Below are 137,238 nucleotides of genomic sequence, written 5' to 3'. Positions count from 1 at the left end.
CTAGAGGCCATAAAAAGAAGCACCTGCTGCTAAGAGCACCACAAGCCTTTGTGATCATCAGTGCTTTAACCAATCAAGTGGGTTTGTGAAACCCTGGGCCTCCAAGTGCTTTCTGCTCATTCGACATGACTGCTGTAAAGACGCAGTGTTTGTGTTGCTGTTTGTTCTGGTGATGCTTGAATAATGTACCATGCTGTCCTTAACCAAGTGTGTCCTGGCCAAGGATGTCCACTGCTCCCTCAGTTCGCTTCTGTCTCTCTCCTGTACACACTGCAGTGTTGCTCCTCTTTGTTTCTATGTGACCGGTTCATGGACTCTCACCATGTTAGGACTGTAAGATATGATTTTGTATTCCTTTAAGAGTTTTACACTACTTTAAATTATTAATTTGCACATTAGGTACAGATGTAAATATGAAAAAAATAGTTTATTGTTACAAACATGGTGTGTCCGTGTCTTTTTTTTTTTTTTTTTTTTTTTTTGTTGTTACAAGGAGTAATTATGAGAAACCTAGAGGTTGCAATTTCAGGCTTGGGAGTATATCAGTACTGTGTTCAGATAGTTTTAAGTTATTTTATAAGAAACCAGGGATTGCTCTATATTGGACTGCATTACTTTTTTTTTTACTTTAATCTTTTCTTTTTTTTCAGAAAGGTCTAAAGCAGATCCTAAGTTAAAAATAGCATGCTGCAAATAATTAAGGCAATATAGCTGTGATGGTTTACACAAAAAACACTGAAGAGTTCATGCAAACTGCTAATCGTTTAACCAAACTGTTAGTCGTTTAATCAGGCCTTGGAGTTACTCATCATAAAAGGGTACTTCTGCACAATACTGTGGTACTTCCATAATGCTGGAGGACAGATTAAAGAGGCACTCCACAGATTCAATACGTAAATAGCAGTTTACTGGTAGTAGAGAGTAATGGAGAGTCCGTGACAACGTCTAATACATTTTTGGATGAGATTTGCCAAGAGACAATTACCCTTAGTGATCATCAGGGGTATCTACCTATCTAGACTTAAACTATTTGACTCAAAATCTGTTATAAACTGGTGACGTTGCGCAGTGTCATATGGAGCATCTTCTCCATCCATGTGAAAGTTAAATATTAGGGCTTGTCTTTTGAAGACAAATTGGATGTCGCTCCACATAAACATGATTTAGAGGCAATTAGAAGAGATATTTAATGATTTGTCACCACAGACATGTAACAATGAATTTCTTTATAGCTTTGGCCACTCATGAGAGCAGCTCAGTAACAAAGAGAAGAAAGGGTTGATCCTTTTCCATTCAAAGCTCTTACCACAGGATTCCAGGCAGAGTATTGTCACTGATTTCACAAAAAAAAAGAAAGATTTTTGTTTTACATTTTTAGTCATGGGGTTAGAGATTGCAGGGTCTGTTGGTCCACCACTTTTCTCCAGACTCAAATATTTCGTACACAATTGGATGGATTACTGTGAAATTTGGTACAGGTATTCATGGTGCGTGGAGGATAAATCCTAATTACTTGACTGCAGTTTTTCATCTATTGCCATCAGGTTGAAATTTACATTTTTTCCCAATACTTTGGTTTATGTGCAAATGCCTGGAAATTAATGCATTAATTCCCATCACCATGAGATGTACCTTGTGCTTAGTGCAAACTAGCAAGCATTAATATGGTAAATTAGGATGGTGTTTAGCTCCATATTACAGCCTCTTAAACTCTGAAAAGATCAGAATCAATCAGGTTTTTATCTATTCAAATGAATAAAGTATGAGTAGGAGCTGAAGTAAAAAATTCTTCTTTGATTTTTCAAAGTGTCCACAGCCCATACAGTAGCAGCAGGCTGAGTTGGTGGAGTGAGAGTGAAAAGAAGGTTGCTCTGTGGGCAGCGGGCCTGTCATGTGTGGGATGAATTGCATACTTCTTACTGAGTGTAGAGTCTCGTGACTGGGCTGGTAGAGACAGCACCGTTGGTAACTTGTTGCCCCATGATTCAGGTCATGGTTGAGGACTGCGGCAATCATTACTTTTTAAGATGAACTCTCCATGTGATGTCTAATGTTAGCTACACAGGAGAGCCTCTTTCTTCACAGCAATGTATCCGGAGCTCATGTATCCAGCGTCTTGCTAAACAAGTACTGAATGAGAGTGTATTGTCTTCTTCCTAGGATCGCATTTGTTCAGAATTTTCTTTGAATTTGCAAGAGGGGCCTCCTGTTGCTCTTCAAAACAACAAAGAGCTCTATCAGGCATACAGCAGTCTTTGGGCAGGCCTCTTATTCTCTCAAATAGCAGAGCCTCCATGATGTCAAAGTCACTCAAATCATTTCTAGCACTCATACCAAAAACACCAGGATACAGTAATTCTGAACTGCCTTTTGTTTCCCTTTCAGATGCATCTGCGTCCTTCCGTCATATAATTGGAACCCATTTGAGGCCTTAGTGTAACACAATACTTCATCAATATTAATTTTATGGTAAGTAGTTGTCTCATTAAGTGTGAGACAATTAAGCATATCCATGGATATATAAATTGAATTTTTAGATCCTTTTTGCATGTATTCATACTAGCTAGATTGTAAGCCATTCTACCTATTTACCGCGCTGTTGTGTTTTAAGTAGGATTGCTGCCTTTGATGCCTCTGCAGCAGTGAGTGTTAATGCCAGGCCTACCGTCCCCCCCACCCACCCCCACTCCCCCACCCCAACCCCCATAGCTAAGCCTTGTTCTCAGTCAGTGCCAGCCTCCAATATCTGAGCTCATCCCACCCGCTCTGCAGGATCTAGCGCCAACCCTGCCATGCACTGTGCTCAAGAGTGGGTGGCATCACATGGCCCTTCAGCCTGCCTTCTGGGGCTTGGCATGGAGGGACGTACAGACACACAGGTCTCTGTGTGATTAAGACCACTGCTGCTGCTGCTGCTGACCACATCTCTCCATCTTTTTCCTGTAGATGAATTCCACTCAGTCAGTTATGCCCACACACCTCAGTGGAGCACAGACCCTTTTCCAACCTGCAGAACCTCCCACACTTTAGACTTTGAGCGTGTCTAGCTTGGGTGCACCAATCAGTGCTGGGTAACACCACCCACCCACCCACCCCCTCCTTCTCATCCTCATCTTACACGCTGCACTGTACTTTGCTGTTTATTCTGCGTACAGAATTTACCTGGGCGCTCAGGAGTTGTTAATCCAAAGAAAAGGTGTGACTGAAGAGATAAATCAGTCAAACTGAAACCACCACTTCCACCCACACATCCTGTCTACTGGGTGATACCATCAGAGATGTGCTGTCACTGCTCATATAACTGTCTGTACTTAGCTTCGCATCTGCAGCAATATAACTCACTACAGAGGAAAGGCAGTGTCATCTTGAGAATAAACACATGATTGAAAGACATGAGACATGAGAATATTCTCCTCACCCACAGACCTAGCAATACCTGAGATGTTTTTTGAAATTTGGCAAGATATGTGTGAATTAGCTCAGTCAGTGGTCTGCATAGGCTCTCTGGCAAGAGAGCTGGTTGCATGACCAGAAGCACCACTAACACGACAAGGAAAGATGTGGGATTTATATATTTAATTTTCCTTGAAAACACCTCCTATGCCAAAATTCAAAGCTTAAAATAATCCAAAAAATTGTTAAATATACATGAATAAAAATGAACTATGCAGATGTCCCTCATGTGGCTTTAAAAAATATTTTTTTTAAAAAAGCTCTGGGAACATTGTAGCTATCATGGCACACCATGTTGTGTGGCAGTACCAGGGGTGGCAGCTAGTCTGTGTAGTGCACAGTGCTGATAGTTCCAACCTGCCTGGAGACAGGAGCTCTACAGAATGAGCAAGGAGAACACCAGTCGCCTCATCAAGAATTTTAATGCCTTCATTCTTGCTCTTCCTTCCTGTCTCATTCCACATTGCAAGATCAACTGTGAGCAGGAAAGGCAACGCCTGTGATCCCTGCTGGTGTTGGTGGGTGCTCAGTTTGCACACTGGGTGAGGAACCTTTCCTTTTGCATGTCACATGAAGTTCAAAGTGCACCAGTTTATAGTGAATCATACATTCTTTAGAGCTTGCACTGGTTATATACAGGAAACTTCATACAATCTATCAGTCTATTTTGCCTGAAAAACAATTAGGAAGGAAGGAGTCCCCTGCACTAGGTGCTCCACCCATTGTTGATACCCCATCAGTTACTGTAAATATTTGCATGGGTGCAATGAGGGAACAAGGTGTACTTCCTGTTGTAGAATAATACTGAAGCACATGATAGACTTGTGAGAAAAGCTAACTGAGGCATATGATTGTTTTTTAAAGCTCTATTATGTAATTGTTAGAGCCTCAATCAAGATTGAAATATTTTATAACTATAAATGAATAACTGAAATTAAAACAAGACAATGGAACAATTTGCAGACAAAAGGACACAGGCTGTCCCAGTGTCTTTTGTCTCTTCAATTGGTCCCATACTGACTCCACACTGCCCGGATCAGGGCTCTGTGGGGACCAGACCATCTGCTGCAGGACTCCTGGTTCTTCTTGCCTGTGAAAATAGTTCTTCATGAACTCTAGGGGGTTCTTTACGGGCTTGTTGTCCAGCACAGTGAGCTGCACAATGAACCTGGGATCAGTTAGTCACCTGATATTGTTGTGTGATAAGAATCTAAAACATCTAATGTGCCTAAAACGTCTGCACAGTACTTTATAAGGCTCAGCCAGTACTTGGTTTACTCAACTTAGCAAAAGACTGGAAACAGAGGGAACAGCTTAGCCCTGTCCAACAGTAACAAAAGCTGCCTACAAGCAACTCTGAGGTTTACCTATTAACACCTATCTTATTTGTCTAATCTGAACACAAATCAAGGGCATGTGCCAGACTTTTTCTTGGCTGGTAACCAAATAATGTTTTTAGACTTTTTTTAAAATATATTTTGTAAGCTAAACTGAACACTCATGAGTGATAGCTATCTTCTTTCCTTGGTGTGAAAGCAAATAAGCATATTTCCCACAATATTTCCTACAACCATTGCTTTAATTACGCTTTTGTACTCTTATAATTTAGTATCTGTCAATATCCTGTAATGTGTTACCTTCCTTTTACTCTGTTCTGTAGCTGCCGTTCAGCAGCAAAACTGTCACTTTGAAAGAAAAGGAAATGAGCACCACCGTAACGACTGTAGCTGCTTATTTTATGAATTTATTTCCAAATGTAAACTTCACTATTTCATGCATACAAGTTATGACAACATACATTATTCAACAATCTGTTATTTTTCATATTTGCATAGGACATATGTCACAATATATTGTCTAACATGTAAAAAATAATGCCATAAAAAGATACAGCAGAACAGCTAAGACCAGCACATTAACTGTATGTAGAATCCGAGGAACTGTACAACTGTAATACTTGAATGTAGTGATTTTGGTTTGCTGAGAAAAAAAAACAAAAAAAAAACCCAAATAAAACAAAACGACACCTGAAGGTTATAGAGTGAGGTCATAGGAAAATGTACTGGCCATAGCTGAGTCAAGAGTTATTTACAGATTAGATTATACTGGTGCTGAGAGGGAAAGCAGCACCATGGAGTCACTACAACAGGCAACTGATGGTGATGGGTAGAGGAGAAACACACAGAGGTATCAAGAGAGCAACATTACACTGAGGAGGTACATTGAGAATAAACAGGTGCAGGACACAGAACCAAAAAGGCTGGTGAGAGGCTCTCTCTTTGTAATCAAAGGGAGATCATTTACAGCACTGGGTGCCTCAAAATTTGGAACAGACAGATTTGTTTTTATTAAATTTGTTATACGCATGAGTAAAAGACTTTTGTTGTTCAATATAGAAAGAGCAGACTCTGCTCATAGTGTCTGTTCAGGTAGTCAAGCAAGATCACACAGTCAGTGTAGGGTACTTACAGATATACTCTGTCAATATGCATGTTCCTGCTAACTCCAACTGGTTTGTCTTGTCTTTTACCAATTCAGAATTAGTTTTTCAATGTGATTAAATGGGTGTTCTTCATTCAAGTTAAAATTTAAAAAGAAAAAAAAAACAAAACATATTTTTTCGAGATGTACAAAAAGGTCCATATCAAGCACAACATCCACCAATCAACACTTACGGCATATAAAATTGAACCCATGGGACCAAACTGTTAGGTTCAAAATTACTGCAACATTCATCTTTCCCTTCATAGCCTTTGGTAACATCTTGTAACTGTGGAGCTTTTGAAAAGCTACAACAACTCAAACCTTCTTCTCACTGCTCAATAACCACCCTCTTGTCATAGCTGCATCTTAAACGCGATCCTGACCTTAAAAAACCTCTAGGCCGATATCATGAGGGAAGACATGCAGTCTATGTCCTTGACTTTTAAGTATTGCATGTACGATGCTCATTGGAATTGGCGATGCCTACACAAAGAGGCTGCAGAGAAGAAAGGAGAGGTTTAACCTGGGAAATATTGACAACAAGAAACGTACCTTGTGCACAACTAACAAAGTGTAAAACCTCACAGTCAAGACAAACTTCTATTCAAAACTTACAAAAATGCATCGGGTCGATGTAAGCAGCACATTTATAATAAATGCAATTTTCAATCCTTTGGAATGGTTGGGCGTTCATCATCATTAAGATTGTTTATGTCAAATATACCTGTAATAAGCCATTATACATTGCTTGAGTATTGTACAGCAAAAAAAAAAAGAGACAAATTAAATAAGAACAAACCGAAAACAAGGCTACACAATCAAAATGTTTACATAAAGCAGAAAAGAAATATTTAACTTAGAACACTTGCATATCATATACGCAGAGTTGCTTCATTAAATCCTGTACACAACATAAAAACATGTCACACTTTATAAAACTGTACAAGTTTGTTAAATGTCTGATAGTAGCTATTTTTTAATATTTTATCCTCATACTTTGTATTATCTTTATGAAGTTACCAATATAGTTTTGGCACACAATTGCATCGATCATGCTCTTGAGATGAGGCTAGTCATTAGGATTTCAGTGGAGACAATCTGATCAGTGTTATACTGATGTCAATGTGAGTTTTTTAAATAATATTATTGTTAGTTCTTTGCATACTAGGCAATAATCAATCTTCTTTAATGTAGTTTTACAAGTAGAAGAAAAAATATTAACTGCTACATGTTTTATGTCTTGTAAAAACATTTGCATTTCCATTTTGTCATTGTTTAAAGTCCTTTTTCTCCGACAGATAAAATCTGTAATCAGACTTGATTTGAAGCATTGTTGAATTAAAAATCCTAACTTTGAGTTTTGTATTCATTTACTGTGGACAGCAGTCCCCAGTTGTGTTTTTTAAACCGAGACAAATATGTGGAGCTCAGCAGAGAGATGTTTTAAATATTTTTGTAACATAAAATATTAAAAATATTCCCCAGCCCCCCACACCCTCAGAGAGATTACTGTTTGAATTTACAAGGATGTGTAGGACCCTGACAACATGGGATGATTATATAAAATGTAGCCCAGTGTTTTTTTTTTAAGAAAAAGTCTCTCTTGTTTCCTTCTTCACTCAAACAATAACAAATAGAACCACCAATATGTGCTACTCATCGAGCAAACGTAAGCTACATGATGAATGCTTTGCAAAGATATGAAGGTACAATAAAAGTCAAATATTTCAAGAGGTATGATCCTTGAAAACTACACACGCTTAAACATTTCATATGAGGAAATAAAGCAATAAAGCAATAATAAAAATCACGACTACATTGCTAACTCACAATGCTGTGGTCTCTATTCTTATGGAAAACTTTAAACAGAATCAACATAATAAAGAAAATAAGTCATTCCATTTGAAATCGACATACATAGAGGTCATCCCCCCCCCCCCCCCCCCCCCCCCCCCCAAAGACCCAAAACAATCTTTCATTTTCTGACTTCAAGAAATTTTTGGATAATAGGCTATGTGGAATAACCTGCATCCTGACATCAACAGAGTATCAAGTGTTTCCGATTAAAGGGGTGAACCCCAGTTAATGGGGTTAAAATTATGTCATTTAAACAAAAGTGGTGCTTTTTAACAACCTGACGAAACAGTCCACCTTAATGCTGCAATAAATCCAAAAGAATTATTGAACTTACTTGAAGAAAATGGAAAAACTACAAATATTAAAAAAAAAACAGACTATACACCTTTCTCTAGAGAGATTAATAATTATTTGACAACCAAAGCAAATACAGTAAAAATGGACATGTACAAAACTGTGTTCAATGGCCTTTTGTGTTGAATTATTCAAGTAGATTTGGTACAGTGAGAATAAAAGTAATGAGACACTCTGCCTGTTGAGGCCTACATGTCACTGGTGCAGTCTGGATGAAGAGACTAGAATGTTTACATGGTCACAACTGGTGTCCTGCGTTTCCAGTGTGGTCGGACACTGACCAGCAGTGAGCACTAAGCACCCAGGAACACCATGGGAGGCTGGCAGACATTTCTGTGCAGCAACTGATGTTACGACTAAATCCACAAACTGTCCCATATCTGCTTTGCGGATGTTGACCCTGAGGTAAATGTGCAGATTAAGAAGTGATTAATGAGGGTGGGCTACTTTTTTTCTTTCTTTCTTTTTTTTTTTCGTTTTTTTTTTCCCACTACAAACCAAGTCAAACATTGACAATAACAACAACAAAAAAATAAAATAATGATAGTTACCACAAGACGCTGGTCAACAGCAATTTGAAGAGATTGTTTGCCAAAATTGAAATTTCTTTCAGAAATACTAAATGTAAAACCCTCATTCAAAGTGTCTTTTTGCAGCATGGAAACTATTTTAATATCTTACAGAGGGTTATTATTTTTGTGGTGTTTTGAGGACACTACCGCATTCGGTCTAAATAAGGGATGTTTTCTTTCTGGAGGATGTTACACAGGCAGTTCTTCACAACTTTAGAAGGATGGCTGCAGCGAAGAACTGGGGACAATGCCTGCCATTCATGAACTTACACCTGCCAGACCGCCTCAAAACCCCTCTGTGTTGTTAACATGCGTATAGTGTGAAGCGTGGGACTGCAGGGTGAGAGCTGGTCGACTCGTTGGTAGGACGAAGCTAGCACATGCAATTCATGATGACAACAGTCTGGAGGGATCTGACAGAACCAAACTGCATGGATGAAACAATTACTGAACATAGAGCAGAAGGATGAAAAGAAAATGTAGGCATAACATAGACTGGGGAGGGGGGCTGCAGCAGTTTTGATAGTGGTGCCCTTTTCCATGGAAAGTTTACTGTGCCTTTTGCCTGACTTATTGAGGCATGCCTGTCTAGAAACACAACTCAGCACACAACTCAGTAAAGACAACAGCTTTCTCACGGGACATCTAAGCTTCACAGGCAGGACGACATGAGGCTGGTGAGCACTGCACTTTGCTGATATGTTTAGTTTGGCTCAAATGTTTTTACAACAGTTTAAAAGCGCCCTTGTTGCGAGAGAGAAGTTTGAAAGCAGCTGTTTTAGAGCTCGGGGTTTTCAGCGTGATTTTGGAGTTTTCCGTGGCATCGTGAAATTAGAATCTCTAGCAGTAGTAGAGGTTTCTTCCTGTGCTTTGGATGGAGTTGGGTACATCCAACCCACACTGCCAGTGCTGTCTAGGTAGTATTGTTGTTCATAAACTTCTCTTTCTAGTCTTATCCTACCACTAATTACAGCCATTTTTCTATTCACAGTTCCTACAGTTCGAGGGAGGAAGGGAGTCAGGGAAGGAAGAGGAGATGGGGGCGTCTGCGACTGGGTGTCTCCTCCTCTGTGCTGCTCAGCTCATGATAAAACCTTTCTTTTATCAGGACCTGCCCTCTCTTGCCTGTCTATTGCAGATAGCTGCTTTGTTCAGCACTGTGCTCCTCCATGTCCCACCCAGCACGACTCTGCGCAACGTTACGGCCTACATTTGACCCCTAAGTTGGCAGGCTTGGCTCTTCACCACTCTCTGACAGGACAGGTAGAGCCAGATGGGTGAGAGAGACGACTCCCCAGGAACGGCATGTTAGCGCTCCTCCTGCGGATTGTGAATAGCTTCTTGTAGGATGCAGCTGTTTCCTCCATGGAGGTCACACAAAAAGCAGAGCCAGAAAGAGGGAAGTGAGCAGGCTGTCTGGCTCTACCTGTGATACTGCCAACGACCAGCCCCAGGCCTCAGTGAACGGCGGTTTACAAGACTGAATAGAAAGCTTTCATTCGCTCATGCCTTTGGTACTTTTCCCTATGTGCTTGAGAGAGGGATAAACATTGTTTCAACTGAAGTCCCTTTGTGTTCACTTTGCATGAAATACTAGCTGATAATACAGCACATTTTTTATTATAAAAAGCATGAACAGCTGCTTTGAAACTTTACTGTCTCCATTTAAAGGTTCTTAAGTTTCTTCAACTGAGTATATTTATAAAAACTGTTAACCCAGTATAATCCCGATTCTCCCACAGTGCAGATTTACACAGTATAGCATTCTGCACGCTGCTGTTTAATGAAATACATATTTAACCCAGTGTAATGGCAACTGTATGGATATTAATATTCCAGTGGAGGAATAGATGTATTTTGTTTACTGAAGTGGGTACCTGGGGATTGGGTGGGTACAAACAGCAAATACAATACACATAAACCCCCAGAACACAAGGGAATATAGAACATGAATTTTGTGTACGACTGACCATAGAGCTAGTTTCTCCTATTGTGAAAAACCAACAAAAAAACAAAGAGTGCAAATTGTGTTGAGTGTAAGGCTGCTATATATGTACTGTATGTTTCTCTTCACTTGTGTTCATTCTTTCAAGCTAACAAGGCCATCCCTGAGCAGGGCGAAAAATTCAACCACTGTTGAATTTCAGAGTAAAGTGATGAGTATATTGTGCAGTCAATGTGAGTACTGTTAAGTACTGTGGTATTACAGAAATAGCAACTGTCTTCAATCCTGAGGTGTGTGTGTGTACCCCTCCTCCTCACCCATTTAAAAAACAGAAAACAAAAAAAAACAAACCAAAAAAAAAAAAAAATTATAAGACTTATCGAGGTGTCTGTTTTTTTTTTTTTTTCCATCTAAACCTTGTTTAGCTAATTGCAAACATATATTGGACAACTAGCCATGATCAGAAGCTAGGAAAACAGACCTATGGTACAGAATGTAAATATTGCCATCTGGGAAAGGCATTACCTTCTTTTAGGATCACACAAGTAACTGCACTACAATAAGCAGTTATGTACAGTATGGTACACCACAGCAAGCAGGAATAGCAAAGGGGGATTGCGGACGACTGTGCAACACAAGTGTTATGACAAAAACACAGGCCTCGCAGTTCAGAGGCGGAAAGTGCGACTGGGTTTTAGTTTAAGGCGAGTTGGCTGGGCTGAGGGTGGGGCTGAGGGTGGGGCTGGAGGCATCTGAGCGGCTGTAGTCGCTAAGGGAGCTGGGACGTGTAGTACAGCTGCTGCTGCTGCTGCTGCTGCCATGAGGCCTCTTCAACATGCCGGGCTGGAAATCTGAGTGGCGCCGGGCATGCTTCATCAGGTGGTCGCTGCGCATGAAGCGTTTGTCGCAAAGCGGGCAGCCGAACTTCTTCTCCCCCGTGTGGGTGCGATAGTGGCGAGCCAGCTCATCAGAGCGAGCAAACTTTTTACTGCAGTCAGGCCAGGTACATGGGAATGGCCGTTCTCCTGCAAACCAGAAAAAGGATAAGGGTCAGTGTACAATCACACATGAAACACAAGACCGTAGGCATCTGGCTTTAAAGATATTATCTGCGTTTTTGCATGTTTTAGCCCATTTACTTTCTATTAATTACTTTACATTACAGCTGGCCATTTTCTGTATGTTTTTGGTCAGCTGGTCAGGCATCTCCCTATGCTATTTGTATCTTTTAGCCATTTCACCATGACTACAAATCATGATTATTAAGACAGGCTGTTTTTCAAAGCACACCACACTTGTTTAAATCTCTCCGTGTGTTTGTCAGGCCATCCAAGCAGCTGCTGTTTTCCATTAATTTAATTCTGTAATGAAAATCAACTTGCACAGATGTGAAGAATGGGCACTATAACGGCTTTGCTTTTTTAAGTACACTTCAGGTCTTCACATTAGAATTTTGACCAATGTACTCAAATGAATAGGAGCCAGCGCCTGTCTAAAATTTTCAAACACAATCAATATAAAATTAAAACTAATAAGAAAAAAGTTGTTTTAATGATGTTGGGAGATGGGGGGTAGGTATAGCATGCATATATAATTTATAGAGAGTAAATGCACAATAAATGCTTTAGCTTTAGCAGTGGTTTACAGTGGGAATCACTTATAAACCTTTGCAGAAGCACTGACAATAAGTGTAACATGAGACAAATGCAACTCAAAGTTGTTTTCATAGTTCTGCACTGTAATCACATATACCAAACGGCTCACCACAGTGAGAGCAGTGACTCATTACAGTGTTTACGGATTATCAAGTCATGAACACAGCAAACACATTTTTCAATGAAAACAGGTCCCGCTAGACAAGATTGTACTGTTTTCTGTACATAGTAGACTGCATCACCAGAGAATAACGATCACCAGGTTATTGCTGTGAATGGTCTAAAAAAAAAAAAAAAAAGAAAAACATCAAAGATATCATCAAAATATTTAAAATTTCAGACAAAAAGGCCAAAGTGAGCCATGGGGCTGGGGGTAAATCAACTAAAAATTGGTGCTGCACTGCAGGAGCATACACGGTTTAATTATCTAAGCTCCAGATGCTAATCACTCTCACAATGGTTACCCAGCCCATTTTCCAACATGCAACTATCTGTGACTCGGCACATGGGAAATTACACCCTTCCCCCCTCCATCAGGCTATAAAAGTGGGCTTTGACACAAATCTACTCAAAACCAGATGGTACTATATATCTTGTGGTTTCCTTCCATTCTGATGTGGAAATAGTGTGCATGGAGCCTAAATGCAGTGTTCTACATCCACTGGGCAATGTGTGTAATACTGTACTTAATTTATTTCCATTTCACTGAGAATCTGCCTGACAATAGCTACATCCAGAATTCTAATTTTATCAGTGTGACCTTGCAGCACAGCAGCAAAGGGCAGGACATGTTCTTTAAGTGTTATAGTTATTTCCTGAGAATAAAATTAATCAAGCATGATGTGGAAGCCTGTGCCAGGGATTTGAAGTATTATAAGGAATAAACAGCGAGATACATGACTGTTTATTGGTGGCATGACAAATGAGAACATAAGAACGGGCCTGCCAAAATACTTTCTTTGTTCTGTGGTTTCCTTCAGGGCTACAATGGAAACAGCGTTGTTCAGCATCAAACACTCATATGCTACCTGATGCCAGTGAGTCTCAAAAACAAGAACTCTAGTCTCAGTCCCTCCCCCCTCTATACTGCATAGTTACAAAACATGCAGACAGACGGAGCAAGTCCAGACAGTGTTTCTGCCTCTGACGCCTCACCTCAGTTCCAGACAAACTCAGTCAGCCCTGCCCACTACAGTTCATGTGGGCTCACACAGGGCTCAGTGTATGTCAACTCTTTAACTGACATGTAAATATTTGCATATACTGGTTGTACACAGCCTTGTCCTGCACAAAGTTATAAATGATTTAGAGATTAGGAGTCCCTGGTTGTTAGACCTCTATACATGCTGGATAGCTCCTGGAGAAAAATGATGCAATGATACTTTTGAGTTACTTATCTTGTTGGACAGAATCATTTCATTTCATACCTTATTATTAAGAGAAGCAGTGCTGCAAAATGAGTTACTGGCTAATAAGTAGAGCTAAGCTGCTTAAGGCTCAATAACCAGTGTAACGGATCCAGCAACATTAATATTTAACCAGACACCAGAGAGCTACGCAGAGATATCCAGTCTTGCTGCCATGATACAGTAATGCAGTCATAGTGGAAGCATCAGGTATCCAACAGCAACCTAGTGATACACATCAAATTATTTAGAGCTCAGTGAAAATGCTGAATTAAGATATACACTGTCTGTTTTCACCTCATACTAAACTTCTCTTGGCATTTTGGTCAACCATATGAACATGCATTAAAATCCTACTGCTTGAACGTCCGCCTTGGAAGATTTCCTTGCAGAAAGAACAAACACAGAATACTACAAAATTGTGCTTGTTTCATAACGTAAGAACATAAGAAGGATTTCCATGAGGGTGGTAAAAACAACTTGTAGTAACAAGGAGGAGGTTTTGGGAACAAACATTTTGATCCTGAGTGGAAATGATGATAGGGGCTATTATCCTGAGAAGGATGTCACTCTGCAAGATATTTTTAATAGACTGCAGCTATTACTCAGCATCTCTGTTGAGAGAAGAATGCTGTGAGCTACTCCTCTTACCCTGCTCCTCTTCCCATCTAGTTCCAGTGTTGTCGCAACAGGGAGCCGTGGTGACCGTAATGCCAGGCCCCACCAAACAGTAATCCCATCTGTGGCTGTGTGCCAGATCCAGGGTGTGGTGTGTCTTTCTCAGAATGTGCCTGTTGCAGAGGGCGAGGAGAAGGGTGGGAGGGGTAGCGGTTGGGGGTTGTAATGAGTGAAGCTTTACCCTAACGAACACAGTGACCCAGTTACCCGTAAAGTGAGTTACATCATACATGCACACCGTACTTCTACTAAGCACTAGTGTCCCCCCTCCAAGGCAATTTGATTATGTCACAGGTACTCTTGTTATATAACTGTTCTCTCTGAGGCCACTGGGTCAGTAAATAAACAGCTCATCTCTGTTCCTCTCATTCATATCTAAGAGGTTTGGCTCCTCACTTTCTATAGAAATGGTTAAGAGAAATGTAATCCGTCTCCCTGTTGGAAGCATGTTATGGGCAAAGGTGAGATCAAATCTCGTTTTGACGTGAGCACCAGCGCAGGAACATAACTCGGTCACCTGCTCCAACAACAGCTACCAGCGTTTTGTACAAAAGTAGATAACATTCCTGGTGTGTCCTCAGGCATGAACCTAACTCACACAGCGCGCAGCTGAAACCTCTATATGAGCCGTCCATAAGTGAGCCAGAATAAATATCTCCTTAGGGTGAGAAGGGAAAAAAATACAGTTCCCGTGGATACATCAGAGATCACCTTAGTTAACTGCCTGCACAGTGGGAACCAGAACAGGAAATATCAATTTACTGAGCTCAGAACAAAACAAGGTGCCTAATAACCTGTATTGACTTTTACAAGCAAAAAGCTAAATAATGGAAAGTTGGACTAGAATTAGATTGTAGGTCACAGCTCATTAGAGTTGGAGCTACAGTACCTCACTTCAACGCTGGCTCAGTGGCACAGCCAGCAACATGAAATGACAGGGACACCACAATATCACTGGTTGGGCTCAACACAAATCCTGTAATTTAGTTGCGTGTTTACAACAGACTATGACCTGCATCCAACCTAGAGCCAGCTTTTCTGCCAGCAGACAAGCCATTCATGGGATTTTTGGGTAATACAAAAATAAGTGAAGTCCCTCAACCACTGGAGCAGACAGAGTTAACCCAACCATACCCAACCTCCCTCTCAACACGCACCGTCACATGTCAAGATGATATAAACATAAACATGTGTGTGCAGAACAACAAATATACATTAAGGCTTTTGCAGCTTCCCCTTTCATTGTTCACACAGCTGTATATGCAGGCTTCGCTTGTGCAAAAATAACAAAGCTGTGCGGTCTGTAGAAAGGGAAAAAAAGACTGCTTAATTTGAAACACATCTGAGATCAGAACTGTTTTCTGTTTGTGTATGAAAAATGAACACAGTGGGAGAGGAGTCAAATTACCAAGAAAATCACTCAGTCAAAACATATTTTCTCAGAAGCTACATTCAGAGTTAGTTGCAAACAAGAATAAGTTGTCTCTTCAGGAGCAACAAAGGATCCTTGGGTGGGTCCAGTGTTGACAATTAGGGCCAGCTCAAGCTTGTCAGGAAAAAGCTCTAAAAACAGGGAGCATTTGATCTGTTATCATCTTTTGTCTTTATTGAGAGGGACATTGCTTACTGTCGAATAGCCTGCCCTCCTTTGCGGACCTATAGCTGTCAGGTTATGAACAATAGCAGCTGCCTCGTTCTCAGCAGGAGAGGCACTCCTGTAATGTATTTCAATCAGACGGGCTGTACATATTAACAGTAACTCACTCCCATTGGTCTGCACTGCACACGGCTATAGACGTTCACCCACAGACACGCAGCAGAGTTGAGCATGATTCTTGAACACACTTAACCATACATTACTTCATTCCCTTAACTTTTTAAGGGAAAAGCCGAGATAGCCTGCATGCATTGACCAGCTCATCACATTTGCCTCAATTAGGTAAAGTGGGTACTCTCTTTCAGCCTTGAGTGCATGTTAAAACAACCTGCAGCCTGTATGTGTGGCAGACAGTCTCCTTATCTTTTAAACACTGCTTAACTAAGGACATTCAAACAGCTGCAGCCATTATTGGGTGTTTACAGTTGGCCCACAGAAGCCGGTAGAAGCAGGGATACCCCATCATCTATGGCTTTCACTCACACAGTACAATACCGGCTCATTCCACTGATGAAGTCTGACAATGTAGCTCACATCAATATTATCAGGTGCCAGACAAGGAGCAAATTGCCCGTCTAGAGCCTGAGAGACTCCATAAAATGAGATACAGGCTACAGCTAGTCCCAGTGTTGTTCCTAGTACTTGGGAGGTGGGAGGTAGAGAATTTTTTTTTAATGTCTCACAGGGAAAATGACTATGCCCTCCTTCCCCAACACTCAACCAAGTACTCCTCAATTTGTGCTGAGGGCTACAACCGTTTGCCACAGTCTGATTTATCACCCAGATAAGGGGGACACACCTTACACACCATAAGGAGCATAACCAGCCAAGCTAGAGACAAAACACTCTCTGACATTAGCTCCACAACAGTTTTCACTCATTCCTCTCTTATTCATGCAGAGCTTAAGACAAGTGGACACAGTCAGAGTCTAACTCTCAGATAGGACCCAGTGAGTGCCAGGCTGACAGGGGGGTGTTCTCTTCAGCAGAGGTCACAGCCCTTCAAAAAGTTAATCAGATTAAGCTGCAGATGCCGCTGAATAAATGACCTACATCAATGGAGGGCACTGCCAGTGAATATCCTGGTATCAAACCCAACCCCCATCCTGTCGCACTGTATATTCTCCATCTTTGTACTGTAGAACCCTCCCTCGCGTGCGAGATGTGGTTGGCGGTTTTTGAACAGTAGAGGTGAAAAATGCACAGTGTTCCACAGGTCTGCCAATGGTAATCAACACCACGCCACAAGCTGTGGCCGGTGCTTGGCCTTGCAACACTACACGTTTCAGGACCTACTTTGCTTTGTAGACTGAAGAAAGGGGAGAGGGTGGGAGGGGCTGGTGGAGGAATAGACAGAGCAGCTTTTATAGACTCCAGAGCATCCAGAGCATCCAGAGAATGGGTAAGCCCTGTGGCCACTAAAAGCAGCCACCTTTCAGTATTATGAATCACGCATGCTTCACTGCATGATGAACATCAGATAAATTCAGTTTATGTTCAACATTCAGAAGTCAGCTTTACATGTACACATATAGGACAACATAGAGACAGCATGCACTAGAACACACATTAATAGAAGAACAAAACTGCATCAGAGGATTAGAACAGGCAAGATGGTGGCTCTACTTTGGCTTTATTTACGTCCTGAGGATCAAGTAGATTTGACTAATACCTTGTTTCCACTGGGCACATACTGTACTGCTTCATGTGGCATTCCCAGGCCAATCAGATTTCATTCATGACTAGGAGTCTAAAGAAATGCTCTAGGCTCTATAAATCAGTATTTAGACTCACTGATGCTTTGAATTAAATTGATGTCAGCTAATATCTGTCAAGTAGTTTTCACTCAGAACCATAAATGTTAATTACATGGCTGCACTAGAGGAAAAGTCAGGGGATCACCAAAGTCTCATAGAATTCATTCTATGAGAATACTAAATAATTGTTTCAGTCAGACCAAAGTGGTGGACTGACCAACACTTTCATACCTACAGCCATGCCACAAGTTTGTCTAATAATATAACTTGCAATGTCACCAGAATGGTCACAAATGGAAATCACGGAGCATCTCCTGGCTCAGGAGTTATTGTTTAACCACACATCAGGAGAATTATGGCTCAGCTGGGAAGGACTGGTGGAAATCCTGCCGTGTGGCAGGTAGACAGAATGAACTCTTGTGCCCCAGAGTTTTTAAATAATGCCGTGCCAAGGTCAGGCCCAAGCAAGAGCAGGAAAACCCCATCTCCACCCTGCTGCCTCATCACTGCCACCAGCCACACAGGAACACTGTGCACTCTGTGTAGCAGTGCAGCCAAATATAAAACCACTGGAAGAGCTTATATAATCAGGGAGTTCTGCTTCTATTTTTTCCATGTGAAATTTGGGATAATTATACGTTTAGAGTGTCATTAACGACAGTTATTTGACCAAAAATAGAAAACATGCATGGATATCTGGGACTGCATGGCAGTGGAACTGTGCTCCCAGGTGGTGCCACTTTTTTTTTAGACAGACAGACTGGGTTTTACAGCCATCTCCCAGTATTAGAGGTACCCCCAGCAGAACACAAAAGAGACCCAGACAAAACGCCAAACCAACTGTAAAATATGTCATTAAGCTCTTTGTCTTCAAGAAATATTGACCCTGTTCCTCCCAGGGATTCAAATGGTTTTTGAATAGGTCTATAGGAATAGGAACACTGACAACATGGCCTCTTCTGGGACCCAACTGTAGGGGGCACAGAAGACCCAGCCTAGACATGACCTGTAATGAGCTTGTCAGGAGCCATCTCTCCTTTGGGGATGAAGGCCTGCAAAACATGACCAGAGTGGAGTAATGGGGCTTCACAGAGAACAATGTGCACCTTATAACTGGTAGACACCATTTGGGAAAGTGGGGCCTTCATCATTAGAGGCAGTTAAGCTGCTTGAGACAAAGAGTCAAAAAAGAATAAATGAAAAGAAATTAATTGGTGCTGAGAGAGGTCTTTAGACCAAATCAGAAGCAGTTTTGCTTTAATAGCCTGCCTTTGTTCTATGTGACTATAATGTTGTTGTTTATCTGCATCAGCACTACATGACTGGGTTTTCCATACTGCAGGATATGTGTTGGAGCAAGTCCCACCTCCCACACCAGGAGATCAGACAAAAGATGTCTGGTAATCTCAGACCCCTAAACTGCTCTGGATTCCTTGACCCACCGCAGTATAATAAGCCATTTCAATTCAGCATACACTCCCATGTCTGTTACATCCTGGTACATCCCTGCTACATTGTGATGAAACATGCAAACTCAAACTGTGTTAAAAAAGAAACCTAAAATCAAACTATTATTCTTCTGAAGAGACTTCTACCCAGGAACTGACTAGATTTAAAAAGATAAAGCAAACAATCCACTGGCTCCTTTGTAGACACATTTTCCACCATTGTTCATGAAAACCACTCATAATGAGACTGGTAAAGATCCTGAGTACATTATTTGCTGTAGAAAACAATTGTGGCTGAGCATTTGAAGTGTAATATTTAAACACTATGAGCACTGTAAATTAACTTTCCTCACCTCCGTTGTACTGGATTGGTGGCAAACTTGATCAAACAAAAGTGAAACTATCTTCATGTTTGAGGAAATGTATTTAGGAGAAATCACTCTTGACAATGCTTTTGCAGCTTTCAAAAGTCAATATAGTAAGTGTTGCAACATACTGATACTGAAGTAGTAAGCATTAATGTTTCAGTTCAGTTAACAGCAATACTAATAAATAACAGCCAAAATATAATATATAATATTATTTTGCATGGCTTTGAATAAAAATGAGAATACTGTTGGGTTTGTGATATTTTCAGTGGGATTAATTTTTTTATATGCTGCAGACATCATATAGGAAATACAGTGTAGCTCAGGTTTCAGCTCCTCTCACACTGACAATCGCACACTCAAGAACTGCAAAAACAAACCTTGGGCGTTACAAAAGTCAAGTTAGGACGCCTTGTCCCTGACTCTTTGTTTAGAGACTATAACTGTGTTTCCCTCCTCAATTAGCTAGTGGTGTTTGGCTGGGACTGGCTGGGCTGGGATCCATTCTCTCTTGAATCTGCTAGTAGGGGCTGAGGGGAAACACACAGAGTCTGGCTCATTGAAAGCACTGCAAGGTTGGCGGAGGCAGTCTGGATGAACTCAGATGACCCACATTCTGGGACTATCCAATCAAATAAGCAGAACGAGTCTTTATTATCAGAATTTATGGGACACAAACCAATTGTGAAGCCAGATGCCAGGGTGCTTCCAAAGAGAAGGCAGGGCTGAAGGAAATGCTTAGTAGGCAAAGACAGAGTGGAAGGGCTAATATGGATAAGCAATAACACTGCATTAAGATATGGTTGTTGCTAAAGGGAAGCACACTGTGTGCTGGAGACTGGCTCTGTGAGAGTGCTGCTTCAGGTTTGCCTTAGACTGGGCAGCTGAACTGAGATGACTCACGTTTTGTGACTATCCAATCAAACAGCTGAAACTACGGTATTATCAGAAGTTATAGGACACAAACCAATCACAAAGGCAGACACAGGAGTATCCCAAAAGAAAGAAAAGGCTTAATTTACAAAGGCAGGGCTAATACAGGGTAATAAAGCTGCGCTAAAACACACCATGCAGAAGGCACAGGCATTGAATTCCCTTTAGGGGGTAATTTAACTAATGATACTGGTGTGTCATATACTTCTATTTTATGTACATACATGACAGATCAGTGTGTTCTTCTCTTAGCATATACGCCACAGTAATCAGCACCAGAAATGGGTAAAAAAATACCAATACAGTGCTACCCTACAAGAATATATATATCATATATTGAGGCCGATGTTGTTAAAGTTATGCTTAGTTATGCTTTGGTGTTTTAATTGCACATTGCATCCAAATGAATTTCCAAAGGATAATAAATCTAGTGACATAAAGACACAAACAAATCCCAAAGCCAGAAAGGGGAGTGTCTTGCAACAGAAAGGCAGGCACAAAGAAGCTTGAGACCATGAGCAATGAGGACAGAGTTGCAAAAGATGGGTCATGGATTTTTAATATTTGAGACAACTGCAGGGTGAATTGTGCAAAAAAAGCATTCATGTGTCCCACATTTTTGGAATTCTGTGTTGAGTTGGGCATTTACTGTAGAATCTCTATGACTGAAATATGGGTCAGAATCATAACAAGGGGTTTCTTATGCGATCCAGAGTTGTCTTGTTTCTGGTCTGTCAGGCTGGTGTGTTTATGAAGAATGGAGGGGACCGGTGGGAAGTGGGAGTGTGAACTGCAGTCTAAAGACAGGCTCCTCAGTCGAGGATCTGCTAGCTGAGTCTGTTGCTGGCCAGATCAGCTGGCAGTCTGTCTTGCGGGGGTGTGGCACATCACAACAAAGGGCTTGGGGCAGACAGGCGACTGCACAGCTCTTATCAACCCCCTAATTTGAGTCGATCTACATCTTTTCCCCTTCTCACCGGCTAATCTTGCGGAACGCAAAGCGCAAATATGGAGACTTATGGTCCTTCAGGAAGGTCAAACGTGACATACTGCTGATGTGGAGCGCATTTGATAGCCTGTCTCTCTGCAGTGTGACGGTACACTTACTGGACCGATCTTGAAAACTTTTTTTTTTCTTTTTTTTTTTTTTTGCATGTCCTTGTTAGTGCGCACTTGGTTCAATTCTGTGCATTAGGCTACATATATTTGTAAGCCTGTTTTTCGCCGTGTTGCCATGAAACAAACCAAAGTGTATTTAAATTCGTGCGCGTAGAAGAAGAGCGCTGGAAATCTGATCTGTGTCATTTGTTTCTACATTTGCACTGCAGGTTCAGTTTGTACATACTGTCCAATGCAGGGGAGGAGGAGCAGGAGGGGGGGGGGGGTGCACAAGAGGAAAGCCGTGACAAAGCTCGCAGACTTGAGTGGGAGTGGCACTATTTTCACTTTCCTCCCCCGAAATTAAAAGGACATTTCGCAAAGTTCATGCAACTTAAAGGAGCGATGCGGTTTATTGCATTTGGCACCAAATTGGACTTAATTTTGCTGTATGCGCCGATTATTTACATTTAGGGTGGATCCTTGAGTATATATGACTCGACCAAACAGCAGTCAATCACTCTCCTCTGTTCAAATACCAGCTTCAGTATAAGAGAAACCACCCATTTTTAGACAGTATTCTCAGTATTAATAATCCCACCCGTTCTCATATAGTCAGGGGACGCACAATAAGCCTTGATCACAGCAACAAACAATTGCATCCAATGAAACTGACCTGTATGTGTCCTTAGATGAGCTTTGAGGTGGGATGATTTGCCATAAACTTTTTCACAACCTGAATAGTGGCATTTGTGCTTTTTCTGAGGTGATTCCTGCTCAGTTCGACCTCTCGATCTTTTGGCTCTTTGTTTGAGCGAAGGATCGGAGATGGTGGTAGGTGTGGCAGAGTTTCCATCATCTATGAGGCTCGGCATGCTCTCATCCTTTATTTTTGCCTGCTCGGCAACATTGTTGGGAGTCTGCTGGTTAAAATCCGCCAGAATCCGCGCCACCACAAAAAGAGAGGAGTTATCTTTCACCAAAGGCTCTTTAATTTCCTCTCCGTTCTTGGAGGAGGACGGGATTTCTGGTTTAACCTCCCTGTTCCCTTTAGGAGCGTGAACAATTGCACGATTGGACATTGAAACAAGGCACTCTGCTGCAAAGTGATCCATTTTGTCTTTGAAACAGCCCCCTCTGCTCCTTAATGACATTCAAAAAAAAAAAAAAAAACAATAATGATGGCGTGAGAAAAAAAAAAAGTAGGTTACTTGCTCCGTGGTTCCCTTTGTGTAGTAGTGGTGGTGGTGGTGAGGAGGAGGTGGTTCTCATCAGAGAGAACTGACTTTATGATCTTACCCGGCTTTCCAATATCATTACCATCCTGTGAGAGAAGCGCCTCGGACAAAAATGCAGACAGGTCCGCTCAGAGAGAGAGGGGGAGAGAGAGGGAGAGAGAGAGAGAAAGGGGAAAAGAAGAAACCCAAAGTCTTTGTTTAGTGCAACGACGCTGGTAAAAGGAACTCTAGAAACTTGGATGTGTTAACTCCCATCGCGGCTTCAAACACTCTCCAGCATAGTGAGTGCGTCTCCTGAGCGCCTGCTCCTGCTGGTTGTATCCATGCTGGGGGCGTGTCGACCCGGCAGCGCTCGGCAGCATCGTCAGAGTAGGCGCTCATTCATTGGGCACAGCGTGTCCCCTGAGGCAGAGAACAACACGAAGTTCACACGAAAGTTTCACCACAGGTTGCCTTCATGCATATAGAAAGCGACCCTGCCATGCATTGCAGAGGCATTTAGGATTCATTCATGTAATAAGACATAAATGGATTGTTTGGTGCGCACTGGCACAGTCTGCTACACCTGTTAACATTTACTGGATGGTATTGATTATCTGGAGGTAACGATTATTTTCATAATATTCTGCTGTTTTACCAGGAAGAGCAAAAAAAAAAAAAAAAATATCAACAATAGCCAAATTTCTCAGAGTCCAGGTTTATGACTTTAAGCTGTTTTAACTCACCAATGGTCCAAAAACCCAAAGATATCCCCAAAGACATTTACAGTGATAATCCCCACAGTGGAAAAAGAAGACACCAGAAAACAAAGCAATAACAAAATGAAGTATTTTTGCTTGGAAAAGTAACTGAAACTTGTAATAAATAATTGAAGAAGTTACAGTTCTGTGTTCTGTAATGCATTGATTATCACATGACCAATTGATCACTCCTACTGCTGGCAAAAGGACAAGCAATTTTACTTTCTAAGGATATTAACTGATAGGGAACAGTGTTCAAATATGAAATTAGAGCAGTTTCCTATGCATACACTGAATGTGCAAGGTTTTTTGTCACAAAGTAACCTGATGAGGTGACTATGAAGCCATTATGCCACTGACTTCCCCTGGTATGTACAATCCAGTCGCACATGAGGAAGAAAAGCACACAAGTCACACAGTAGAACATTTAGGAGAACATTTGTCAGGTCTGCAAAATGGGCTGCAGTTCTTCATCACCAAGCTGCCCCCTGAATACCATGAATATTATTGTGCCACCCTCTCAGAGTAATCGGCACGCTCTGAGGCCTCTGGCCAACGAGACGGTGCAGCAGCAGAGAGCACAACTGCTCCCAACTGCCAAATTGTTGGCTTAGCCCGCTGAGCGTCCACACAGGGATAATAATTCTTCTTCACAAGCTCTCAGAGGTTTTTAATTACATTCTATTCAAAGCAGGGATAGTGGAGTAAACACAACTGGCAATAGTTGTTCAAATTTCTTTCTAACCAGTTAATTAAGCCTTGTACATGTTACTGCATTACAGTTGCACCAGTGTGCACTGTTCCGTTTGTAAAGCACAATTAAATGTATCATATTCGCACTGTGAACTTGCAGACTTCAAAGATGGCACTGACAGGTTGACCTGCATTATCACTGTGATCCATTTTCCAGTGTAATAGTCTGTCAAATGTTACGGCAACTGCTTTTACTTTTTATTTATTTATTTATTTATTTTTGGAAAGATGGCAGTTTACGTTCAGCAAACTAGCAATTTACCTCAAAGCTTTCCTCTGAGCAACTCCGTGGTCTCTGCCAACTGAAATTCAGCCAGCCACCACAGGCAATGTCTTCTTCAATTTATCCACAGGCAAGAGACAAGTGACACCATTGTGGGAAAGAAAGCGTCAAGGCACAAAGCTGTGCAATATGAAGGTTTTGTCATTATTAGACAATCATATATTTCATGCTATTAATTTTTCAGCTGGTCAGTCCAAACATATTTCCAGGAACCTTGAATTCAATTAAAAGTTGATTTTGTTTATTATTAGTTTTGAACTTCAGGTTTTTAAATACAGACACAGTTTAAAATAGCGCATGATCAGCTACAAAGTCCTGGCAGTAAAGAAACCAGCTGATGCTATTGATTAGCAGCAAGAACACACCCTTTAGCACCATGCACCTAAAGTTGAACCCCACTGACATTTGTATCAGACATTTTCAGACTGAATTTGTCTCAGATTAGGAACTACTATTCTGCTTTGCAAATAATGTTCTTTCGACTACATTTTAGGTTTTTCATTTCTTTGTTCGAACGCTTATTGAGCTCAAAGCCCAGTTAATAAAAGGTAGTTGATTTAAAACACATTTTTTATGAATAAGAATAAACATGTACTCCACTGGCATTGGATTAGACCTGCCTCTCTGCAGCAGCTGATGCTCTCCTATGAGAATGAATGCACACTTTCAGCCCTGTGCACAAAAGCCCACACCAGAAAGTTCCCAGTGTTCAGTGCGAGCAAGGCGATGTGGCATTCAGAAGGCCATCTGGCTGTATTATTTTACATATTCTTTCACCACAAAAACGTGGTGTTCTTGTATTTCATGTGGCGCTCTGGCGATCTATTCTAATGAGAGCACGGCAAGAGGGTTTAGTTCCTCTTTCACAGGCTTATTTCCCAGAGCTGTGTAGAAACTGCAAGTGTTTATCAACTCCCACTGGGTGTCAAGCACAAGAAGGCTAAAAGAGACAGTGAGGAAATCAGCTGCAGCTTATACTACTGAATCTCTCCTAAAGAAACAAGCAGCTGTAGAAGTGATTTTTTCTTTTTTTTTGGACATCTCAGTCAAAGGGAAACCGTGAACCATTTCTCTGTGGCACTGCAGCAATGTGATGATTCAAGAGACCTTTTGTACGTTCCCAAATCACAGCACCAACCCCCAGTGTGCCGTGTCCTAACGGCACACTGTCTGGCACTGGCATAAAGTTCTCAGGCAGAAGCAGGGATTTGATTGGCCTCTTCACTTCTATTTGAAATGGGAGCGATCCTCTTAAAGCACAGGGTAGCCTGACCACTATAACAATCTGGCTGTGCTGTCATATCAAGGCCAGGCTTTCATGGCAGAGAAAACAAAGAACTATAAGTGTAGAAACACCACAAGTGGATATAGATTGTGTGGCAGGTGGCGAAGTTCATTAGACGGTTTGATCCTAAAATTTGGTTATAACATTGTGTCAGACACCAGGGTGGCGGAGGAGCTTAGAATGACAGGTCTAGTAAGTATCATGTTTTTACCAGGGATTTCATTAGTTTTGCAGGTAACGGACAAGTAAATCTTTTGACCTGTTGGCTTTAGATGAAAACTTCAGGGATAACCAGTAGCATCGCTGAGATGTGTCATTCTTATGCTGGTTTTCATAAAATACCACATAAATCAATTATTAGTTAAAAACTTCCCTCTCTGTTGAATACAGTGCTGACGTTGCAAGGGCACTTCAACGTGTCACACTTCCCTGAAATGAAAATATACTCTTATCGGAACAGAAGAAGTAATAAAGCACTCAAGGGTGTTAACTGTAGAGCCAGTCTTTCCTGAAATGTCATGTGCCTTATCTGTTATTGATTCATAAGAGAACACTACAGATTGTGCTTTTCTAGAAAGTAAATTAGTGAATTCAATTCACTGGTGAAAATAAGCTCAAGTTATTTCACTGGAAAGACACATAAAGAACGAGATAAATGCTACAGTACCTAACATTTCTATGTGGTCTCTCTCTCTATATATATATTGTTGTACTGCTAAAGAGCTTAGTCATCCTTAGTGACACATCAAGAGCCGGGCCCCGTGACTAACAATGACAAAAACAGGCTGCAATTTCACCTGTACAGAAGAAAAGAGGATTAGTCAGAGAGAAGATTTTACACAGGTGTTAAAGAGTAAACATGCTCATTTAAATCAGTCAGGAGTATTAGTGTACATCTAACAAGCAGCTCCTGAACCTCTATATAACAATAATCCACATGTGCTGGTGTTTCAATAGGTCAGAGGTGAACTATATTATTGTTAAGTATTAGATCTTTTTTGTTTTACTGATGAGAGAAAAGAACTCCAGATTAGCTACAGCATGTGTCAATGCGGTAATCATATAGCATCAAATGAGTCAGTCAGGTGTAGCTGACATGAGTAAACAGGTCCAAACTACATGTTATTGAAACAAAGTCTGACCTGCCTGCTGTCTAGCAGGATATACTGGTTACAGAGTTATTGGGTCCTTATCATCAAGGTTCTACTGTCATAACATTATCATTAGACACAAAGAGTACAAAAGGAATAATTATGTGGCACATGTACCAATAAGATCACATGTCTCAGTACCCTTTCCATGCTATTCTCAAAACCCATCCTGTTTTATTCAGACAGGACTCAGTATCAGATCTCTCACAGAAAGGGTATACCATATGATTCCTATTTTGGCTTGAGTCATGCTGTGCAAAACATGTTTGTTAATCAGACTATTGTTAAGGTTTTGATTTTGTGAAGTCCTTTAGAGCTATGTTAAGTACAGATTAATTTTCAAAGAAAAGGTCCAACCTTTGGGGAAATACATTTTTGCCTTTCTCATTGTGAGCTAGGTGTCATCAGCCTGTAAAAAGGCCAGTAACCTAAGGTAAACTCCACCTCAAGGCACAGGTCACTAATGCATTATTGTGATTGTTAGACGTGTACAAACTCTACAAAATTCATAACCTAAAAAAAAATCAGATAAGATGTGATTTTACATGGGGTTAAATGTGGCAAATAGGCAGACACTGTGATCTCCAGGTGTCTGGCACGCATGATAACAACAAGACTCCAAGAGGTCACAGCCCAAAAAAAATGCCTGGTACATAATTCAATGTGAAACCACAAACTGTCATGTTTACACAGACTAAGTAAACATTAAAATATGTTCACTACAGTGATATTTAGAGCTTCTGATAGTGGGATTTTGTTACCTTTTCTCCCAGCTAGTCTTTAAGCTATTGCAGTCACATAAGCTGTAAAGGCATTTAACAGACAAACATGACAGTGACATTGATCTCATCTAGCTAGCAGGAAAGTGACTATACTTCCCAAAATGTGAAACTACTCCTTTAAATGGGTAAGTAAATCATGCATTGCTTTCAGTTGCACAAAATTCTTTGCATAGCATTCTTGTGTAACTGTTGTAAAAACAGCTTGCATGTTCAGGTGCACACATAGCTGTAAAAGCTGTCCATGTGGGTGAACCAAACATAAAGAAAAGGCTATGTGACCTAAATACATACAGGATGATAAACAAAAGCAGACCAGACCAGCTTGTATAAGTTGTGCAATGTAAGTATTCAGCAACAACATGTAAGTTGAGACCTGAGAGAAGACGAGGAAGCACTGTGAAGTGTGATGACACGAAAAAAAAAAGTGCTCAAAGGTGCTCTGTATGAGAGGCACCTTACAGGAAGTGGGTAGAGGCTAGAAAGGGGTTGGTGCATCAGTTCACAGAAGAGGGGGTGGTGGGGGGGTCTTGTTTAAGACAAGTTGGTCGTCATCCTCCCTCTGCCTGTGCCTCCGGGCTGTCCATGTTCAGCCACAAAACAGAGGCAGCCTTTTTCAGCAGTATGTTAATCTCGCCTGCCTCCTCCGCCTTGTCGCTGCCTCCCCAGCACACCACCACAAAGAACAGTGCGCTGCTGAAACTCATTGATAGAACATGCTGAATTGTCTGTTGCATAATGCGAAAGAATAGCCTCACCAAGACAACTACTCTAGCCTATGACGTGAATATGATGACTGTCATGCGTGTACAGTTGAGTTCATAATCACAAGCTGAAATCTGTGTCACTCAATTGACCCTAGGCTGACGCTGAGCCACGACGATGCACTGCCATCATTGTTCCCTCACATCACAACGTGGTTGCTTTGTCCCCTCCACACAATAAAGCCTAAAAGAGCAGAGTGAAGTGGACACAGTTTGGTTTTTGCACCCATTTTCTGGTCAGTGGTGACCCTATTCTGAATGCCCTGATCACTGCAGTGGCTGGGGAGGGGTGTGCCTCGCAGGCACCGGTGAGGGGACACAACTCTGAAATATGCCATTCAACTGGGTGGTGAGACAGCAGGCGATGCATTACCTTACTGAGCAAATACTATAGGGATGAAGGTCTCTTTTCTAAGGCCATTCAAGAGAAGCACTTAAATGCCATATTACCAATGAACCTGACCAACGCTCATGTCTAGACACTGCGGATACCACTGTAACTTTAGCATTTAGAATGCACAGAGACAGTCATATCTATTAACTTGAAGTAAAACATTATGATGATTTTCATCAATTATTTTTTATTATTCTCTGGTATAGAAGAAAAAGTTAGTTATAATTCCCAGAACCCAAATTACTGACTTCAAATTGCATGTTGTATTAAACAGTCCAAAACCCAAAGCACACTGCACTACCAATTAGACCACTGACATAAAGAAATACATGCCCCCATTACTTTTGGTCTGATTGCAACATTGTTGTGCACAGTGTTGAGTGCATATCCTGCCATTTCCCCATCTTTAACTTTAAAGGCTTTGACTTTGCTTACAAATGTACTTGCAGTTTGTCCAGCCGTTATGATGTATTATAGGCCTGTAATTTCAATCGAGTTAAATGTATACGCGTGGTGCAGAGAGAATTCAAAGAGAAAAATAGCGAGGCTGAGTTTCAAAACCTACGATTTCCAAAGAGGTACTGTTACATCACATGGTTGTTTTCACCGCTTCGACCAGAGTGCGCTCTAAAGTCACCGAGTTCACAAGTGGGCGAGGCTCCACTCAGACTGTAACGGTGGACAACCTCAGCTCGGCGCATGAACTAGGCTGACCGCGGGGCTGCGCCCGGTGCGAGGGGGGTATCAAATGAAATGGGAGAAGCTGCGGCGGCGAGTCCCTTAAAACTTCCAGGCTTGCGCGTCGTTTCGTCGTCCCCGCACTCTCTAGGGACGCACGTTGTTTATCCTTGAATGACCCCAATGCTGGAGCGAGAACATCCCGTTCCTGAGATAGTATTAATAGCTCCCCTTGCGTCACCAAACTGTGCCGGGCCGCTTTGCTAGACACGCAACAGAGCCACAAACTGTGCCAGCAACACATTCTCCTCCAAAGCAAACATGGTTATAAAACAGGTAGTCATCATTTTCCACCAGCTGTCTGCGGGTGTTACAGCCAACGTGATTGCCGCTTAGTAGTGTTACACACGCTGTTATTAAGGTGGTGAGAGCCGAGTCTTAATGACAATACAGTAACTCAGGGCAGTGCGCATTTAGGGAGTTTAGGCGTCAAAGTACAGATTTATTTGCGTTTATACATAAACAAAATGAGTCAGTCGTTCAGAAGAGAAATAGGAGATGTATGCCACATAAAAGTCTGCAGTGCAATTTTCCAGCCCACCAATCCAACACAGTTTTGCGCCAAGAGGGAAGCCAATGTTGATGTGCTGAAAGCCCTGGTCTACAATGCACAATAAGCCATATGTTAACTCAGCCCCCCCAGCCCCCTCACCCAGTCCTAGAGTCAAGTGAGGCTGGAGCTACACAGCCTGGCTTGCATAGCTCCAGAGGGAGGGAGGCAGGGAGGGGAGAGAGGTGGGAGGAGAGTTTCTGTTGCTATGTTCTCTGGGAGTCTCCTGTCTGGAGGATCTATGGGCAGGCTGATTTTGAGGGCTGACATGGCAATGTTGTAAGTAGGTCAGCAACAGTAAAACAACTTAAGCAGCACACACAAACACACTGAAAGATAAGTGTTCTGGGGCAATGGCATACTGTAAATATAGTGTAAAAAAAAACAAAAAAACAACAACAACAAAAGACTGTGTCTGGGGCTGTGCTCACAGGCTTTGTGCATCCAGTCATACAGGTGGTGCATGTTCCAAACCGGGCATTTTCTTATTTTATTCTTTCCATACTGTGACAGCATTTCTCCTCCACACCTGCATCCACAAGCTCAAGAGCTGAGGCATTCACCGCTGGGCTGTGCATGTTTTCTGCTGCCAAATGAAACATCCAGTGGAATTAGCAGAGCGACGTTGACGTGTGAAATCGTAGCTTTGCAAAAGCTCTGTGTAACAAAAAAAAAGTTGAAATAAACAAACTCAACACAAGACTTGCCTTACCTAGAGCTTCGCCATATCATCATCAGCAGAATGAGCTTTCTGAATTACATTAGTTATGCTGGCCATGCTTGCTTAGAAGTTCAGGCTTGACCTCTGAAACAAAATCAAACTTGATCTGCTGATGAAGACCATATGATATGGTCAAAAGTAAATTAACCAAGATTGTTTATCTGCTCTTCCTAAGGGTGGGGACATTTATTTTCCTATTACTCTTTGGTTTGGACAACTTGGGTTAGTTCAGCATGTGTGCTGCAGAGATGACACATGAGTCATAGTTCCAACAATCGCATAGTGATTCAGAAGATCCCACAGGATTAAGGTTGAGCTGAGTTTAAAAAATGTAACCTACTCCAATAGCAGACAACTATAAGTCCTTGTTGCGATTCGTTTTTGGTGGTTCATGCAGAATCAAGGTACATGTCTCGCTGTGGGAAGTTTCTCTTACGTCATCTCTGTTTCAGTCAAACCCTACTTCCTGTGAGTGTGAAGAACCAGTTTGTATTTAAGGGAAATGATTTAATATGCGCACACAACAAAAACCACAGCAGAGACAAGAAGACAAGAAGACAAGAAATGCGGGCTCGGGTGAAATCTCTGGATGAGACACCCACAACATGCAGCTCAGGCTAGCAGAATGTTGATTTTATTCAAAACTCTGAATAACTTTGGGATCCTGATAAAAATGTTTGGCTTTCAAACAGATGTGCAACCTGTGTTTGAAATATGGATGATATTTCATTTCAGGTCTATCAGACCACATTCATATCTATAGCTCTAGTATAGCTGATCAGGCTTTTTTCTCCAATGTGTTTCTAGACTGAAGAAGCTATAGTGAATGATTAGTGACAAGCTAGTCCAAACCACATTCAATGATTTTGGTGTTTATCCTCAGTCAGCTTAGGCCTTTCAAGATCAGCCTGTTCCCACAGCTCCAACCAATTACCTTACTGCCATGTGCTTAGACTCCCACCACCATCTGTGTTTCAGATCTTCCGAGGCAGTTCTAATTACAGTCACAGACAAGAACCCATAGATAATGACACTGCTGCTATGATCAGCAGGATTAGACAGGTGCTTGTCAACTTGCTTTGACTTGGGTGTTTATGGTGTGTGACATACCCTGGGCAATCAATAAGGAGATGAGAACCCCACTGCCTCTTTGTGTCCTGCTCAGATCTACTATTAATGCAGTTTCCTTGAACCTTGTTTGTGCGATTCAACTGAATTATTTTCAGTGATAATCGTTTTGAAATTGTTGTTGTAGTCATACACCTGATGCTTCTCTTCCAAGAGAATCAAAGGGGAGTCTGTTAATATCATCATGCGTATCTGAGTAGTCAAATCAACATGTTGTGATTATAAGCAGATAAATAAGGCTAACAGGTTACTTTTAGTCATTTGATTGTGAAGCAGAATTCTGCAAAACCACACACACACACACACAACATGATTTCTAGGTTCCCAGCTGCACCCGTGTCTGTGGTAAAAGGGCTGCATTTAGTGTATATGGTGTTTTTATCCAAAGAACTGTTACAATTTGCCTTTCATTCACCCTTTCAAATATGAGTATGACACATAAAAAGCTCTGACGTACAGGGTGTGCCGTGATGTGGACATGTGGATGAGAAACCAGGGATTAAATCTCCTACCTTTGTTCTTTCACCTGTTGAGCCAACAGCCACCTGATGATATGATGTCTCAGGCAGATGCCGCTGGTTTCTTCAAAACATTCGTCCAAAGCAAAACATCTCAGCAACAAATAGGCATACAGTGTGCCCGGACAATTATCCTCAATTATTTCAGTGTTTTTTCTCTTATCTTATCATTCGTTGGTGTTAGTTGATAAGTTATCTGGAAAAAAGAATTCATGTACTTTTACACTCATTCAGCATTCTAACCTACATCCATGTACTCTGACGATTCCAAGTATTTACCATATAATCGGCTGCACTGCCTTGATGTTTTAGGCATTTGAGACTGTGTTTTATGTATGGCCCAGTCATAGAAACATATATCAGTGGATTACACAGAGCTAGCTGGGCATTATCAGCAGCCTGTGGCTCAGATAAAGCACTGAAAATATTGACTGTTTTTGGCTCGTAATGCTCAGTAATCCCGCTCACAGCAGCTCTTTGGCAGCAGAGGTAATAAAACAAACGCAGCACTGACTATTGATTTTGCTTGTTTACATCAGATTCTGACATTAATTTACATCTATTAAATTGTGGTTGTGGTCTGACGCAAAAGACAACTGTATCATGTGGCTTTCAAAATGTTGATCAGCAGTTCTTTGCTCTCTGTCAGTCTGGCTCTCTGTTCCTGTCTCACATCTCCAGAGTGTTACTGCAGGGCAACCGAAATCTTTTTTTCATCACCTCTGTGACCGGCCCTTAAAAGGTCAGAAAAGCATAGGCGGGGAAGAAGACTCTTGAGTGCTAACCCTACATCTGGTTGTTTGGATATTGGACGATGAGCTGATTCTGGAAGTTTACGCAGCTGAGTACAGGAGACAACACCAGCTCCTTCTGTGAGAAAGCTCTGCTTCAGTGCTCCCTGGGAAAGGCTTATGTGGTTCCCTCTGGCTCACAGACAGTGTACTCACAAACATGGAAGTTTATAAAACTCCTCTGATCACAGGAAAGCTGTACTGTTCAGTTCAGTATGCCATATTGTGAAATATGATCAGTGATTGGAGTAACTTCCTGCAGGTCAAGAGAGCTACTGTTTTACAGCCCCACTGCAGCATATGGATTCCCTGTTAACCTCTGAGTGAGCCCTTGGTCAATCTCGCAAATTCCTCACATCAGTATGTATTTACTGAGCAGCAGAATAGAAATATTTACATGGACTAGCTGCTTAGATTGTCCAAGCAGGAGATTCATGGAATGCATTTCTCCCTGGGGGGCAGGTTTCCAGGAACAGTTCTGCTCTAGTGCAGTGCAATGAGCTAGTCTGTGAGCAGAAGCAGACAGCTGGGTTTACATAAGCCTATCATAATGCTCAGCAGAGAAGCTGTTACCCACAAGCAGACCTATAGTCTGCTACGCCTTCTTCCTCTCTACTTCCCTAAAATCACTTTTGTGCTGACAATGGCGAACAGCTCAACATTACTCTAAGCATACTGTATAAACGCTTCTTATCATCAGTGTTGTCCCCATGAGCTTTAACCTCCATGAAGGCCTGTGGCTCATTATCACTGCCTATGTAATTTTACCCTTCTCCCCATTCTGTCCCCTCTTGTAAACATAATGTCTCTGACACCAGTGGACTGCATTGAGACTGGACCCCACAGCTGTCACATGTGACCCACAGGAGATTTCCTACTTCACTTTTAAAACAGCTTCCACATCATTTAGGCACATATGTAACTTACATTAGCTGTTTGTCATAAAGGGGCTGAAGAACAAAATTATTACTACAGATTTGCATCTGACTAGGTAGGCTACATATAAGTAAAATGAGTCAAATTAGGTTTTACCCTGTACAAACAGTAAGCAGGTTATATACACTGTAAAAAGAAACCATGCACAGTAAAATATGGTCGACAACAATATAACAATCTTTAAAAAGCATAACCTGTAATATTAAGTTCCACTGAATTTGCAAAATACTGCTGTTATATCAGAATAGATCTCAGCATAAAAAAAACATCAAGACTTGTGTCTGCTCAGTTTCAGTTACACAGTAATAGGCATTTAAAAGCCCTTAAAAGATACTTTAAACAACTTGAATCAGGCCAAGGCCGAAGTGTCACACAGGTGTATTTAAAAGGCTGAAGTGTGCTGCCATACAATATTGCTCTTATCACACACTGACACTGACACACTGAAGCTATATAGGTTAAATGCTTGAGTTTGTTAAATTGAGCAATTTTCATTTGTTAAAGAAAAATTGAATTATTTCTTGCAGCAATCAAACTCCACAGTGTTCCTATAAATGGTAGCTTAACAATATGAGAATTCATAACTTATAATTCAATGTTAGACTGATTTTGATTGACTCTGCACCACACCTCTTTTAATATTTCCTTCTGTTGTCATAAAAACCAAGTTTTAACTTTCATAACAATATGTTTTGGGACCTCAAGGTGCTACCAGTGGACACAGAGACTAGAGGAAACATGTCCAAACATGAACCACTCATAGCAAACCACTAAAGACCATTTCCTGCCTTAATTTCAGGCAGTGTTTGGTTTGTGGTGAGAGATTAAATGTCAGGACACACGCATCCTTGTGGCAAGTTATTTCCCTGTACACATGTCAAGGAGTGATTTTTATTCTGTTTGTCTAATTGTGTAGCCTATGTGTTATTATTAGCAGAGTGTTTGTCTTTCCCTGCAGTACTAAGGGAGTGAACACACCTGAAGCAACAAGGTCTCACGTGAGGGTGTAGTCCGTCTCCTTAGTAACCAGGAGAAACACTCACTGTTCACAGAGTCAAAAGCATCCAACTTTTATTATTTTTATTATTAGTCACTGCAAGTCACCTTCATATAAATGATGTAAACATCTTTGTTTTTCACCTGCATGTTTCGGCAGTAGGCTGCTCTCGTTCCACACATCGAAATATTTGGTTTTTTGTTTTGTTTTGTTTATTTGCCCGGGGTGGTGCCAGGACAAAATGAAGTACACTTAAAGTGAAACATGTCCTCTTCCTTGCATGGTGTCTCCTTCCAGAGTATCACATGTGGAAGTCGTTTCAGCCTAACCGGCTTTCCAGCTGTTGGTTTTATCCTGTCTGGCTTAAGTGAGGATATTATTCACACAAGGCATTTACAAATTATCAAGCAAAACAACTGAGCTTGATGCAAAGCAGGGGAATTAAAGCACAAAGTGTTTCTTCCAGTCACTTTGTGACCCCATGGTCTAAGGTTTGTGTAAGGTTCCTGGATATACAAGTGATCAGAGGGCCCTCTTGTGGCTGAATTGCTCAATTCTCTGGTCTATGTGCACCTGTCCCCACAGAGATTTATTTCAGTACATATGTAGTACATTTTGTACTCCGAGGTGATACTGCGAGATTAAACCCACTGAAGCTCCTACATTAATTTTCACAAAGAAATTCAAAACGCACATAGTAACTGAATTAAATTATTTAGAAAACACTTGTTATAAGGTATTATTTTCCAACATATATTTTGGCCCAGGTGAGATCTATTTTCTTACCATTGACTGGAAGGAATCCTTCTCTTTGCCAACCTGCATTTATGTCAGTTCAACTGACTTTAAATGTTATCAGCCGCCTGCGACAAGACACTACACAAAGTCAACATCCTGAAACAGGAAACCAACCAATGTCACTTACATAATAAAAAAAATTAAATATCATGTTATTATCAGATGAGTGTGTTGTGCTGACCACATTTCCAACCTAAACCTAATTCAAAAGTAAGTGTGGTTAGTTTGTGGTTGATTTTAGATTACTATAAATTGTAGCTTCTTTCATTTCATCAGAATAGTAAAGTGTGAGAAGGAAGACACATTTTCAATTCCAATTCAGAAATCCAAAATTCGAAATGGATGGCTGTTTGTCAGAGGAATCTTAAACCTAAGAAAATAAATCTGAATCAGAAAAACCAAGGTAATTGAATTTGATATTTTTGAGGAGTGCATAATATCCATCTTAATTCAAATGTTTTCATCTCCACATGTACAAATCTCATCCATCTGTTTTTGATATTTTTCCAGGTAGTGATAACTTTCCCAGTCTTTTTCTTTTCTTTTTTTTTTTGGCCTCAGCAAACCAGTTATCAATATCCCCTATATTCCTTTTTACTTCTGCACCACCCTCACTGCCTTCTCTGGGAGACAAACAATCTCCTCCACTGACACATGCAAAGGTACTAACATGATAAAGCTCATTTGTGTCTGCTTACGAGGAGAAATTGAGGATTATCCAGTCTAAGACGCAGACAAGACACGTGGCTGTAATTTAGAGAAAGAAGGTAATCATCCTTGCATGGTTAGCATTTAATGTTTGAGATTATGATCTGATTTCTGCACTGACCACAACAGGTAATGTTTCTTGAAACAATTCATTTATTCTAATATATTAAATAATTAATAGTCTACGGACATTTAATGTGCTGCTGTAGTTTTAAGGACTTTTTTAATAAATTCAAATTTTCAAAGTTTCATTTCTAACCTCAGCTCTCAAACTTATTTTTTCACAAATGAAACTTCATCTCCTGCGTCGTGGCTCAGTGTCAGCATTTTGGGAACCAAAACACAGCAAAGACACAGAAATGCTGCTTTAGCGTTTTGTAATGTACAGCACAAAGGTATGAATAAATACCAGGAGACAACAGACACAGAGAAACAGCACATAACTAAGAAAACCTTCAAGTGTTGATTAGGCTGAAAAGCTCCTCACTCAGTGATCTGTAAATCATTTTCTCTTTACATCAAATGTTACTGTGGAATGTTCAATCAGAGCTGGTGGCTTTTGCTACTGATTCTGTTTTCATCAACATTTGAGTATAGAAACAAATGCTGAGATAAGACACATTCTTATCATGACAAGGGAGCATATATGAGCTGTACAGACACACTGTATATGCTGTCCCTAAACTAAATCAACAATGGGAACAGGAAATGAAATTTAGATCATTAAGTGAGAAACACCTTCTGTTGCTTCTGCTCCTCTTTTTCATGCCTGCTTCTTTATCCTACTAAGAAGGGAAATTTTTGGCCCTGCAAGTAAAATAACAGACCCTCCTCCTTGTTTTCGTCACTGCTGGCCCTCGGGTTCAGTCTGTCGACACTGATAACATATGGTGGAAATGGGGCAAAGGCTCATTGGTTGCCACTGTTGTGCTCTGGCTTCAATTCTTCGTCTTTCATTCTTCCTCAATGAGCTGATGCCTCAAAGTGGAAGATCAGTAGTACTTTCAGACATCCTCTGACTTATCGAATGAGAGTAGAGTTTTTGATGAACACACCTTGTGTTCATCACTGTATCACATCTTCATCCTTGTCTTCTACCTGTCACCCACTTTTTCTTCTTCTGTAGTGGTGCTGTAGAGGCCTCGGCGTCGTCTGCCTTTCTCCGAGCTGCTGGAGACAACTGGCTGCAAACCGGGATTAGCAGGTTATACTTTGACTGTTTTAGTCTGAATGTACACACCCTGTATTCTCTATGTGTAAATAACTAGTTTTTCAATAATATATGCACATATATGCTTTTCTGTGAAATTATGTTCTGGATTTTTGTTTATCCAGTTTTTTTCATACATAGTAAAAGAAACACATAAAGTGATTAGATGAAAAATGTGCAGCAAAAGTATAAAAAAAAAAAACAAAAACAAAAACTTATTTTCCCTCCTTCTTCTTCGGCAGGTGGCAACCAGCAAAATAGGTGGAAACCAGCAAAACAGGTGGATTACCTACACCCTCTGAGTTTTATTTACCATTTTCATGTTTGCAAGCCAGCTATGGTGCATTATACAAAATGAACATATACTGGATCCAAAGAAACCATATCTCTTTTGCTAATATCTATCATTCGTGTTTCCTTAATAAATCTAATAACAATCAATTTTATTTTCAGCCGAGACTAATAATTTATTAATAATCTAACAGGCTACTTAGCACCGGAAAAGGAAATGAACTATGAAAAAGACAGGCAATCATCAACCAGGAGCCGTGCGTTCTGGGCGTGGCCGTCAATCACCGCCTTTTAAATTCTGAGCGGCAGGTGTTTGCCAACTAGTAGAAACACACAGCTGCTGAAGCTGCAACATTAAAATATGAACATTTTCTCTCTCATTACAGAAAGAAGAGGAAATTGGCAACCAGGTACGGAGGCAGTGACAGGGAAACCTGCAAACAAAACATCATTATTCCCCTGAACAGAGCGCAGTGTCTGTAAGACAATGGACTCCCAGTTTGTGAAACAAGGTAAGACACCAAGCATTTCTTTAGGGAAAGGACTTTTTGCTGGTGCAACCCTCCGTTCATTATTTGTCTGCCTGGGCCTACTACAGGTGCATGACACCCGAACACAAAGAGCAGCATGGACGCATTGCGGACTGAGTTTCAAGACCTTTATGCTCAAAGTGGTATGTTGTGGTATGTTGTGTTTGTGGCCACTGTGACGTAGTTCATGTCCAATAGCCGCCTGCTATACTACAGCAGAGGGTTATTTGACATGGTTTATGGTGCCACGGTTCACCTCCAATTCCCGCCGGCTGTACCACAGCTGAGGGCTATTGGATAAAACCTTCTCCTCCCATCAGTCTTTAACTTAGTATTGCATGGCCACCAGTTTTTAAAAACTTAGTGACCTAAAGCAGTGACCTAAGTATTATAGGTATGTTTTGTACTTTCACATAGCTCTCATGTGGAAGCACAAAAACATCACCTCTAAATAAATTAGTCAGGTTAGATACGTCATAATTACAAAAACTAAAAAGATTCCCAGTCTTTGTTATCTTGTCATCTCTCATCTGTCTCTCTGTGTAATTTTGATTGCCTTGTCATTTATCATGTATCTCTCTACCAATAATTAGTTATTTTGACTGTCGTTACTTCTCATCTGCCTCTCCATTTTTATCTAGTCTAGAATTCTTTCATTTCCATTTAATTAGAGGTGGCTGGACTGATGGTGCCAAGATTACCGGCCTTTTGGTTTTAGCTCTGATAGATCTTAGTTGTTGGATATAATCAGTAGTGTTAAGTCCTGCTGTTTCTTGTGGTGTCAGGACATCTGACTGTTTTGGCTCTATTGGGCCTATGGCTATGTGTTGGTTATGCTAAGAGGCCTGATCTGCTTTGGCTCCAAAAGGCCTAATGGTGGTTATGCATTGGAGTTTGATGGGTCAGTAGTGCTAAGAGGCCTGTTGTGGTGCCAGGTCTGACTTTTACTGTCCAAATGGGTACATAGGTGTATATGTTAGCCTGTCTGTCTCCACCATGACTCTGCTTGTTTCTCTGATGTCCTACAGGGGGAGCAGATTAGCTGCTAACCATTGGACCACCATCATCTGCCACTGGATCATGGTCAGGCCTCCAGACACACTCTAAAGGGAAGTATTGTAGAGTCTGTTTTTGTATCTGTCTTGTTTTAGAAAGTAAACAGTCGAGTTACTAACAGCTGAATTAGTCCACATTAGCATATCATATCAGCCTAAATCAGGATTGTGATAGTTTTGGGTTTCATGTTTGGTTTGTAACTGGATTTGTGTTAAATTTGAACTGTTTAAACATTAATTGATATGGTGTTGATAATGACTGGCTCATTGTATTGATTGGAGAGTGTTTACCAGGGAAGTCTTGACATGGTTAGATTGGGATTGTTCAAAGCAGGATTTACTATGTTGTAATGCTAAGAATAGTTTTGATGTTAATCACCACTCAAATTCTGATAGAAATCCAATATTTTACTTCCTGGGTTCAGTATCTGGGTTGTCTCTCTGCCAAGTTTCCGTCCTAGGCAGAAACTGAAGGCCTGTTGACATCAAACTTTACGTTTTGATTCTGGTCCTGCGGGGAGGCCTCCCAGCAGGAGATCTTATCCCACCCCTGCAAAGCGTTCTGTCACTGATGATGGGATATATCACACGGTTTGTTAGTTTAATTTCCTCGACCTGTGCTTCGAGGAACATGACATTTTTTTGGCTGAGGAGGGTTGATTCATTTAGACTGACACATTCATCATGCTGCAGCTGTAGCATGTCTGGACCGGTTACCACCACACATATGAAGACCACTTGATCACTTAATGAGATTCAGCACTTTCCTTTATTCCATCCTGTAACAATGGGAAATAATCAATGGATCAGCAGGCGACAGCTTCTCCCTCTCAGAGTCATTCGCAGGGAGAGCCAAATAGTGTGTACAGTCATCAGCCTCGTAACAAGCATACTGAGGCTATCGCATGTCGCACATGGGGAAACCCCGGATACGCTCCACCATTATTATTCCCCTCCCAAACAACCTCCCACAGAAAGGTTCCCTCACCCTAATATTATATTCTCCTAACTTGAGAACAATAACAGGAGAACAAAATTTCGTGAAGTTCATCAACCAATTCTATTATGAAACATAGAACTCATAACATAAACTGTGTATATTGAAACAATATAGAAAAGAAAAAAACTAAATTAGATCAGTGAGTTATTCATATCGGTTACATCCTCCTCCCTGAACTTCACAAATTTTGACTATTACATGGATAGTATACACCAGAGTCAGTGAGTTATTACCTTTATCAACGTTTACCCAGAACACTGTGCAATAAAATATATTTCCCATTCACAAGGAAGGTGAGTACGGCAGATTGATCAGGCCCACCGCAATCACCCGCAAAAGGTGCCTTATACACCGTTTATCTCAGATGAAACTTCATCTTTGATCTGGAACAATAACATACTGACGCTCAGGTGCAGTATTCTAAAACTCAAAATAATAAAACCCAATGCTGTAATGCAATACGCTCCTATCTCAATAAAGATCTTACAACTCCACCAACCGGGTTCAGAGTTTTGATAGATTGAGTCATGTTCTCTATCAGTCTGTTGACTGGTTGCACAATCCTGCCCACTCTGGTTCGAACTCCCATTTCCACTGGGCCAGGAGGCGGCTTGACAGTTTCAACAGGTGAAATAAGACGGTTACTCTGGTGACCTGCTTCAGATGCAACCCCGAAAGAATCACAACTCCGTCCTTCATCCGGACTACTTACATTGCTTTGCTCCTCGGCACAACCACTCTTTGAATCAAATTGCTCCTGTTCCGACAACTCAGGAACGACATTCAGCGATTCGACACTATCAGATCTACGGGACAACTCTTGCTGGGAGTCATCCGTGGCAACGGTCCTTTCCACCCAACTGGCAACTCGTTCAGACAAAGAACACAACTCGGATACCGGACCTGCAACATCATCCAATGACACACTTCTACTGCTAAGGACAGATCCATCACTATCCTCAGATAATACAGGTTCCTCCCACTCAAGTGGGAGGAAATTAGCTTGCAACAACAAATTACGGTGAACGGTTTTCTCCTGACCTGTCTTGGCGTTACGAATGTGGTAAATGTGGCACTGCGGGTTCAGCGCAACAACCTTATAGGGTGTAGATTCCCACCTGTCCGCCAATTTCCTCTTCCCACGTTCACCCTTGTTGGCCAGTAAAACTTGGTCGCCCAACTCAATGTTGTGATCTTTCGTTTTTTTGTTGTACAACTCGGCCTGACGTTGTTGACTAGTGTCAACATTCTTTTGAGCAACTGCAAGTGCCTCCTTTAGGTCATCTTTTAACCTCTTCACATATTTGTCGTAATCAAAAACATCACAGTCTCTTTCAATGTTGCTGAACATTACGTCCACGGGCAACTTCGGGATCCTACCAAACATTAAATAGAACGGCGCATAGCCAGTAGATTCATGGGCAGTACAATTATACGCAAAAGTCAGTGTTTGGAGTTGCTGTGTCCACCTTTCCTTAGACCTTGGCGGAAGTGCTCTGATCATGCTGCCCAAGGTTCTATTGAAGCGCTCGACACTACCATTCCCCATGGGATGATAAGGAGTTGTTCGGGACTTTTTTACTCCGGCAACCTGCAGCAACTCCTGGACCAGATGGCTCTCAAAGTTGGCCCCCTGATCCGAGTGAATCCTATCAGGAAAACCGTACACACAAAAATAACGGTCCCACAACTGTCGCGCTACCTGTTTTGCCGACTGGTCCCGACATGGGAAAGCATGAGCCATCCGAGAGAAATGGTCAGTTATGACCAGCACATCCACATTACGACCTTTCGAACTTTCTGCGGTCCAAAAATCGATACATACTAACTCCATTGGACGCGATGTTTTTACGCTCTCCAGAGGAGCCCTGGCTTCAGGTTCAGGAGTTTTACTGACTACACAGCGCTTGCAGCACTTAACGTACCTACGAATGTCTCGTTCCATCCCAACCCAAAAGAACCTTTGTCTGGCCAAATGCATGGTCCTACTTTGGCCCTGATGCCCCGCTTCATCGTGGACGCCAGTCATCACCTGTATGATCAGAGAAGATGGGACCATATACTGTAATCGTTTCTTTCCAGTCACGTTGTCTTTGCTTACACGATACAATACACCATCAAGTATCTTTAATCTATCCCACTGTTTCAACACTCTGAGCACCTTGTATGTCTCACCGGCACGTTCACGCCGAGAGGCCCTCTTGCCCCTACTGACGTAAAACAAGACCCTGGACAACCAAGGATCGTTTTGTTGCCCATCACGAAGCTCGTCTAGTGAGAAGACTGGTAATGGGCATCGCCCAGGAGGCAACAGATGTTGGGTGTCTTGGGCAATCCAAGAGATTGCTCTTGATTCGACTCCCGCTTCCCAGCCCTTATGACCCTCTAACACTGCGGATACCTCGGCACTAGAAAGCGAACAATGGCCTGGCACTTCACAAGAAGGGCAATCGGCGCTCAACATATCAGCGCTAAGCCCGAATGCGTCTTGCACCATCTCTTTCTCAAACTGTTCTGCTTCCCCAAGTAACACATTTTAAGGCTCATTCAGTAGCCTCTGACTAACACAGTTATGGACAAAGGGTCGACGACTTAGAGCATCAGCCACCACATTTTTACTGCCAGGTATGTACTTGATGCTGAAACGAAAGGGCGCCAACTTGGAAACCCATCTCTGTTCACATGCGTCGAGCCTAGGCTTGGTAAGGATATAGGTCAGGGGATTGTTGTCCGTCCATACGACAAAATCATGCCCCTTCAGCCAATGGCTGAACTTGTCACAGACAGACCACTTCAAAGCCAAGAACTCCAAACGATGAGCAGGATATTTGGCCTGGGAGCGCGTGAGGGCTTTGCTGGCGAAAGCTATCGGCCGAGCTCTAGTTTCACCCTCTGCAACCTGCGACAGCACAGCACCTAACCCATCCATGGAAGCATCAGTAGACAGAACAAACGGACGGCTGAAATCAGGGTGTGTCAGTACTACAGAACTCATCAGAGCAGCTTTCAACTGCTGAAAGGCCCTACTGTGCTCTTCCTTCCAGTCATCAGGTCTCAGCCTCCTAAACGAAGCACCCTTTCCCAGAGGCTTCTTGCCTCTCGGCGCAGCTGTCAAAGCAAACAGGGGCTTTGCAATGGCGGAACAACCCTGGATGAATCTCTGGTAATACAACACCATTCCAAGGAACGATTTAATTTTCCTCTGAGATGGGGTTACCCCGTCTTCCATCATCAAGTCAGACTCAGTCACCGCTGCAATAGCGCTGACCTTATCTGGGTCGGTCGCTACTCCCGAGCTGTCAATGATGTGCCCTAAAAATCGCACACTCCTTCGGAGGAAATGACACTTTTTGGGGGCTAATTTTAACCCATGCTCTCTGAGCCTACTGAAAACCATCTCAAGCCTCTTAAGGGCCTCCTCTTCATCTGGGGCGTACACAAGTAAATCGTCCAAATAACAAAGCAACGTTAAGAAATTTTGATCACCAAAGATGTTCGTCATCAGGCGCATAAAGCTAGCAGGCCTATTGCAGAGCCCCTGTGGCAAGCGATTAAACTCAAAGAGCCCCATTGGTGTTGTGAATGCCGTCATCTTTTTGTCCTCCTCCGCCATCGCAATGTTATAAAAGCCAGAGGTAAGGTCCATCGCGCTAAAGACTGCATTTCTCCCCAAAGCCGCCAAGCAGTCTGCTTGGTGCGGTAAGGGATGAGCATCTTTAACAGTCCGAGCATTAAGCCAGCGGTAATCGACACAAACACGAATATCACCACTCTTTTTCCATACCAGAACCAATGGGGATGCCCACTCACTGCAAGACTTGCGGATAATCTCTTGTTCCTCCATCTCTGAGAGCACTTTTCTCAGTTTCTGGTATTGAGCAGGTGGAACGCGCCGGTACGGGAGTCTGAACGGGCGATCATCTGACAGGTGAATCCTGTGAACGAACTCCTTGGCTTTACCACAGTCTAACTTATGTTTAGAAAACACATCTTGATATCCCTGAATCAACCCCAGGAGCTTATCCTTCCAATATGGAGTGACCTCACACGCTTCAATGTCAAGATCACTAAGCCCAAGCCTCTGCAGTGCCTCACGAATATCAGAAGGAACACTGGCCCCTGCAACTGCGCTAGAGGAGACAAACTGACTCTGCACATCTATAGTTTCCCCATCACCGTATCCCGGCTGCACGTCGAGGTCTTCCACAGCCAAAACAGGAGAAACATCTGCTATCTTAGTATTACGTCTCAACATGACCGGTTTATCAGACAAGTTGATCAGCTTAACCGGCACCCATCCGTCACCAGGCAAGGTAGCTATAACTCGCCCCACAAGAACGCCCTTCCTATGGATTTGTGACCTAGACAGTTCAATCAACACAGTACTGCCTGCTGAAATAGCAGATTTGGTCGGGAGTCTACTCCACACGAGATGTTCCTGGTGAGGTAAGAGCATGACAGCCTGAGAGAGCTTAGCGGCACCGACAACAGTTGGGATACTGCCACCCTCCCATCTATCATGTCCAGACAGCATGCACAAAAACCGCTGGATTTCTGGTTCTCCTGTAAAATTTGGCTGATTCATGACACGCCAATAGCTTTGCGACCGCTTGAGTTGACTCAGGACGTACTTAATGACGTTTGTACCGACAATTAACTGATCCTTTTGCCCCGGTACAACCAAGGTAGGTACTATCACTGGAAATCCATACACCCACATCTTCAGCCGGTGGATACACTTAGGTTTGACCTGGACACCGCCACAACCAACAATCAAGATATCAGCATGGGACTGCTCAGGCTCCAGAGCCCCACATGCCTCCAGTAACCTGCTCTCAACTTCCTCATTAATAGTACATGCCATAGAACCAGTGTCCAACAGGCCTTGGCAAGTGACCGCATCATTCACCAACACCTCTGTATGAAACAAACTATCAGCCCTTTCCAATTCTGCAATGTTTTGGAACAAGATAATGCTGCCACCTGACTCAGTTTGACACTGGCTACTATAGATGACCCTAGGATCATTCCCACCGGTGAGAGGTTGACTCTCTACACTCACACTGCCCTCTCTCCAGTGTGAGCAATCTAGTTTTCCTGGTCATTGCCAGTCTGGCCCACCCCCGGGGCAGCAACCCTGTGACACTGCCTACGTTGGTGCCCAAACTCAAAACAATTAAGGCACCTTTTCTCTTTCATACAGTGTGAGCGAGTCGAATGGGATCGATCTCTACATACTGCACACGGAGAAGCCCGATACCACTGAGACGTCCGAGGCCTTACCTCTGAAACAGGTAAGGTCGTGCGTCCCAACACCCCCTCCAACATTTTCAGCACCCGCTCTAAAGTGCCTGACTCACTGACTTCATTTGGTTTAGTGTGAACACCTGTGATGCATACTGGTGAGGTAGCTACCCCACTTCCGCTTGCTATGGCTACCTGAGTTCCTACTGCTTTCTCAGTAACGACAGCCTGATTTACCTCAACCCTAGGCACAGGTGGGACTGCTTTCCAGGACCTACGATCCCTCTCATACTCATCGATGGCTTCTTGGACTTCCTCAGCTGACCATTTGCTTATGGGCTTACACCTAAAGACGCTGGAAAGGTCAGTATAAGGGCAATTTCTGATGAACACTATTGCAACCTCTGAGCTCATATTTTCCATCTTGCTACCGTATCTTTTCAGGTGAGCGTCCGCTATCTCAGCTGCTTCATTCAACCTGACCCAATAATCAATAGGACGCTCGCCTCCCTTTGGCTGCGTCGCATAAAAGTCAGCCAACGGCTGGCACGAGCTAGGACTCTCACTAAAATAGTGCTGCAGTGCCTCATAAACGACCTCCGGACAGAGTACAGCAACTGGACTGCTTTTCAGCTTAACCTTGACAATACTTCTTGCCCGGCCACTGAGGTGGCTCATTATTTCTTCCACACTATCGGCTTTGCTGCAACCCTTTTTGGACAGATACACTTCCATCTGTTCAATCCATTCCAGGATGGAACATTTATCACTATCATCCCCCTTGAACATTTGTGGTTCTCTAATGTCAGTTCTGACTATCAGATTTAACTTGGACAAATCCAGGCTTGTAGAGAGGGGGAGGGCCTCCGGAGGTTGATGTTCAACCGATGGAGAAGAATCAGGTGGTGGAGAGTAGTTAGTAACCGTGAAACAATTGAATCGCCAACCTGGTTCCCAAGCTCATCGATAAGGTCGCGCAGCTGTTGCGTGACATCGACACTACCAACACTGGCAGGAGTAGAAGACTTTGGTTTACTTGACTCTTTAGGCGACGTGGTCGGACCAGTCGCAGAATCATACACCAAAACACGTGGTTTGCCGACCACAGGGTCCGATACCCCAGAGAACCCGCGACCCCTGCCAATGTATGGCGTTACCAAATCGTTGTTCCACCCTCCCTCAGCCATACCAGGAATGGTGGATTATTGATGAAAACACACACAAACAAACAAAAAAAGAAAACAGTCTAATATATGCAAAGTGTAAGATCCTGTGTGAAAAGTGTAAAATGACAGTCCAGTTATTCAATTCAGTTCCATGTCCAGACACCGCCACCAAAACATTAACGGTGAAGAGTCCTTATCTCTCGGTTTCAGAGCGTTGTGATTCTTTGTTGTCGAACCCCAGCGATCAGCTGCTGCAGATCTGGCGATCCGGGTCACGGCACCAAATTATGTAGCATGTCTGGACCGGTTACCACCACACATATGAAGACCACTTGATCACTTAATGAGATTCAGCACTTTCCTTTATTCCATCCTGTAACAATGGGAAATAATCAATGGATCAGCAGGCGACAGCTTCTCCCTCTCAGAGTCATTCGCAGGGAGAGCCAAATAGTGCGTACAGTCATCAGCCTCGTAACAAGCATACTGAGGCTATCGCATGTCGCACATGGGGAAACCCCGGATACGCTCCACCATTATTATTCCCCTCCCAAACAACCTCCCACAGAAAGGTTCCCTCACCCTAATATTATATTCTCCTAACTTGAGAACAATAACAGGAGAACAAAATTTCGTGAAGTTCATCAACCAATTCTATTATGAAACATAGAACTCATAACATAAACTGTGTATATTGAAACAATATAGAAAAGAAAAAAACTAAATTAGATCAGTGAGTTATTCATATCGGTTACACAGCCATGTTTCAGTAAGCCAGATTTGGTGATCATTTATCAAATCATTTACTAACAGACTTAGAAGTAATGACGCTTTGCTGTCAGACCAGGTTTTGCCCAGAAAGTGGCCCAATTGTCTATGAAGCCCACATTGTTTGCTGGACACCACTTGGATAGCCAGCGCGATGGATCAACGACGTGCATCTAAACATGACATTAGGGAGAGGCCCAGAGAAAATTAGAGTCAAACAATTCAGTGATCCTCACCTCCAAAGCTACCAGAAGCCTACACTTATGACAGGTCTCAGTTTCACTAAATGAGGCAGAGCAGTAACTAAACAGCTAGCATGGTAGGCTGCTGAGGTCCACTGAGCCAGAAGTAAAAAAGTAAATCTGGAAATTGCAAGAAATACTGGACAAAAGACAGCACTTCACTAATACATGAATACGTAAGGGTTTGAGTTGTGCAGAATCTAGTTAGTTTTCACGCTTTTTCAGACTAGAGCTAATCTGTGAGCCAGTTGTACAGAAACACACAGCACAACACGTCAGTGCGTATGTGTTTGTATGTATGTGTCTGGAGCATAAAGCCCGCCCCCTTGCAGATAAACGACTGATGTGCGCAGCTCATTTGAAGCCGGAGGAAGAGACTCCTTAAAGGCAGGGGGCCTAGACCCTACATTCTTTCGCCAAGAAAGGTAGTGGGTTTGGCTGGTGAAGCTAGATTTTGATAGCCTCCTTAACACTTTCAAAAAGAGCTGAAGGAAAAATTCATCACATGTTAGAGGGTAAGTTTTGGTTTTTCTGTGGTGCTGACAGTGTTTCATGGGTAAGCAAATTCACTTCCTGTTGCTAGCATGTTGTGCTGTGTTTCTATACAGCTCATTCACAGATTAGCACACCGAAAAAAGATTCTCCATATAACAACCCATGAGCCATTACATATTCTTGTACTAGTGAAGTACTTTTTTTTCAGTACTTCTTTCGATTTCCACTTATCTTGTTACTTCTGGCTCGTTAGCCTACCAGTTAGCGCAGCTAACTGCTAGCATGGCGTCCCCGTCGCTCTCCTGCTCAGTGTGTCACATGTATAGTTACTGTTCTTCCTCCTTTAGTCAGAATGAGACCTGTCATAAGTGTAGGTTTCTGGTAGCTTTGGAGGTGAGGATCACTGAATTGGAAGCACAGCTCCGTACCTTCGAACTAGCTAAAGCCAGTTAGCCTAGCCCCATTAGTGGATGTGGAGTCTATCCGGAGGCAGCCCGGGGAATCAGCCTGGAAACATTGTGCTAAGCAGTAGCCCATGGCTCATCACCTGCATGTCACGTTTCTAACTGATTTTCCCCACTCAGCAACACACCTGCTGAGAAACCAGCCCTGGTAAATGGCAGCTTCATAGTCAGAAACGTGAGGTTCGAGACTCCGGTGACCATAGTGAAAGGTTTCCTATGGCCAGAACTACGAGTCAAATCTGAAGCTGCTGGCTAAGGCTGATCGGAAATATGGTAAAATAAGATTATTCACATCAGAGGCAATAGCCCCCGATTACTCTGTATTGTGATTTGGTGCTATACAGATAAAACTGAAATAAATTGAATTTAAAGGTGAACAATGTTTATCTTAACTGTAGTGATTGGCAAATGATACCGATGCTTCGGACCTTGTCACTCTTCCTGAAGCGGAGTGATTCGAAACGCTGTGTCGGAGCTTGTATCAAAACACTAGTGTCACGTGACTGATGACGTTAGAAGCTTCAAACGTCATCGCTGTTTCGCTTTGCGCTTCATTGCTTCAAAATGTTTCGAAGCTTTTCATTGGCTCATAGTCTTTCAGTGTGTGTCATTGGCTCATGGCGTTTCAATGCGTTCTGAACCAATGACAGCTTGACAGGTTTGACAGATTTGAGTGGTTTGGTGCCATGCCAGCTATATAACATGCATCATTCTGCTTCAAAATGGGGTTGTGAGGAGATGGGGATTTGGAGAGAGAGAGTATTTTGGCAAGTTTCATGGCAAGTCCCACCAATAAGCGACGTTCTAAAGTTTGGGATCATTTTGATCTCATAGCACCAAAGAAGATATAATGCAGTTTATGGCATACATTTTGTTTCCATAATTGAATTGTATTTTTAATTTTTAAATGGGTGTCAAAATTACAATTGCTTGTAGGTGCGGTGTTTGCTCTGCATCCAAGAGTTGTTACAGCAACAACACATCATCTATGCTGAGACACTTGCGTACCAGGCATGATGACAATCATACCCAGCAAACCAGTGACCCTGACAACACTGGAAATCCTGACAGTAAGCTAAATATATATGTGTATATATATATATATATATATTTACTGTATATGTATATGTCTATTTCTTGTAGATGTTGTGTATCATATTCATATAGCAACCTTTCTCCCACACAGAGTCCAGAAAACAGAAGCTGGATGAGGCCTTGGTGGACACGATAGTTAAAGATGGTCAGCCTTTTTCTATGGTTGAGGATGAAGGGTTCCAAAATTTCATTAAAATCCTGGACCCATCATACTCCATTCCAAGCCGCAAAACTGTAAAGGTAATGGTGGAAGCAAGGTACACTGTAACCAAAGAGAAGGCCTTTGCAGAAATTAAGCAGACTTCAGCTGTTAGTTTGACTGCTGACATGTGGACATCAGTCAACATGGATGTGTACCTTGGTGTCACTTGCCATTATGTGTCAGACAGCCTAGATTTGGCTACTGTGGTTTTAGGTGTGCAGTATTTTCCTTTGACCCACACAGCAGCTAATATTTCAAATGCAATTGCAAATTTGATGACAGAGTAGGGAATCACTGAAAAGGGCTGTGGGATGGTTACTGATGGAGCTCACAATATTGTGGCAAGTGTTACTCAGTAAAACATTAGACATATTTATTGCTTTGCCCACATGCTGAATCTCATTGTCAAAAAAATCACTCTGTCAGACTTCTGAGCTGGAAAACATGCGCAGTAGGGCCCTCAAAATAGTGGCACACTTCAAGTCCAGTTCAAAAGCAAAGGAAAAGTTGTGCTCTATTCAAGCTAATATGGGCATGCCCCAAAAAAAAACTTGTTCAAGAGGTCGAAACCAGATGGAACAGCACTTATGCCATGCTCCATAGGCTTTATGAGCAGAGAGAACATTTAGCAGACCTGGCATCACTTAGCACTGACATAGTGCCTTTCACTGCTGATGACTATGCAGCAATCAACCAGTGCCTGACAGTTTTAAGGCCATTCTATCAGGCAACTGTTGAGCTTTCTGAGGAAAGGAGAGTGTCGGGGTCAAAGGCAATTCCTATAGCCAAAATGCTGAGACATGTTATTTCTGCCGAATGTGCCCAAAAGGCTCCTTGTATTAATGCCACGCTTGCCAACCATTTGAAAACTAATTTGAATGAAAAATTCAGTGGCTTGGAAAAGGTGAACTCCCTGTCTGTGGCCACCATCTTGGATCCACGGTTTAAACAGGCTGGCTTTACTAATCAAAGCAATGCTGATGTTGCTGTAGAAAGGCTAACATGAGAGTGTGCCAGTCTTATTGCTGGGTCAGCAGAAGATGTGCCACTGGAGACTGCAACAACATCTACCAGTGCTGGTGAAGAAAATTACAACTTGTGGGCTTTACTGGACAACTATGTAGAGTCTCAGCACTGCACCAGCAGTGCATCTGTCAGCGCTGCAGTGGAGATCCAGAGGTATGCATGTTGATTACTGTTGAAACATCAGTTGTTTTATTCAGTCATTCATTGTCTTACTGTGTCATAGATATTTGAAAGAACAAATTCTGACAAGAGCAGAGGATCCCATGAAGTACTGGGTGGCACGAAAGACTTTATATCCTACACTGTGGAAACTTGCATGCAAGTATCTGTGCATCCCAGCATCATCTGTTCCCTGTGAAAGGATATTTTCCAAAGCTGGGGAGCTGGTCAGCCAGAGGAGCCGACTGAAGCCTGCGACAGTAGAAAAAATAATTTCTCAATAAAAACCTGTGAAGACAAATAACTTGTCTGCATCTGTGAATAGTTATTCCAAATCAACCATACAAGTCCCCAAATGACAAACCATTAGCTTTAAAGGTTTTCCTTCAGAACACTTCACACAAAAAAAAGTTTCTGAATTCAACACCATGATCATTTACAAAGTTGGAAGTATCTCTAATCCTGTTAGGGACATTTAACCCTTAATATAATTTGCATTGATTCTTTGGGTTAATCTGGAATGTGTTTTATAGTATGGGGGAGAGCATCTGCATATTTTATTGTAATGATATAATCATTATTTGGTATGAATGAACAAAACACTTGAATGACCGCACAGACCTTTCTCAACTTTTATTGCTGTCATGGGATTGAAACAGTGCCAGGTTGCTATGGCTTCAGTTGTCCACCAGATGTCACAGTCTCTGAAGTCTCGAAGCTTCGAATCTTTTTCGGCACAATTGTTAGGAAAGCCTGTGTTTCATGAGGCTTCACTTGCCCATCACTACTTAACTGATGAACAGTTCCCTAAATGTGCTTTTTCTTCCACGTACAGAGGATTGTTTCACAGGGGAATTGTGGAGATGTTCAGTTTTTGGTACCAGTCCACCCAGTCTTGGCTACAGTGAAAGCTAAAACCCAACCCACACCACAAACTCTAGCTCCAATTGCAGCACAAAATCAACCACCTGTACCAGCACAAGCTGCAGCCCTGCCTCAAACTAGCTTTAACCCTTAAGGCCTTAACTTCAGTCCCAATACAAGCTTTTGTTTTTGTAGTTTCAGCTTCAGTTCAATCACCACTCTGTATTAGATGCTACTCTTCAACCAGCAAGTCTCATGTACAAGCTCAGACACATTTGCCATTGGTAAACCCCAAGACCTAGGTTTGGTCTCACTCCCTGTCACTTTGCCAGCTCCACTCCCCACTCCTGCTCTAGATCCTGTTATAACATCAGGCCCAGCTCCAGTTCTGTAGCTTGCTGGCATCCAGACAGCAATCTCAGTGCCTTAGTGTGCCAGCCTGGCCACAGCTCAGCAAAACCTTGAAATCACATCTGCATCCTTCAACAAGAACCTTGTTTAGAGGTAGGAATAAAGCCAAAGTTAGCACATGTACCAGTTCATTAAAAAAAACATTTAATGGATATTTATTTTCTGCAATAATGAAATCTAGTTGTTACTCAGAAAGCATATTCAAACTGGCTGCTGTTGTAATTTTTATTCCCTCATCTGGAAACCTCTGAGATTAAGATTAGCCAGACGTTTTCTGGCAGTCATCTATAGTCTTGCAGTGATCCACTATTTAGAAAATCAAAAGTTTTTACACCTGCTTATTTTTCTGTCTTCAGGCTGTACCTCAGGACAAACCAGTATCTTTACTTGGCTATGCTTAATCTCTTTAACATACCTCATGGCAGGTATGTAGCTTTACAGATTTTGTATTTATAATTTAGTGAAGAAAATGTCACAAACCTAAAATTGACCTAGTTTTTTTTTTTTTTTGTTGATGTTGTTTTTGGGAAATCTCAACTGATGTGTCTGGAAAGGTAACAAGTGATGGTTATAACAGCTTGGTTGGAGGTTGGGAAAGGGTGGTGGAAAACCAAGGAAACACCACTGTAAGTCTGATTGCACACCTTCCTGCCAGGAGAAGACCACCAAGTCCAGACTGAGTATCTTCATAATTATCCCACATCTACAAATGCAATCTGTAGCTGTACCCATCATTGCCTTTGTGGTTTTTAAGTGATCACTATGTGGTCAGTTTTTTGATTAAATGTTGATGAAATGATGTGAGTTACTGAGAAGCCACGTTTGACATGCTGTTTATGCAATGCATAGGTTTTCTAAATGATGTTTTTTAGATGTTGGCTTCACACAATCGTCTCATCATACAGCACTATATGTATTATAGTTGACCTGATTCAGAGCTCTCTGAGATATTACACTATCGCAGTTTAATTGGCTGGACAGAGCTATCATAGATACATTTCTGTGCACACTAAACCTAGCAGGTAAAGTATTTTCAGCTTATGCAACTCACCTGCCTTCCCATGTGCTTGAAAATGCTGTTTCCCAGTCAGCCACTTACCTGATTCTCAGTGTCCTGGTTTGTGTTCCCAGAATGTGCAACCCCCCTGCTTCTCCATGTGTCTTGGATTCTGGTTTCCTAGTCAGTATTACTCGCCTACTGAGTACCACTCAGGGTCCTAGTCTCCCAGTATGTTATGCACCTGCCTCCCGTGAGTGATCTGGATCATCGTGTCTAAACAGTACTTACCTGGTTTCCTCCTGTGCTTTTGTCTCAATGAACTGTGTAAAGATTCCTTTAAGAAATCCAAATTCTTGTTCTTCCAGTGGTATAATTTTGCAAACTAGGGTCCAGCTAAAACTCTTGCAGAAACCATGGCAGTTATAGCCTCATTGATATTAGCATGGTTTTTACAGTTAAAGGGGCAGTCAGGCAATTTTAGTATTGCACTTCTATCAATTCACAGGTTTTCATATTTTACTCGAACATTGGCTATGCATTTATTTTTTTGTGCTTTACACCATAACCTGTATTTAATCTCTTTAAAGCTTGCAGTGAAAGCTAATTGTATGCCTGCTGTCCCACCTGTTTCCCCCACCTTGTCGGATCGATAAATGTATTTTTGCTTGATGCCATGTGCTTGTTTAACACTACATATTGACACATATCAAGGCAAACTCTGTATCTCTTTACCTTTAACAACATGACAAGTTTTCAAAGTCCTTTCAGAATCTTCAGGCTGGACCCCTAGAGTCAAGAAAGCTGCAGTGCAATGGCTGCTTCATCTGATTTCTGTTAGCTGTGTGTGTGCTTTCCTGCAGAAAACAGGAGGTAAGGTGTGGGCGGGAGTTTGTGTGTGGGGTGGGGTGGAATTTAGTTGTGATGGTTAGGGCAAGAAGGCAGCATGGTGTATGAGTGGTTGGGACTGTTGTCTCACAGCAAGAAGGCCCTGGGTTTGCAACTTGTTAGGGAACTTTCTGTGTGGAGTTTGCATGTTCCCCATGCTTGCGTGGGTTTACTCTGGGTACTCCGGTTTCCTCCCATAGTCCCACAACATTCATGTTAGGTTAGTTGGTGACTCTAAATTGCACATAGGAGTGAGTGTGAGTGCATGAGGTTGTTTGTCTCTATGTGGCCCTGTGATTGACTGGTGACCTGTCCAGGGTGTACCTCTGCCTTTCACCCAAAGAGAGCTGGGATAGGCTCCAGCAGATCCCTGTGACCCTGGTTAGGAACACCTTTAACTTTTCAGAAAAAAGCTGCCCTCACTCACAAAAAACACCGGCCATTTAACAAAGATGTCAGTGTGTTAGAGGTCATGTTTTATTTTGTCGTACATTACATTTTCTATATTTCATACACCAGTCCAACTCTAACCCTAACTCAACCTTAAACCTAACCCTAACCCTGAACCCAGCCCTCAAACAGCCGCCAGAACCAATTCAATCCTAAACAGTGACTGTAGAATATATACACCATCAATGATCTGAAGCACTGTAATAAACCTGAAATAAATGACTTCTGTGCAGTGTTTACCGTTACAGTAAAAAAAAAAATCTCATAAAATTACCCCAAGCACTTGCTGTGGAAAATGCCAAATATAGACAATGTCAGACAGGCAGTTTCTAACAAATGACTTATTTTCCCTTTGATAACAGTTTCAGTTAGTGTCCAGTAGAGGGAGTTTCTGTACATCTATTTTTTTTCTAAACTTAGCTGAAACCTTTTGGATGCTTTGGTTGCTTTTTGATACTTTTAAGATTATCTATAGAAAGTTATTACATTTTGTTTATGTCTCTAATATCCTTTGCTGGATTTTCTGTATGCTGCCACATAAGTAAGATTTTTAGATGTAAACCTTGAGAGAACATCATTCCTCCAGCTGCACATTTGGTAGAAATAAGTCATAATGATATTGTATAACAGGTTTCAGTTGGTCTGGAAGTGATAAATTTGGTATTAAAGTAATACGATTCACTTACTACTAATAGTTTTACTTTTATATCTTCCAAGCTCTGTTAATGACTAGCAAAATATATGCTCTTATTTGTAAGATTAGGCCAAATGCAGCATGGTATTATGCCTTAATAGTTTTATTTTCCATTACTTTTGTTGGTATTATATAACAGGTCAAACTCTTAACAATGCTTAACATCAAGCTGCTCTAAATCTGTGTTGTGACACTACTTCCTGTGAAACAAATACACACATCCATATTCTGTTATATTCTAATGGTAACAAAACAATGATAGGTAGGTGTACAGCAGAATCAAAGTAATGTCCTCTGTGTGTTAATTCAGATTTTTTGCTTTAGCATCAAACTATGAATTGGTGCATTCCTTTCTGTTTACACCCCAACGAGACACTCCTGTCTTCCCCCGTCAGACACACTGAGCATCATCTAGTGGGACAACCTTTGGCTTTCCGCTGGCTAACTTTAGCCTCACAGCTTGCCTCGTCTCTCTCTAAGCCTTTTTTGTGGTCATGGTGTGCCAAAGTAGATTTACCTTCAATAACCATTTATTAAATCTCTATCCATTAGACTCTGAGGCCTCATAAGAGCTGTTGCATTAAGCCTGATTATGGGATGCCCGGCAGAGTAAAGGGGTCTATGTGTCAAGTGTGTCATCGAGTGATTTATATCCCTGACTGGGATCGCTGACTTGTCAGTCAAGAGGAAGCTGCAGGGAAGAGAGAGAAGCACTTAAGCCTTTAGTGATGGTGAAACTTTGAAGTTGTTGTCATGCCTTGGCTCTTTAGTGGGTATTTAGGTTTTCTGTCTGTTTCTAATGTTGACATTCCTGCTGAACCCTGACCTGTCACCACTTTCTAAGGATCCTTTTATTTTAAGTCAGTTTGACCTAAATTCTCAGTCTTCAATATGGACACCAAGGGCCCAAGTGGCACCTTTAAACGGTCTTCCCTCAAACGTAGCACATCTGGCTCGCTGAAGGTAAGATGAAGCCTGTTAAACACACTCAACAGGTGATAGTATTTGGCTGCAACTTGATGTATTTTCATTTGCTGTATGATATCCTGAGCTCTAGCTATAATTTTCAGTGTACATTACTGTACTGTTTGGAAGAAAATGACAACTGTTGTTTATCATAGATGCTTATGCTCTTGTGAACTTTGTGTGTCCGGAAACCATATGATTATGGGCAGTGCAATACAACAATGCCTTGTGCTGCACAGCTTGTGTCACATGGGGCCGTTACTATGGCCAGAGACCTTATGAGGTCCTAACTAATCATTTTAGACCCTCTATGTCTGGCATACTAACATGCACTGTTCAGAAATGCTGGAGTACAACAGTTTATTCTTCCATAATGGCCCAGACAACCCGTGGCCTCGACAGTTATTGGGTTTTTATATCTTTCTAAAGTCTGTTTCAATGTGATTAACACACTCCTGTTAACATGTTGATAAAAGTAAGAAAGAAGTGATTTTATTATTTTACAGAGGTTTAAAACCTAAACAATTATAAAAACACCTATAGTTGACATTATTAAAAAACGTAATTTGTTTCTGTACATTAGAACAGAGGTGATATGCAAGAATAATATTTCTTGCATTGTGCACAGCCTTTTTGTATGAAGGTTTTCTCTGATGATTCGTATTTGTTATATTATGTTTTATACTTCTTTACGCAAGAAATAGAGAAAAGGTTTGACATTTGATTAGAAATGAGGGTAAAAGTCTTGCTTGTGTCCTCCAACAGAGAACTCATTCAATGAAATATGTTCACATGATATTGCCCTGTTGCCATAAATGAGCTTATTAAGGAGTCCATGTTGATCTGTGGTCTATCTACAGACAACACTGTTCCTCAGCTGCCTCTATTGCTCTTTTACTGAGTAAAAGTAGATAAAAAATAAAATCTACAGTTTTCATATCTGATATGACTGTGTGTTATTCATCCTGTCAGGTGAATGTCAAGAAATCTTAAAAAAAAAAAAAAAAAAAGGTTCAAGTTACAACTGAGCATAAATGTTTATGGCCAGGACCATGGCTGGACTACAGCAGGCTCTTATTTACAAATAGAAAATGGGTTGAGTGTTTTAAAATTACCTGGTAAGGTCATCAGCACACTGTAGCAGAGAAAAGTTAAATGGGTTTGCACGGCAAAACAACTGGCTATGAGCTGATTCTCTACATTTATGTTGCAGCATCACGCACACAACCATATCTCTTATTGGCGTTTGCAGTTTTTGTTGCATATAAGGACCTAACTTACCTGCTGCTTTATTTATAGATCTGTAAATTAACTTTATTTAAAAAACACATTTGGCCTCTTTGTCAGTCAGACTTTCCTTTGGGAAAAACAAGAAAAACAGAAGCCTTAAAACATGTCTTATGACTCCCTCAACTCTTGGGGATAATCAGTGCCATGTTGGACTCATGTGATTGCTAACTGGATTTTTAAATCCATGAGGACAATGAATGCATTAACAAACAGGGCTCACTGAAAACAGTCAGCCTCATAGTTAATGCAAATTTGCTGATCCAGAGCCTGTAACTTGAGTTGTGCTGCTTTGTCCAGATATTTTTCCCCTAAAGTGAAAATACAGGGTTTTATTTTAGGTACGCATTGGATCCGGCAGAGATCTGGTTTTAGGTCTGACTTTTTTGGATAGTCCAATCCACACGGGTTTCCTTCCTGTCACACTGCATCAAGCTCTAACCACATTGCCATCCAGTACCAAAGCCAAGCAATTAGTTGCTTTTATCTTCAACCCTGGTGACATCACATTCCTCATAGCACTCCCCAAATCCTTTCTGATCTATTTCAATTGTGTTGATGAGGCTTTTGTTGCGTGAACTCCATTGTTATTACAATATGCAGAATACATGGCATGTTCCTTCAACTTTTTAGGGCCATTTACTGTAAACAAGTACGTGTTCAAAATCAAAAGAACTAGACCAGGTCAGATGTCAACAAAAAGAAATCAAATCATTATTTTACCTTTTCCTTTTGGCTGCAGGGGCTGAATAGGCCATGTAATTGTAGCTGCAGTGGAACAAATTTACTGTGATCTAGTTGCTAACTAAGCTGTGGGTCAGGAGACTGGGACCATGTGATTCGAGTGCAAAAAGGCATGACTGTATGGACTGTGCTGTAAGTGTCTTCACAATTAAAACACAGTATTTGGTACACAGTGAAACTCAGAGAGATGTTGAACAGAAAGATATGCATATACAACTGTTACTGTTTAAAAAAAAAGCATCATTGCATCAGTATAGCTAATAAAGAAAGATGTTTTCTCTGCCCTCTGCAACAATCTGGCAATTCATCTCACATAATTGTCTTTTGTTTTAAATGATTACTTCCTCAGAAAATTCTCCACGTTGGAATGAATGTTGTTTATTGTTCCGAGGCTTGTCTTAAGTCCCGTTAATTTGCTTGGTGTGACACAATCTGATCCTGGAGTATCTAATTCTTTAAGGTTTTTGTTGTTGAGTGCTCGAAGCCAGTTCTTACTGAGGCAGCTGGTTGCTGACTGGATTTTAGTTTTAATTGCTGTGGTTAATGAGTTTAAGTAAGCTGAAATAACTGCGTCATACTGGCCAAACCCTTCTGGAAATGTGCTTTGTTTTCTTCAGCTATAATTAACAGTGGCCCACGTGCGTTTTTTTAATCGGAGCAAGACCAAAAAAAAGGGGTGGATGTTAGGGTTTTCTCTCTCTCCCTTAGTATTTCTGAGTCATCCACCGTCAACCTCCCTTGTCGTTTTCACAGAGAGTTACAGTTGAGTTCAAACTTCATCTCAACCATAAAAGGAGTGATTATCAAACCATTTCACATGTGGAAGGTTTAAAATTGAGGTCTGTGACTGTGCTTTTTAACTCCATCTTGGCTGCCAGCTCACCTAATGCCTTCCTCAAGTTATTTCAGCATGTATCTGAACACCCTTAATATGTTCAAATAGTTTTAATTGAATTACTACATGTATAATATATACAAGATCTATTTTGTTGGATTTGATAGTACCCAAACAGAAGTTTATATCCCCTCTTACAGCTGGTTTTCTGACTCAGCCAGTAGAAGAAAGTCTTAGCCTCCCAGCAGGCTATTTATGATACAGAATCACAGCTGTTGTTAAAAACAAATACACTCATTTCAGATAAACATCACTGCTAAAATTAAAAAGCAAGATTAGTTGAATATTGAATAGCTTGTTTGCTGAGTTTTCTTTCCCCCCACAAAAACAGGGTGGGTGGAAACAGAGATTAACTGCAATTAGCATTGACGGACCTTGCCCCCAACTGGAGACCAGTCATGTCTTAACAAGGCGCCTTCCAAAAGAATGCCTGCATCCAATTCTCCCAATTATGCAAATTGGGTTGAAATCAAAGTAGCTGGAGGGAGTGAAAATTTTCAAATTAAAAGTTGGGGAGCCTATGATCAAGACTGCAGTGCTTTTAGGTTGGCCACTCCGCTCAACTCTGCTTCTCGCACAAACTGTAATCTTCCACACAGTTAACAGTGTGAAGTGAACACAAAGAAAGGAGTTTCAACAAATTGGGAGATTAGGGGCCAGTTATCAAAGTAGATTTATTGTGCCCTGTTCAAGCGGAGGATGAAAATACCCTGTGGGCATGGAGAAAGGGTCATGGGACTCCCAAAAGGATTACCTTGAACTGGAGTCATGAGACTTGGGCGAACAAAGACCATGCTCACATGCTCATCATATTAACTGGCCTTCATAAAGTGAAGAAGTTTCATGTCCTGTGGGATTCAATAAGAGCACTTGGCTGGGAGTGGAGCACCAGGAGAAAACTCTGGTAGAGGAGCAGCAGACTGTAGACCCCCTCCACTCTTTAGGCTTAATCTCCAGCAGCACTCGACTCGGAAAGAAGACCATGTGTAAGTGTATCTTTATTCTATAACTGCGTCTCCTAAAACTTAATTTAATTACTTTTATAACAGAGTTAATTAGATATTACGGAGTGGCTAGAGGTGCAGTATGAATTTTACAACGCTGAAAGTGATTTCAGATATTGTGAATGTGAGCAGAGCAGTGCTTTATGAGTTTTGATTGCTTGATGCATGATAGCACTGAGATGGAAAACTGCTGCAACAAGACAGACACAAAAACAGCAGCAGCAATTTTTATATTTTTGCAAGAACGTAAGGTAGCTGTATTTTAAATAACCAAATTGTCCTCATGTAAACAGTTTAATATTTAAAAGAATAAAATGCAAATGCAAAAAAAAAAGAACAGAATGGTTTTTACTGGGAATACTGTGTAGTAAAAATAGCTCTAAGTAGTGGTGCAGCAAAACTGGTCTTATATAGTTAACCAATCATTAGGTGATGACAATTTTTTATTAGGATGAATCAAGGTGAATCCTTAATGTGAAAAAAGTGTGAATTTAAGAGCAAGTTAAAAAAAAAAAGAAAGATTATACAAAAGAAATTCAACTACAAGTAGGTTAAAAAAAAAACATATGTCATCAATAGGCATATTGGCCATGAAAATAGATTCACAGTGTGTAGTCATGTAAAAAAAAACTAACATAATTAATAACAGATAATATAAAATAACATGAAGAGTATGACACCATGGGGATACCATCAGGATGCAATCAAAATATGTTTGTGGGTGAAGAATATAAAGTGTCGAGCTTTGCTTCGGACACTTTTTATACAGAATGTAAAAGACAGCTCAGGCCATTTGTTCAGATAAAGAAGGAGAGAGAGAGAGAGAGAGAGAGAGAGAACAGTAACCGTACAGTGTTATAGGCACTTGTGATGCCTGGTCATTAATACTTATCTATGTTCCTTATATAACTATGACTTCAGACTCATAAATCTAAGAATAGTTTTGGGATTAGGTTTTTTGTTGTTTTTTTTTAATATAACTTCTGTGTGTTTTCTTGGAAAGACTGGCTTCCAGTGCCATGGTCCTAATTAGGCCTCCACTTCCAACAATGGCCCTCAGAGAAACTTTGCTTTGATCTTTTGAGTTATTTTTGCTCTGACCTGGAAAAGGCTCAGACAGAAATGTGATGCTTTTCACTGGCTGCCTTTCAAACTCTAGTAGACAGAGAAAGGTGTATAATACCACAGAGTTGTTTGTCAGCAGGGATTCTTCAACCCTGGGAATAACACTCTCATCCTTATTGTGATCATATATGAATCATAATCACTAACAGGCATTGAAACAAGCAGTGAAACAAGTAAGCAAGTATGATCTCCATGTGACTGGTATGACAGCACATAATGTCAAGTAACATTCTGTCCTATTTTTTCTCTTTGCAGGCACAGAAAGTTTGGATTGAGAGGACCTTTCTTAAAAGAGAATGTATCCACATATTTCCCAGCAAGGACCCAACCAGGTAATTATGACCGTTTAAATAGTGATTACTTGTTGCAAACATGTGACCTTATAGGTTGTAGCAGCAGCTATGTCACTATTATTAGTCAAGAGAAAGAAAGAACATGACTGTAATTTATCAAAACTTTTACATTTAGCCAGATTCTGCTACCATGGCTTCATCTCTTTACTATTCATTTGTTCATTTAAGTGAAAAGTGAATAAAACACAAATACTATATAATTAGATAAAAAAGACTCCTGGTCACTTCACATTATATTGTTTCAAATAGATCAAAAATAATTGCTATTTTGTAAATTCATTCATTTGTGACACCAATGACTACAGGTTATAGGTGGTTTATAGTGGTTCAAATTAGTAGAGTGTGATGTACGACATCATTACAGTCCTGTCCTCCAAAAACAGGCTGAGAGCAGCCAGGCAGCACAGCCCTTTGTTTGCTGAGACATGTACCTCTCCAAAAATGGGCACAGTCATGAAAGAGCCTATGCTATGTGCATTTTGAGGAAAAGACACAGACAAAACAACACTCCCTGGCATGGCTCTTTCACTTTCTTCTCGCTGACTGACCCTTGGTGTACGCTCTGTGCTCTGTCTAGATGTGCCTGTGGTCAGCTGGCAACGCAGCATGTGGCCATCCCTCCTGGTGCCAACTCAGTAGAGGAAATGAACCAGCTGGTGCAGATTGACACGCCAAAGGATAAATGGACTGTGACCAAACACACCAGGACTTACCCAACAGACGCCTTTGGAATAATTGAGTTCCAGGGTGGAGGATTCATCAACAAGGCCATGGTAACTCTGAGTCACTGAAAAATTACATCTGTGTTGATATAGTTGGTGTGACCTTAAAATCATGTCTCACATCTGACTTCCTGTTTAAAACTCACAGCAGATAAAGTGACTTTTTGGTTTGATTACAAATAATTCACAACATTGGATGTTCTTTTCTTTACTAGTATATCCGGGTTTCCTATGACACCAAGCCTGACAACTTGCTGCATTTGATGGTGAAGGACTGGCAGTTGGAGCTCCCCACATTGCTCATTTCTGTGCACGGAGGTCTCCAGAACTTTGACCTCCAGCCCAAGCTCAAGCAAGTGTTTGGCAAAGGCTTGATCAAAGCTGCCGTCACCACTGGGGCCTGGATCTTCACGGGTGGAGTCAACACGGGTAGGACACTGCCAGTTCAGGATAATGCTTTTAATGTTCACTTAACAAATAACAGCTTGTGACATTAGAAGATTACCTTTGCTCTAAATTGTCATTACATAATACAGATTCTGCAATTTCCTGGGGGAGATTTAACTAACCCATTGTCACAGGTTTAAGCACTATAATTAGAGCTTTTGTGGGACAATTCATCACAAATGAAACACTGTGTGGGTTTTTGCATGCAACACACAGTGTGTCCCATGATATAGCTCCATTAGGCAGCTGAAAAGAATAATTTTTCCTGTGGCTGTATTTTGTTTATTACCATGTAGGGGTTATCCGTCATGTCGGAGATGCCTTAAAGGATCATTCCTCCAAGTCACGAGGGAAAGTGTGTGCAATAGGAATTGCTCCATGGGGGATCCTGGAAAACAAAGAAGACCTTATTGGAAAAGATGTGAGAACATTTGCATATGTATTTAAAAAAAAAAGGTACTTTGTGTTAATTATTCTTAAAATATTTCAAGCTAATTTATTCTTCTTTTTCCAGGTAACCAGACCCTATCAGACAATGGCAAATCCACTGAGCAAACTGGCAGTTCTCAACAACAGCCACTCCCACTTCATCCTGACCGACAACGGCACAAGTGGGAAATACGGCTCTGAGGTCAAACTCCGTCGACTACTGGAAAAGCACATCTCCCTGCAGAAGATCAACACACGTAAGTCTCACAGTGCTCCACAGCTGCCTAGAAACATACCTCTTCCAAGGTGTGTAAGTGTGAACCAAAGTCTTGTTGGACATGTGACTGGAGAGCTCCTCTGTGACCTGTGGGCTTCCCTTTGTCATCCTATGCCTGGAGCTCAGATAAGGCAGGGACAGCAAAGGGATGCTCAGCTGTCACCTCTGACTTCAGTGCCTCCCTCCTCTGGTTTTTCTTGTTCGCACATCATATCAACATAGCCCATGTCAGCATGTCATTCTCAAAGTTCAGTTGCTGGGAGGTGACATTAATGTTAAATGGATAGATAGGTTTTAAAAACTGTTCATTTTTGCTTTGTGTTCCAGGTTTGGGTCAAGGTGTTCCTCTGGTGTGTCTGATAGTGGAGGGAGGTCCAAACGTTATCTCCATTGCCCTAGAGAGTCTGAGAGACGAACCTCCCATACCCGTGGTGGTGTGTGATGGCAGTGGTCGTGCTTCTGACATCATTTCCTTTGCACACAAGTTCTCAGAAGATGCAGGGTGAGATTTTCGAGGACTTCTCCTTTGCTTTGCTGTTCCTCCATTAAAAAGTTGAAAGGTTATCTTTAAATCTCTTCTTTCAGTCTGGTTAATGACGACGTTCGAGACCAACTTTTGGTGACAATTCAGAAGACTTTCAATTATAGCAAAAGTCAATCGCAGCAGATCTTGCTCATGATAATGGAGTGCATGAAGAAAAGGGAACTGGTGAGTAGAAGAAAACTGTACAAGTGGAAAAATAAGGTGTGAACATCACCTCCATGTCTTTCACAATTATCTTGTATATGAAAATAACGTGTCAATCAATAAATATTTCATGAGTTGTGAAGCATCTGTCTCCATTGTCATTCATCCACTCCATTCTGTGTATTTCCATTAACATATTGAATATACATAATCCCCAAAACCTGCCTGTTATTTCTCCTTGCTGAGATCACGTGTGGTCATCATCATCCTGGGCATTTGCAGCTTCACCATAGGCCAACATAAACCCTCATGCACACACACAAAGCACACAGCTGTAAAGTGGCACAAGGTGTCTGACGCTGCTCGTAACGTTACTGCAAACAATATGGCACTCTACGATGAAATGCACAATCTTGATATGAATCTTCACAGATAGCAGACTAATCCCAGAGATGAGAGTGTTTCTCCAAAGTGTTTGCTGGAGACCTTGGCACATAAATAGTAACAGCATTTGTGCATTTCCAGCAGATTTCCACAGGCATAAGTGATGTGATTAGTAGTTTGTGCGTAAGCGCATATAATCTCCACACTCTATACATTTGAGTGGCGAAGATCAGCAAAAACTACCACCTGCCTAGCAGAAGGTCTTACTTCATCCATGCACAGTAAGCATGCAGCACACAGATGGAGGCGAGGATCCGTCTCCCTAATCCCCAGGCAGGTTCCTCTCTCACTCCACTCCCTTTGCTTTTTTCAGTGCCTAGAGAGCTATCACTCACCCAGTGACTCTGAACCCTCTATCCCTGATGTATTAGACAACCTAATGCTCCATCACACTCAGATAAGCAACTTAAACAGTACTACCATGGGCTTTTACCATTTATGTTTAACTGATTCCTGACCCAGACAATGTGACAGAGCTGCTAAGTTGTCTGAACACTTTATACACAGCTAAGAGGCCACACTATTGCTCTTAACCTTAAGTGCCATGACTAACCTACAGGTGAATCAGTGCCACTGATAATCCTTTCATCCTCAGTGCATCCCGTGTGAACAGCTGGGCTAGACAAATAAAAACACTGACTCAGAGAGCTGAAATTTGCAATGATGTATTATTAGAATACAACATTTTACTGCTTCAGCTGATGCAGGCTACTCATTATTAACGAATCTTGAGACCAGCTCTGAAATCTCTGGTGCAATGCCACATATTGATGCCAACCTAATTCCATTTACCATGGCCACACATGTCACAGGACCGTCAGCATAATTTCATTTGATATAGTCAAGTCTACAACAAGGCTAGTACTGTCTGAAAGTCAGTTGTTTGTGTCCGAAGAGTCATCCACAGAGTGAGAGATTATGCTGAAAGAATCAACTATCTGTTGACACCATATGTTTACACCTACAGTGAATGCAGAAAAACATTCCTTCCACTGTTTTTGTTTTTCATTTGTGTGTTGTTTTTTTTCACAGATTCCACCATTATAGTTTATGACTGACTAACTCACATCTGAAATAGTTTCTTCTTTTATTGATTTATTATTTCTTTACATGTAGATCACAGTTTTTCGAATGGGTTCAGAGGGACAACAAGATATTGAAATGGCCATTCTTACTGCCTTGTTAAAAGGTATTCTTTGACTGTATCACAATAGTTACCTTAAGCAGACTTAGAGTACATATTTATATATTGTTCTCTCACAGCTATTTCTACTATGTGCATACTGTTCTCTCTGTCTCGCTTTTGTCACTCAGGCACGAATGCCTCAGCAGCAGACCAGCTCAGTTTGGCTCTGGCTTGGAACAGAGTGGATATTGCTCGCAATCACATCTTCGTTTATGGACACAATTTACCAGTGAGTGGTGCTCATATCAGAATCATGTTATCCTTCCACACGAGTACACTATAGTTGCAAAGTTCCCAGAGATGTATTTAGGACTGAAGGGAAGAATTTGCTGTTGAAAGTAAAATAATTTGAAATAGAATTGCTTCAAGAAGAGAGTGTGGACGTAAGGACATAAGGAGCCTGTTTAAAATGACTTATCTAATCTATAAAATTCCAATGACATAATGTTTGATTTTGATTGATGCAGAAAATAAGAAGACAGGTATGTTTGTATTTATTCAAAGACGAGCTATAACTTCTGTCCTCTTTTATTTCTCTGGGCAGCCCGCTGGTGCAGTTGCCAACACTGCAACCTCTGTAGCCCTGACCCAGGAGAAGCAGAAAAGTCCTGCCAGTGCTCCCCGCAACAAGACCCGTGCAAAGAAAGGGAAGGGGAAGGGAAAGACAAAGCCTGATCCTCCAGAAGAAACAGACCCAAGGAAGTTGGAGTTAATTCGCTGGGTAGGAGTGAGATTTTTAAAAAACCCGAGAGAATAGAATGATGGCTGTATGCAAATTATCATTAGTCTGGTTCATTTATTGCCTTTGCTTAGGTAAATTCTCTGGAGCAGGCTATGATGGATGCTCTGGTGCTAGACAGAGTGGACTTTGTTAAACTGCTCCTTGAGAATGGGGTCAATATTCACCACTTTCTCACCATTCCAAGACTGGAGGAGTTATACAACACGGTGGGCCTGACACATTGCAGTAAATAAAAATGAGATTCCTTAAAAGATATGCAAAATATGAAATAAAGCACTTTTCAGCACTTTTCCTGCTCTGATATCTGCTATTCTCTTCTTTCAGAAACTTGGCCCCGCTAACACACTGCATGCAGTTGTTAGAGACGTCAAAAAGGTACAATGATCTTCCTAAAGCATGTTTTAATATGTAGCGTTTCAAAGTATTTCAGTTTTTTTTTTCAGTTTGAGACACTTACTATGCCATATATTCCTTTGATGATTCTGCAGGGAAACCTTCCTCCGGATTATCAGATCACTTTGATTGATATTGGCCTGGTGCTGGAGTATCTCATGGGTGGAGCATACAGAAGCAATTACACCAGGAAGGTTTTTCGCAATCTCTACAATAATTTGTATGGATTAAAAAGGGTACGCATCAATGAAAATAAATAAATATTAATAGCCTGATCATCATATCAAGTAACATCTAATATTAACTGTCCCATTTTGTTCTTTTCTTGCAGCCAAAAGCTCTGAAGCTTCTGGGAATGGAGGTGGGACGTCCTTTTCACCACAACATCTAAAACGATGAAAACTGTACAGCAGAATAATGTCTCATATATTTCTTATTTTGTTAGGATGATGAACCGAGGCCAAAGGGCAAGAAAAAGCCAAAAAAGAAGAAAGAGGAAGAAGTGGAGATTGATGTGGATGATCCTGAGGTCTGTCGATTCAAGTACCCCTTCCATGAGCTAATGCTGTGGGCGGTCCTGATGAAGCGCCAGAAGATGGCGCTGTTCCTCTGGCAGCGTGGAGAAGAAGCTATGGCCAAAGCCCTAGTGGCTTGTAAACTGTATAAAGGCATGGCCCATGAGTGTTCTGAGAGTGAACTGGTGGATGACATCTCCCAAGACCTGGAGAACAACTCCAAGTCAGTACATACAACATTTCTTGCACAGGTCTCAGTTGTAGTGTCATGTTATTGTCACACAGCGTGTATCACTATAATGTCAGTTGCCTGTCCACTACTCCAAATATTTTAGGTTCACTTTATAATTTCAATAATAACTTCAAACTATCCTTTTTGCTTCTGAAATGTCTATATTAATGTTTTTTGTTTATATTTATTTCACTGTCATCTTTGAAAAGTGCTGTATATGAGTGATTGTTATTGTTTCACAGAGAATTTGGCCAGTTGGCCTACGAACTGCTGGACCAGTCCTACAAGCATGATGAACAGGTGGCCATGAAGCTCTTAACATACGAGCTGGTTAACTGGAGTAACTCCACCTGTCTGAAGCTGGCGGTGGCTGCGAAGCAGCGTGACTTTATTGCCCACACCTGCAGCCAGATGTTGCTCACTGACATGTGGATGGGCTGTTTAAGGATTGGCAAAAGCCCAGGCCTCAAGGTAGATATCAAAATGGTTTCCTTTTAAGTAAACAGAAAATATTTTCTCATGTAATTGTAATAAATGATATAGCATTGGTATTGATTTCGCTGTAAGTAAACAACATACTCACTGTATCTTTTAGAAACTGTAAATGTTTTCTCATCTAGGTTATTCTGGGGATCATTTTTCCTCCTCTGATTCTACTACTGGATTTCCGTCTTGGAGACGATGCACCCTATCATGCACCAGGAGGCAAAGAGGAGGAAAAAGGAAAAGATGATGACACAAAATCCAGCAAGGTCCTTGTTTATGCTGATGCCATCAAACTCATTTATTTTCAAGATGAGTTAATATGCGTTTTTGTCAAGTTGGGAGGATGAAAAGCTGAGTTATGCTGTTATGTTGTAGGAACCTAATACAGATGCAACATCCCGGAAGGGAGATGAAGAGGAGGGCAGCGCTAAAGTTCACAAAATCCCCATTGGGAAAAGATTCTTTGAGTTTTACGATGCACCTTTCACCAAATTCTGGTTCAACACTGTAAGTTCCTTTGTTTTGCGTGAAGCTAATTATTACAAGCATATTAAATATAGCTGTAACTTACAAAAATGACTCCATGATTAATGTCTTTTTAATAGATTTCCTATCTGGGCTATTTGATGTTGTACAACTACATAATCCTGGTGAAAATGGAGCGATGGCCTTCCATACAAGAGTGGACAGTCATTGCGTACATCCTCACACTTGGCACTGAAAAAGTCAGACAGGTAAAAGCCACAGCATATTACCAGTTTCATTAGATTTGAGTCATTATATGTGTTAAAAATGTTTTGAACTTCATACTGTGGTGTCCAGATTCTGATGTCAGAGCCAGGAAAGCTGAAACAGAAGATAAGTGTGTGGCTGGAGGAGTACTGGAACATCACAGACCTGGTTGCCATTTCCACCTTCCTCCTTGGTCTTATGCTACGGCTGCAGCCTGAACCTTATATGGGCTATGGCAGAGTCATTTACTGCATAGACATCATCTTCTGGTACATTCGTGTCTTGGACATCTTTGGCGTCAACAAATACCTGGGACCCTATGTGATGATGATAGGGAAGATGGTAATGAAGTTTAGTGTTTCACAACATGGAAGACAGGACATGTCTCCAATTGGAATGAACACTAAATTGACATTTGTGTTTTCTTCTTGTCTTTCAGATGATTGATATGATGTACTTTGTAGTGATCATGCTGGTGGTGCTTATGAGCTTTGGGGTGGCTCGGCAGGCCATCCTTCACCCTGATGAGGAGCCAACATGGCGCTTGGCCAGAAACATTTTCTACATGCCCTACTGGATGATCTATGGAGAGGTTTTTGCGGACTCGATAGACCGTAAGACTAGAATTCATAGTAAGATTCTGTTTCCTGATTCTGGGCAGATGATCAGCGTTACATTAATTTCTAGGTCTTGAATTATGAGGTGTTTCATAGAAATGCATTACATTGAAACCCCTCAATACTTTGTCTCCCTCTGCTGGTAAACTTTTAACAGTTTCCTAATTTAAAAAAAAAAAATACAGAGTAGGTATTATCTCACCATTCTCAATCACAATCATCTGCCTTCAAGTTTTCTTTTCTATCAGTCTTCTTTCTGTGAGGGTGAAGGAAAGAACACTACAGCAAAAGCCCGGATTAACAAAAACAGTTGTTTTTTAAAGGAAGTTTCTAATATATCTGAATATATAGTATACTGAGATTTAAAAGAGTGCAGAGATCAAATGTACAGCTATAACTTCTTTGTGTGGCTCATGGCAGCAGTCTACGTTTTCATGGCAATCAGCTTGACCTTGACAGAAGTATGATATAAATTATATATATATATTTTATTTAATGTTTTTTTTTTCATGTTTCTGTGCGACTGCATTTGTCTTGGATTTCAGTCTATGCAATGGAAATTAACCGTGAGTATTTTTTTTTTTAAGTCAAGAAAGAAATTCCAATTAACTGAGATTTCATAATAAACTCTATAGCTGAAACTGTATTTTTCACAGCTCCATGTGGAGAACATTTATATGATGAGGATGGAAAGAAACTGCCGCCGTGCATCCCTGGTGCCTGGCTCACACCTGCTATTATGGCCTGTTATCTTCTCGTAGCAAACATTCTTCTGGTCAACCTGCTCATAGCAGTCTTTAAGTAAATACATATCCTAATGCCCTTCTGTCATTTTACCACAAACATCTACAGTACTGTTACACTTGGTACTCACTGGGCTGTGTGTCTTTTCCAACAGCAACACATTCTTTGAAGTAAAGTCCATTTCCAACCAGGTGTGGAAGTTCCAGAGGTATCAGCTGATCATGACTTTCCATGACCGTCCAATCCTGCCTCCACCTCTCATCATCTTCAGCCACCTGTACATCCTCTTCAGCCGGCTGTTTAGACGATGTTCCAAGAAGAAGCAGGAGGGAGAGCTTGACGAGAAGGATCGAGGACTCAGTTAGTCTTTCATGACGGATACAAAACATCTATCCAAAATCTAACTAAAGTGCTCAACTATAGATTAATACATTTGATTGGCTAAATGACATTCATGCTAGACATGATATACTTTATGTATAAAGTGAACAAATTGATTAAAAATATTGTATAATGGGTCACTAAAAATGAATAATCTTATGTTTTAGCCCGCTGACACTTTTAGAAGTTTTAGTCCTGACATATCTATGTGCTCCTGATTTATTTCTACCAGAGCTGAGGCTCAATCCGGAGGAGCTAAAAAATCTGTATGAGTTTGAAGAACAATGTGTAGAAGAATATTTCCGCGAGAAAGAGGATGAGCAGCAGTCTTCCAGTGATGAACGCATCAAAGTAACCTCAGAGAGGTGAAACCCTTTTTCAAGTTTAGTTTAGACATTTCTAAGCATGTGGGTTAAAATTCATACTTATGCAAATGTTTTTTTCTCTTTTGCATTCTTGGCAGAGTTGAGAACATGTCCATGCGTCTGGAGGAGGTAAATGAGAGGGAGAATACTATGAAGGCCTCCCTGCAGACAGTAGATCTGCGCTTGGCTCAACTGGAGGAGATTCACGGAAGGATGGCAGTCGCCCTGGAAAAACTTGCAGGAGTGGACAGACTGGAACTAACGAGAACCTATTCTCGAAACTCCTCCGTGTGTGACCCTTCCTCCCTCCTTCGCCAGAGCAGTATTAACAGCGCTGATGGTTACAGCCTTTACCGTTTCCACATGGACATGGAGGAGTTTGCAGCAAAGCAGAAAGATACAGAGGACACAACAAAGGGCGGTCTAGAAAGACAGAAGAGTCTGCGACAAGCCTCCAGCACTTCTACTCTCAGCACAAAAGAAGGAGGTCAGACCTTAGAAGTTGCTGGTTTTTCAAAATCACGACCCAGTTCATGTGTGGACATTCTCATATCTCCATGTGAACAAAAATCTGTTTCTGTATCATCAAGTCAAGATGCTATAACTAACATGAAACAAGGCAGCACAATGCTGCTCGATAGACTAACAGATAAGAATAGACTAAAGCCCTCTTCTCCTCCAAAAAGAACTAAATCCTTGAGAATCTATCCAGTTGAAGACCAAGCCACATCTCATTTGACAAAGAGAAGGTCTATGAGCACCATCGTTGTCAGCCCTCCCGATGAACCAGAGGAGGCAGACGACCCGATAAAGGAGGCAGAACCGCTGCTGGAAACCTCATCTCCTCCAAAGAGGACTGAATCTCTGAGAAATGTCTCTACTGAAAACCCAAATCAAACTTCACCCATCACAAAGAAGAGGGCTATGAGCAGCATCGTCTACACCCCAACAGAGACAGATGATGATATGCTCCAACATGCAGGCCACAGGTCACTGATGAATGGAAAGAGAAATGTCTCAGACACTGCCGAGTATCTGACTGTAGATGACAAAAAGAATTTGTCCTCTCATAGGTCACACAGCTGGAATGCGAGTGCGAGGAATGCAAAGTGTTTGATAGTGAGCAAGGAGCCAAGAGCCTCTAGCAGTGAGAGAGACCTTGTTGAAGCCTGCAGGATGGTAGCTGTTGGAGGAGAAGATGAGGGAAAGATGAGGAGGGCAAAAAGAGAGGATGATGCACAGGAAAAGAAATGAGAACCACAAAGAGAGTCTTGAAGAAAAGCAGCAACAAAAATCAATAGAAACATGAAAAAAAAAGAAAAAAAAAACAAATTCTCAATATTTGCAGCTAATTTTACACGTCAACGCAGAACCAACATAACAGTCTTCCTCAAAGTTTTACTCTTTACTTTACGTCTTTACTTTTCATTGGTGTAACATACAGTAGCTTACATTACAACTTTTCCCAGGCATAGTGTTTTCACATTGGAGATGGAAAGTGAACCTGTTGGATTCCCTAGAGTTTAAGGTGGAAATAAAATTTATACATGTTAGTTGTGCTTACATTATACACTATGTGGAGAGCAAAAAACATGAATTTTCTATATATGGTTCAAACTTCCACATACAGTCTTTTTAGATATTGTAAAATGTGCTTAATAATGACCCACTCAGAGGTGCCACTTCAGCTTTCATGCACATATTGACAACATGTATTATATACAGCTTCCAACAAACAAACAACCCATTCAGTTTTTTTTTTGTACACAAAAACTTGTGTAAATAAAGGTTCCATTTTAAAAAAATAAATACAAATAAGCAAATACAAGGTTGTATTTATACATTGTTTTTTTTCCTATCACAATACTGTAACTCCTAGGCACACATGAATAAACAGAAATATTGCCACTTCAAACAAAGACCATAAGCCTATTAATACAGTCAGTACTGAGACTTATCTCTCACATCATCTCACAGCATATTTCACAGCATCATTATCATAAATATGACAATAGGTAGTATAAAAATGCTACAATATATGAAAGACTATGATTTATTTTTTCTTGTTATACATTCATAAGACAAATATGTGTAACTAAGATAGTTTCATGAGCTCCAACAGAGGTATTATATATGCCAACAGAATCACTGCCCCCCATGAGCAGAATCTGCAGGATCAGCTACAAACCACCGCTGACAATCACGCAGTCTTTCACATGTGCGGATATACAATATCAGGCCTCATTCCTCATTGATCCTCTTCTGGTCAGTAGATTAAGATGGCATCTCAACCCCTCATGAGCCTGTGAGTTTCAGCTAGCAGTAAGGCCCTCTCATTATGAGCACTTCTGCTGCTGCTGCTGCTGCGAGGACATTCAGGAGGCAGGAACTCTCCCAAACAGCAAAGTCACACTAGCTGTGAGCCACAAACACTACAAATTGGCAATCTAGAGGAGTGAACACTTGAATAGTTTAATTCTTTTAGACTTTTTCTCTGTGATCTTGACTGGCTTGCCTGATCCTCCGGCATTGCTGTCGGTCTAAAAAGAAAAGATATGATTTAATAAAAATGCAATAAATGCAATAATAAAAAGTAAGGTTTCACAGAAAGTGTAGCACAGGTTATAAGCAACTCTTAAACACTTACTGTCTTTGAGCTCAGGTTATGTAATATGTCTCTTCCCATGGTATAAAAAGCCTTGGGTGACAGAAAAAATATGATGAAAGAAAAATTGAAAACAAATGTTAAACGTATCAGTTTAACATTTGTGCTTTCAGGGTTAAATAGTTCCGCTTACCTCCTCCACATTTAGGCTAGACTTTGCACTGGTTTCCAAGAACTTAACTCCATAATCAATAGCCAGCTAAGTGAGATAAAGGTATGTTATTGTGGTGCAGAGATCATTTTAAAAAAATGCACTACATTTGTTTGAGATTGCTTTTTAGTAATAACTGGCAGCAGGAACTCACTTTTTCACCTCTGTCTTTGGACACCTGTCTCCTGTCAGTCATGTCACATTTGTTACCCAGGATCATTTTCTCCACATCAGATGAGGCATGCTGGAACAAGTTAAAAGACTCATTATGCAATGCAGGTTCCTCTCAGTATTAATTTCATTCTAAATATATTAATAGACCTCTTTAATGACTAATATGTTTCAATTCAAAACTCACCTCTTCGATATTTCTAATCCAGTTTTTTATATTTTCAAAAGACTTGTCATTGCAGATGTCGTACACCAACATAATGCCCTGTGAAGAAAACAGTCATCCTCACAAGCACTGTCTTAGACCTAGTGACATATAAGATAGATCTACAGTGAGCAAGTGAAGGATGAAGCAAAGGCTCACCATAGCTCCTCTGTAGTAAGCTGTAGTGATGGTGCGAAATCTTTCCTGTCCCGCAGTGTCCCTGAGAACGTCAAAGCAAATAGAAAAGGTACAGATATTGTTCACTTGTAGGATGGATGTAGGATGGCAGTCTCAGATTAATAAATAATAAATAAATAAAGAGCCTGCTCACATCACACTTACCAAATTTGAAGTTTGACTCTCTTTCCATCGAGCTCAATTGTTCTGATTTTGAAGTCTATTCCTGCATTTGAATAAATGATCAGACAGTGTGACATACACTGATGCTCACTGAATTGATTAGTTACATGACATCACTGTCACATAGATGCATGGCTATCACTTCTGTGATAAGGGAATGTCTTTTTTTTTTTTTACATTACAAACTACTAATCCTATGTCAAGTTACAGAGGATTATTCCAAAATGAACTGCAGTAGTTTTGATCTCATTTTAGATTTAACCTTACTAGTGCCTATCAAGCATCAAGGACAGGAGATCATTATTTTTCTCTCAGTCCCATTGTCTTGCTCATGCGTCCCTATAAACCTTGTGGGACTGTACTATATAATATAAATTAGTGATAGGATACTACCATTACTACATATATTGACCACCATTAGTGCAATGCAGTAAATCATTATATTCTGTTAACATGGACATGCATTATGTCAGACTTGATCTTAAGGGGCGGCTGCAGGGTAGGCTACTCACCTATTGTGGATATGAAGGTGGTGTTGAAAGAGTCCTCGCTGAACCTGAACAGCAGGCATGTCTTCCCGACTCCACTGTCTCCGATGAGCAACAATTTGAAGAGATAATCGTAGGTTTTCGCCATTTCACCAAACTGTAGCCGCCTACGTTTCGATCTTATAAGGGCCCTACTTACCCCGGGATCCCCCAGTCTGGATACCCTCAACTGTCTGTGTAGCAGCAGACTTGCAGCAGACCGGTGCCGAGATAAGTGACGTCACTTTCTGCTTTGCATGACGGTTCATGTAGTTTAAACGGGGGTGGGGGAACCGGTTAGCCAGATAACAGTATTTGTTTGTTTTTAAGCCATTACTTGCTTTTTTAATAACGAACAAAAAACAACCATTCACTGATTATATCCCTCATGTTTTTTTAAAAATATTAATTTAATTATAAAGTGACTGTAATTTACCAAACGGAGCTAATTAATTCATGAAGGTTTAACTCAATGTTGACATGGAGAAACAAAAACCTTCATGAAAACAAAAAATAAGTTTTTCCTCATTTTTATTTTTCCTTTCCATATTTTATAAAAACGTCTTTGCGTCTTATCAAAAATATCACTCCAGATACTGTGCAAAAGAAACAAAACAAAAAAAAAAAACAACAACAAAAAACCCTACAATATTTTGCATCTCCGTCTGTGTATACAGTGAACACTGCTATGCACATTGTTGAAGGTGGCAGATTTGTATTCATGAGACTTTATTTACCAGGTGTTAGTAGTGTAATACTGAGTGATATCATCGCCTCAGCGTTGGACGGTTCAGTTCCTGCTGCTGCACAGTTTCTTCTCCTATCCCACCAGCCCACGTATGCACACAAAAGCGAGTCCAGCACGGTGATAATGCCTGTAAGTTACATTTTTTGTGGTCATTTGTTGCGTTTGAGTTCATATGCAAACAGTAGTGTTTTTTTTTTATTATCGTCAACTACCCGCCGTGAGTCTGTGGGGTTATAACCCTCCGAGAGTAGATTCGATATGAGACAAGCAGCAGCACATGGACTGGAAGTTAGCTAACAAACACGGGTGGCGACTACTTCCTGAAACCCAACAGCATGATAATCGTATCTGTGTGCTATATAAACTGCGATATAAACTTTCATCACGGTTTGTTTAACCAGATTGGTTTTTACAAAGCCAGTTTATTTAGCATTAGCTACTTTTAAGCTAATCTAAGCGAGTGTCTGTAGCTAACAATGCATGTTATTTGTCATGTTGCCTGCAGCTGATCAAAACAAAACAAATGCCTCGACAGTGTGGTATAATTACATGCGTTTATCAGGCAAGATAAGAAAAAAAAAAGTACTTTGTATATATACTTTGCGTACTACAACTCTGCTTTACGGTTACTTTTATTTTACTGAACTTGTGTTTGTCAAATTAAATGTCACCTCCTGTTTTGTATCTTCCACACAATGTAGCTGGCCAGAGATCTCCTCCACCCTACTGTTGATCATGAGAGAAGACAACATAAAAAGAAAAGACTTGTTCAGAGTCCTAACTCCTACTTTATGGATGTGAAGTGTCCAGGTATAATAAGGAGTATATTCAAGTAATCCTGAGAGGTGTCATACATGTTTAAATAATAAAATGCAGTGATTAGTCCATCTTTTACACCATATTATATACATGGCCCTCATTGGTGGAAAGTACTATCCTTAGCTTCTTGCACTTCAAAGTTTTTTATTTTATGCTAGTAAATGCTTCTGATTCACTATATTGCACAGGAAAATGCCAAAAATGTTTCATATTTTAAGTAAATTTTGCTAGTAATCTAATATTTATGTTTTTACTAAAAATTTTTTTTATGTAAAGTAAACTACCTTTACCTATACAGAGTCTTTTAGATGGTAGTAGTAGTTCTTTAGGTTAAGATTTTGAGTACTTCTTCCACCATTGATGGAAATCCTGGAACATCAATGAAGCGCATTTATATAATATGTATTCCATCTGTTTGTTTACAGTTTAGCTGTTTCTTTGCAGGCTGCTACAAGATCACCACTGTGTTCAGCCATGCACAGACAGTGGTACTCTGTGTGGGATGCTCAACTGTGTTGTGCCAGCCAAAAGGAGGAAAGGCCAGACTGACAGAGGGTAATTAATGTTTCAATGTATCATTACCTTCAGCTCACATATACTTATGTTGTAAAGGCAGATAAACTGATTTAGATTTTCTTATTTTAAATTTACAGGTTGTTCTTTCAGGAGAAAGCAACACTAAAAAAAGGATTACCCACCCAACTGTCTGTAATTATGCCTTGCTTTTGATAAAGCCCTTATTTTTCCATTTGTCACAGCATAGTGCATTCAATAATGATGGGTTGTGTCACTATACAGATCTTTTAGTATCATGAATTTCTAAACTTAGTAACAAAATTTTTAATATGCAAAATACTAAATCATTAAATCAATAAAGAAACCTGACAGAAATTTTTAAGCATTCAGGGACTTTTATTGAGAAATAACCAAAAATGTTTGTCATGACTGAAAATACCTTCACAGAAAGCATACATTTAGTCCCTTTGTCTTCTGAATGAAAAGAAAACATGTGCCATAAATGTCTTAGGAAACATATACATATAAAAGACATGGGCAGTAAATAAGGAACATATGTGCCAAGAACACCAAAATTCAGTTTTGATAACTGTGGAAATAGAAAATGTGAGATGAGTACTCCACTTGCATATCACTGATGAAAGAGAAATAAAAACTGGTATTGGCAACTGTTCTTCACTTAAAGTTACTAAGTTATAGTGCACTGGTTTGTGAAAAATGGGAGTTAAAGGTGGATCAAACCTTGTGCTTCACCAGAAAAAGAAAGAAAGAAAAAAAAAAAAAAGTCCAAAACAACATAGAAAGTCCACATGCTATGCAACATATTAGTATCATAGACTACAATCACTGTGTCTGACATTGCACTCCGGCTCTGGGTCCATCCTCATCTTCCTCATAAGCTTCTCCACTGAAGCTCCTCTGTTCTGTCCGCACATCCACCTCACAAAGTTCCACCTCCTCCATGTCATCAGTAATCATCACATCGTCCCTGGGAGGAAGCAGTCTTTCCAGCTGGAACATAAGATGCTCTGGGAGCCAGTGTTTTTCTGGGAATTCCACCTGTAGCATAAATTATATTTAGCTTAAATTTATGTTTACAACTAAGAGTCTGACAAAAATATTGAAATGCTGAGTTTTGTCACATTGGTGGAATTCATCAAGTGCCTTACCTTGAACTGAATAATAAGCTGTCCCCTTTCATAGGGATCCCTAAAAAGTGGCATGCCCTCATTCTGAACACATTTTACATCATTATGCTTGATTACTTCACCTGTTGGTATAAAGACACACGTTAGTGAAATATGAATTATAAAAATTCCCTACCAAGAAAACATTTACCAGGAGGCCAGGGACTCAGTAACTTACCTGGCTCTGTGGTGATGACGAGCATTCTTTTGTCTAATGTTTCAATGGTCTTCTTGAAACCACACAGGGCCTCGACAAGTTTGATATCCAACTTGATTACTAAATTATCATCTTGTCTCTGGAAAACAGGGTGCTCCTTCTGATCCAGCACAATTATAACATCCCCAGGCTCCAATCCAGGTTCCTGGTCACCTTCTCCATGAAATGTAATTTTCTGACCATCTTTCATACCTGCACGACACATTTGTTTACAGTTTAGTTAAGGCATTTATTTCTATCATCCTTTTTTAGAAAGTAACACTGTCTCAGATGAGAGGGTTGACTTACCTTTGTCAACGTGAACTTCAAGAATTTTCTTCTTGCGCTCAACTTTGTGTCCATTGCAGTTCTTGCAGCGATCCTTTGAGTTGAATTTCTCACCCTGTCCCTGGCAGTCTGGACACATGCTTTGGATTTGTTGGATCATGCCTGGTCCAATCTGTTGCACTTTGACTTGTACTCCTCTTCCTTTGCAATTTGAACACTTCTCCAAGGCACCTTTCTTACCACCGTAACCTGTTTAAAAAAAAAAAAAGAAAAACAGGATGTCAGTGGCTGAACTTCAGAAGAAACTTTATTGGATATGGGATTTAAAAAAAAAAAAAAAAAAAAGAATACACACCTTCACATTTTTCACAAATTACATTTTTCTGGAGTCCAAGCTTCCTGGTGGCACCATTGTACATCTCCTCCAATGTAACACCAAGCTGATGGACAACATTCTTCCCTACAGAAGAACAAATATATAAATATAAATTAAACACATATAAGTTACATGAATTAGAAGATATGAACTTACAGCCTACTTCTAGATTCCTTATAAAACTAATAAATCCTTACCTCTTCTCTCTCTCTGCATCCTCCCACCACCTCCAAAGAACATGTTGAAAATGTCCATAGGGGAATGTCCACCGCTCATTCCTCCTTCTTTGATCGCTTGTTCCCCTCCATGGTCATACAAGTCTCTCTTCTTAGGATCTGAAAGGACCTCGTATGCCTGAGATATGAGCTTGAACTGTGGAAATAAAACAAACCATGAGTCATGTTTGAAAGCAAGATAACAGGTTACAAATGATAAATTTTGTTAAATCATTCCTTTTTCTCTCTTGTAAGTGGTAATGACAGACAATTTCATGAGGTAGATGCTTGATATGTATTTTAATATTTTCTGATAATGACTCTGGAAACTTGCAAAAAATGGAAAAAGTGCAGATGACTGCCATCTGTAGCGTTAAACTGTCAGTCCAAGTTCTTCCCATAAATCCTCAGTCTAATGACCACTTCACATATGTTACAAGATTATAAAGACAACGATGCACAATTTATTTTCTTTAATGTTAAATATTAAATTCACTATCTGATAACACCGCAGCCTGAGGCATTTCAGTAGGGTGTGAGGGTTAACCTAAAGAGAGGAGCTGCAACTAGATCCTTCCAGAAAGTTCGCCCTGTCCATTCAACAAGGCGTGCGGTTTAAAATTAGAAAAGGCATTTTCAGCAGGCCAGGGACGGCTGCAGGGACAACCCAAACGTCTCTGCATGTAACTAGCTAACTAACTCACCTTCTCTCCTTCGTTGGGGTTCTTATCGGGGTGATATTTCAGTGCGAGTTTTCTGTAGGCTTTCTTAATTTCTTCCGACGAAGCTTTGGGGCTGACACCCAACAGATCGTAGTAGCCGGTTTCGTGAACCATGATGACAACAATCTAAAATAAAATAAAGCAGAAACACATAAGGTTATAGACATTACATAAAGCTCTGTAGCGTTAAATCAATATTAGCTATGCCCTGAGGGTTTAAACGCTTGGATGAGACGTTAACGTTACACTAAGTCAAAAATCTGAAGTTAACGGTTGCTAAAATATTAACGTTCTCCAATGACCAAGCTCATATTAGCCCCAGTGTCCGCTCTACTCGAGCACAGTTAGCTAAGCTAAAAACAACATTAACCGGTGACTGTTAAAATACAGCAGGGTTTGCCTCAGATAAGGTTACCATGTGGTTAGTTCCATGACAATCCCTATCCAAACATACCGTCTTAGCAATATTAGCGCCACGTTAAGCTTGAATGAAACCGTTAGTGCTTATGAGTTGCACAGGTATATGTTCCGTAAGTTTATATTCCATCGTGCTTCCTTACTCACCGCCTATTACCGCTGTCCTTGCTTTCGTTCCGGTTACACTGAGTGTCGCGGTGGAAGATGGCTGGCTCTTATACCCGCTCAGCAGTGCAGAACTTTCTGGAGCGCTCTGAGTAAAGGAGCCGGATGTTTCGTTGCCTGGGACTGCGGAGTCTAGAAAATACCTGAGCGCTAAACAGGGGGACGGGGGATGGGCTGTCAGGATTTTCCAGGATAGATGCTGTTACACTATATGTTTTATATACTATGTTATTCTCAGGTATATGTTACCATATTGTGGATAAAATCTATCTATACCTATATATAGATATAGATATCTATGTATAGATATAGATATATGAGAGAGAGATAATGTATATAATGTAACATATATAGCAAAATAGCATGCATTTGGACATTTGACAAAATAACAGCTAAAATGTAGGCATGATTATAAGCTCCACTGTCATACTTTCTAATGACTTACTTTTTTTCAGAACATGCTTTAGTTCCACTTAGTTCCAAGTGGAGGCGCCATTAGGTCATATAACACTATCATTGGGATCATCTTGACCTACTCATATTATATAGATAGATAGGATAGATCCATAGACTATAGAATTCTTGGACACCAATCTATAATTGGATTGAAGTATTCCTGATTTTGCAGACTGTTGGTGACCTACTATTGCAGTGATGACTGTATCAGATGTAAAATGTAATGTCATTGTCTAATTTACTTACAGCTTATGGCTAAAGAACACAAGATTTTAAGTATCAAATAATGTTACTATGAGAAAATTGCTTGTAATAGGTCATCAACTCACATTCTATACAATATCTGCACCTGAGTGGACTTTTTCTGAAGAAGAGATATTGCTCCGCTATCTTTGTTCTAATTCAACAGCCCTATGGGGCTTTGCATGAAGATAGGAAAGAAGAGGAAGTTTCTGTCAGTGTTTTTAAGGGTAATCTACATTTAGTTTTCCAGCAGGTATGTAGGTGCCTGAAACAATAAAAACAATGTAAAGAGCAATAGTTCACTGTGATCTCAGCAGGCATGCATGTAGGTTATATTAAACTTTAAAATAACCATTTCTAAACTAATATAAGCTGCTGAATTCTAGTGCCATACTGAAGTTGTTTATTTAAACATATAATCATGATTTATGTGAAAATATGAGATTCTTATGATTTAATTCATAGTTTTAGTGTTGCAGTAACGCAGAGACCATGGGCCAATAGAGATGCCGAGTACCAACACATGCAAAAGTAGACTGTTCTGAAGAAGGACCTCTTCTTCCAAAGAGATGGGTAGATTACGTTAATCCATTATTATGCTTTTTGTATTGAAAGCCATACAGTTTGGAGATCACAGTGAACTATTGCTCTTTACATCGTCTTTCTTATTTCAGGCCCCACAATAAAACTCAATTAGCCTGTTGGAGACATACCAAAGAGGCTCTATCAAGAATACTATCATCTTCCTACTGTTAAGAGATTATTGTGTAACTGTATGAAAATCACACATCACTCACATCATTGTTATCGACATGCATGGAATTTAATTATATTATTGTGTCTTGTCTACACAGAGCAAAAGTAACAGCGAAACCATGTTTGCTTTTTTTAATTAATGAGTAAACCAAAATTGTATTTTAAATGATGAATAATACTTGTATTCACAATACCGGTCACAATGTTTATTTTGATGAATCTTACTGCTAAATAATATATTATCCTCTAATTAATATTTGCCTCTGGTCAACACTCGAGGTGATCATCACTGTAACAACTGAGGGTGCATTTTATGCCCATGACAGTGAATAATATTAATGATAACATTCATGATACATGAGTAAGTGCATTTATACATTTACAATATTGGCAGTAATAAAAAAGCAGCGTGTCCTGAAGAGGAGACTTGGTGCAAAACATTTTCAAGTTTCATGCTATGGAAACCTGATAATGTTTGTATTATTAAGGACTCAAAATAACAGTGTCAAATACATCAGAGAAGAGACCAAATCTGGTCCATAAAGAGACAATACCATACCGATACCAATAGCAGATTAAATTGTTCACCAGAAAAAGAAAAAATTGTTAAAGAATAACATGTACATCTTATATCCATACTTAGGAGCTTTCTCCAAAGCTTTGGAGTGTGCGTAAAAATAAAATATTCAGGATCTTAAATTCCTGAATCTTTAAAAAAAAAAACCCAACAGATTTTGGTTAAAATGAAGCAGATAAAGTTTATCTCATCTTAAAATATGACATGATTAAGTAATGTAGTGCAAAACCTAGCAATGCCCTTTTAGCCTCCTTAAGCATCCTTTGAATCTTGCACCCTTTGACATATTTCTTGCGTGAATTCTGAGCACTTTGAGTTTCCTCCCAGGTCTTTTGTTAGAACCTTTCAGATGGATAATAAAAGTATTAAAAATCAGGAACATGTAACCAAAAATGCATGTTTTCATTTCATGGAAAAAAAAAAAGAAAAAAAAAAGGTTACCTTTTTGTCTCGAATGACGTCAAAGCAGGCAGTTTCGATCTTCTTGGCATGGCCATGCAGGCCCATGTGTCGTAGCATCATGACTGCACTAAGCAGCAAGGCAGTAGGATTAGCCATGTCTTTCCCTGCTATATCTGGGGCAGTTCCATGAACCTGAAAGGAAAAATATACCACAATTCATCATCATGGTTGCCATTTCTATAAACATCAAATTTCAGAAAAGTTAAAGACAAAAAAGCCAAACATTAATTTGCCATCATTAGCTCATTCCACACATAACTTCTACTGTGCAACTCACACTTTGAACATGTAATAGTGAAACCTCTCAACTGCCAAGAAAAAGTCAGACAAATGGCAACAAAAAGAACATACCGACTCAAAGATGGCCACACCATTGGCACCAATGTTTCCACTAGGAGTCACCCCAAGACCTCCAATTAGTCCAGCACAAAGATCACTGTAATGTTAGACACACAGAGTCACCTTTAGATTTATTTTACATGCACATATGCCCTTGTTAATAAAATATCATATACATAGGCACATATTTTGCAACAAATACAGATCATGTCACCATATCGACATTGTTTAAACTTTTGACCTGGTATTTCCTTAATTGGTGTTAAATTATTATTATAGTTTAGGTTTTTGTAATTGTTATTTAATTTCAACAGCTTGTAGAAACGTGATTACATAATTTACTGTAATATGTCAATTCATTTATATACTGTATCTAGAGAATCTAATGTATGCATATCTATATGTGCTGAACAATTAAATTAGGTTGTAAACATGTGCTTATAGAGACCAACCATCTATCATTGAACTTATTAATATCAAAGATTTCCTTGTGACATATATGTACCTCAAGATGTCTCCATACAAATTTGGCATCACCAGTACATCAAACTGTGTGGGATCTTGTACCATCTGAAAAAACATGTGTAACAACACTATTATTCAGAAGTTAGAAGAATGCAATAATACCTGTCAATCCACTTTTATATATCCCCTAGCCTAGCCTCAAACAAACTTACCTCAAAACAAAACAAATTGCTTCTCATTGGTCTAAAACATTTAGACAGATTATACTAATTTATAACAAAAGCTATTAGGACTTACATTAAGGCACACAGTATCCAAGTACATCTCAGTGAATTTCACATCTTTGTTCTTTTCAGCAGCCTCTCTGCATTTTCGCAGAAAAAGTCCATCTGACATGCGCCTATAAAAGATGTTAGCACAGGACAACAATTGAATTTCATCAAATTGCTTTATAAAAAAAAATTAAAGTAATTTGTACTGAATACAACTTACATAATATTGGCCTTATGGACAGCAGTAACACTGGCCCTCTTATTGTTTCTGGCATATTCAAAAGCATACTCTGCAATGCGTTGGCTGGCTTGCTCTGTAATGAGCTTAATACTCTGTACAACTCCATCAACAATCTGAAATAAATAGCATATATAATGATCATAAACAGTATCTGAATTATTTTAAAACCAAATATTAAATGTTTTCTTCCTAATATTAAAAGGCATCTACACAGGCTATAAAAAATTACCTGACACTATAAAGGATACAAAAAGACCACAATGTTAGATTCAATATTTTGATATAAAGAAAATACAAAATGCTGACATGTTGACTCAATAGGGAATAAATTAAATCAAAAGAACAAAACTATACACAATAAAATGTCTCTGGACAAGTAATGTGTTGTTAAATATGCTTACTACATGTTCAATCCCACTGTATTCTCCCTCTGTGTTCTCCCTAATTGTGACCAGGTCCACGTTAGTGTAGGGGGTTTTGTAGCCCTCAATGGATACACAGGGGCGCACATTTGCATAGAGGTCAAAGGTTTTCCTCAGGAGCAGGTTCATAGAGGGATGGCCAGCGGCTATTGGTGTCTTCAAAGGACCTGAAGATTTTTAAATAATGCAAAATTACTTTCTAGTTTGTCAGTCTAGTTTCACAGTTTTGCTGGGGTTAAAGCTACTGGAACAGAAAGATTATTCACTAGTCCCTAGAAAGATATAATAATTGCCATAAGCAACAATTTGTCAAATAATTACATTTTTAGAAAATTGTTTTTAACCATGTTACCTTTCAGGCCAATTTTGTTTCTGTTCATGGATTCTTTGGCATCTGGGGGAATGATCCACTTTCCACCAGGGGCCTGAATGGCTGTAACGTTTCTCTCTTCCCACTGAATAGGTGCCTAGATCAAAAGTGTACATACAACCAAAAGTACTATATTAAATAACTTCATGCATTTTTACAGTTAAATTTAAATAATTGAATTTGTTGCTTATAACTAATAACTAAAACTTTAATAATAATATTAATATATACTTGAATTTCATGTCACATAGTATCTGCTTTGTACGTTGCATATCAATGATTTGTTCAAACAAATATAGTGTTTTATATCACAACCTGAAGATATAATCTTTCTAGTCAATATCCCTGATGAATAATGTTTTTTGTGGTTCTCCAGTACTAACTTTAGCTGCTTCAAAAATCTTCATAACAGCAGTGGAGATTTCTGGACCAATTCCATCGCCAGGGATTAAAGTAACAGTTTGCATCTGTGAGGAAAAACACACAAAGATACATACAGTACATAACATTCAGGCATATGAAAACAATTATGCAGTTCCAAAATTAAAAAGTCAGTTATCAGTTACACCAAAATTGCTTAAACAATTTCATCATGGCTCAACATACCCCACGTATGAATGTTCTGGGTTGTGGAGTCTCTTTCATCAACACTCCAACCACCCTGGACACCTGGCAATAAAAAGGGGTCAGGGTTTTACAGTCCTATATCAAACACTAAGACATGAGATAGACAGGTATGCCTTGGGAGAATTTGCAAAGGACATTCTGAAAGAGGAGACTCCAGGTCACAGCAGCTGTTGGTCCTACATATGTCAGCCATATTAAAAAAAAATCCAATGTATTAAGCATAAATGATGGAAGTTAGAGACACATAAGCTGCCTCAAAAGCCAGCAAGAGTAACAACTTGGCAAACTTAATGTTGCAATGCCGTTAACCTGTAGGACAAGCAAAACAAGTTTAGATTTCAAGCACATCTGAAAGCAGTCAGTAAACTGGTCATCAGATGTAGCAAAACAAAACGCACATTCCAGATTTTAATGCTACTGCTACTGAGGGAGAATTCGAGGTCTTTCCCTAAAGGTGCAAGGATAGTTCAAGTTTAATGCTTAACTTACTTCCTGTGCCTTGATTTTATCCTTGCCATTGACCGACAAGCCCCACTTTCTTAGTAGATTTATAATCTGCAGATGAGGGACATTTCATACACATCTGTTTTCATTATGCAGCTTTATCAGAAACTGTGCAGCTTTAGTACAGGGCACCGTAAAACAAAACACGTAGGGTGAGCTAATGCGCTAGCTAGCTAGCCAAACAGGGCTCGAATCTGGTTGCTATAGTAACTACAAGCAAGTAGCCTGGGCGTTAACATTAGCGTCAAGCTAATTACTGTCGCTGAGGAAGCTGTGTGAACGACAATCACAGAAACTAGCGACAATGAGCTAATTAACCGAAACACGATGCTATAAAAGATTTACACATTTTCTCCGCACATACCGCTGACCTCCATGCCTTCCCTGCCATGCTGACTAACGCTGAGTCAAGGTCGATGAAGCAGTTGTCGAGCAGTTAAGCTAACCACCCAAACTACAAAGCGGATTTCCGGTTGAACTTTTTCTTGGGGGTGGGAGGGGGTGTATTAATTTAATAAATATGAATTATATTATTTGGAATCACATATCATATGATTTGGGGGGAATGTCAATTATTTTGTAATAATAAATGAAATGTTGGACTTTTAATTGCACTTGTAACGCTAATGTTAAGGCAACGTTAAAAACGCGTATCGTCACTCTGGATGTCTTCCGGGATGAAGTAGCCTACTGAAAATTAGGAAAGTTTCAGATAATACCATATAAAGCCCACACTGAACTACATACAAGTTTCTGAGGGTAAAAAACAGAACGATATTTGTTATAAACGGACTAAGATATTCGTATCACTAGATATTCGTAGTTCTTAATCTTAGGTGGCCTGGGACACACAGAAAGTTGCCAACCCTGCACAGGACGATTACCATCAGCAGGTGGCGCTAGTGGATTGTAGCTGAGCGACTTGACTTGATTGCGTATTTCATTGTTCAAACTATTTTTACACGTCCATCGGCTTTGGATGCGCAGATGTATATTATTTATGTATCAATATTTTAAAGGAGATCGTGTAGATATGAGTAAAAATCAAACATGAAGTTCACCTTTTACATTTTTGTAAGCACTGTATTTACCACAAGTTGGTCTTACACATCATAAACCTTATGGTATAAAACAAGCTGAAACAATCATTCAATCGCTTTTTGCTTCAGTTCAGCTTACAAAAAAGGACACATTATGGGGCACATTAAATCCCAAAATTATCCAGTAGTGTGAAATGGAAAAAAGCTCTTAAATAATGGAAACCTATAGAAATTCTTAAGCAGCATAGCGCTTGGCATAAATGCAGGCTAGAACATGGTAAATAATGCACACTGTGCAAGTAAAGACATCTTTGAACCAAACTGACCACTGCTTAACTGACTTAAACTGACTTCAGACCACTTGCATGTATCATCAGATACTGAATGCATAGGATGCAAAAAATGTTCAACAAATGCCTCACACTGCAACACAGAGCATGTGTGTCTGGCAATGAGAATTATCAAGCATTTGGATATAGCTTAATTATTTGAAAAACTTACAGTACATAGTCATTGTATATCACACAACAAAAACTCGCTAAATGCCACACGCAAATGTGTTCAAATTAGCCCAGTTCAGATGGCATACTGCTTCGGCTGTTTCTTCAGGCTCATAGATCTTTCAGTTTGTGAAATTACATGAACAGCTCTGTTGTTGAGGAGTCTGCATTCATGAAGAACATCTGCGGAAAGACAATTATAGGACAATGATTACATAGGACCCCGTGAACAAAATGTAATTATGCTGACAAATGGTTAAACCACATGCAACACTTTAATGACACAGCCTTGCAGAGCATCTCCTACCGTTAAACTGCTTGTAGGCTTCTTCAATAATGGCATTGTTTGATCTCTTTATCTCCCAGTAACTATCTTCCACCCACGGCTTGCAATCAGGATGTTCAATAAGCTGTCCATTCTTGTATAAACCAGCTAAACATTCATAGGGAAGAAAAAATAATGCATTGCAATATCACAAAACTTCAGTTCAATATTTTACTTGACCAAAATAAAAAAAGACATGCCTCAAATGCCAGTGTATGTAAGATAAATTCTACATCCAACATCTTAATCTTATAAACAGTGAGATAACAAATTACAAATATTTTACATTAGTATAACTAACAAATGTACCTTTGATGGTGTCATCGATGTCTTTGCACAACTGGTACAAGTCACTGCCACGTCCAACCACTCTTTCACCTACAATTTAAACAGAAAACAAACCCAGAAATCTTGGGAAACATTCTAATTAGTTTGAACGTTAATGCTGTGCAAAAATATAAATAACAAAAAGCTTACCGTCCAGCACCTTAATGTTGGGGAACATCTCCAGAACTACGGTTCTATATGATGCGTTCCTGCACACTGACACAGAGAAAGTAATTTTGAGTTCATTTACATAGATTTTCTATCAACGATTGTTTTCAAATGAAGTCAGTAAAAATTACCTGGATTAGAGTAATTGTAAGTGTTGTCTTTAAGACGTATATTTTCTAGCTTTCTTAAAGACTGCAGGCAGTGAAGGCTCTCAACACTGCAAAAAAACCGATTAGTTTGTTTCACAGGATGAATTCAGAACATTCCTCTTAAAAACAATTACTGGTAATAAAATATTTTTAACATCTATTTATTTGTTTATGTACTATATAATCATAATCCACAATTTTGCATTTTTTATCGTATTGCATTTTTATTTTTCAGAATAATCATTTGGACAATGGTTATGTAGTGATACCTGGATATGACATTACCAGCCACGTTTAAGTTCTGTAAACTCTCACAACTGCGCAGTGGCTCTGAAATTACAAAAGCAACAACTTAAATAAAATCTGATATCTGAAATTACATCATGGAAATAAAGAATCTTGAAAATCTTACCTAAACTGGAGATCCTGTTAGCAGACAAATTAAGTACAGAAAGCAGTCGAAGAGATGCTAGAGGAGCTAAATTTGTGATATTATTTCCAGAGAGGTCCAGTCTTTCCAAATTTATACACTCCCCAATACATCCAAGATCATGTATTCCTATAAGACATAACAAAAAATTAGAATTAATGTATTTTGAAGACTTAAGACACTGATATATTAATTTCATCTTACCAAGACCTCTCAATTTGAGAAACAGTATCGATTCCAAATCAAATTCTCCTGTACGTGACTTGAGCAGCACAGCAGTTATCTTCTCATAATCTGCATCTGAGAGAATTGGAGAAATCAGACTGCAGCATAACAAAACACATTCACATTTCTATTCTTATATATGCAACACAGACTCCTTATTTGTGAGTCAGCACCACAAAATGAGAATGCCGCAAGCATTGTCTCTTCTGCTTATGGTGGAACAAACAAATAACCCACGCAGTGGTCTCTAAATAGTAAATACCAATTCAAGCGTTCCATTGGTTTAATACATGCACAATGAACAATGAACCTTGCACAATGAACCTTTCCTCTGCCAACTCCAGAGGAAAGGGCCACAAATGTGTCAGATGTTCTTCTCTGTGTGTTACTTATCATTGTACTAACTTGTCAGCTTGGAACTACATTTGGTTTAACTTCCTAAGGCAGACTTCACATCAATAGTCTTTCCTGATCCTAACCAAATAAAAACACACACCCCCATGAATAGAACAGCATCACTGAAAGACAAGGTTCATCTGGTTAACCAGAGATAATGATGTTGGATCTTTTTTTTTTTAACCCAATTTCATGTTGTTTTTGTTTTTCAGATGTACATCTACACAGGTTATATAACGTTACATTAACTTTAGATAAGGTAAATTATATAAGAACTTAAGACTGTCACAACTAAACTGGGGAAATGGGTGTGGCTGAGGTAAGTATGGCCACCAAACACATACTTTGCATGTTAACACCTGCAGAAACAGTGTTTAGCTTAGCTTGTAAGTCAGGCATCACTAATGTTGTTAGCTAATGTTGGTAGCTACCTGCATCTTAGCAATATGAGCGTCGTGATGCAACGGCTGTGTTGTTTCATGAGGATGGTTTTGTCTGATGAAAGTGGGTGGGTTATTTAATGAAATGGTAATTGCTTCCCCCTCCTCCCCCGTGATGGTGACATGAGTCAAATGTTGCGTGACAAACGATGAGTTGTTAGCCACAGCTAGCTAGCATCAGCTGTGGCTAGTGCCTAGCATGGCAACGTAGCAACAAGCTATCCATCACAACTTACCTTGGTCTTTCTCTCGCTTTGAATCCATCGCGGGCAACTTTGCCACCTACTAAACAACCTGTCGCAACAAAAATCGATGCTTTTAACCAAATGCAGTGAAAAGGCAAAGCTGTGGTTATCTGGGGGGAAATGTAAAACTGGCATCTGTCCTGGGGTGCATTCAGGACACGCTCACTGTACTGCTGTGCTGCGATAGGACGCAGGTGGATGAGACGGACCTCGGTCTCTGCAGTCCAGGACAGGATAGGACGAGCTGGAAGATGAAGACGTGTCTGTGTAAAAATAAAGAAATAAAGAAATAAAAATAAAAATGTCCCAGATCGTTTCCTCAGTGCAACAGGTTCTGTCCTTAACGAAAAGTTTTGTTCTCGTTAAAGCACCGAGGAAAATGGTTTTGGATCGGACAGTGGGCAACAGTACGAGCGTTAAGCAGCACTTTACATATTAGAGGGATAATGAAACTAGCATGTCTAATCCAATCAAGCATGATGGAAATGCCATTCAAATATAACACATGACACATTTATTGAAGCGCTGTCTCAATGACGATTGATGGAAATGAATTACAAAATAAAGATACTCACGCTTTATTTAAGCATTTTCAATTTTTGCGACAAACAAACAAACAGTGTTATAATGTAACACTCGTTATAATGCAACATTACATGACACATAACACCTCCACTGCACTCCTCTACTGCAAAACCCTGTTATCGTCACCTTACCAGCAGGGCCCAGTTTACTATTTATTTTTTTGTTTAGTAATTTACTGACTTATTTATTTATTTATATGAGGTCCTATTGGTTTGTCTTGACTCCGGCGGAGTGCTTAAAGAAGCAGATCAGCTTGCACTCCTTGGACTCCCCAGGCAACCTCCAGTGGCTCCGACACAAGTGGACAATATTCTTTTACATTTTCAGTCTTGTTTTTTTTTTTTTTTTTTGTTCTTGTTGTTGTTAATGCATCCTCTGTACGGTCATGGCGAACATCTCCTGTAAGAACACCAATAAACCTTTTGCAACTTCGCCGACCCTTACTGTATGGAGACTTTGACTCCGCGGATCCTCTAAATGCCTCTCACTGAGAAGGGGCGTTGGACATTCAGTGTTGTGAATGTGTACGCGCAGAAAATTACTTGTTCAAGATGGGAAATAAGCAAACAATATTTACCGACGAGCAACTTGATGCCTACCAGGTAAGCTTGCAAGCTCTTACCTGTGCCCGCATCATGTTGGAGGATATATCTTCAACTCAGGAATCCAGAATAAAAGCTAATAATAAAGAAAAAGATTAATAGATTTATTTCTATTAATATTAGGCTACTATATTTATCCCTTATTTTATGTTGGCCTAATCTTGGATTTAATGGGTGAATCAAAAAATACTGGACATTTTGTCAAACAGGGAGATAAGTGGATATTTTTAAATATTGATCACATTGATTGATGGCAAGTGGCCATTAATTAATCAATGCAATAATCAATTTCTCATTAAAGGGCCATCATTTATAACCACTGTTTAAATATTGACATCATCTTCCTTGATGGGAATAGCTTATGGTTGTCACTGAAAAGTGGAGGGTCTAATGTTTAATGACTTATAATCTGAGGAGCTCAGATAACGTGTTTCCTGTAACAGTAATCCAGGTTTTCCCCTGAAGAACCACATCTTCATGTCACAGGTTATGTGATTAGGTGTGGATTTAATAATTGATGCTAAGCTGGTGCGATATGCTATGAAACTCTACTCTCAGGAGACAGTATAGTTCTTAAGAGCCTCTCTGGTTACTCTTTTGAAAAGCCATTCTTAGACCACTGTTGCTTTCCTTTTCTTCTCAGACTATTTTTCCTCCTGGGTATCTAAATATTTGATCTAATTTTTTTAGGACCAAACATTTAACATATAATACCCTTTTTTAAATCAACTGACTGAGCCTGAGGGTTTTAGTTCACGAAGGAATTCAGAGCTCAGGTGGTATAACTGTCCAAACTTGATCTTTTTTTTTCTTTTTCTCTTATAGTTTTATCTTTCAGGATGAAGATTTAGAAGGTTTAGGGGAATAGTGAGATATTATTTTTAATAAACCTGCATTTGTTATTAACCCACATACCTTCAATAGCAAATGCAACAGTAAAGAGGTTTCTTAAGAAAGATGTTGAGTCTATATATGTTTTAATCGCATTGTCTCTCAGCTGGCTGCGCCCTACTTCCCACACTTAGGAGCACAGCTCAGACAGGATACAAGGGAAACTGTAAATTATGGTGCCTCCAGTAGGGCTGTTGGATAATGCGTGCATCAACACATGCATGTCAGACGACAGCAGATCATGTTCCCTTGTCTCATCGATCCAATTGCAAGTTGCAGGTGACAACATTCACACACATCATCATTTAAGAGAAATCGGATACCTTGACTGGCATTTTACAGTAAAGGTTGTTGACATGACTTCAAAAAGACCATAATGTTATTACTACAGTATGACTCACAGATGTGTCATTTAGAGTGTTTTAGGCCTTTTATAGAAGACTTTTGTACCGTTAACAGTTTGTCATAGAGCACAGCCTTTTCTCAGACTGAAGTAGCCTATTTGTCTTTGACCTGCTGTTTTTTTTCCCTCATTTTAGGACTGTACTTTTTTTACCCGCAAAGAAATTCTGCGGTAAGTTTTATGAATTGTACCTCTTGATTCTGTTGCTGATCTGTTGTAAACCACATATTTATAACCTGCTTGGGTCATAATATCCTACACACGTTACTAAAATCTGCTACAGCTGTCTTGGCTTTCCCTTGCTCTGTATAGTGTGGAACCACCCACTGATTTGGTATGTAATACTTTATGTGTAGTCACAAATCATACTTACTCATTACAAAACAACACTGCAATTGAACCCTGCTGAAATTTTAAATACAAAGCTGAAGTCAGGAATATTTATCATACATCATTTAAAATTAAACCAGTATTATTGTTTAATGGCTTTTTCACTTGCAGTACACAGCAATAAGTAAAACGATTCAGCTGTTTTTCATGAAGATCTAGATGATTCTGTCTTGTAGTATCAGTTTGTTACCTAAACCGTTGGAAGTCATGTTGACCTTTTGACTGTGGTGTTGTTTTCAGTGCCACCCAATGAAGTGTCACGTTTCTACTTCTTTCGACATGTGCAACTCCAACCCTTAAAAAATTGAAATAAATATAAATGTACTCATAGTGATTGCACTAGGTTTTATGACTCACTTGGTAGCATGATTTTGTCTTCTGTCTGACGCTCATCCCTTATAGCAGGCATGAAATAAACCAATCTCTTTTTTCTTCTTTTTTTTATTTTCTTATAAAGAACGTAACCAGTAATTGCTTATCTTTCAGTATCTTTTGTCACTGGGTCTAGATGTTGGAAGATAAATAGTTACTTAAAGAAATTAAATGCAGACACTCAAGAATGTTCCAGTGTGTTTCAATGTTCAGCATTTTTTAATGTTGAAAGTTGTGTGATTCCAGGCACGCAGGAATTTGGGCTCTAACACACATGCTTATTTGAGCCTACATTTTTATGCTAAGTATGTATGTATATACATGTAAGTCTTCTTCCTTGGATTCTAAATCCAGCAGTGGCCTTAACAAATTGACAATCAGCAGAGGGCATGTTAGGGTCCTGCACTTTATGACCTGCATAAAATACTTGTTTCTGTATAGCAGTTTTCTTGTTTTTGTCACAATTTTTTAAATACCTTTGAAAAAAACCCAGAATGCTAATAGGTCTGCTGAACATTATCCTGTAGTGCAAAGTTGTTTTTCCTCATGTGTTGCTCTAAATTCAGGGCCAAAGAGAGCACAGAAAGCCTAAAAACAGCGTACCTGCTGATGAATGGCTGTGCTCTGTCAATTAAAATATACCACTTAATGATTAGAAAGGAAAGCAGAAGTGCATTTGGTAGTCTTGTGCAAAGAACCACAATTGTTTGAAAATTGTTTTTATTTTTATTCTAGGTTGCACGGCAGATACCATGAGTTGGCTCCACATCTTGTACCAATGGACTATACCAATGAACCTGATTGTAAACTACCTTTAGCCCTGATAGTCAATATGCCAGAGTTAAAGGTAAAAAAAATGTTTTGTGAAGTGATATAGTAGTGATATAGTATCAGCTCTGTGATGTAAACTTATTTCACAAAAATCAGCCACTTTTTAACCTGTTCTTTAGTTTTCACAAATAGTTTGTACCAGCGTGGTGTTTTCTTACTTTAGATTGTGCTGTAAGAACACAAACATATCACCAACTACTCATGTGGGCCAACAACCAATCAATACTTTCTCTCTCTCTCTCTCTCTCTCTCTCTCAGAATTGATTTTTTTAAACTATCATCACAGATCTCATTTTGTGACACAGCTTATGAAAGTTAATGTGCCATGAAATGCTTTGTGCCTCTAAGCTGACAGATGCATTCCCTCTGATTTCTAAGCACCTGACATTTGAAAAGAATATTCAGAAATTTTAGAAAGCTCAGTGATGTGTTTTAGGATATCCATTGAAAAATTAAGTTGCTCTACATGGCCGATTGGGTGTTTATACAAATGGCTTGTTTTGCTTATCTTGTATTGAACTTAGACTTGCTCACCATGCACAGAAAAACTGCAGTACTTACACTGCTTACAGATATACAGTGTGCTTCTAAGTCTCTTCTGACAGCTTCCCCTTTAATGTGAATTTATTACAAGCTGTGTCAAATCAGCTAATTACAACTCCTGAGAAGCAACTTATGGTTGAGCAACAGAGGAGAAAATATTGGCTTCACCTTACTGGCAAAGACAGGGAGTCAGCCTTTTTAAATTAAACCCTGCGATCAGCAGAATACCCCTGGCAGTTTATTCCTCGGTAGCTCATATGTGAAACTGACAACAGCAAATAAAACCACATGCTCATAAAATCCATGGTTCATAATTGTGTATCTTATAAATATATTTTCTTTTCCAAACTTCAGGTTGTGTATTGTGAGGTATTCCTGATCCAGTAACTTTTACATTTACAGTAATATGTACCAGCATCGATGTATGTAAAAATGTCCCCTACATTTGTAGGAAAACCCATTCCGCAACAGGATTGTAGAGTCTTTCTCTGAGGATGGGATGGGGAATCTCAGCTTCAATGAATTTGTGGACATGTTCTCTGTCCTCAGTGAAATGGCTCCTAGAGAACTCAAGGCCATATATGCCTTCAAAATATACGGTAATGTCAAACATTCATCTTTTTTTTTTTTCTAGAACTGGATGAAATGAAAATTAGTAATGGTTTGCTGTTGTCCCTGTTCATCACAGATTTCAATGTAGATAACTACTTGTGCAAAGAGGACCTGGAGAAGACTCTGAACAAGCTGACCAAAGGAGGAGCTGACTCCTGAAGAGGTTGAGCTGGTGTGTGAGAAAACCATAGAAGAGGCGGATTTGGACGGAGACAACAAACTCTCCTTTGCTGACTTTGAAAATATGATATCTCGGGCTCCTGACTTCTTAAGGTAATGAAATATATCTTACATAAGACAAAAAATATTTTAAGATTACGTTTAAGTCAGTTTAATCTTGAACCACTACAATGCACATTCAGGAAAACGGCCTCACCGCTGTCTGATTGGTTATATATTGTGTTCACATAGAGTATGTCAGTATGTTTACAGGCACAATGACTACTACAGTTTCAGCCTTGGTCTCTCATATTTTCTCTTTTGTCACTCCAGTACCTTCCATATACGAATTTGAGAGAGCTCTATGGAAAGTTATCAAGGTTGGCAGTGAATATCACAACTCTACCTGAACCATGTCCTGGCCACGGCACAGTGCCTGTCTCCTACTTCCATCATCAAAAAATCACACATTAGTCATCTTCAGCCGTCCTTGCCTGAGAGAAGTCTGTGCAATTAGAAAGTGAAATACTTGATAAAGCTGACCTCTCAAGGTGCTGAATTTCTTCACTGTATTTTCCTTTTAGCACTTACAAAAGGGCTTGGCCTGAATTGGTCTCTTGTTGGGAGAAAAGACCACTCTTAAATATTTTATAGCTGAAAATGATAAATGAAACAATGAGCCAGACGTCAGACTGCTGCTTTCTGGCCATGTTCAAGAATGCATCAAATTTCTTATCTACCGATATTGCACATGAGATACTCTCAGTCTTCCTACAATTACACACTAAAGATGTACTATTTATAAAGCTCAAGACAAAGTTTGAAGTGCATGAAAGCACAGCAATGGTATTATGGGCATACAGATATTCTATATTTGCTATGCAATATTTGTATATGATGTGTTGTGCTGTGTTGTTGTTTGTTTGTGGAACTAGAATATGACGACAATCATCTTACTGCTTTCCAGTTAAACAAAGGGCTCTGTCTTCTGAACTCATTTTGGGAACGTTTGTCTTCTGCTTCATTGACTATCATGTCTTATCCTCTTTTGGATATTTTGCAGTATTTTACATGACTTCAGGTATTTGTCTTATTCTGAATAAATGTCTTTTTTCTGTGTGTTCTGAGAGATTTACTGTCCCTTAAAACACATAAAAAATCCTTAAATACTATTGCTGTCACTGGTTGTTTGCCAAAAATAAATAATTTCAAGTTACTGGCCTGACCTGCATCCTGCCCATCCATATAACCAGTTTCCTTCAACTGTACCACCCATGATGATCAAGGTGTGCAAATTGCACAGATAAGGAAATAACTGTACCTCTGCACAGCCCATCATATCAGCTATAATAACTTGTTAAGTGGAATGTAATAATTAGGGGTGAGCTGCCTCAGCCTTCACAAGCATACATCCTGCACACACACAGCTAAAGTAAGTGACCTTGGTTATGTTGGATAATGCTTAACAGATTCTGTTTTCTAGGCTGCAGGGTACAGTTTTGTACCAGGTACACATGGATCAGAGTATACTGTGTTGTTTTTGTACAGTTCATGTTTTCAGCTGAGGTTGCACTAGTGAGTCATACTGTACAAATAAATGCTGCGTACATGCAGAACATTTTGATGTCAGGCACTAAGTAGTTTATGTCTATGGATCAGCATGCATATGCAAAAAGTCACATTTGAGTCAACTTTATTGCCAAGCGCAGTGATAAATACGACCTAGGTAATTGGAGCTCAGGTTGACACACACAGAGTTTTAATAAAGTAGAAACTGGGACATTAGCTGCAGGCTAGAACATTACAAAACACAACAAGCAACTCAGCATAGGCAGTTTCATAGACATTGCAACTGAGAAAACTACATCTATACTATGTAAATCAACACTAAAATGTAAGCATACAAAACAGAGTTAAGTTGGTAAATGGTATGTTTGTCATATATACAGTCTCAACATTTAAAAATGAAGAGAAGTTGATACTGAGAGTCTTATTTTGGGGGAAAAAACATATTTTGTAGGGTGAAGGCATACAGTAAATGTCAGTTAAGCTGTGTGCAGTCATCAGAGAAGCCAGTTAATTCATCCTTCAATTATCTCCACTTCCCTTTATGAGGGCAGTATCAAATACTCAGGGTAATACAGTGCTGATTGAGTGGCTTCATTAATTACTAGTCTCAGAACATTTGTTAATTATGATTCCAGCAGAGAAGCTTCTGGCACAATGTGATAGTAGGGTTATAAAGCAGCCGTTACTGTAAGCAACCATTTCTGAGGTTGAGAGCAACCAAGCTGTGTGTAAAACGCCTGCTGATTTCTCTCCATGGAACCTTGTACATTTCAATTTGAGGTGATTTAAGATGGTGCCTTTAGTCTTCATGGCATGAGAACAATTAACAATTTGCAAAGTGTTTGACATTCTTGTGGATATTAATGTTTTGTAGTAATAGTTTCTCTATATAAACGTTTTTTTTAAAGTGTATCTTTTATAAACAAGATTTCTCCACAATTTAACATTTGTAAGTATTAATCAATGGTTTCTAACATGCGATGACACATGCAGATGTAAGCCTAGATTAACATATTGCTAACCCTTTCTTTATTAAGGAAGTGTTTTTTCTCACCTTTAGAAATACTTTATTCTCATTCAACTCACTGCCTCACCCACGAATGAAGGTCATGGGATGCAACAAAAGGTGCAAGAAGAATGTTTATGCATAGTCTGTGTAGAAACGGTTCGTTTTTATCAAACTGTAAAAGTTGATTATAATGCCTTGGGTACAAGTAGCGTGTTTCCAATAAGGGAATGCTGTTTATTACTGTAATTCTCACTTCCATACCAAAACACTCAAAACGATACATGTTTTTTTCTCATCTATTTTTTTTTTTTTTTTACTGTGTTTCTTTTATTTTGCACAACCCTAGTGTGTTGTGTTTTATTAGCGTGTTATTTACAGGTGCAGAAACCTATTACACAATCAGGGAGTTGTGATATCCGTTATAAGAGGTAAGAAACATACTTTTTCAATGTTCAGCTTTTTCAGTGACACTTTATGATCTGGATCAAACAGAAAGTGTCAAATTATTAGTTAGCTTGTGTTAGGTTTGTGAGAAATGAGAAATGTATTAGTGGATTTTCATATCCTGGTTTGTATTACATGACCTACAGGTGAAACACTATTTCCTTATTTCTGTTTGTTTTTTTTCTATAAAAACTGTACGGTGGCTGTACATTTGTTTTATCGCTTGTTAAAAAATAAAAATAGAAGCATTCAAGGACACAGACAGGCCTTTAAATTTGTAGCTATGCTTTAGTTTTACTGGCCACACTAAAACTATAAAGTAAAAGAGCAGCTGATGATAGATAATAGGTGACATTTCAACATCTCTGACCCACTTCCATATTGCTGATCTCTATGCAAATCATGTTTCCTGTGAATGAAGTGCACCGTTGACAGCGGCTTCTAGTTAAACATGTTCAGTAATGCACATTACGGTTTTGTTGAGATTCCTCTAAAAGCACATTATATACCTGTTACAGTAATACATAATCATGTTTTATTAGGCTGCTTTTCAAGTCAGTGATGGGACACAGACAAGCATTATGTAATAAGAACATTCTGTGCACAATGTGGTGAACATTGATGGCAATTCATGGAACTGCAACATGTTAAATACGTTAAAAAACAAAAAATAGATAGTACACAAAAGATACCATTTGAATAGTTATGTGGAAAATATTTTTAAAAAGAAGTAGAGTGTCTATTAGGGCATTAGCACAGTAGTGTAATAATAATAATAATAAAAAAATCAATAAACATTTTCTTCAGTAGCTGGTAAGGGAACTGCTTCACCATTTCCTCTTGGCCTCTGAGAAGAGCCATTTCCTTCTGTCATTCTGCATGAGGTAAATAAATACATTATTAAATAATTACAATCAACATTAAGTACAATTTTTTGAGAACAAAGTATTTAAAAGAAAGCTGCTACTAACCTTTACCACCTTGGGTCTGATGTCCTCCAGAGGCTCATAGGTGTTAATCTTTGGCTCAGTGTGAGCTGTATCCTCATGCTCAGGAATCAGCTCATATGTATTGTCCTGAGAGAAGCATTCGGGGAGGGCTTCACTGGAGACCACACTGTACACTGAGTCAATATAGTGCTGTGAAGTCAGTGGTCTATTCTCAGATGATGTAGTGTGTGGGCCGCTAGGTCTGCCAGCCAGATGATAGATGGCATTATCATTCATGTAGTCCAGATTATTGCTGCTGTTCAGCCTACTGTCTGTCATCTTTGACCGTGGGAGACCGCCTGTGGCTTGTCTGGTGGGCTGGGGGGAAAGTCTTGGTGGCGTGTACGTGGGTGCACTCAACTTGTAATACTGCTCCCCTTCAGAGCAGTTACCCAGAAATGGCAAAGACCTGCTCTTGCTGCTCTGCTCTAATACATGGGAGAGTGCAGTGTAAACAGAGTCGGGTCCAGAAGGGCTACACCGGCTGATGTTCTGAACACAGGTTGTGGATTTCCCAAGTTGAGCCCTCCCTGGATTATCTCTGGGCAAATGGTCCTGACAGATGGGTTGGGATTTTGGTATCTGACTGGGTGATTGCTTCTTGAGCTGAGCATACAAAACATTGTCCTTGTCATGTTGGGGACTAGCATCAAAGTGCCAGGTCCTTCGAGGCAAAGGTGGTACTTCCTGTTTTACAAGATAAGCAATGTGGTTAAAATCTGCTTGGAGATAGTGATTTCAGTGTAACTTGTTATTTAGACTAGTTTGTCTAAAATGCATGGGTTGCACTCACCTCTAGTGTCCTATTGATCTTCTGCGGTCGTGTGGGCGGGTGCTCTGAGGCTAAGTCAGACGGTTGTTTTTTCATGTTCTTCACAGCTTTTACCACTGGTATTTCTTTAGGGCCGACTTGTATAATATCATATAAATCTTCATTTGGTGTCTGCAAAACAAAACAATTATTTGACCTTAATTTACGATCAGTATTAGAGGGCGAAAATGAATCAAAAATGAACCTAATCTCACCTCAGAACATGAAGATGTGAGATACTCTCCAAATGGTTCAATGGGGCTTGTCTTGTAGTATTCCACTAGATCAGAGACTGTGTGGTGTTCCTCATTGTCTCCAGAGACTACAAAATGTCCTATTTCATTTTGATTTATCACAAAGTGTCGACAGCGATCCCTGCCTCTGCAACGGGAAGAAAAGTATTTGTTAAAACCCTAACACTCCACAAAACAATCTTGTTTGCCCCAGCTAAAAATAATGTAGCTAATTTATCTAAAAATGGATTAGCATTGATTATAAAATGGAAAATATGGATTCTATTGGCTAAAGAGCCATGCTGACGACAATGGCAATGTTCATTCTGTATGGTGCCAAGGAATAGCTTAGAAGCAGTCTGAAAATTATAACTACAGTATATTTGACACACATCATGGGGTCTTTACAATACCGATTAGCATTATATTTTATAACCCTACCACACAGTTTTTTAGTATAAAGCAAATTATGGGAATTACACAGGACTTACCTATAGGACAGTATGTATCCGATGGCCTTATCACTAAGACGGATCAGGAAACAACCCAGCTGCTTTTCTCTGAGTATTTCTTCAGCATTCCTGTAGATAAACCAAAAAAGAAAAAAAAAAACTTTTTAGCAATTGTGTTTCCCAAAAGCCTATTTGTGTTAGGAAGAGAGATGTTGGTTTTTTAGGTGGGTGGATCATCTGATTCACCTTGGAAATAACACCGCATCAAAGGAAAATCCATTTTATGACATGCCCTTTCCATGAAACTGTCTTTACCAACACACACACATTCTGACATACAGTAACTATCCTTTGTCCTCTTAATGTAGGTGTATCAGCCAGAGGAAAGGACAGTATGTGGGAGTGTATCTGTTACCAAGTGGACGCTTTGAATCAGAGAAAAACTTTGTGGACTGGATGAAAAAAAAACATGCATTAAAAATTATTATACACTGTTTAATAATTCAGTGAATGCTAACTTCTCAGAAATGAAAAAAAAAAGAAAATTCAAAATATTGTATAAATGTATTTATTTATTTATTTTATTTTATATCATATGAAATAAAAACATCCCATATAAAATAAAGCTGGTAATTATTTATCGCGTTTGCAAGCTCTAGTAGCACTTTCCGAAAATCTGATAATAGTTTTTAAAAATAAAGTATAAAATAAGATATTATTATTATATAATATAAAATATTTTTAAAAAAATCAAAGTTTCTTCAGTAAATACATACTTTCTGGAGATGAAGCCCTTAAACCAATTGGGGAAGAAGCCGTTATGGACGAGGAGTGGCACTTGAGTCTCTATGAACCATTTTGAGGCCAGTTCTCTGAGTTGTCCTTCAGTCCCTTCAGTTAGGGCGTCCGTCTGTGGTTCTTTGTGGTCCATTCTTGCCCAAGCCTAATGAAAGCCACACAGACACCAGATGAAGACAACAAGAATTTTAGGTTCCTACAAAGCCAGTACTTATGTCGCTGTACTCTAACAGTCTAATTTGCTTATTTTCCAGGTGGTGCCAGGCAGACAGTAAAAGCAGCTCAATGCTGACAGTGTTGTAGTGAAAACCTGGTGCTGCAGGGAAAAAAAACTGATTACCATAATCCTTGTTAAGTTATATAGTTTACCATATACTGTGCAGCATTTATTTAAATTGTTTAATCACTATAAATAATTATTTAATCTTAAATTATATTTCACAAAGACTGTTCAGAATTCATTGTTATTGTCACACTTTTTTTTCTTTTTTTTTTTTTTTTACCAACAAGACTTTTTTAGATATTTAGAAAACAAATTAGTCATGAAGAGCAGTAAACAGGACCAGTGCAGTTCTTACCTTAAAGCAAAACATCAGACAGCTCCTGAGGCAGGATGTTTTCTGAACCTTTGTCCTTGACCCTGAATAGTGACAAATCTTTCCAGATCTGGATTTCTCCTGTCTGTATAATGTGGAGCAGCGCCTTTCGATTTCTAAAGAACAAAAATGGTCAATGGCACTTAATTCAAATTTAAATGCAAAGTTCAGATAATGTTTTTAAAAGTTTCAGACAGACTACATACCTCTTCTTGACATTAACACTGTGTGGTTTGAACCTATTGTCATTTCAGCACAGGCTTAAAATGCTCCTGTCAGCTTCTGAATTGTCTGTAATCTCCACACAAAGGTGATCTGAGCGAGTATGAACCTACATGGGAGATATAAACAGATGACATTTAGAATTACATACATTTTTCCACCACCCTGGAAAACAGTGGTGCTCAGCAACGGCACAGCACACCTCATACAGCTCATTTGCATGAAAACAACGGCTACAGGCTGCTGAGAAAACATGAGCTTCCTGAAGAGAAACGGAAAGTAAGCTGTACAGAAACTGTGGTTTGTGTGCACGAGTGCATTGGTTCACAAAATGAGGTTTTGCCCACAGTCTCATTACTGTAGTTATGGGACATACGGTGCGTCAGCAGTTGCTCATTTGTGTGTTCTGACCTGAAATAAATTCAGCCCATATTTGACAAGGCAGGAGCAAATGTGTGAAAGGATGGAAATATCTGGGAAGTTTTGGTACAGTTGCAAAGATTTTGGTGGGTATAAACAAAACCCTGATAAAATCGAATTTTTCCCAGCCCTGTTTTTGAGACTAACCCACCTCCCCCAGGGCTGAGACAGTCGTCATGAATCACCTCAATTTCAGGTTCCACGTTTCTGTTCTATGGTGCGCAGTAGGAACCCACTGTGGGCAATAACCAGAAGCAGTCTGTGTCACACTGAACGGGATGAGGTTGGATTTAATTGCTCCAACTTTGATCTCGAAGGACATACAACTACTGTATGTATATGTATATATATATATATATATATACATCCATCCATCCATTATCTATACCCACTTACTCCTGATTAGGGTCATGGGGGTCAGCTGGAGCCTTTCCCAGCTCTCTTTGGGTGAAAGAGATATGGAAAAAATAAGACAAAGATCACATGAGAGCCAGGTTTGTACAATCTTTAAAATATGAGTTACAGTCATCCAGGTGAGAATAAATGCATAAATGAATAGTTTTCAGGCTCATGGTAGGTAAGAATTTCTTGATTTATAAGCTAGAAACACAACTACACTGGATGGATTGGTAAGAAGCATTGTCATTTTTGGGTTAGCAACATCTGCACCTGTTAAAAGGATTTCAGTTTTTTATGGGTGTAATACAATGAAAAAATTGAAACTTAAACTCAGATGAAGTCTGAGATTGGTCAAGTGTGGTTTTCAATGTCTTCAGTTTTTTTTTAATTACAGCATTCATAAAATACAAATGTAGACAGTCATTATCCGTCTACCAAGCCAAATCTCTCTACGCAATAATGACATAATAATTATTTAATGGTAAGTATTTATGTTCCATGTATGACTGTATTGTGACACTACCATGACCTAGAATTTCAACATCTCAGCAGCACTGTCTTACATTTTTTTAAATGTCTTTGTGAGTCATTAGACCCCCTCTGGAGGGGTTTCAGTGTCAAATGTTACCACTGGCTCTGTGTTCGTAAAAAATCCATTCGACACTGTATGCACTGTTTGCACAGGGGAATGTTAAGTGCATACGCAATATAGAAATGTATTTTATCTCTTCCATCTGTGAGGTAAACTGATTAAAGATCTGAAGCAGAGTCAAATTGTCAGACAGTTGTCAGACATAATGCTCTTTAAGATCTTTTTTAGTCTGACATCCAGCACCTACGAGGGGGAGGTGAATCATTAAAAGGTCAAAGTCGCTTAACGGCTGTAAAATGTCATTACAACAGAACCACATCACCTTTGCTTTGTTTTACACATGGGCCAAAACCCCCCCAAAAAATTCTTACAAACCATAAGGACCAACAAGGCAAAGCAAAGTAACTAGGTGTGTTTCCAAGCATAAGATTAGCCATGATTACTTTCTGTGATCCAGATGCACCGTGTTAAAACTTGTTTAGTTCTGCAGCCATCAATTAAGCTAAGATATCTTGAAGAGCTAGTTTATTTGTGCCCTTTCAGGGTGAGCTCTGAGGCAAGTACAGGAAATGTTCTAGCAGGCAAAACTCTTTTGTCTTAGTTTAAATATATGGGTAACATATATTGTACAACCAACATCATCACTAGATTGATTTATTGATCAATATACTGAATATCCCATGTATATTCAGATACTGTGTTTACCATAAATAAAATTTAGGTGCTGATCTTGTATTTCATTTGTATTTACTATTTTATATCTATGTCATGATTTAAGGATAAGCAATATACTTTCTAAATACATACATATATATATATATATATATATATATATATATATATATATATATATATATATATATATATATATATATATATTGCATCTTTGCTTTAATTTGATAGAGGGATGGTATAGGTACATTACAAACAGGAAAATTACATTCAGCAATGATTAACAGACAGAATTAAACTTGTGATTGTCTGGTTTACATTTTAACTGCTATACTACAAGAAAAATCAATAACAATCAGTTTTGCTTTGTTACATTTCTTCATGGCTGCATAGTTAGTGGTTAGTGTGCAGATTAAGACCGAATTATGTGCAACAAGACTGCAGAGTCAGAACATCAGCTGATATTCCTAAATAATGTGTTTAATCCAATAAGCATAAACCACTTAACACTGAGAAAACCTACCTAATGGTATTATGTCATAGTATTACTGCACTTTTCACTAAACATTACTTCATAGTTCTCCTCCACTGTATTTCATTCACATATTATTTACTATACAAATTATTTTCTATGACCCATGACCAGTTAACACGTGACAGTCACATTGTTATAGATCAAACTATGCAAAAAGATTAAGCCAAAGAGCAATCTACATAATGCAAGTTACCTTCTCATCAACTACAAAGTTACCATCATTTGTTAATTCTTCAATAATGTTGTGGCAAAAACCATTGGATGAGCAATAAAGTGAGTGCAGACAGAATATATTTCTTGCAAGAAAGGAGCAAACCAGAATAGATCCCAATGGATCAGAGTCTTCTTCAGTTGTTCCCCTGTTGCTCAGCTCCTATTAGGCTGAGGCCGCTACTTATACAGATATGCAATGTAAATGCAAATAATCATTCACATAATCAGATAATTAAGTCTGTACCTCCCTATTGTTCTACAGAGTGATTCCCTAATAAGGCTATATTCTAAAACTCTATATTCTCATTTAACAGTTAACCCTCCATCCTGGGCCTGCTCTCTTATACTTGTCCCTTCCTCACACCTAGTGTTCTAAGGAACCTTTCTCCCAGATACTCCTCACCAACATCATTGAGAACACTGTGTCCCTTAGTGTCAGACTATACTAGGTCAAGAAGAACATAAACATCAGATATGATTATGAACAACACATGAGCCATGGTGAACTCTATGAATCAACCTGTAAATGAAATCCTGTGAAACCTGAAAAACCAAGAATACAGTAAGAAACAATAAAAATCATAATCAGTAACAAAAATCAATCATTGAAACTGCAGAGTATTTTAACTACATTAGGTAGTCATATGAGGTGTGCTGTGGGTAATTGCACTCAAAGGAAAGTTTGCTATAAACAGTGATAGGGGCCCAAATACACACTTTTTCCCAGAGGAGACCCCTACCTGATCAATCCAGTCATGTTCACCATACAGTTTTAGATATTTTATTTTGTGCCTTTAATTTTGGGAAGCGTTGCTTTATTATACTTTTTGCTGCAGTACCTCATCTTGTCAAACACCACCGCCTAGGGGTCCTCCTGCCTCACACACGCTCACACGTCAACTTCGAAATAAACTACACCTCCCATGATACCCTGCTCAAAGACCCGGGCAGTCATGCGGATGGTAACATGAGTGATCATCCGCTGGGCTTTCACGAAGAAGAAACTTCGAGGGAAGATGCACGAAGGGGAGGATGGCGGTGAAACGAGCTCCTGCACAGGTTCGCCGATTTTGGCCTCTAAGTCTTTGGATGTGGCCGAAGTCGAGGGAGCGAAGGAGCAGACCTCCAGGCTGTGCGGCTTCTTGAGCAAATTTTCCGGCAAGGGTCCTCTGAGGGGGTACAAGCCCAGGTGGTTCGTGTACGATTCGAGGAAATGTTATTTGTATTATTTCAAGACTCCTCAGGATATCTTGCCGATGGGTCACATCGAAATAGCCGACGCGTGTTTCAGCTACGACGTGGAGGGAGAAGAGGGTCAGTTTGAGATCCGCACTGCCGGAAAGGAATTTCTGCTGAAGGTAAAAACATAAAAAACTTTTCTGCATGTGTAACTTACCGTCATAAGTTTTTTTTTGCGATGCTGCCCGTCATATGTACTTTCTCACTGTGCAGACACACCCATTCTCACTTGGCAGAGATTTGCTTTTAAGCTTCACATGCGAGTATTTCTGCTGACAGGGATGCGATTTGACAGTTTTAGGTAATTTGTGAAAGGGTGGTTAACGAAAAAAACTAAAAAGTCCTCCACATAACGTGCTTGTCAGACACGATCAGCTGATCGCCCCCGAAGCGGGCTGTTTACATTTAGAGATATTTTTCGGCTGATTGAAATGCACATGAGCTCGGTCTGCCCTCACGATATTATTGTTTTGTGAAGGGTTACAGCAGCTCATGTGATCGCCCCCTTCGCTGTCATGTGACTGTGAGGATCTCGTACAGACAGGTGGCCCTGGTCTCGCTGGGTCTGGCTTCCTTCTGAAGTCTGCGTGTTTTCAGCAGATGGTGTGAATGGTTAAAGCCAAGTAGTCTGCATGGCCCGAGGCCGGAACTGAGACTGAAACCAGCATCTGCGCTCATTCACATGACAGATCTTAATTGTAACCTGTTTTTTTTTTAAGTGCTCTCAGGGTGTTTCATGTACTTTATTTTAACACCAGCGCTGTTATTCCTCTGGATAAGGTGTCATTCCAGTTATACTGATGTTTTGTGTTGTCTTTAAAGCCTCTCTAAATCTCTAAAATGTGACTGACTTGTATCAGAAGTTTGAAATGACCATGTATAAAGTAGAAAACTGTAGTTTTATCTGTTCAAGTGACTTTATGTGTGTGTGTTTTTTTGTTTGTTTGTTTGTTTTTCTACTTCTAGGCCACCAGCAGGCAGGTGATGCATTACTGGCTCCAGCAGTTGCAGCAGAAACGCTGGGAGTACAGCAACACACGAGGCTCGGGCCAGAGAGACAGCTGGAACTCCCCGACCCTGGCCTACCCTCCCACCGGCCTCGTAGGCAAAGACAATGGTAGGAAGGCTTACGCACACGTGCACTTGGTGTGTATGTACAATGTAGACACCACCTGAAAGTAAACACCTTAATCTGATGGAATAATATTTACACATGCTTAATCATGGAGTGGTCCCCACGGTTTTACAAAGAGCTTATGCAGGAGTGGTCAGATTGATTGACAAATCAACAAAGGGCAAAAGACAAGTCTTCTTTATGTCTTGTGTGTGTGTGTGTGTGTGTGTGTGTGTGTGTGTGTGTGTGTGTATGCTTATTTTAATGCACTCAGAAGCAAAATCAAAACAGCTCAGTTGCACTTACATTCATATGGTACAATATATTATAAGCTCTGTTAACCCCAGAATAATGCTGGTGTTCTGCTTACTCATTAAGTGAGTGGTGTGATTATTAGGTTCTAGTGATCTGACCGATGCATACACACCAAAGTTTGGTTTTATTCTCTTCTACTTCATGGGAAATTATAAACTGTTGCGTAGTGGCTGGCTGTGACTGGCTGTGACTGGTCTTTGTACACTGTTAGTTTAGACCCTTATCAATTATTTGACTGGAAAAAACATTGAGTGATTAACTCATTGTTTGCATGTTATCATTTTTTGACATGATTGTAACACAAGTTGTGTCTTTGCGCTTAATTTTTCTCAGCTTTACCAAAAACCACCTCACAGATTTCATCCAGAATTAACCTTTTTTTTTTTTTTTTTTTTTTTTTAATGAGTCACCATATCAGAATCAAATTAAAATGTATGTGATGTATGTTTGTATTGCAACTATTTACCTTCAATATGTATATTTTCAAACAGTTCTAGTTGTCCTGAAAGAGAATCCAGGTTTGCCAATAAGAGACTGACATTCAAATAAATGCAAGTAGCACAAGAGCAATGTTTCTGACCTGGATCTGAAGGATTTAATATTTGTAATAACAAATATATTATATTAGAATGTTGTTAGAATTATATCAAGAAATATTTAAACACTTCCTGGTCTTAAATGCTTCCTGCAGTTTTAGTGAGACAATGAATTCCTCTTACCTTTTGAGCCGTCATACACACAACTAATGTTTTTCATTTTCCAAACGGCAGAAATATGTTATCAGTGTAGGCTACTCCAATATTAATGTAGATGTATTTCATCAAAATTACTGTAATACTTGATTTCGTCAACATTCTGAACTTCAATTTCGCTTTTCTGAAAGTCTTTTATAATACCCTCTGTTATTGCGGTCTTAAAGTCCTTGACCTTTCTGTCAGTGAGCTGTGATGAAATATGTGGATGCAGGAAAGTCCTCTGAAATCAGCCGTTTTCCTTAACTGGAATTTTCCCCTCCAGCTGCTAAGATGATATTGTATGTTTTAGTTTGCTCTTTTTGAATGGCTTGTAGAAGATTAACACGATTAGCCACAGTAGTAATAGCTACAAATTGTAAAAGATTATACTCAGCGTACCAAAACAGACCGTGTTGTAACATGTGTAACCATCTACTAATTTGTTGTGTTAATTAAAGTTTGCACGGGTTTAAAGAGGATAAAAGGATTTGGCTTTGCTTATGTGAATTTGCCGAAGCTTCCATTAGAGGAAAAGGAGTCTCATCCTTGTTGTACTTAAACTACAGTGTAAAGACAGTTTTGTTTTGGTTGGCATGACTTTATTTTGGAATCCATTCAGGGCCATTGTAATCACATTATCTTTACAAACCACAGGCATATCTGAGGTCCTACAAAAGCGTAGTGGTGAATGCATTATTATTGTTATTAGTTCTAATTGTCTCTGTGTTGTATTTCAGACGCTTTTGTCTTTGAGAAACTAAACGACAACATGGAGCAGGTCCGCAGCGACTTTGCCATGGAGACAGAATCGGATAGCGGGGGGATGGTTGGGATCCAGTCAGCCAGGGGACCCACTGCTGCTTCTGCAAACCCCCTCAATTTCTCTCTCAAAAACCTTGGTACAGAGCTCAGGTAGGGCTGAATCAAAGCTTGCTACAGCTCAGCAGAACTATGTTTTTTGTTTTTTTGTTTTTTTAAAAAGGAGATGTATTTTCTAGGCTTTGTTTTGAGTCCCTGATAAACAGGTACAGCTTGTTTGTCTGTATGTGACCCAGTGTATTGAGGAATTAAATACTTCTTTCTGAAGTTGATCACAGTTGAGGAAATGGTTAGGTTTGTAGTTCACTAGTTGTTCTTGCAAGCAGCCATCAGCAGTTCCCTTTCTTTGCCTTACAACACATCTATTCAATGATGCAATGCATTGAAATGCTAAAAATCTGACCTGTTGATTGGAATCTTCTTTGTATTTGTGACAGAAAAACTGTTTACTTATTAAGGGAAACAGGGATCTTGGAGCATTTGAGCTGCAACACTGCTTAGTCCCAATAAGACCAGGTCCCTTCTACCTTGTATAACAATCTAGCTTCTCATATTTGGGTTTATCTAGGGAATGTATGCAGCAAGTAGTTGTTTTCTAATGTTTGTGTTATAACTGAAATTGGAGCCAACAGAGCAGTTGACTGTACCTGTTTTATGTCTAAATTTGTGTGTTTTTGCAGTTATAACTCGTGATCAGAGCAGACACAGCTGAACCTCAGGAATGTTAACCCCAGAACCACGATAGTGGCCTGCTGCTGGTTACATGGCCTCTGTAGACAGCTGCACTGAGAACTGCATTCAGCTGCACACTTTGAACTCAAATTATCCCGTGATCAGTCTCACATTTAGAAGTGTGCAAAAAATTTGTCACACGGCGGGAAGTTATTAATTTACATTCATATTGATATTTTTATTGGTATTTGATTAAAATAGATTACTCAGCTTGTTGACCTGTGTTCTGTATTATTCTTCTGCCATAGTGCCGTTACGTTGCCTGTTAAGGAAAGTAAAGATATGAATGAAGTATTTTTTTGTGCTAATGTTACTGTTTAAAAAGAAGCAGAGCATCAGGCTTTTCCGCAGTTTGTCCTTGATCCCTGTGGGTTTGAAAAGTTTGTAGCAGTCACATAATGTCCATAACACTGAAGCTCCAGTCTTTTCTTTACTCATCCTTCTCGATTGGTTTCTCTTTTCTCAGGAACTCCATGTCTTATCTGAGGCAGGGCAGAGGAGGTGAGAACAGGCGTAGTGTGTTTTACACCGGCAATAATTCCGCAGAGGAGTGGGAGCTGGTGGATGCTCCACCCAGGGACTTCCATGAGCCAAAACATCATTCAGACACTCACAGACGTACGTCCACTTCTTGTTACTTCAGCCCCCCACCTTCTGGCCCGGGTTTATTACTCGGCTTACATTCCCCATATATTTTATTCAGTACTATGTCAAATTTACCAACACTGCATTCTTTAAAAACCTTTTTTGCTTACACCCAACTCCCTACTCTTTACAAAAAAAAACAATGAAATTTTCCTCTCTTCCAGATTCCTTGGGATCAGCTTTTACTTTCGATTTTGTGCGGAACCCATCACGGCCTAGGAAGCTTTTACTCCGAGACATGATGGGCACCGGGAGGTTTGGGCGGAGCAGTGAAACGCGCAGTGATGCGAGCTCCCCAGTGGAATGTAACGGCAGCAAACCTTTGGAGATGCAGCTTCGCCTCCAGAGCCAACAGGAGGAATTGAGCTGCATGCAGCAGGAACAGGCTAAGCTCAGAGAGGAGCTGGCCAGTCAGAAGGTACAGTCATCTTGCACTTGTTTTCTCCAAAGTAATGTAATTTAAAACACGGTTTAATACACAGTTGAAATATCTATTTTTATTATGAGTGGAATGGACTGTTTTAGGCCAGGTGTATTTTTAGGTAAGAACTTTAATATTTTTCACATTTTCCTTGATATTGTTCAATGTGCACATTTAGAAACTGAAGAGCAGCTTTTTTTTCTGTTTTTCCTGTTTGGTCTTTTTTTTTTTTTTCAGTCTTTTTACCAGCTGTCTTAGTCATCTTCAAGCAATTGTAACATCTCTGAGTGATTGCAACAAGCTTCACATTTAACTTTTTTTTTTTGCGTTAAACCACCAGGACTAATTTCATAATGTTACCCATGCTTGGGGAATTCCCAGTTTGACTGGGTGGTTTAGTGTAATTCTGATACTTTCACTAATACAGGAAGACAGTAAATGTTTACTCATGCTTAAGTGAGAAACAAGGAAAGAGCAGTTCTCTCAACAACACAGCCGTGCCGTTCCCTTCCACTACTCTCTGTTCTTGTTTTAGTGTTTTGAGACCAGCTGATTGGTCACAATGGCTGCCATGCTATGTAAAAAATGCATGTGTGTCTGCTTCCACTGCAGTTTGTTACTTTAGCAGGAATTAACTAAGTAACTGATTTCAGCTGTCTCTGCATTGATAACTGGAACTGCTCAGGTCAAATGGACTGAATCGAACATTATGTTCTATTATATTGATTTTTCTCCCTCATGCAATTATTGGGCATAGACTGAAATACTCACATTTGCCCACATGAAATGGTAGATTTTTCCAAATTTCAAAGAATGTATAATATGTAATATTTTCCATCATACCTTCCTATAATTATGGCGCTCACTGTGTTTAAGTCTATTTGTAAAACAACGTTTCTTGAAATAGTGTGAGGATTACTAATTTAATCCACATACCTTTCTGTGGATTAAATATAAACCACTATAGATGAGGTAATAGCTAGGTAATATTTCTTAGACTTTTCACAAGATATTGCACCAGCTGATAACATCAGTAAATGTGATTAGTAGTTAAGTAAAAAGTCGAAAAAAAAAAAACCATATGCACATGTTCTTAAAGAGCACGATACTTTTTGACAAATATTTGAAATCGTCTAAGATAACTGGTGATAATTCAATTTATTCAAATTCACAAATACATTTTTTTTCTGTACAACAGGCAACTAGATTTTGAGAAATGATCCTGACCCTGACAGTTCAAATTCTCTTTAACAACCAGGAGCTGGTTAGACTTTTGCAGCAGACCCTAAGAACGTCTCAGTGTGACAGGGCGACAATACGCCATCCACCTCCACCTCCAGCTCCAGCTCCAGCTCCAGATTCATCTGAAACCACAGGCCAAACCCAAACATCAGTTGCAAGCCAGGACGAGATTATCCAGTTGGAGGCCATGCTTCTGGAAAGAGATGGGCAGATCCAGTCCTTATGTGGCCACATGGAGCGTCTTGCTTTGGAGAAGGAGAGCCTGCAACAAGAACTGAAGGGCCTGAAGATTAAGGTGGGGGAGATTAATGACCAGCTGGGGATGCTGATGGAGACCATCCAGGCTAAGGATGAAGTCATCATGAAACTGTCGCAGCAGAGCTCCGAGCAGAGCGGCAATGCAAATGATGCTGGTTCACCATCTCCCATCAAAGAGCAACAGGAGCTGGACATCCTCAAGGTACAGCAGGAGACACTTAGCTACAAATTCTATAGAAAGATGTGGTTTCTTTAAGCTTTTATTTAATATGTTTTTTTTTTCATGATTTCTTTTTGCTTTGATTAACAGGACCAGTTTTTTTTATTTTTTCACTTTCAGGACAGTCTTCAAGGCTACAAATCTCAGAACAGGTTCCTGAATAAAGAGATCCTGGAGCTGACAGTGTTACGGAGAAATGCAGAGATGAGGGAAAAAGCTTTAGAAGCAAAGGTACAAGCTTTTGTTTAGTGGTTAACAGAGCATTACTCTGTTTACATAAACAGGAAGTCTGAGTAAGTTTTAGTTTTAGGGGAAGTCCAAAGTTTGGTGACCGCCTAACCTAATAAGCCAAGGAAGGAGAAATGACCAACAAGCTGATGCTAATCTCTTCTCTGCTGCAGTATACAGCCCTGGAGGCCAAATTGTGTCAGGTGGAGAGTAAGTATCTGGTGCTGCTTCAAGAAGTGATGAACCCGGTGTGTTCATCTTCAGAGCAGAGCCCTGCTCGCGAGGTCATTTCCAGATTATTGGAGGATGCACTGCAGGCAGAGAATCCTGACCAGCAAGATCACCCCATCCTTAAGCCAAATACTGTCAGGTATGGACTATGCAAAATCCTTGTGAATAGATGCTTTTGCCTTTTGTCCTTATTGAAAAGGTTACATTTTTTTTTAACTGTACTGAAAAGACATTACTTTAAATTTTAATTAAATTGTATATTTAATTAATTAGTTCAGATTTTGTAACAAAGAAAACTTTCAGGCATATCTGCACTGTATGTAGAAAACTCCCACTGTCTGAAACATGTCAGTCCCCTTAGTATCAAATGCATAGACATGGCAGTTCTACAACAAATGCATAGTAGTCACAAGACCTGTTCTACTTTGAATAACAGCTACACTCAGTTTTTCTTGTCTGGAAGAACTAGCTCTGCTCTGACTTCTGTGCAAGCTCAGGCACATCCTCTGGGTTTGTCACAATATATTGTTAGAAATTCAGGAAATTCCTGTGTGATTCACATCTGATGGCAGGTTGGGAAAATGCGGGCACTACAGTGTGACTGATAAAGGATTTTTAAGACGGATACCGATGATTTTAGAATCTGAAGTGCCGATATATTGGCCGATATTGTTTTTTTCCCCCCAAAAACACATAGTATGAACAAAGATTTCCCATAACATTTGTTTTGTGTAGTTTTTTTTTCTAAGACCTTACAAAGACATAATACAGTCTGAAATTAAACTTGTTTTATTGATAGTGAATTGTATTCGACAGCATTCAAACAGTATTTGAATGATATTGAGGTACGACACTTCAGAAGGATTCATCCTCCATCTCTCTATTGGCCGATTATGTATCGGCACACTGGTTTATCGGTTGGGCTTTAGTGGGCACAGCCCAGGTGTAAGAGAGTCTTGCAATGAATTAAACATCACTGATGATCATTTTGCACATTTTCTTTCTGCTGTCATTTCATGTTAGTGAATATGATGTGTATGGCTTCAAGACGGTGCCTGAGGAAGAAGAAGAGGAGGAAAAGCTTGCTGCAAAAGTGAGAGCCTTGGGGCTGAAGTCCCTGTCACTGACAGATCAGGAGGTGTCTGTTGGGGTAAAGTGGGAGAACTATCTGGCCAGCACCATGAACAGAGACTTGGTGCGCTCCCCTGAGCTCAAGGCCCTTATTCGCTGTGGTGTACCCCATGAACACCGGTCTCAGGTGTGGCGCTGGTGTGTCTCTGTCCATGTAAAGAAGTTTCGAGACCACTTGTCACCAGACTACTATGAGACCTTATTAAATGTGGCCCGGGAGAAGCCCAACCCGGCCTCAAAGCAGATCGAGCTAGATTTGCTTCGCACTTTGCCCAACAACAAGCACTACGCCTCCCCTAGTGCAGGTGGCATCCAGAAACTCAGGAACGTCCTAATTGCGTTCTCCTGGAGGAATCCAGATATCGGCTACTGCCAGGGACTAAACAGGTACTGGATGGGATCTAGTTTCTCTCCTTTCTATAGTCTTTTTAGTTAACATTAATTTTACTTCATGTCTTTTCTTCAGGCTGGCAGCCATTGCCTTGCTCTATCTGGATCAAGAGGATGCCTTCTGGAGCCTCGTAGCCATTGTGGAAGTTTTTATGCCGAGGGACTATTATACCAAGACTCTGCTTGGCTCACAGGTAAACAAGTTCCAATGTTATAATGTAAAAGTGGACAACACAGACAAGTTCCAGTGCCCTAGTTAGCACTGTTTTTTCCCCCCTCTGTTTTCAACTGCTGTAAACATTTATTTCTCAGTAATTGAAATAAACTATATAAATAGATCATAAAAATAAAACTATTTTGGTTGTGTCCCTGCAGGTTGACCAGCGTGTGTTCAAAGACCTGATGAGTGAGAAGCTACCTCGGCTCCATGCTCACTTCGACCAGTACAAGGTAGACTTCTCCCTCATCACTTTCAACTGGTTCCTGGTAGTGTTTGTGGACAGCGTGGTGAGTGACATCCTCTTCAAGATCTGGGATGCCTTTCTGTATGAAGGCCCAAAGGTAAGAGGCAGAGGGAAAGGTCAAAGTGTGATCCTATAATCTGTAGTAGCCACAGTTCTACCCAGATATGCAGACAGAGTTGAGAAAAAAATTACATAAGGAGACTTCTAAAAATTGTGTTATAGCCCTTTAGCTGAGTTCATTCGCATGGTAGATGGTATGTTTGATGGTATAGATGGTATGTTTGATGTCTGAGTTTTCTGTTTGGGTGGAAACAAGTTTCCACATGTGCATTCAACATATTAACCCTCACTGTCTCTGAATGTAACCAGCCTTTGTGTTTATGTTCTGTAAGTCTGACAAAGTGGAGTTATGACCAAGCAAATTTAAAGCTAGAGTGATTATTCTCTTTTATTAGTTGTCTACATGTAATGGAAAAATGTTCATTCATGTTGTCTCCCACCTGCAGTGTCTACAGCAGGTTTCGGTCTGTTGTAGTTTGTTGTTTTGGATTCTGCTTTGGCAAGCCTCGTTTCCAACAGCAACGGGCAGCTGTTTTCTACAAAAATTAAAAAAAAAAACCCAAAAACCTATAAGCCCATGGCACATTTTCTGCACAACAATAAATAGCAGTCATGACCTCATGAACACAGCTCCAATAAAATGCTAATGTTACCATCTGTCTGCAAGTGTAAATAGGCAATTATAGCTTATAGGTAAATTCTGCACCCAAGTTTATATAAAAAGAAAAAAAAAATTAAATCTCCAGTCACTTTTTGGCCACTTGGGGGCAGTAGAAACAAGCCATGAACACAAGACTGATGCACTGTACTGTCGGTCTACTGTCACTGTACTATAACTACGGTGAGCTTGTTAGCAGATGTTTTGCCATTTACACATCCAACAGATATGGAACAGTATTAGAAGATATTTGGAGTCGTGTTTTATATGAAAAATAACCAAACTCTTACTATCTGATTCTTCAGCTGCTAAATGTTCCACTTTGTTTACTGCTAAATTTGTTTGTCTGGTGCCAAGCAGAATGCACAGTGGATAATATGCAAATCCTGTGTTCAGACATGCCTCTAAAAGTAATGCATGTCAAAGGAATGATAAGGTGTGGTATATGGGTATACAGGGAAAGATCTAAAGTCGATTTCACTTTGATATCATTTCCCCATAGATCATATTTCGCTTTGCCCTCGCTCTGTTCAAGTACAAAGAGGAAGAGTTTTTGAAGTTGCAGGATTCCACCGCCATCTTTAAATACCTTCGGTACTTCACACGTACTATTCTGGATTCAAGGTAGAGTAACGGCGACTTATAGTTTTATTTGCAGCAATACCTGTAAGCATGATATATCTGAGTACAGAGAGGATAGATTCATAATGAGGATAACATAATTAACCTTGGAGGACCTTGGAAACACATATTAAGTTAAAAAAATTTGGACAACACAGATGTCAAACATCCTCACAGGTCATGCAGAACAATAGAGACCTTTCCACACTAAGTGGATTGTGTGCTTTGTCTTTTTTTTTTTTTTTTTTAGAAAGCTGATGAGTATTGCTTTTGTGGACATGAACCCATTCCCCTTGAGGCAAATCCAGAACCGGCGCTCCTTCCACTTGGAGAAAGTCCGTCTGGAGCTGACCGAGCTGGAGGCGATCAGGCAGACCTTCCTTAGGGAGAGAGAGACGAGTCTGGATGGCCGGAGTTTCGTCAGCGATGATGAGGAGGATAACTGAGCTTATGCTCAAGTACATTTACTGGTGATGTAGCTTAATGAAGACAAAAAGGTCAACTCCATACATCAGTGGTGTGTTTCAGGAGTAAAGGAATGGTTTTTGTCCCAGTGTTGGAGTTGGTCTTCGCATGAAAGCTGGATCAATCAAATTTATTCAAATTTTGAGCACAGTTGCATAAACAGACCAAAATATTATAGACAAAATGAGCTTTCTATCAGTATTCCTGACATTTTTTTTAAATGCCTTATTTTCTGTATGCTGTGTTTCTGTGATGGTCAAAAATGTGCACATCTTATGGCTTTTCTTCCTCCTGTGCCAAGCTGAACACTTCCAATCCGAATCAGTATTTTTTAAAAAGATGGCTATAATATTTTTGTTGTTAGCGACTTTTGCCTGTGGAAGGAATTTTATTTTGTATTGTTTTCATTAGGACTAATTTTTGTGCTTCCTCTGCCCCTACTTCTTTTTTATAAATGTCTTATAAGAAGTCTGTCATTTTTTTTTTTTTTTTTCCCACTGCTTATCTTTTGCGTTTCATTCCTTTTTCTATTGATGCACTTGAATCACATATGCTGAAAATCAGATTTTGCTGAAACTTCAGTCTTGAAGCCATCTGATCAGTTTGTAATTCCAAAATTACATATGCACATCCTTCGCTGCCTCCCAAAATGTTTATTGTTTAAAAGAAAGCTCACAAAAAATTTACAATCACACCTTAAACAATGTGTGAAACCATTCGGGAAGGTTTTGCTGAATTTTCTTTGTCTCAGGATTCAGATTAAAGTAGGGATGCACAAGTTAAGCCATATATACCTTTTTTTTCTCGAAATATAACTTTTAATGTAAAATAATTCATGATAATTCTTAGGTAAAAATTTGTATATTGCTTAAAAATGTTTTCCAAAGACATCTACTTTTGCATTTAAACTTACACTAAATTGCGTGAATGCCACTGGATTTGGTTGCAGAATATTTCAAATTTTTGTTGCCATCAAAAGTCCATGTCAGTGGATCTCTTCAAATTATCTGGCTGTTTTGTAATGTGCATAATTTATTTTCACTTGCCCCTGCCTTAGAGTACTGCTCTTAAACATATTGCTGTGTTCTTGGTTTTTCTGCAAAAATGGGTTTTTAAAGTGTTGCATTTAGTTCCCCTATCTAAAGCACACATGTATTTACACTTATTGTCCTCAGTGTGGCATTATAACATTTGTCTACACAGTGTTTACATTCATTCACAGGTAGACTCCATACAGTATAATGTATAAAGTTTATAAAACTGTGGCTGTGAAGTCTGTCTGTCAGCATGATGGCTGTGTGAAAATGGAAATATCATTTGTAATCTTTGAGGGAAGTATTACAGGAGATTGCTCGGTGAACAGCAAAGTCTTTCTCTCATCAACATCCAGGTACTTAGAGACGACTTTTTTTTTTTTTTGTCACTGTGACCACATTATCTATTACATATACCACAAATCTTGATTAAAAAGAAAACATGTTTAGACTTAGTTGATCAGCAGTGTGAAACTGCTGTTTGAATGGAAACCTGCAAGAAAGGGACAAGTACGTTTTTCTCACTTGGCCTTTTCCTCTTTTGTGCTGTTTGAATGGAAACCTGCAAGAAAGGGACAAGTAAGTTTTTCTCACTTGGCCTTTTCCTCTTTTGTGCTGATGTATTGTTTACACCTTTTCATTTCCTTTATTTTTGATTTACTTTAAACTCTTTACAAAGATGACATTCCTCTTACTTAGAAAACTGTCCATCTTTTTTTCCTGCTCCCAGAATTAACATTAGATTAGATTGGATTAGCATTTTTGTTTTACATCTTTGTTGCACCGTGTGAACAAATAGCAGAATTGTGGTTGATTTGATGATGGAAATTTAAAGGAAAAAAAAAAAGAATCTGTAGAACTTTTTTTTTTTTTCCTCATGAGAGCAGGTCTCTCTAGAAATCAACATTTCCAAGATAAGAAGTTTCCTTAGGTGCATTCATTTTATCAAATGGCTCAGCAGGTTTCAATGTTAACTCTTATCTCAATGCACAACTTCTAATTTGCATGTGTTCTTCATGTTTTAATTTCACACTGAATAAGCTACATTTAAAATTCTTCTGTCTTTCTTTCATTTGCATTTCCCAGCACTATATTGCACAAGTGTAGTGACAGGATGGCTTCAGAATATTATAGGATACTTTTTTCTGTATGTAACTTTGTCATTGTTAATCAGAATCATTTACTTTGAGAACCTTTTATGTTAAAGTAAAAAAGTGACAGTTTTTGTCATACCTGTTAAAAGACAAATTCAATAAAGCAGAGTTGACTGAGTGTGTTGCATCTAATCTGGAGGTATTCAGCTTCATTTAGTGATGCCCAGTGGTTCACTCTTTCTATGGCTGCACTCATGCTGTAGTTTCAAAATAGAGCCATCAGGGGGAGGGACTTGTGCGGACTCAAAAAGCCTGATGGTGCTGCGGTAAGTGACAAAACACAGCAGAGGCGATAAAGGAGCAGTTTTGTAACCAAGCTGCAGCTATGAGGACACCGGTGTAGCTCTATTAGACGTGGGAACTGATCTAACTTCATCATCAACTCTGCAAGTTAGAGAAGGTAAGAGAAGTTTTAACTGCAGGCAGTGTGTGGAGCCACTTCAGTGTGTGACATGAAACTTTACATAAGGTGTTTGTATTTCAGTTTGTGTCTCTGTCTTCACATTTTTTGTATCTCAACTTCACAACAAATTACTGTTTTATTTGTAAGTTCTACTTCATGGCAGTGAAACTGTTATTTTGAATAGTTGCAAAGCTTATGTTGCTGCCAGTGTAAACATTTGTCATGCAAAGCGTTTCACAACAGGCAAACTTCACAGATACGCTGCCCAAATTAATGAAAATGTTCTTATTATTTGTAATCCTGTTATAACACAGGAACTAAACACTGTTATATTACCCCGTGCCCTCACTGGCACAGCTGCATGAGCTGTACTTTAAATTTTAAAGCCAATAATAAGCATTTATTTGTGAAGTGTACTCTTTATTTCCTCCACTGCTCAAGTTTGAATTTTTAGGCTTTCTCAACAGCAAGGTGAAAAGAGGTACAACTCAGAAGAAATGCTTTTAGGCTACAAGCTGGAACATGTAGTAAACATTTTCACTGCTTCACTCTGGAATCAACAGGAACACCTCTGTGAACTGCAGGGTTGGACTTCTGGAGGAAAGGAAGGAGACTGCTGGACATAGATAAACTACATCAATGAAGACACCTGGCATGGCAGTATTCAAGCAACAGAATGTGGATGATTTCTATCAACTCGGAGACGAACTAGGAAGGTAAGTCCTTCCCAGAGCTGGTTCATGAAACGGGGCCAGATATTTTATTCCATCTTCCAAAAAAATGATCCTCCTCACTCTTTGTGACTTAATGTATGATTAAGGCAACCCCTGCATGCTTCTTGAAGCAATGGTCCTACGTGTACTTAGGCATTCCAACAGCTGGCCTGTTTAAGCTTGAAAAAGGGAGTGTTGCTGTGTAAAAGTAGGTTCAAGTTTACAGCAAGTGATAAAGGTTGAACAGTGAACACTAGGAAAACAAGCTCAGTCTGGGCATAACATGTTCAGCAGAACAGGAGGAAAGGCAAACTTTTTTTTTCTTTGCGAAAGTTGACACTGGGTGGATCAGTGTGTTAAAAGCTGAATGTTAAGGAGGAGTGTTAATCAATCCTATACTGAGAAGGCATAAAGGAAACTGAGTCCCAGGGGGGAAATACATTAAAGGAAGTCGGCAGACTGCAGTATAGATTGCGGAAGCTACTAATTCATTTTGCACGGAAGGACAGTTTGGGCATGTGTACCAGTTGTTAACAGATAAAGAGGCTGTCAAGGGAAATCGTCTGACCTGTATAACCTTTCATCACTAGTTGAAATATTCACTACGTCCCAGTCTTTACTGGCCACACACCTCTGGTGTCACGCCCTGCCAGCAGAAATCAAGACGTGGTCTTGTAATGGGTGCTCCAGCTACATTTACATCCTTTCAGAAAGATGTTTTTATATCCAGAATTTACACACTTACTGTATTTTATTGTGTGATTCCTTCTGAAAATCATGGTATCAATATCATTTTTATTAAAGGTTTATAAGGTATCAATAACATGAATAAATAACAAAGCATTTATTGATAAGGGTGAGTAATACTAATAACTGGTGAGTAATACTAACCAGAAAAAACAGAAACCCACAGCTACTGTGGTTATTAGCTACAGATGTTTGCAACTGAAACTAGAAAGAAGATTTTTTTCCCTTCACTTACAAACTCTGTCTGAGAATATGATCATTAAAACGTCAGCTGGACCTTTAGCTCATAGTTCTGTTGTCTTGTTGCGACAGCCTTCGGGTGAGTTTTGGAGGATGCAGGCCATAGCGCCCACGGCTTGGAGAGACTCATGGGTTCACGCCTTCTTCAGTGTACACCGCAGTGGAACTATAACTCACCGCTCTCTCAGGAGAGTGGGTACTTTTGATGAAGGGGGCCACAAACGGATCAGTGTGGAGTATTTAATGTTTTCTATGCTCTATGGAACTCTTGAGCCATTTGCTCCGGGAAAGTCAATTAATCATACGTCCCTCTGTTGACGGATTTTAATGTCACAGGGCCCCACGCAGTTGTACTCAATGTTTCTTTCCACTACTGACAGAGTTTGGAGTAAACCTGTCTGTGAAACAACCTTCTGCTTGATACGTGGGGCATTTACTGACATCTGTACCTCTCTCACCATCTGTGTGGCAAAACTGATGATGACATCGAATAGGAAGTGGCATAGTGTGAAGTCACAGCTGCTGCTGGTTCGCCCACGCAACTGGGGAGACCATAATGAGCTGTTAAGCACGTAACTGTCAAGGCAGGGCTGTGAAAAAGAATGTCGGGGCTGATAGATGGTGGACTATATGAGTGCTACCTGCCAACAATAGATTCATTGCATGTTTTTGTCAGCTGAGGTTTTATACCTTAACTACTACCTTTATTTAAAAGCTGATACTCTGGTGGACAAGAAATACTTGAATGAAAAAACATCTTTGTCTAGTCATTGTTAAGTGACAACAACAATTTACAGGATGCACTGTTGGAAAGGAAGCGCCATTGTCTTTGCATGCCTGAACAACAATAAAGGGCTTGTAAACTTCCTTCAGATTTTGAAATCTGTAAACGCAGCACTTTGTCTACGTCATAGTGGATATGACACTATGGTGACTCCTTTATATTTCACATTGTTTTATTTTTTGTTTTTTTGTTTCATGACTAGATTTAAACACACATCATCCTCAAAGCCACATTCCTGAATTGTGAGCATATTGAGTGTGTTAGTATTTAGCTTAAAAGACACCATCCTAAAGTATAATCCCACCCAGCTGTTACCGTGGCTATAGACCCTTGTTACTTATTAGCAACTCAAATATCAATAGCAGGAACAGTGAAAAGGTCACATCACACCTCAACTCATATGCAAAGTGTATTACAAATTCTGGGTACTGCTGTGTTTTTGTATTTCTAGAAATACCAGGCAAATTCACAAAGAAGGAAATGAATAAGGGAAATGTTTTCAGTTTGCAGAAGTAGGAGGATGGTGAGCAGATAGCAGCAGAAAACAAACACTAGATGCGTTGAGGTGTATCTGGAGCACAGACACTAGGCATACATGTACAAGAAGCAGGACAGGAATGCGTATGCGGTCAGCTCAGAGCATCACACGTTTCTGCTGTTGAGCGGCTGAAAAATGTGTTTATTCAGTGCAGTCTGGCAGAGAGAACTCCATGCTGACCCTTTGGACATTCCCGGAGTTCCTGTTTGACAGAGGTCATACAGCCCTGCTACTTCTCAGATGCTTTGGTGACATCGCAGTATCATTTTAAAACCAATCTGATTTTTCATAGGCATAATAGTTTAGTTATTTCATATTAATAGCATGTAAAGTGGCAGGTAAAATGTGCATTTGGGTTATCACACATTAGTTATACTAAATAATAGAACCAAAATTAGATTTTCTGCAATGATGAGTAATATTTTTCATGATTTGAGCTGCTTCTTCAGCTTTTCCTTCACATTTGATTTACAGATGGTAGGGGTTGGTTAGGGACAGGGCTTGGTCAATAATTAATCTGGCTTCCTTTGACATGCTGCCCCAGAGGTTGTTCAATTTAGAAATCAGTTTAAATATTGGGCCGGCGCCACTTGTCCCAGCATTCCTTCAAACTTGGCTGTGAATAATGACCTTCAGCTGTTGGAAGTGGAAACTCTGTAGAGAGATGGTACTTTCAGTCCCACTGGCCGGCTTAGAGTTAAGACAGCCGGCACGCCTGGCCCGTTGTGGAATACCACACCCAGCATCACTGCCCTTCCAGCTTGTTACTCTACACTTACTGCTTAACAATACTAAAGTAAAACCCCTCCACCAGTGTTTGTGTTGTATGCTTTCTTTCTTTTGGGCTACAGCCACCAAACATGAGCGGATATTGTCATTATCCTCTTCGGCTTAACAGGCAAATCACTCTGTTGGTGCTCGTGACATGTGACTGTTTCTCTCCTCAGGGTACTTGACGTCTGTTTTCACTGAGTGCCGTGTATCCCCCTCTGTTGACACATTATTATAATCATAAGAGGATCAGACTTTCAGCATCTTGAGATTTCCTGTTACTTTGCTTCATCATCCTACATGCCCTGTTTTCACTTTTCTTTTGCAACATGTGTGTATGAGACTGACCACTGTTGCAGTGTACACCTCATCACACTTTCTCTCTCCTTTTCTCATGCCTTCTCTGCTTGGACATGTTTGAACTGGAATTTGATCTTGACAGTGTTTTTCTTGCTGTGACACTACCTGAGGCATGTGGTTAAATAGATACCGCTCCAGAACCTGGAAGCTATAATTAGATGCTAAACTATTCAGCGTTCAGTACAGTAAGCGCGCATTTCTTGGACATATATTTTAGTGTGTTAGTGTATATTTCAGTGTTGCAAGATTTAATAATAATAATAATAATAATAATAATAATAATAATGAGAAGTTGTTCTTCCAGTTGAATAGCCATTAAGAATCTGGATGTGTGATAAAATGACATCTCACTAACTCTTGTTTTGTTGTTTTTGAGGAAGACAAATTTAATAGTAGGCTTAGTGTCTTCCATGGAGCTGCTCCCAGATGTGATTTCTAGAACAGAGTAAGTACAAGACAGGGTGTGCCTCAATAGAGAAAACTGGCTCAGAGATGATTATATTTGTATTTGATTCAATTATTTGCTTTGCGATTAGTTGGCGCTTGAAAGTACAAGTGTAAGGTGAATGTCTGAGGAGCACAGTTAGTATCTATATGCCTCGTGTCTGTTTGATGCAGCTCCTGATTTCCACTCTTCTGACTCATTAGGCCCCTTTCCTTCTCCACAACAGCAGCAACGAAGTGCCAGGTGGAGAATGAGTCTGTGAGCAGGGCTATTCTTAGCCGGCCAGACACCCTGATGATAGTGGACACAGACTGGACAGCCTCTCACAGTCGCCCTGGAATCTTTGTGTGGACAGTTATGGCCGAAACATATGAAACGCCTGCCACTTGTTATCTGTCCTCTTTCTGTGTTCTTTCACAACATCTGAACATACAAGATCTTTGTGCTGCATTGCAGTATATGTAAATTCATAAGTCCACTAGCTTTGATATATTTAATCCAACCACCTTGTGTGAATATTTGACTGAATAATCCTCTTCTGTCCTGTCAAAGATAATGTCCAGCTTACACACTCACCCTCACGTCTTTATTTTGCCAGTTGGTGATGGTTCAGTGACTAAGAGGCTTGTTCTCACAGTGTGAATGTATAGAGTGGGTAAGTCAGCCCACAGCAGGAACACGTGTAAAGCAGCAGGTGTGGCATTAGGCTTCCTGAGATCTGAGATTACAGTACATGTGCTTGTCTGATAATAAAGTCATGCATAAAAACCACATATATTTAAGCGGATCACAATGCTGGAACATGGTTTCACACTTCTTTTTTCAGTCTGCCAGTGGGCCAATTGTGAAGACAATTACTCTATAGTTATGTTAGGGGCCAGTGTCAGTGAAGAAAAAGTTTACATATGGGTTTCTGGTGGTTCCACATTAGTCTTTTAAAACTAAAAACTGATCATGATTTGTCAGCGTATCTCAGCATGTAAACTCACTGTAGCGGCTGTAACACAGAGCACAAAAGCACAGTGAAACACGAAACAATGAAGAGAATTTCTCTAAGCCGCTGCTCTGTTGTGAAATGAGTTTTTGGGATTTTTTCAGTGGGCTGATAACTTGAGGATGGCTAGAAATTTGGCAGGGAGGTGGCTGGAGTGGGAGGACAGCAGCCCTTTTCACACTGCTGGCCTGTCTTTTCTCTGGTTAGGAAACAGGAAGTGCAGGGCTACACCACAATATTTCATCTCACTGTGACAGATGGCTTCCTCCCTGAAATCTCTCTTTACCCATAGATATAGCCTGTCATTTACAATAGTTTTCTAACTTTTGTTTTTACATTGTTTGGCAGTAAACACAGTATTAATAGCTTTAAGTAATGTCAGTGTCTGTTTCTTTCTTTTATGCCTGCAGTGGGCAGTTTGCTATTGTCAGGCGCTGCATAGAGAAGAGCACAGGCACCCAATATGCAGCCAAGTTCATCAAGAAGCGTCAGAGTCGGGTCAGCCGGCGAGGTGTAAGAAGAGAAGAGATTGAGAGGGAAGTGGGCATTCTGCAGGAGCTCCAGCACCCCAACATTGTTGCGCTGCACGATGTGTACGAGAGCCGCACAGATGTAGTGCTTATCCTCGAACTGTGAGTCACTGCTAGATTCAATAAAACATTATTTGAACAGAATCCATTCATCCTTGCCAAATTACGTCAGTTTAATATATGAAAACACCCAAATATCTCCCTAGAATCTTTATTTTAAGTTTCTACTGAGTTGATGTTTTGTTTTGCCATTGTAATAAGAAAACCATCATGTAAGTGCCGCCTATGTAATGTTTCAGATATTGATGAAAGTCATGTCCATGTTGTGATTTGTGTGTGCAGTTTGTTAAACCTGTGTTTGCTGAAAACCTTTTTCCCAGGATTACATGTGTCAGAAAGAACTAAATGTTTCTCACAGATTTTATAATGCTTGAGTTGAAAAGAGGCCTCAGAAGGCCTGCACTCAGCGAGTGCCTGGGAACATGAAAGGCCTAATTAGGTCTAATTGAAAGCTCGGTACAGTCAAAGCCGAGGTGAACTGACTCACATTCTGTTAGATGCAGAATCACACCGTGTGTCATTCAGTCTGTTATGTTGTTTTTGTATGAATGTAGAAGTACATGATGCCTATAGGCTTCCAGCTAGTCAAAGGACACTGGCAGCCATCATTGGCAGCTTTATAACAAGTTTATAGAGAAACAAAATGATTCATAAGGACAAATATATCTAAGGTCATTTAACCCCACAGGATGAGTCACTGTGTGTGTGTGTGTGTGTGTGTGTGTGTGTGTGTGTGTGTGTGTGTGTGTGTGTGTGTGTGTGTGTGTGTGTGTGTGTGTGTGTGTGTGTGTGTGTTGCAGGGTCTCTGGAGGAGAGCTGTTTGATTTCTTGGCTCAGAAAGAGTCTCTCAGTGAGGAGGAGGCCACTCAGTTTATCAAACAGGTCCTAGATGGAGTTCAGTACCTCCATTCCAAGAGAATTGCACATTTTGATTTAAAGGTACAACATGCTTCTTCTGATCACTGATTGCAAAACAAAATTTGACTCTTGTTGGAAGTGAAATTGTTTTTAACAGCAACTATTTTTATGTGAAATACCTGGTGTCTAATATATGTGGTAGTAGACTCTCACTTCTCTGAATCATACTACCTTCCTATTTTCTCTGGCTGAGGTCTGGACTCTCAGATAGCCACCACAAGGTTATCTTTTCAGTTTCACCCACACTGCACTTTGAAAATCATTGTGCTGGTTTTCTACTGCTCACTGTTTTTGACCCTTATATGGACTTGTGACAATGATAGAGCAGTGCACCCAGTAAGGTCTGAACTTATCTATTTACCTTCTTGCAGTGAGTTAGATGAGTAGATTCGTACCACTCTCACTTTATTTTTACACTTGGACATCTGGGGGCATTAAAAAAGTTATACTGTGGATTAGCCTAGCTTAGCTTTGTATATATTTTTGTTTTTCTTGTTTTTTGTTAGCTGTTTGTCCATTTTCAGTCTTTTGTTAAGCTCCAGTTAGTTAGCTGGCTGCTACTGGGAGCATCATATTGATGTTGTGTTTTATCTAACTCCTGGCACAAAAGCAAATATGCACATTTTTCAAGATGTGACTGTAACCATTGTAATATTCTTCCTTAATGCTTACACAAAAGGTGTCTTTTATCAGGTAACTTTTATTATTAGATGTATTTTTATGTACTTCTCAATAACGATATCCCAGGATTCATCTGAAAAACATGCCTCCTCTGCTTTGTGTTTTTTTAGCCTGAAAATATAATGCTGCTCGACAGGAACGTTTCTGTACCTCGCATTAAACTCATAGACTTTGGACTGGCACACAGAATAGAAGCTGGGGCTGATTTCAAAAACATTTTTGGCACCCCTGAATTTGTCGGTAAGTTAGTTTTTATTCAGATATGGTGGCACTACAGCATGTTTGAAGAGAAGCGCTGGTGTTTGGGCCTGTGCTGTTTGTGATGCAGAAATGTGTGCTGTCTATTTTTAGCCCCAGAGATAGTCAACTATGAGCTACTGGGATTGGAGGCAGACATGTGGTAAGATCCTTTAATTACCTCTGACTGCTGCCTTACATACAACAGGCTGAAGTGCATAAGTTTTGATTAACTTTGTGCTATTTTTTACAGGAGTATTGGAGTTATCACATATATACTGTAAGTTGGAATGATTCATCATCATGAAAGGGAATCTTAATGTATCTAAAGATTATTGAGAAGAGTCTCAGCCGGTGTTTAAATATTTGTTGTTGTTCTAGTTTGAGTGGTGCGTCGCCTTTCCTCGGTGACACAAAACAGGAAACCCTGGGGAACATCTCAGCTGTGAACTATGAGTTTGATGAAGAGCTCTTCAGCAACACAAGTGAGCTGGCCAAGAGTTTCATCAGGCAACTCCTGGAGAAAGACACAAGGTAAAAGAACAGGTTTCAGGCAAATAGCTGCAGGCCACAGGTCACATCTGACAATTACAATGCAAAGCCCAACATTGGAAGTTTTACTGCAAGGGACCCTAAACGCATCACATATGCAGTCCTGACTCAAATGAGAATGAAAGACAAACCAGTCCACAGTCATCTAGAGTAAGGATTTGGGAGCATCTGTCATTTGTAACAATCTAAATACCACAAGCTAAATAAACATTATTTGAACATGGAAAGGTTTGTGTAATACTTTGTACCATATGATCTTGTTCTTAACATGTGTTTCCATTTAAACGCACCGCCAGGAAACCAGATACTCCCGTGAATGTTACACTGGTCCGAACGTATTCCTGAGAGATTCACATTACTGACCAACATGCTCTGTGACTGATGGAGTTGTTTGGGTGTATTTACTCAGCTGCATTTTCTTCTTTTTTCTTTTTCTTCATTTTAGAAAACGAATGACCATACAAGACGCCCTCAACCATCCTTGGATTAAGGTATGTGTTTAATTTATGCTGTGTTAAAGCATGTTATTAGTGTTATTTGTAAGTGTTGTCAACACTCCACCGAACCTGTTAAACAACATGTAACAGAGTCGAAGGCTTCAGAGGCTTAGAATCAACAACCGCTAATTTAATAGCGTATTCTTTGTGCTATCGCAGTTTGTGAATAGTGTGTTTTTTTCCATCACTGCACCACACCCCACGCTCTGGGAGTATCTGTCTACCCCTTCACCTATCAACACGCTCAGTTCCACACATCACGTACAGTTGTCTTTTGCAGTGAGAAAAAGACACTGTGTCGAAAATGTTAAGAGTTCAACGTGAAGCAACATTTCACTAACTGTGTTTTTAATGGCATGGACATTTTAACAATGTGTAATGTTTTAAGAAGACCCCTCCAGCACTGCCTGCTGAAATGCATGGGAATGGAGTTTTACTGTGGAGTCTTCATCGTGTTTGGAGTCATAAGCATCAAGCCAGGAAACATAACACGCTCAACAGTCTGCTGTTTTTTGGCGCTCTTACCTGCCATGGCTTTTGCTGCAGGGTCATACACTAACCCTACAATACCAAGCCTGCTGGGATATTCATGGCTGTGTGTGTTTCAAAGACAATGAGACAGCCTCTCACTTAGTGTCCCCCCCCTCACTCTCCACCTTTCTGTCTGAAGTCCTGTGGCCACTTTGAGGAGTCTATTGCCGCCACTGAGGCCAAGCGGAAAGTGGAGCAGCTGAAGACGGAGCGCTTGAAGGTGTACACCATCCAGTCGCACTCCAGCATGACTCAGAACAACACATATGCCAACTTTGAGCGTTTTGCCCATGTGGTTGAAGAGATTAGCTTGATGGAGACGGGGTTGTCAGAGGTGGCCGGAGCCCACCACACTCTGCAGGGTGACATAGATGCACTGCTCTCCATCTACAATGACAAGGAGGCTTGGTACAAGGAGGAGAGTGAGACTGCAAGGAAGCAGCTGTCCCAAATCCACTACGAGTTTCGTAAAGCAGAGGCCACCAGAAGGCTGCTGCAGGAGGACATGAAGGCTGTAGATGCCAGTCTGGAGTGCATCAGTGGGAAGTACGACCAGAGGCAGAGTCAGCTGGACGCGCTGAGGCATGAGCTGAATGCTGAGCTGCAGTGGCTGCAGGAGGTGATGAGCTCGCTGCATCCAGAAGGAGCCAATTGCAGCATCCACAGCTGCAGTCAGAATATGGATGTGAAACAGGCCCTGAAGGAACTGCTACATCAGTCCTGTGGAGGGGAACTGGGCCCTGAGACCCAACAGCCACTCACAGAGTCTGGCTGACACACACCAATGAAGACACGCTTTTATTGACCTTCAAGATCTTAATATGTTTGTGAAAATGAGGCTGTTTGAATTCAACAGGTTTAATACAGCAACACAAACTTTTGAATATATAACTGTGTAGTTCATTTATTGCTTGATTTTTTTGTGTAAACAAGAAAGAAAATCTTAGTAAACGTAAAGAAAAGTTTTTCTTTTTAGCTAATATACATATAGAAATGAAGCTTTATTTATTTATGCACAGTTTTTTTATTGATTTTGATTTGGTACTATTTTGACTAATGATAAAGTTTTGACTGTTTTTTGCTGTGATCAAACAGCAGTATTTTTCAATAATGCTTTTAATTTTAATTTAATTTTGAATTGATTGATTTGTCTCTAATTTGTCTGATGTTTTGCTTTAAAACATTCAGGAATTTGTAAAGTTACTTTTGCTTATATCCAAATTATTTTTATAGATTCAAATGTACATTTGAATGTTTGAATTTATTTATTTATTTTGAGAAGCCTATTTTTAGAAATGCAATTTCTTTTTTGGAAAAAAATTGTTTAAAAATAAACACACTTTACACTTTCTGGTTTAGCGTTTGATGTGCACACTGACTTATTTTGTTTTGTTATTAAAAACACTGAAATAAATTTTCAGTGTTGTAATTTATCTGCAATTACAGTTTATTTTCCATTCAATCTCAGATTATAATGTAAAAATCAAAATCTTCTCTGTATGGACTAAACATTTGACTTAAAAGATACTTCCTTCTGTTGTTTCATCAATCATTGTGTCTCTGCAGCCTCTGAATCCCAGACAGGCCATGGTGAAGAGGTTGTCAGTGATAAACCTGGAGAACTTTAAGAGACAGTACGCCAGACGCAGGTGGAAGGTAAAGTGCAGCATGTGGAGCACACGGCAAATGAATTCTCTCTAAAAATGTCAGTCTGGACTGATTTCATGACTCTTCTCTGTTAACAGCTGTCATTCCGAATTGTGGCTCTGTGCAACCACTTAACACGGATCATGAAGAAGGGCAACAAGCTGCCTGAGGAGAATGGGGTAAGAGCTCAGTCTGGACTTAAAGCAACAATTCAACATTACAACCAGCAGCCAGTTAACTTAGCTTAGCTTCAAAACATTACACTCACTTGGCAGATGTTTTCATCCAAATCGATTTAAAATAAGTGCATTTAATTATTTCTCTTAGGGTCCCAGATATCATTATCATCTTTCAATGTTGATGATGATGGCACAGCTGTTTCTAAAATCAAACACTTGATTTTTTTTTTTTTTTTTTCAGAGGGATTGTGAAAGCGACCAAGAAGAAGAAATGTTGAAAATAAGACCTAGGACAAGAAAGAGAAGCAGCACTTCCTGAAAGAAGACAAGTAGCATCAGTTGTGGTGGTTGCCAGTGTTCTGGGGTGCAGTGATACCTTTATGACACACATTTTGCAGCTGTTACTTGTGATAAAGAATCAGCAAGAGTATCTGGTTAACAGGCTGAAGATACATGATGTTTGTTGGTTAAAGCAACTTTGATTATTTGTCGTCCACAATGCAACAGTTTATCTGCTGTATGTTAGTTAGCGTTCTGCCATTTCTTCATTTGTTTATTTTATGGCATAAGAAGATGTGAAAACCAGTGTTAGTGAAATACACAAGAACGTAGGCATCTTCTTCTAAGACCTGCAGTCTTAACAGTCCCTCAGTTGTTGTGAGACTTTACAAGAGCTGCATCATCTAAATCATTGACAGATACAATGCTTCAGTACTGCAGGACGACACAGTGGTAGCATGTCTTTATAATCAAATGTTTACATGTTGTTCTGCTTAACAAACAGCATTGTCTGAGTAAACGTGCTGTTTACTCTCAACCTCGTTACTTGCCTCACCAGAAAAATTAGCTGAAACCTGTACGCTATACAGAACTGTCTGTGTACTGTAGTAACAGGCTATTTTGAATTACTGTAAATGGGACAACAATTATATTTCATTTTATGCATATATAAATACATCTAAAGACTATATACATATGTAAAGGTTCACAGCTGTGTCTGTCATATAAAAATGTTAGGTCTTTAATGTAATTATGGTGTAAATATACATAAATGTCATCAAAATGTCTTAATTAAGTTCCTTTATTCTTATATCTTAGCTCATAAAATGTTAATTTTCAATGCATATTTTTTTGTTCACTTGTATGATTTTATATTGTGTTTTTGTTTAGGAGATTAATGGAAATCATTGAATTTGTTTTATGTTGTGAAAAAAAAATATTTCATCTCTCCTTTTCATTTTTGATTATAAGTCCTCACTTTTCTTTCAGGTCAGTCACATTACAAAATTACTTTTTTAAACGTGAGCTCATGGTGTGATCATTGCTGTTTGTTGGTCTAGAGTCTACAAAGTGTACGGGCATCAACTGACCTTCGAACACATCATTGGTCACATGGCACAAGACAACTGTGGACGTGTTGCACATGGACTTTTTACAATGTGACACTCCACACAAATGTCCCTCTCAAACCTAACAAAGACTGTAAAAGTTACATGAATAGCAGTGGAACTTGATAATAAATACAACATTTATTCTTACCCATCTCATTTAAACATCAAATTCCATTTCATTGTTGCAAGGGACTTCTGCAGATTTGTTTCTATCCAGTCTCTGGGCAGTCATTTAGTTTGACAACAATAATATTGTTTGAACGCAGTTAGGCTGAACGAGGGATTATTTGACCTGAACTAAATACATTTTTGGCAGTGATGCAATGTAGGCCAGTTCCGCACAGATACTAAGAAAGGAGACATTATCAACAATTGGGTCAGTCTGAGATCTATAAGCCTGCTTCTATCTCATTACAGATTTATTTAATGTTCAACATAGAAACATAACATTTTACAACATTTTATAAATTACTACATATAAACAACTTAGCATTGCATCTAATATAGCTGAGGTTGCTCATGGGAGACAACAAAATATCAAAATAAAAAAGTGATCAAAATTTAGTAACATCATGCAGTATTGTCATTTCATACATTACTGGAGCATCTGAAAAACTCATTATCAAACAATGCATCCCTGTGCTTTTCAAACCAAGAACACATTGAAACTATCTAAGGACAAAATATTATGGCATGGGCATAACAAAGTAATAGCCTAATGCATATACAGCTAGAAATGCCAAGACTTTGGATAAAAAATAGAAGAGAATGGCACAAAACAGGAGAGTCAGCTCCTCAGGACAAGACTCAGCAAGTCCACCTGCATTTGCAGGACAATGGTTATGTAGATGAAAACAATGGACACTTTGTCAGATGGTTTGAAAGAGGCATGAAGGAAGCTATGTAGTATAAACTTAAACGACCACCACTAAACAGAGGGGGTGGTCTAACACCACCACTAACCATCTACTTTTCAGTCGTGACACACCTCCCCAGGCAATTTAACACCCATTCACATCTTGACTCATGTTGACACACATCATTGTCTGGGGGAACAGGACTCACATATGACCTTAACAGCTCTAAAGGTGCTAATGACTCCACAGAGGTTAAATACCAGAGAATTCCCACCAGTCAGTTAGAAATGTTTGTGTGATGAGGTGGAACATCTTCAGAAACCTCTGTCAATTACTTTTGGAAATACCACATGACCTGTATGAGAAAAAATCTCAACAGGCAGAGATCATGGCTTTCTGACTGTGGTTTGGGTTGAGCTCGAAAGACCACTTGATCCTCTTCTACAATGGAAATACTATCAATTTATATAAATTTTTCAGACTTGAATTTACTAAGGCAGACATAAAAATAAGTAGAAAGTGTTAAACATTAGGATGAAATGGACAGTGTCACCTCAAACTGTTCATCTTGAATTTTTATGACACCATGGACATACTGTGTGGTGACTCCAAATCTACAGTAGTACGATTCTGGTTAATGACAACTTGTTACTGGCATAAGATGAGATAAAAGGAAACATTTGGCGTATGTTCAGGTCACTCTTCTGTGCTCAGTCTATCTCCAGGATGTGACTGTACTGTAAATATTTCAGCCATGTCTCACTGAAATATGAGTCAAGACCAGTAGAAAGCGAAATGGCATGCCTTCCAGTCAATAAGATCTGAAGCATCTCACGTACTGTAACAGCTGGCATGCTGGGGGGGGGGGATCAATTCTATGGTTGAGCAGTGACCGTGTTTGGGGATCATGGGATTCCAGCAGACCTACAGTGGGATGATGTGATGGATGGCCCATCCACACAGACAAATAAGGCGTGCTGTCAGAAACTGTACACTGCATATATGTAACACAAAACCATGTCCTCCATCAACAGAGTTACAGATGTCTTTGATGCAGAGCTAGGCTGAGTAATGTGTCCGGAAGGCAAACTGTGATATGTGATGTGGTAAACATGAGACAGGCATAATTTGATTCTCAGTAAGTATTTTACTGCAAGTCATCTACATGTTAACTGTGAAATACAGCCTGTCAAAAACTCATCACCTCTTTGCTGAAATTAACAGCTAATGCCTATAGTACCTCCATGTTGAGATGCTGACAGCACTTAATTGTCTAGTGATGAAAACATGTTGCACCAGCAGAAATCCAATATTGTTTTTCTTTTATCACAATGCCACCTAGTGGTTAAAACAAGAAATTTAATAGAATAATTTTAAGTTCTAAAATGTATGCACAAATAATAATTAAAAGCTAAAAACTTTAATGCAGTCAATCAGTAAATGTCAAAAACAGATTATAGCATTAGGATAAAATCAGATGTTTTAAATAATTGTTGTAGGATTATAATGCAGAAATAAGAATATGCTCCAAGTAATAATAGGTTATAGGCCTATATTATATTTCTGTGTTTATTGATGTATTTGTGTTTTCATATGTGTATATTTGTAGATATTATATTGTATTTCCTTAACAAAATACAGAGCCTGACAAGGTGAGTCAGTGCGTACCTCGTTTTAAGTGATGCATCTGATGCCGTGTGATCAGTGAACAGAGTCATCAGAAGATCTGACAGAGGAGGCCGTGTAACTCTGGAAACAGCCCCAAGGGCATTAATCATTAATACCAGCCTCTCACTTTATCTGTGTGATCATTAGGCCATACTTTAGCATGATGGTCGCTGGAAATGAGCTCCTGGAAGCCGATTCCATTATTCATACCTACAAGAGCACAGTCTACCTCCTATTCTTGGAAATGAGACTTAATGAAGGGTGGCCATATTTAGGCTCTGTGCTCTTGATACGTCAGTAAGTGGCGTG

General features: G+C 39.9%; 11 protein-coding genes across 13 annotated transcripts; 5 read left to right on the top strand and 6 right to left on the bottom strand.

The window, feature by feature from the left end:
- Window positions 1-8,602: 8,602 nt before the first annotated feature.
- Window positions 8,603-23,255, bottom strand: klf13 (Kruppel like factor 13). Its single transcript, XM_026310514.2, has 2 exons — window positions 22,342-23,255; window positions 8,603-11,690 (listed from the first exon to the last, which is right to left on the bottom strand). Exons 1-2 carry the CDS (start codon window positions 22,817-22,819, stop codon window positions 11,365-11,367), a joined length of 804 nt encoding a protein of 267 aa, XP_026166299.1. The 5' UTR covers window positions 22,820-23,255; the 3' UTR covers window positions 8,603-11,364.
- Window positions 23,256-60,930: 37,675 nt separating this feature from the next.
- trpm1b (transient receptor potential cation channel, subfamily M, member 1b) lies at window positions 60,931-65,228 on the top strand. The gene is made up of 8 exons (XM_026312444.1): window positions 60,931-61,066; window positions 62,465-62,541; window positions 63,140-63,335; window positions 63,500-63,713; window positions 64,028-64,152; window positions 64,246-64,417; window positions 64,765-64,939; window positions 65,023-65,228. The coding sequence occupies exons 3-8, from the start codon at window positions 63,207-63,209 to the stop codon at window positions 65,186-65,188; spliced, it is 981 nt and encodes a 326-aa protein (XP_026168229.1). The 5' UTR covers window positions 60,931-61,066; window positions 62,465-62,541; window positions 63,140-63,206; the 3' UTR covers window positions 65,189-65,228.
- An 8,559-nt stretch (window positions 65,229-73,787) lies between these two features.
- On the bottom strand, window positions 73,788-76,358 carry LOC113133558 (ras-related protein Rab-8B). Its single transcript, XM_026312445.1, has 8 exons — window positions 76,027-76,358; window positions 75,497-75,557; window positions 75,314-75,374; window positions 75,137-75,214; window positions 74,933-75,022; window positions 74,761-74,826; window positions 74,610-74,660; window positions 73,788-74,502 (listed from the first exon to the last, which is right to left on the bottom strand). Exons 1-8 carry the CDS (start codon window positions 76,148-76,150, stop codon window positions 74,410-74,412), a joined length of 624 nt encoding a protein of 207 aa, XP_026168230.1. The 5' UTR covers window positions 76,151-76,358; the 3' UTR covers window positions 73,788-74,409.
- Window positions 76,359-76,766: 408 nt separating this feature from the next.
- On the top strand, window positions 76,767-78,499 carry rps27l (ribosomal protein S27 like). The gene is made up of 4 exons (XM_026312446.1): window positions 76,767-76,918; window positions 77,491-77,599; window positions 78,053-78,163; window positions 78,262-78,499. The coding sequence occupies exons 1-4, from the start codon at window positions 76,913-76,915 to the stop codon at window positions 78,288-78,290; spliced, it is 255 nt and encodes an 84-aa protein (XP_026168231.1). The 5' UTR covers window positions 76,767-76,912; the 3' UTR covers window positions 78,291-78,499.
- Window positions 78,496-81,825, bottom strand: dnaja (DnaJ heat shock protein family (Hsp40) member A). Its single transcript, XM_026312442.2, has 8 exons — window positions 81,673-81,825; window positions 81,091-81,234; window positions 80,369-80,543; window positions 80,151-80,255; window positions 79,817-80,044; window positions 79,490-79,720; window positions 79,294-79,394; window positions 78,496-79,183 (listed from the first exon to the last, which is right to left on the bottom strand). The coding sequence occupies exons 2-8, from the start codon at window positions 81,220-81,222 to the stop codon at window positions 78,968-78,970; spliced, it is 1,188 nt and encodes a 395-aa protein (XP_026168227.1). The 5' UTR covers window positions 81,223-81,234; window positions 81,673-81,825; the 3' UTR covers window positions 78,496-78,967.
- A 1,365-nt stretch (window positions 81,826-83,190) lies between these two features.
- idh3a (isocitrate dehydrogenase (NAD(+)) 3 catalytic subunit alpha) lies at window positions 83,191-87,909 on the bottom strand. 2 transcript variants are annotated; one of them, XM_026312547.1, is made up of 12 exons: window positions 87,789-87,876; window positions 87,410-87,475; window positions 86,900-86,962; window positions 86,677-86,760; window positions 86,276-86,390; window positions 85,903-86,090; window positions 85,481-85,614; window positions 85,286-85,388; window positions 85,029-85,093; window positions 84,536-84,620; window positions 84,164-84,316; window positions 83,191-84,064 (listed from the first exon to the last, which is right to left on the bottom strand). In XM_026312547.1, the coding sequence occupies exons 1-12, from the start codon at window positions 87,813-87,815 to the stop codon at window positions 83,975-83,977; spliced, it is 1,173 nt and encodes a 390-aa protein (XP_026168332.1). In that variant the 5' UTR covers window positions 87,816-87,876; the 3' UTR covers window positions 83,191-83,974. The 2 variants fall into 2 exon arrangements, with proteins under 2 accessions (XP_026168332.1, XP_026168333.1); XM_026312548.1 differs by lacking the exon at window positions 87,410-87,475 and having other exon boundaries at window positions 87,789-87,909.
- A 577-nt stretch (window positions 87,910-88,486) lies between these two features.
- lrrc61 (leucine rich repeat containing 61) lies at window positions 88,487-92,115 on the bottom strand. Its single transcript, XM_026311690.1, has 9 exons — window positions 91,661-92,115; window positions 90,568-90,663; window positions 90,346-90,492; window positions 90,203-90,263; window positions 89,916-90,001; window positions 89,767-89,832; window positions 89,599-89,667; window positions 89,272-89,397; window positions 88,487-89,147 (listed from the first exon to the last, which is right to left on the bottom strand). The coding sequence occupies exons 1-9, from the start codon at window positions 91,686-91,688 to the stop codon at window positions 89,041-89,043; spliced, it is 786 nt and encodes a 261-aa protein (XP_026167475.1). The 5' UTR covers window positions 91,689-92,115; the 3' UTR covers window positions 88,487-89,040.
- Window positions 92,116-92,639: 524 nt separating this feature from the next.
- Window positions 92,640-98,132, top strand: cib2 (calcium and integrin binding family member 2). The gene is given in 7 exon segments (XM_026311509.1): window positions 92,640-92,856; window positions 94,287-94,321; window positions 95,648-95,759; window positions 96,738-96,885; window positions 96,975-97,036; window positions 97,038-97,171; window positions 97,391-98,132. Coding segments are annotated over 7 exon segments (564 nt in total). The 5' UTR covers window positions 92,640-92,805; the 3' UTR covers window positions 97,413-98,132.
- A 1,966-nt stretch (window positions 98,133-100,098) lies between these two features.
- LOC113133030 (SH2 domain-containing protein 7) lies at window positions 100,099-104,418 on the bottom strand. Its single transcript, XM_026311542.1, has 8 exons — window positions 104,165-104,418; window positions 103,941-104,074; window positions 103,341-103,507; window positions 102,604-102,693; window positions 102,095-102,260; window positions 101,862-102,011; window positions 101,051-101,755; window positions 100,099-100,954 (listed from the first exon to the last, which is right to left on the bottom strand). The coding sequence occupies exons 1-8, from the start codon at window positions 104,205-104,207 to the stop codon at window positions 100,907-100,909; spliced, it is 1,503 nt and encodes a 500-aa protein (XP_026167327.1). The 5' UTR covers window positions 104,208-104,418; the 3' UTR covers window positions 100,099-100,906.
- Window positions 104,419-107,966: 3,548 nt separating this feature from the next.
- tbc1d2b (TBC1 domain family, member 2B) lies at window positions 107,967-121,304 on the top strand. The gene is given in 14 exon segments (XM_026310536.1): window positions 107,967-107,996; window positions 107,998-108,369; window positions 109,217-109,367; window positions 111,151-111,325; window positions 112,431-112,582; window positions 112,774-113,027; window positions 114,289-114,732; window positions 114,871-114,981; window positions 115,152-115,348; window positions 116,233-116,727; window positions 116,807-116,924; window positions 117,106-117,291; window positions 118,415-118,536; window positions 118,784-121,304. Coding segments are annotated over 14 exon segments (2,991 nt in total). The 5' UTR covers window positions 107,967-107,978; the 3' UTR covers window positions 118,980-121,304.
- Window positions 121,305-121,434: 130 nt separating this feature from the next.
- Window positions 121,435-134,560, top strand: dapk2b (death-associated protein kinase 2b). 2 transcript variants are annotated; one of them, XM_026310538.1, is made up of 12 exons: window positions 121,438-121,586; window positions 122,153-122,305; window positions 127,592-127,813; window positions 128,572-128,710; window positions 129,481-129,610; window positions 129,722-129,770; window positions 129,861-129,887; window positions 129,989-130,141; window positions 130,605-130,650; window positions 132,754-132,843; window positions 132,933-133,013; window positions 133,255-134,560. In XM_026310538.1, exons 2-12 carry the CDS (start codon window positions 122,229-122,231, stop codon window positions 133,330-133,332), a joined length of 1,092 nt encoding a protein of 363 aa, XP_026166323.1. In that variant the 5' UTR covers window positions 121,438-121,586; window positions 122,153-122,228; the 3' UTR covers window positions 133,333-134,560. The 2 variants fall into 2 exon arrangements, with proteins under 2 accessions (XP_026166322.1, XP_026166323.1); XM_026310537.2 differs by lacking the exons at window positions 132,754-132,843; window positions 132,933-133,013; window positions 133,255-134,560 and adding an exon at window positions 131,327-132,202 and having other exon boundaries at window positions 121,435-121,586.
- The last annotated feature ends 2,678 nt before the right edge of the window (window positions 134,561-137,238 follow it).

The sequence above is a fragment of the Mastacembelus armatus genome, chromosome 6 (assembly GCF_900324485.2).
Source record: "Mastacembelus armatus chromosome 6, fMasArm1.2, whole genome shotgun sequence".
NCBI classification, from domain to species: Eukaryota; Metazoa; Chordata; class Actinopteri; order Synbranchiformes; family Mastacembelidae; genus Mastacembelus; species Mastacembelus armatus.
This window is presented reverse-complemented; position numbering and strand designations above follow the sequence as displayed.

What these genes read in the sequence shown, in the direction of transcription:
- LOC113133558 (XM_026312445.1), bottom strand. Translation starts at nt 76,150, where the DNA reads ATGGCGAAAACCTACGATTATCTCTTCAAATTGTTGCTCATCGGAGAC. An exon ending in AGAGTCAAACTTCAAATTTG is followed by an intron (nt 75,375 to 75,496) that starts GTAAGTGTGATG and finishes TGACGTTCTCAG; the next exon opens with GGACACTGCGGGACAGGAAA. An exon ending in CTAGCCTAAATGTGGAGGAG is followed by an intron (nt 74,661 to 74,760) that starts GTAAGCGGAACT and finishes CTGTCACCCAAG; the next exon opens with GCTTTTTATACCATGGGAAG.
- klf13 (XM_026310514.2), bottom strand. Translation starts at nt 22,819, where the DNA reads ATGTCATTAAGGAGCAGAGGGGGCTGTTTCAAAGACAAAATGGATCAC. An exon ending in TCATCTAAGGACACATACAG is followed by an intron (nt 11,691 to 22,341) that starts GTCAGTTTCATT and finishes TCTGGTTTGCAG; the next exon opens with GAGAACGGCCATTCCCATGT.
- idh3a (XM_026312547.1), bottom strand. Translation starts at nt 87,815, where the DNA reads ATGGCAGGGAAGGCATGGAGGTCAGCG. An exon ending in CCAGAACATTCATACGTGGG is followed by an intron (nt 86,761 to 86,899) that starts GTATGTTGAGCC and finishes TTTTCCTCACAG; the next exon opens with ATGCAAACTGTTACTTTAAT. An exon ending in AAACAAAATTGGCCTGAAAG is followed by an intron (nt 86,091 to 86,275) that starts GTAACATGGTTA and finishes AAAAATCTTCAG; the next exon opens with GTCCTTTGAAGACACCAATA.
- lrrc61 (XM_026311690.1), bottom strand. Translation starts at nt 91,688, where the DNA reads ATGGATTCAAAGCGAGAGAAAGACCAAG. An exon ending in TCTCAAATTGAGAGGTCTTG is followed by an intron (nt 90,493 to 90,567) that starts GTAAGATGAAAT and finishes TATGTCTTATAG; the next exon opens with GAATACATGATCTTGGATGT. An exon ending in AGCCTACAAGCAGTTTAACG is followed by an intron (nt 89,148 to 89,271) that starts GTAGGAGATGCT and finishes GTCTTTCCGCAG; the next exon opens with ATGTTCTTCATGAATGCAGA.
- trpm1b (XM_026312444.1), top strand. Translation starts at nt 63,207, where the DNA reads ATGAACCAGCTGGTGCAGATTGACACGCCAAAGGATAAATGGACTGTG. An exon ending in CACGGGTGGAGTCAACACGG is followed by an intron (nt 63,714 to 64,027) that starts GTAGGACACTGC and finishes ATTACCATGTAG; the next exon opens with GGGTTATCCGTCATGTCGGA. An exon ending in AAGTTCTCAGAAGATGCAGG is followed by an intron (nt 64,940 to 65,022) that starts GTGAGATTTTCG and finishes CTCTTCTTTCAG; the next exon opens with TCTGGTTAATGACGACGTTC.
- dnaja (XM_026312442.2), bottom strand. Translation starts at nt 81,222, where the DNA reads ATGGTTCACGAAACCGGCTACTACGATCTGTTGGGTGTCAGCCCCAAA. An exon ending in TGAAGTTCACGTTGACAAAG is followed by an intron (nt 79,721 to 79,816) that starts GTAAGTCAACCC and finishes TGTGTCGTGCAG; the next exon opens with GTATGAAAGATGGTCAGAAA. An exon ending in CGTCATCACCACAGAGCCAG is followed by an intron (nt 79,395 to 79,489) that starts GTAAGTTACTGA and finishes TTATACCAACAG; the next exon opens with GTGAAGTAATCAAGCATAAT.
- dapk2b (XM_026310537.2), top strand. Translation starts at nt 122,229, where the DNA reads ATGAAGACACCTGGCATGGCAGTATTCAAGCAACAGAATGTGGATGAT. An exon ending in GTAGTGCTTATCCTCGAACT is followed by an intron (nt 127,814 to 128,571) that starts GTGAGTCACTGC and finishes TGTGTGTTGCAG; the next exon opens with GGTCTCTGGAGGAGAGCTGT. An exon ending in CTCCTGGAGAAAGACACAAG is followed by an intron (nt 130,142 to 130,604) that starts GTAAAAGAACAG and finishes TCTTCATTTTAG; the next exon opens with AAAACGAATGACCATACAAG.
- LOC113133030 (XM_026311542.1), bottom strand. Translation starts at nt 104,207, where the DNA reads ATGACAATAGGTTCAAACCACACAGTGTTAATGTCAAGAAGAG. An exon ending in GGATACATACTGTCCTATAG is followed by an intron (nt 102,261 to 102,603) that starts GTAAGTCCTGTG and finishes TTCCCGTTGCAG; the next exon opens with AGGCAGGGATCGCTGTCGAC. An exon ending in TCACATCTTCATGTTCTGAG is followed by an intron (nt 102,012 to 102,094) that starts GTGAGATTAGGT and finishes TTTGTTTTGCAG; the next exon opens with ACACCAAATGAAGATTTATA.
- rps27l (XM_026312446.1), top strand. An exon ending in TATGGATGTGAAGTGTCCAG is followed by an intron (nt 77,600 to 78,052) that starts GTATAATAAGGA and finishes GTTTCTTTGCAG; the next exon opens with GCTGCTACAAGATCACCACT. An exon ending in AAAGGCCAGACTGACAGAGG is followed by an intron (nt 78,164 to 78,261) that starts GTAATTAATGTT and finishes TTAAATTTACAG; the next exon opens with GTTGTTCTTTCAGGAGAAAG.